Source organism: Pocillopora verrucosa, chromosome 7 (genome assembly GCF_036669915.1).
Source record: "Pocillopora verrucosa isolate sample1 chromosome 7, ASM3666991v2, whole genome shotgun sequence".
Lineage (NCBI taxonomy): Eukaryota > Metazoa > Cnidaria > Anthozoa > Scleractinia > Pocilloporidae > Pocillopora > Pocillopora verrucosa.
Genome location: NC_089318.1, coordinates 13,297,159 through 13,413,570, shown reverse-complemented (window position 1 = coordinate 13,413,570; position 116,412 = coordinate 13,297,159). Strand labels below are relative to the sequence as shown.

Here is a 116,412-nt window from a genome sequence, read left to right as displayed (position 1 = left end):
CTTTCTACCGTCAATCTTTATAACTGGCATACATTCTCCTCCTCTACATCCAAAATCTCCCATGTGGCAGAGTAGAGAGACTGGTTTTGTGTCAACAAGGAGCATAACCACACTACTAGAATTGGACCTTTGACATGATTGTAAATAGCATTATTAGAGAGCATATAGAGCATGTAGCATATTAACTCATTTCTCTGGAGTTGTAAGGCACGTTATCCGCAATTAAAGTTTGTGCATATCCACGTCTTGAGAAAATTTCACTCAGACTCCGAATGACATCATACCTTTTTTTGCTGCTAAGCTTGAGAGCCTCGATATACTTTGAATAATAATCAATAACCACAAGGTAGTCTTGATTTTTGTTCTCTAACACATCTGAAGCAATTATTTGCCAGGGCGATAATTGAATTTCTCGAGTTTGCATGGGCTCTTTGGGTAGCTTAATCTGAAATTTCATACATTTTTCACTACTGGCAACCATCTCTTCGATATGCTTAGTCGTGCCAGGCCACAATACTGTCATGCAGGCATTAGCTTTGGTTTTTTCACTGACACAGTGGCTAATATGTAATTTCTGGAGTATATCGTTTCTCCATACTGATGGAATAATTAACCTGATATCCTTGAGTAAAATTCCATATGTAACATGAATGTCATTCGGCACATCCCAGAAAGATTTTTTTCACGCTTGTGTTCCGGCCAGCTCTTCGTGGCACATCTGAATAACATTTTCAGGTTAAGTTCTCGTAATTCCATTAAGTTAACATCCGAGATTGGGAGATTGGTAGCAACATTATGGATGAAATGCTAGGTATCATGATGCATATCATTGCCAGTTGGATCACTGGTCTGATCGAATGTCTTAAATAGGGTATCAGAAATTTTAAGAAATTTCCCTGGAACATATTTCACTTTGAGATAATATTTACAATCTAGGAGGTACCTTGAAAAGAGGCTTTTTAAAGATGCTTTCTAGGGGCTTGTGATCTGACAGCACTTCAATTTCTGTTCTATATGTGTACATGTTAAATCTCTCACAGCCAAAATCAATAGCTAAGAGCTCCTTTTCCATATGAGCATGATTGACCTCTGGATTTGAAATGGCACGTGATGCATATGCAACTGGTTGGTTCTGTTGCATCAAACATGCTCCTAAGCCAATTTTACTGGCATCAACTTGGAGCTTGGTTAGTAAATTTGTGTCATAGAATCGTAGAACTGGAGCACTACTGAGAACTGATTTGAGTATAGTAAGAGCGGTATCGTGCTCTGAAAACCAAGCACATGGTGAATCACACTTAAGCAAGGATCGCAGCGGAACAGTCAATTTAGACATGTTTGGGATGTATTTAGTGAGATCATACCCGATAACCTTTGCAGGTCTTTTTTGCATGATGGGGTGGGCATGTTGTGAATAGCAGAATTTTTTCTGGGCCTGGTGAAAATCCCAATTCACTAACCACTTCGCCCACGCGCTTGACTTGGCTTACTCGAAATTGGATTTTGTCACGGTTGAATTTGATACTGCGCTCTCGTGCTCTGGTCAAGAACTTGCATAGTATTAAATCATGTTCTTGTTCTTCTTTACCTCCAATGATAATATCATCTGAAATATGTAATGCAACTGAAATATTACCAAAATGTTTCGACCATTTTCTGGGCCACTTCAGCTGCACATGAAGTACCAAATGGCATTCTTTTAAATAGATATCTACCAAAAAGTGAATTGAACACTCAGAGAAATAAAGATTCTTCTGTGGCTTTTTGGTGCCAGTAACACTTTGACGTGTCAACAACTGAGAGATCTTTACAACCAGTAAACTTCTATTTCCACGCGACGAACTCGTCTTTCTTCTGTACCATTCTTGGGTTTGATAAATTGGATAAGCTTTTTATACTTTAGGAAATGATCCTTTTCTGTTATACATTCAATCATATCTCTATGCCCTAAAAAATTCTAGGATAACAAGTTTTGAAGGAGTTACCAAATACTAGACCTTTTTATTGCATGTGAATTTTATCTTATGGGCTTATACATAAACGTTATAATAGCTATATTATTTTAATTAAAAATAAGGATTATTAAAAAATAAGATTTATGTGGTTTTCTTTTTTACCGAATGACGTATAAGTCGTAGCCTTACAATAAATTGTCAGAAAGGGACTTCGAGCGCATTGTTTACCGTTTAACGACTTTATGACTAACTTTAAAAGATACTAGTGACTGGGCTGAGTCTCTTAGAAGACACGAAACGCTTAGTATATAAACAAAACACTAGAATATGGAAGCCTAGTTTGAGGAATTATGTTGGTCAACATGTCACGTGATCACGTCATGTATAATAAACAAACCCAAATTCCTTCACTAAAACTCTATCCACTGTTACGAGAGGATAACAGTCGAACTAACGCTCGTGTAAAAGTCTATTCGCATCACGGTCCAATTTTTAAAAACTAGGCTAGCGCCACATTTTAATCCCAATATTTTGTTTATGATATTTATGCCCATTAATTGGTCAAAAAAGAAAACTCATTTTCTGTAAGTGGAAAAATTGTACCTAAAGGTGCAACCTTAAAACAATCCGAGCCATAGACAGTTTGTCTATACCATGACTTCATGAAACGTGGCGTCACGATCGAATTTTTAAAAACTTAGGCTAGCCCTTCATTTGAATCCCGCCATTTAGACTGAGTTTACTTGAAAAAATTTCAGAAAGAGCTTCGAGTCAAACAATTCAAAGAGCAGTTTTATTGGCGACGGTTGAGGTGTGTGGTAGAAATCATGATTAAAGTAGAGCTTCGATGACTTATTTGGGACAGTTGAGGACACACAATCTATAGCTGAAATACCCTTCTTCTGAACTAGATTTCCTTTTTTTCTGCCTCGTGTTTCCTTAAAAGTGCATTTTTCTTGAGGAACACGAATTGAATTTTTTTTTTCGTGTATACTATTATCGGGTAAAGGTATTGCATTATGGAATTCCATTTCTGCATGACATTGTGCAAAACGCCTGAATTAATTAAACTTGTCGAATTACCATACTAACACTGGGTAGTTTGGTCCTAGAAGCTTCTTGAAGGCCACAAATACATTCTTCTCAATCTCCAGCAACATTTTACGGAATATCAAGTTCAACACAGGAGGTGACAAATTATTAGGAAAACGAAAAGGAAGTTGATTATAACGAGGGAAATGGAATCCACTTTCGAAATTTTGACGATTCGCGCTTGGCTAACTCGCGTTGTAGAGCGTCGGACTCCAGACCGGGCAAACACTCAGGGTCGTAAAATAATTGAGGAGAATTTGCTGCCTTGACTTTGACAATGGTTACTTATAAAACATTCTAGTCTTCTCGGGGAAGGAAGATAAGCCGTAGGCCCCTCCTCTTTTCTCTTCTCTGAAATGGTTAACAGGGACATTAAAGAACCAACACACTTCTCGCTAACAGTAGGAAATGTTGCTTCCGGTCTTGCGGTCTGGCCTTGACATTGTTTACTCTGTATTCATATTTAAAATTCCCAATCAATCTCACAATATCGCTGACTCAGAACGTAATCTGGTTTTTGTGCACTAAGAGAAATATTTTTGTACTCGTAAAAATATTTTTTGCTTGAATAAATATGTTTGTACAGTGATAACTATTTTGTCTTTCACTTGTTTGCCGCCGTGGCAAACACTTTTCAGTACGAATTTTGATGTATTAATGCCACTACAAATATTTGTGGCCGGAGACATTTCGATGGCTCTGATACCCACAAGGTACGACTAGAAATTGAACTTCCCGTGGCATACTTTAAAGATTGGACACAAACTACAGCGACAATAAAGTCTAATGAAACTAATAATTAACTATAATATTCTCAGCTTACAACACAACCCTAAGTTAGGTGACACTACTGTGTTGAACCAATCTCACTCAATCATAGAGAGTTAAACAAGACATCTTGAATAGAATGATTAGCAAAGGAGTAATTGAGGCTTAAAAACCTGTAGTAGTTTAATTTTTAACTATTTTCATTAAAGTAGGCAAAAAACAGGCACTGTATTAGCTAAAACATCAACCTGTAACCGATAGAATCAGAGTCCATTTCAGGTTTGCCACTATTTTACCAGCAAAAAAAGTACGTAAGATGAATCAGTTCAGCACTCAAAGACGTGGCATTTAACAGTTCCATGCTCTAATGGCAAGACGCTGTAGCTGCAAGATTTTCTAAGCTCGATGATCGATCAATGTCGATGAATCTTCGAATAGCTTTAGTTATTTCTATTTTAAAACAATGAAGTTTTGGGAGACCAAACACTGCTGTTTCTGTTGCATAAAAGTCAAGTGGCAATTAATCACCATTTATTGTCAAATATTCATTTTCTTTCGGAAATATTCTACAACTTTGTTTATTGAAGTTAAGGTCACTAATTTTTTAGATGAAACCATCTTGTATATGCTTGTAAGCTGAAGTCTAACAAATTTAGTATTTAGGGATATCCACATATCTTTTAAGTAATGTAAATGAGTAGTTACTGTATATTTAGGGCTTTTTGACGACCGTTGCCCTAAATATTTTGTCGCAATAAGACGTCTCAAAGGTGAAACAAACGTGATTTACGGACTTAGTCCTCAGCATTTGGTTTTATTGCACCAATATGTACCCCATGGCTTTGACACTCTTCCCTCCATCATCTAACGTATAATGGAGTGCCTCGTTTCCGCAAGATTTTGCGCCTTTTGGATAACTTCCTGTACCAAATCCAATCAAAGAGTTGCACGAGTAGCAGTTGTTTTGGTTATTGCTAACAATACCAAGTCTGGCTTTAGAGCGATTACTTCGACCACCAAAGGCATTGAATCCTTCCTTGTTACAGTTGGGCTGTAAAGTGGCGTTGCTGCCAATCAACTTTTTCCACCCGTCACGACTCAGTGAGGTGTTGCGGTATTGGCCATCAGCAATTAGTGAGTGCAGAGAGTCAGCCAACTTATTGATGACAATAAACCTGAGCTGTTGGTTGATCTTCATTCCGAGACAGATCTTGGAGAATGATGTGTTCCAGTAGGTGGGTAGCTTTGTTTCCTGTTTGTCAAACCCAGTCTCTCCACCGGGGCGGTTGTATTCATCGTAATTGCTCCAATACTGCGAGTCATAATGGAAGGTGGTCTGAAATGTAGTAACAATACATTTTTGTGTTTTCTCTGAATTGATGGATTTTCCCTGTCTACTTCCTACCGTGTTTCTTTATTTATTGATTTATTACCTGACTCATTTGTTTTACCATGGAATTGACCTCGAAATTTTTGACATCGTGTCGTCAATGCTAAGGTAATTTTTGTTTTCAACACAGACCTGGCACCGTAGATCAGTGCATGACATGTCAATCGAGTTACAGGGAGTTTTTCTGTGTTTTCATTTGCACCCCAATCAAGAGTCATTGAAATGATAAAGGATGACGGACGTCGTTTTTCTATAAAGAAATTCTGATCTCTTTGTACATAGACAAAATTGGAGTGTGATTGTGTCACGATAAAAGTAACCTGATCCCCCCTCCTCCCACGTAAGTCTCTGTAATATTCCTATGATCCATGATCCCTCCTCATTGGCAAGTTTATTGGTACTCAATGTTCTATGGTCCTCCAACAATCCTCTTCTACCTATCCACTTCCCCCCCTGCTGTTCAAACGATGAACAATGACTGCTATTTAAATCAGGTTGATATCTACATAACCCTCAAAGAGTGTGAAAATTTAACTCAGATAAGAAATTTTCCTTGTTCCAAACAGCCTTTAAACTTATTATGATCTCAATAGTTTGTGTTCCTAATCTAGCTCTTACATGATACTAGAAACAAATAGGTTTGGATATACTTATGGCTGATTTTTAACTTTTCTTTTTCTACAATCATTGCACACATTAAGTCTCGAAATTTACGTTGAACAAAGTCAGGTCTTCGTCCATTACCGTCTGGATGAAAAACAAAAGGCATTCATATATAGAAGGCGCGTTTTTAACTTGCAACGTTTCGCAAGAAAGTGGGTTTATACAGGAAATGAATTATTCGATAAAAGTAGCACCTCTCTGCCGTCAATCTTCATGACTGGCGTCCATCCTCCGTCTCCACACCCAAAATTTCCCATATGACAAAAAACGGACAATGGTTGGGAGTCAACAACAAGGGTAACCACACCACTCATACTGGATCTTTTTAATCAAAATATTATAAAGAAACAAAGTATTTAAGTAAACTATGACGGTGAAATAAAACTAGAGCTTATAAAGATAATTATCATTAGTGGCAATGAAAATCACATTGGCATAGATACTGACTGATAATGATAATGATTGAACACATGAGCAAATGAAAAGTTAATCCTTCAGGAAGAGGCGTCAATTTCTGCAGGATATAAACAACAGCCTTCATTGCAACAATGCTCGGTTATTTGTCCTGGAATTAAAAAAGTGTCTGGGAGCTTATTATTTTTCACTTCTTCTGTAAGGACGGGAAGACACTCAACCAAGTGAATCGAATTTAAACGGAGGACTTTCTTTGCATGGTGGTTTGAAAATTAGGGTATATTTGGTGACGTGATGGGCCTAAACCAATTGCGGGAAAGCGGAATATTTGATGTACTACATAAATGACATCCGAATATCAACTCTACTTACGTGTCCTGATCATGAATTTCTTTGCACGAAGTAGGTCCTAGAAAAAGTTTTAAAATAAGTTTATTAGGATTATAAAATTATATTGTCTCCCCATTGCTGTTGTTGTTTTTTTTTAGTATTATTATAATTTAGCATCCTGGCTGGATTGAAACATTTTCTTTTTAAAGGACTTTCTTGGGCAGCATGCATGTTACTTCGAATCCTTGAAAAGAAGAGACGTCGGTAGAGCGTCCCGTCATCATTGATAATAATTATTTCCAGTCTTGCTTGAAGTTGCTAACTAACTGATGGCTCTCCAAGTATGTTATGCACTTGTTTTTGAAGAATAGTTAATCATTCTGCTCTTTTTTATGTCAATTTACTTTCCTGTATGTGTCTCTCTCTCTTTCACTCTCTCTTTCGTTGTCTTTTCTGTTGCTTAGAAATGACGATGTAAATGAAACATGTTTATGCAATAAGTATACGACTTTATGCTTCTCAATAATTGAATTGAACATTTCACTTGAAAGACATAGAGGATTTTTGGTTTACCTATTTGGCACCTCGGACCTTTGTATCCAGCAGGACATAGACACCGATAAAGTTTGTCTGTAAAACTGCTTTGACAAGTGGCGTTGTTCTCGCAAGGATTTTCAGCACACATGTTCTTGCGAAAGAAAAAAAGAACCTTCACGCTCAATATAACACGACTTAGCCCAAACAGCGTATTATGCAAGTTTGTTGAAAAGTCTCACCTGAACTGGCTCTGCGATATTCGCTTAAGAGAAACTTATACAAGAGCCATTCAATTCAAATATTGTTTTTCTGTGGAGGTGGGTCACGGTTGATACATCTAAGAATATGAGGGGATGAACAAATAGAATGAGCGAATAGATAACTATACAAAATAAAAACGGAACGAGTGAAATGATAATCGGAAAAAGCATATCCCGTTTAGCCTTTAAGGAAGACAAACGTTAGAAGAAGGCCAGGATAATTATTTTATGCCCAAGAGAAGTTACTGATCATTTATCTTGGATGACGCCCTCTCAATTATGGCTGCAATACATTATAGACGGTGTTTCCTTGAAAAGGCTGCCTCGAAATATCAAAAAACACAGAGGAGAGTCCTTACCACGATGTGATAGTGATGTGAGCTTTCGTTTCTTCTCAATTCCCTGGGGTTTCTGTACTTGTCAGATGACAGTAACTCGCACCATAGTCTTATTTCGAAAGCCAAGTTCACAGAAATACAGGAAGGATGTTGAAGGCATCTCATGGTACACTCCAAGTCGTCGTGCACTGAAAATATTCCAACTCGAGGCACATTCAGATAACGGAACTCATCTATAGAAAACAGACCTTGTCTTACGTCTGTTACTCGATGGTCTGCATTGTTCTTTTCTGATGATCGAGTCAATGGAGCACTGTTAGCGAGTAGCTAAATGCATCTGTTATAATTTATAATGACTTTGTTCCGTTATATGTTCAAACATAACTCTTCCTAGAAAATTCAAGGGTAATGTATATTACAGAAGTTAATAAATAACAGACCTTTTTCTTAAATGCGAATTTGATCGTTATCATATCTTTTCAGTCGTTGCTGCAAACGCTTCTCTAAAAAGCGCTTTCTCTTTGCGTTGCACAATTAATGTCATTTTTTCTCCCAAAATTTGGAAAGTTAAACTACTACATTTTTAGGTTAATGACACTCATTAAACTATAAGACCGCAAGTGCAGCTCTAGTCTCAACCATAATAACCTGCAGAAAAGAAGTACTTCCATTCGTTCCATTCAGTCAATCGGAGGCAAGCGTGAGGCAGCGCAAAGGGCGGATAACACGCGGAGGGAGAGACGTAAAAAAAAATTAATGAATAAAAACTAAATAACTAATAAAGTAAATAGGAATTATGCCCTTTTTCTTACGGAATGCTTTATAAGTCACAACCATACACTTAAGTGATGCTCTCGCTAAGAGCGGTCCTCTCGACTTCCCATCGAAGAAAAAGTTTACTTTTATTTTTTTGCCCATGATAAGGGTTTAGGACATGTTTCAAAAATAGTTGCGTCGTTACAAGCCAACTTTTTTTTTTTGGTAAGACCACCCAATATTTATGAAAGAATTCTCAAAATGCAGGCGTAAATTAGGCCAAAAAGGTAACTGATTGCCTTAATCCTTTAACCTCTATGAGTGACAAAGACAGAATTTCTCCTTACAATAGCAATACAATATCAACCAAATTAGTGATGGGAATAAAGAAAAATATCATTTTGGGGATAATTAGTTGATCCAATACTAAATTCTCTGAACTAACTTTATAAGAATTGTATGGTTGACATTAAGGATAATTTCAAATTTGATCTGAGACTTAAAGGGTTAAAACCGTGGGTATCTCTCTAACTTTCATCCATCGACATCTTGAAAACAACGCAAATCCGCGCGTTTGCTCAATTGCGCTCGAAATATTATTTTGATCGTTTAAACTTCGTTTGTTCATCTTCTACGTTGAGGATTTTAGGTTTTCGAGACAACTGGATGGAAAATAGATCCCAAGTTGTCCTAGAACGTTGCATAAATATGATCCGTGTGGTTACGCTTCCTTGACTTACAAAGTAAAAAAAGGTGACCGGATGGCGACTCCTCGATAATTATCGTTGAATCAGGCCATGAACCACGCGCAGTGAGGAGAAGATCGAAATTGAAATATAAAATTTGACAATCTGGTCCTTACAGACATTCCGCGTAGCTTACAGGGACACACAAACAAGCTGAAATACGTTTCGGTGTTATTTACAAAACAACACGCATACACTCTGAAATAATTCTTGCGGTTTCTTCTAATAATTTGCACACGGAACGCAATGAACTGGCGCTCTTTCTTAAAATTTGTTTCCATCATTAAAGATTTAATGTTGTTATGCACCACAACATTCTTGAGGGACATACTTGACATTTCCGTGCGACCATCAAAACCAAATAGACAAATATCCGGCTTGATGTATAGCTTATTTTTTTCCCTCTTTCGCGGTTATAAAAATTGAAACCAACCACTAGGTAATGCAACGAATTAGAATCGAAAGTTATAAAATGAATTGGAGAATGCTACATTTTACTGATAATTTTATCTCTTGAGATGTATACCTGTTTCGTGGAAGACAAAGATTATGATGGCTGCGGAATATTATTGCAAATATTGTAAGGGATTACAAGCCATTACAGACCATTAAGATTGTTGTGTGGACTATCCTAAAAGGTGTTTAGTGAGCGGCATAAGTCTCTTAGCCGGGACGAAACACTAAGTTTATATTCAAAACGCAAGAATATGGAAAGTCTGTACTTTTAGAAAGTCTGTTGGTCAGCACGCAATGTGATCACGTCATGTGTAATAAACAAACCTAACTTTCTTCAATAAAACTCTTTTTACTGTTACAAGAGGATAAGAGTCAAACTAGCGCTTGTGTGAAAGTCCATCCTGATGTTGTTTACCCAGCCTAAAAGATGGTAGCCAATTGACAAAGATGTTAATTAACCAACACTTTAATTAATGATTGGAAGATATTTCATCCCTCTGTTGTGTTTTTCTGAAAGCTAATTATAATTCTAAATAATCCCACTATGTCAGTTAAATAGACGAGCTTGAATTTGACAGTTCCGCTTTACGCTTTCGTCTAACGGTTGTGTTTTTGAGACAGCTAATTATAATTCTAAATTAACACTTCATTATGTCAGTTGAATAGACGAGCTTTAATTTGACAGTTCGGCTTTTATATAATGATATTTAAACAAGTAGCTCTCTCACCCGTAGGTGATTTACAGAGAGGTCCTAATCCAAAATAACATTAAATTGTTAAAAGTAAATAAAAATTGCAGATATTAAAAAAGTACAAAAGTAAGCTATGGATTAAAAGATGTTAAAAAATTATTCCTAAACTGACATATAGTGCCAGAGTTCTTCAAGTCACTGTCCAAGGCATTCCAGTCTTTAAGGCATGATAACAGGTTCTTTGTTTACCCCAGTTCAGTTAAACTGATGGAAGTCTAAGATGATCTTTGCAACGAGTGTTGTATCTATGTACATCACTGTTTCTAGATAATTCCAATTTGTGAGATGTAATTCCCTTCACGCAATTATAAACATACAAGCAGCGATGGAAGTGCCTGAGTTGTTTTAAATTTAACCAGCCGAGCTGATTGAGAGCATCGGTTGCAGAAGAGTACAATGGTTTATCTAGAACAAGTTTTGCCGCCTTATTCTGCAACACCTGCAGATTGTTCATTAAGACAGCGCTATCCTTATCGCCCCATACCATATCAGCATAATCAAGGATGGGAAGGACAAGGCTTTGTAAAGCCCACAGGAAGGAGCTGGAGCACAAAAGAAGTGAAAGAATAAAGAAGGCGTGCGTTATACGGCAACAAATGCTTGATTCTACGCAAAAGACCTAGTCTCTGGTTCACTTTAGATATTACATGTTCCACATGTTCGGTCCATGTAAAGTTGGAGAATAATTTTCTTTAACCTAATAGTTATAAACTGTAGATTTTCTTGAGAGAACCTTTGACCGCCTAAGCCGAGGGCCGGAATCTCCGGGGGAAAAAAAAGTTGAAAGTAGCAATTTGTGGACAGCTTGCGTCGGCAAAGGAATAGGAGTACTTCTACTATTTGGCTAAAGTTATGAAGATGGTTTTACGCCATGAATGCCTAGTTGTGTTTATGCTGCTACACTTGTTCTCATGCCAAAACGAAAATAAACGGCTGGAAATAGGGCCCATCCTTTTTAAAAGTTTACCTTTTGTTCTAATCTTTCGAAATATTCACGCTATATTCTTAAAACTTTTTTGCGAATCTAATTTACCGTAATCCAAATATTACTTTTGCATTTTAGAAAAACATTTTCTCAGGAGTCACGAGGAAGAGTTGAAGACCACTGGACCTAGTAGTTTTAAACAAATCGACGTTTCCCTTCTTTGGCTCATACGCCTGTGGTGACCAATATCTAGATAGCTCTCACATCAGTAAAAAAAAAAAAAATTTCTGTAAGTGGAAAAATTGTACTCAGAGGTGCAACCTTAAAACACTGCTGACCATAGACACTTTTGTCTATACCATGAAGCATTGCGTCACGGTCCAATTTCTAAAAACTTAGGCTAGCACCACATTTTAGTCCCACTTTTTTGTTTATGACATTTAATGGCCCTTTAGACTCAGTTCACTTGAAAAAAGTACACAAAGAGCTTTACGTCAAACAATTCAAAGAGCAGTTTGAATGGCGTCGGCTGAAATGCGTGGGAGAAAGTTATGATTTAAGTTGAGCTGCGATGACTTAATTATTTGGGAAGGATGAGACACACAATCTATCAGTGAAATACGCTTCTTCTGAGCTTGTTTTCCTTTTTTACTGCAACTTATTTCCTTAAAACTGCATTTTCCTTAGACAATTCGAGTCGAATTTTTTTATGATATTTCTATCAGGGAAGGGTATTGCATTATAGAATTCCATTTCTGCATGACACTGTATAAAACACCTGTCAAATTAACGTACTAACACTGGCTAGTTTGGTGCTAGAAACTTCTTGTAGGACAAAAATGTCTTCTTCCTAATTCCAGCAGCATTTTGTCAAACTTCAAGTACTACACAGGAGGCGACAATTTATTAACAAGAAAAACACATTTCTGTTGAAGTCGGTTACATATCGTCCTAATTACGTATGGAAATATAATTCCCGAAATATTTCTTGCAGGAAAACAAAAGAGAAAATGATAATGAAGGAAATGGAATCCGCTTTCGAAAGTTTGACGATTCGCGCTCGGTTAACTAACGTTGTGGAGCGCAGAACTGGTGTGCAGGAGGTGCCAACACCCAGGGTCGTAAAATAATTACGACCGAGCGACCAGTGGCTGCCTTTGCTATGACAAAGGCTACTTATTAGACATTCTAGTCTCCTCGGGTAGGGAAGATAAGCCGTAAGCTCCGTCCCCATTCTCTTCTCTGAAATGGTTAACAGGGGACGTTGAAGAACCAACGCGCTTCTCGCAAAGAGTAGGGAACGTAGCTCCCGGTGTTGTGGTCTGCCCTTGTTATTGTTTACATAGGCCCCCATTTAAAAACCAGCTCTGAGCTGAACTGGGCTAGCCTGTCTATATATCGCAAATACATATACACATAATGTTATTATGAAACGTGTGGAAATAATTCTTACTATTAAATACGAATAACACTTAACTAAAATCACCTTGTGATCCAAATGCAGTGGATATCATGACACAAAACAGCAATTGATGGACACAGTTGAAAACGGAATACATGATACAAGACTCATTAGAAACGTTCCCTGATAATCTGAACTTAAATAAAGTTCTGTAACCAATGGTTTCGTTTTAAATAGTTTTGACATTTGCCTTAGGCCATGAGGAGCCGCGAGCACTATGTTCTCTCTTTATCATTATTTATTAATGTTTATTTAATATGTTTTTTTAGCGACCAGTGGTATTCCTTAGTTGCTATTAAAAAAATTCCGATACCGTCACAAAGTAAAAGCCATAGAATGTTTAAAATCATCTGGAACCCAGAGTTTGCTTTAGGACTGTTTACCCTATAGATGATTTCCTCTCCGGGTCTTTTTCACTTGTGCGTGGTTAAGGAAAATTCGCCTTAAAAGACAAAACGAGGAAATTCTATTAATTAAGTAATAGCTTCTCGAACTCCCTGTATAAATATACATATCAATATTTCCGACTCAGAACGTCATTTGTCTTTTGTGTACAAAGAAAAATATTTTTGTCCTGGTTAGATTACTTTTTGCTTGAATAAATATGTTTGAAAAGTAATAATTATTTTTGGTATTTCTCTTGTTCGCCATCGTGGATAACACTGTTCACAACGATTTTGGACATGTTTATGCTCCTGCAATTGTTTTTTCGGCCGAAGAAGTTTGAATGGTTCTGATACAAAGCTCGACCAGAAATTGTACTAACCGTGGCGTAGTTTTTTCAACATCTTGAAACTGTCAGTTATAGGACCAATCACAGCAAAAAATTCAGACGATACTTTAAAGATTCGACACAGACTGCAGCAACAATAAAGTGTTATGAAACTACGAATTAAATACACTTTTCCAACTATTTTTAGCAAATTACGCAAAAAAGAAGGCGCTACATTCACCTCCACGACACCTTTCATATCCATACTGTCGCCCCTACTTAAGAATGATTAATAACATTTCCTAATGATACGCACACTGATATTAAAACCGTTTGTGCTGAACTGAGATAAATTGCACTTGAAAGAATTGTTTTAAACAAGATGGCTTAGTAAAAAAATATGTAGCTATGGGTTACGCAACTTTCCTGCAATTTTATATTCATAACAAAATCGAGAAGACGTTTAGACCGGTAAAGCTCGCAAAATTTCTGTGTCATAAAGTAATTGACTAAATTGGTTCGTCGTCGAAAACGCGTGCGTTAAAGAAATGGATAGATGTGAACCTAGTTTGTGAAAGTGAAGAATTCATTTGATGGTTTCCTATACCGCTTTTACACATGCACAACAGCTGGCATTGTGAAACTTTGTCAAATTATCATACAACCACTGTTAATTTTGGTGGTAGTAGGAACTTCCTGTGTGTCATGATATTCGTGTTGGGTGATGTTTGATAATCAAGCAGCCTTGCTACAAGCTAAGTTGGCCAATTCACCTTCGCCACACCTTTCATATCCATATTTCTATCCATATTTCCTTCTCCCCCTTGATTTTAGCTGAAATACGTATACAACAGCAGTGGCAATATAATGCTTTGTTAAATTACCATAACGATGTTTATTTTGGTTCGCTGGCAGGAACTTCCTGTGAATCATGTTCCTTCTCCATGATTTACTGTTCCTGTTTGGGAATAAAGGCTTAATATTGAAGGGCAATGAATCAGCAGAAATTCATTATCACACGTTCAAATTAGTTTTGATATCTACATAACTCTCAAATTTTTCAGTTCTTTCCTTCTTTAATTGCAGACAGAATCGAAAAATGATTAATGTCATTATCATTGTTGTTATCATTATCATAATTTTTTATCTCAGGAGTGAAAAGTACTCCTTCGTAAACCCTTACCTGTTTATTTTTGTCCATTTAATTATCAAAACAAGCACCTCTTTCGGACTCTACAAGGAAACGTTCAAATTATCGATAAGAAGCTCTAACTTTTGACGAAGTAGGCCATTAAATTCCGATTTTGAATCGAGTAGGAAGATAAAAAAGAAATAAAAAGTAGGTTTTCAATTATCTTAGAGTGTCATAGGAAACCAAAATGTGTTACCTTTTATGGGAAGTAATTTCAGCATTGTGGTGGCGCAAACGTAGTCACCTCAAAAGTATTAGAGGGACATTTTCTGCGAATGAAATCTTTGATTAGAATCGGTTTATTTATTTATTTATTTTGTTTAAGTGGAAGTCTAAAGCATACCTTCAATGACTTTACATTACTTCGTTTTTTCCTCGAAAATGTTGTAAAAACAATGTGCTCATGTTTCTCAATTTGTTTTGATCACTTTTATTATTAAATAGGTTATTTATATGGCTTTCGAGTTAGAGGCAGATAGAGCAAGAAACATCAGTTGAAGCTGAATTGTTGCTGTGTTAACCTTTATTGTTAGAAAATAAACACAGTTTGATTATAAATCATTGGGCATTTTTGATCATCTATTTCAAGGATACAAAACAGAAAAGTGTAGAAGCTATAATTCACCGAAAAGAATAGGATTTTCCAAATAAAGAACTATTTGAACCATAACAAAGTTTTAATCCAGACTCATTTGACCCCAGCCTCTCAAAACCAACGATCCACGGTAAAAGGGGAGAATAGATGTAGATAGTTCCTTGAAATTATGGTGCAAATCCTAGTTGCCATTTTGAACTTAGTCACTAACTATGTTGCGTGTTATGAGCAAAATTAAGAAATACATAAACATTTTGCCAAATAATTTCATTTGATAAAAAATGAGTATTTCCTGCTCTTCAGAGAAATCTTTTTAACCTGCAACGAGCATTCTGAAACTCGCAAAAATACTGCGAATCAAAGTTTTGTTTCACATTTTTTCCCCATAAATTCATTTATTGATGGAATGGTCAATGTTTTCCGTTGTTAATGCAATGATGTAAAGCAATAATTAATAACACTATGGGGTAAGAGAAAGGGGCTCTCACATGGATTTCGGAGGTAATGTAAAGAGCGGGGGATTGGGGGAATTAAGAATAATAATAATAAATAACAACAAATCGAAAACTAAAGCTACGCGGACGAAGCAAGAGTTTTAAACAATAACGTCCACGAAAAAAAAAATCATCGAATAATATCCCATTTAAAAACTACTTTTTTTCGACAATAACATTTTGATTTTCTTCTTAGTCGATACCATTCATCTTCAATGTAAATTCAACTCACGCTTTATTACTTTCTCATCTTTCTTGCAGCTGAAGAGCTTGGGCGATTTGAAGGGATTGCTGGAAGGTAAATTTTGAATAAATACGAGACTATAGCATTCTAAATTGATTCTAGCATGATACACTACCCATTGTAACCTTAAGTTTAGCACTCGATACGTCAAATGCACAAAGCAGCTCCGTGCTCTAGGAGTGAGATACTCTGTAACCGCCACCACCTCGAAAACTATGTTATTTTATACGTAGCGGTTTTATATTCAAGCCTCTTCTTGCGAAAGAAGAGAATTTGAAAAAAAAAAAAAAAAAAAAAAAAAGACACGCCGGTGACTGATTCCGATACTGGACAGAAACACTAAAGGGTAAGCAAGGGTGTGAAAGATTGGCTTTTATATTTCATGGCGTGATACACCAAACTCTAAGCTTTTCGGGATTTGCTAAGATATTCACTGAGTTTAAAGAATTAGTTTGAGCGATGTTTGTTTTTATAAAATTACCGGCAACAAAACAAATCGATGTATGCCGAAAGAGTTCTTTTAAAAGTATTATCGCGTTTCTAAAATGTATTTTGCTTCGCCTGTTGTCACGAGGGTTACGGAGGTGTTTTTTTTTCCTTTTTTTTTTAAGCCTTTAGCTGCTCTTTTATCCCTGGCCGTTCCCTTAAGCTTACCGCTCAATCGCCTCGTCCAAAATAAATTTATGTTGCTGTCCTTAAGGAGGGAGAGTACACATTTGATAAATTCATGTTATGCGTTGTCCATAGACAGTTTTGTCTATACAATGACGTCATGAAACATGGCATCACGATCCAATTTTTGAAAACTTAGGCTAGCCTCACATTTTAGTCCCACATTTTTGTTTATGATATTCATGGCCCTTTAGACTCAATTCACTTATAAAAAACACAGAAAAAGCTTCGCGTCAAACAATTAAAATAGCAGTTTGATTAGCGCCGGTTGAAATGTGTGGGAGAAATCATGATTAAAGTCGAACTGCAATGACCTATTTCAGACGGTTGAGGACACACAATCTATCCCTGAAATACCCATCTTTTGAACTAGATTTTTTCTGCATAGTATTTCCTTAAAACTGCATTTTTCTTAGGCAATCCGAAGTGAAATTTTTTTTCATGAATATCATGAATTAATCTGGGAAGGTATTGCATTATAGAATTCTATATCTACATGAGATTGTGCAAAATACTTGGATAAATTAAACTTGTCGAATTACTATACTAACACTGGTTAGTTTGGTGTTAGAAACTTTGCTGATGACTGCAGATATGAATCCGAACTTATCTCTTGAAATATAAACTTCTAAAGGGTGATGATACTCTTATCGCGGGATAATAACGACTCAAAGTAAAGGGCTTATTAATAAATTGTCTTATTATGGAACGTGTGGAAATAAATTTCACTATAAAAAACGAATAATACTTAAATCACCTTGTGATTCAACTAAAGTGGATATCATGAGACAAAACAGCAACTGATGAACACAGTCAAACACGGAATACGTGACACAAAACTCAGCAAAAAAAGTCTCCTGATAATCTAAACTTAATTCTGAACTGTAACCAATGATTTCGTTTTTGACATCTGCCTTGGACTATGAAGAGCAGCGAGCACTATGTTTTCTCTTTATCATTATTTAGTTTTATTTCTTTATTTAATTTTTTTGCGACCAGCGGTATTCCTTAATTGCTGCTAAAAAAAAAAAAACTTCCGGTGCAAACACAGAACAAAAACTATAGAATGTTTAAAATCATCTAGAACCCAGCGTTTACTGTAAGACTGCTCACCCTACTTAACATACTTAAAATTCCCAATCAAATCACAATATCGCTGTCTCAAAGAGTCATCTGCTTTTTTTTGCACTAAGGGACACATTTTTGTACTGGTAGGAACATTTTTGCTCGAATGATTATGTTTGTGAGGTGATAATAATTATTTTTTTTTTTTTATTTCACTCGTGCGCCACAGTAGAAAACACTTTTTATTACGATTTAATTTTTGACGTGTGTATGCTACTACTACTACTTGTTTTTGGCCGAAGACATTTCCATGGCTTTGATACCCAAATGGTAAGATCAGAAATTGTACTTGCCGTGGCACAGTTTTTCCAACATCTTGAGGATGTTAGTTATAGGACCAATCACAGCGAAAAAATCAGACGATGCTTTAAAGATTCGACACAAACTGCAGCAACAATAAAGTTTAATGTTACTAGGAATTAAGCACAATATTCTCAGCTTGCGACACAGTTTTAAGTAGGGTGACACTACCGTGTTGAACCAATCTCACTTAACCAGAGACAGTTAAAACAATACATTTTGAATAGAATGATAAGTAAAGGAGTAATTGTGGTTTAATAACCTGTGGTTTCAGTTTAAACTATTTTCAGCAAATTACACAAACAAAAGGCTCTTCATGTAATAAAAACAAACAACAACAACAACAACCAGTAACCGATAGAATAAGAGTCTATTTCAGGTTTTCCACTCCTTTACCAGCGAAAAAAGTAGCATACACGTCAAGATGAATCGGTTCAGCATCAGACATGGTTTTACACTGTTTCATGCTCTATTAGCAAGACACTTTAACTGATAGAAAATTCTGAGTTCGATGATCGATCAAGGCCATGAGTCTTCGAATAGTTTTAGTTATTTCTAGTCTAAAACAAAAAAAGTTTTTGAGAGACCAAACTTTGCTGTTTCTGTCGCATAAAAGCCAAGTGGTAATTAATCGCAATTTATCAATTGCCAGCTATGCATTTTTTCTCAGAAATACTTTACAACTTTGTTTATTGAACTAAGGTCGCTGACATTTTAGAAAAAACGTCTTAAATATGCCTGTATGCTGAAGTCTAAGAAATTTAAGTACTTGTGGATATCTACATATCTCTTTAGTAGTGTAAATGTTTAGTAACTGTATATTTAGGGCTTTTTGACAACCGTTTCCCTTACTGTTTTGTCGGAATAAGATGTCTCCAGGGTGAAAGAAACGTCATTTACGGACTAAGTAGTCAATAATTGGTTTTATTGCACCAATATATATCCCATGGCTTTGATACTCCTCCCTCCATCTTGGAGTGCCTCGTTTCCGCAAGATTTTGCGCCTTTTGGATGACTTCCTGTACCAAATCCAATCAAAGAGTTGCATGATTCGCAGTGGTTCTGGTCATTGCTAACAATACCAATTCTGACTTTCGCATGATAACGATCACCAACAGCATTGAATCCTTCCTTGTTACAGTTGCGCTGTAAAGAGGCGTTGCTGCCAATCAACTTTTTCCACCCGTCACGACCCAGTGAGGTGTTGCGGTATTGGCCATCAGCAATTAGTGAGTGCAGAGAGTCAGCCAACTTACTGATGACAATAAACCTGAGCTGTTGGTTGATCTTCATTCCGAGACAGATCTTGGAGAATGATGTGTTCCAGTAGGTGGATAGTTTTGATTCTTGTTCGTCAAACCCAGTCTCTCCACCGAGAAGGTTGAATTCATCGTAATTTATCCAATAATGTGCGTCATAATGGAAGGTGGTCTGAAATAGAGGAACAAATCTTTTTTTTTATTATCTCCGAATTGATGGCTATTTGCTGTTTACGCCCTGTCGTGTATCTGCATTTATAGATTCCTTAGTCATGTGTTTTACCCCAGAATTGACCTTGGTATTTACAACGTTGTGTCATGAAGACTAAGGTCATTTCTTTGTACAACACGAACACGGCGCCGTAGATCAGTGCTTGACATTTTGATTACGAGTAGTTTTCCTGTGTTTCCATGTGTACGCCAATTAAGAGTCATAGAAATGTTAATCATTTGTGAAGTGAATGAGGGTTGATAGACGTCGTTATTCTTAAAATAAATTGGGATCTCTTTGTATATAGAAAAAAAATGGAGTATGGTTGTGTCGCGATAAAAGTAACCTGGTCCCCCGATAACACTCCGTAATATTCCTATGATCCACGATCCCTCCTCATTGGCAAGTTTATTGCATTAAATTTTCTATTGTCCTCCAAAAATCCTCCTGTACATATCCCCCTCCACCCCCACTGCTGCTGTTCAGGAGATAAACAATGAATGCTATTTAAATCAAGGTGGTATCTACATAACCCTCAATTAGTGTGGAACTTTAACTCAGATAAGATATGTTCTTTGTTCCAAATAGCATTTTAACCGATTTACGATATCAATGATTGTATTTCTTATCTAGCTGATACGTGATACTAGAGACAAATATGTTAGGATATATTTTATACCTTTTTTTAACTTTTCTTTTTCAACAGTCACTACACACAATAAGTCTTGAAAATTAAGTGGTACAAAGTCTGTTCTTTGTGTAATTCCAACTTGGAGAAAAACAAAAGGCATACATATGTAAAACGAACGTTTTTAACTTGCAACGTTTTGAAAGAGACCGAGTTTATACAGGAAATGAATTATTTTAAAACCGTATGTACCTTTCTGCCGTCAATCTTCATGACTGGCGTCCATCCTCCATCTCCACACCCAAAATTTCCCATGTGACAAAAAACGGACAACGGGTTGGAGTCAACAAAAAGGGTAACCACACCACTGATACTGGATCTTTTGAATGAAAATGAAAGAAAGAAACACAAGCATTAAAGTAAACAACAATGGTTAAATAAAACTAGAGTTTATGAAAATAATTATCATACATAAAATAAAGGCAATGAAAATCCCAGTGGCAAAGTTACTGCGTGATAATGATAATGATTCAACACATGAGCAAATGAAAAGTTAATCCTTCAGCAAAAGACGTCAATAACTGCGGAATTCAAACAACAGCCTTCATAGCAACAATGCTCGGCTATTTGTCCCGGAATTAAACAGGTGTCCAGGGCCAAGGAATATTTTCCACTCCTTCTATAAGGACGAGAATACTCTCCACCAAAGTGAATCGAATTTAAACCAAGGACTTTCTTTGCATACGGTGGTTTGAAAATTAGGGTATATTTGGTGACGCGATGGGCTTGAACTAATTGCGGGAAAGCGGAATGTTTGATGTACTACATAAATAATAACCGAATATCAAGTCTACTAACGTGTCCTTGTCATAAATTTCTTTACACGAAGTAGGTCCTAGAAAAAGTTTTAAAATACCTTTCATTAGAATTGTAAAATTATATTGTCTCTCCAATGTTGTAGTTTTATTATTATTATTATTTTTGTTATTATCATTATATTTCCACTTCTTGTCTAAACTGAAACATTTTCCTTTCTAAAGGACTTTCTGGGCAGCATGCATGTTAATTTTTAAATCCTTCAAAAGAAGAGACGTTGGTAAAGGGTCTTATCATCATTGATAATTATTATTTCCATCCGGTGTTTAAAGTTGCTAATTAACTAATGGCTCTCCAAGTAACTAATACATTTGCGTTTAAATAATGGTTAATCATTCTGCTCTTTTTTATGCCTAAATTGCATGGTATTAACCCACAAATTACTCTTCTCTCTTATCATTAGAGTTGTCTGATTTCATCTTTAATTGTGAATTCGCGCGCAGGTTGCTATGTGTTTTGCATCGCACGTTATAGTTACTGGAGTGCGTTGACATTTTCGTCAGAAAGTTCTTTCATAGGAGACCCTCTCAGCTCAATGTTTACAAAAGTTAACCCTTACACGTACCTTTGCATTCCCGGCCATTCCCAGTGAACCCCGGCTTGCATGCACAGTTATAAGATCCTTTGGTATTTTTGCAAAAGGCATAAGGACTGCAATGGTGATTCCCTTTGGCACACTCATCGATATCTGAAGACAACCAAAGAAACAGCAAGCGAAGAAAACAAACATATGAATTAGTGGGTCACGTGGAATTGCGAGTTATCATTTCCTTTTCTTTTTAATCTGGTTAATACTATATCAAATGTACTCGTATGTAGATTCAATCTACTTATATTTTAACCCACTTAGCCACAATTAGAATTATTTTTCAAATCTTAGACGCCAGTATCAGATTAAAGAAAACGGCATGTCAGTTTACTTTCCTTTGTGTGTCTCTCTTTCACTCTCTCTTTCGTTGCTTTTTTCGTTTTCGTTTTTTAGGAAAGACGAAGTAAATGGCACATGTCCATGCAGTTAGTGTGCGACTTGTATGCTTCCAAATATTCGAATTGAAGATCTCACTTGAACGATAGAGATAATATTTTTTGTTTACCGTTTTGGCACCTCGCACCTTCGTATCCGGCAGGACACAAACACTGATAAAGTTTGTCTGTAGAACTTCTTTGACAAGAGGCGTTATTTGCGCAATGATTTTCAGCGCACATATTCTTGGAAAAGAAAGAGATACAAACAAAACATGTTTTCAATATAAAACGATTTAGCTTAAGCAGCGTGCTATGCAGTGTGTCCAAAAGTCACACCTGTACTGTTTTTGCAAAAAGAAAAACTTCAAAGAGAAATAATAATAAGAAGAGAGAAACTTATAAAGGAGCTATTCGATTCAAAGATCGTTTTTCTGTGGAGGTAGGACACACCTAAGAACACGAGAGGATGAACAAATGAAATGAGTGAATAGATAACTAAGCGAATTAACGAGCGAAATAATAGTCGGGAAAACCATAACTCGTTCAGTCTTGAAGAAAGACAAACGTTAGAGGAAGAGAAGGATAACTGTTTTATTCTCAGGGGAAGTTAATGATCGTTTATCTGGGTTAATGTTGTCTAATTATGCCATGCAAGAGATCGTAGACTGTGTTTCCTTGGGGAGGCTGCTTTGAAATTTAAAAAACACAAAGGAGAGTCTTACCACGATGTGATAGTGATGTGAGCTTTCGTTTTGCTTGAATTCCCTGGAGTTGCTGTACTTATCAAATGACAATAACTCGCACCGCAATCTTATTTCGAGGGCCAAGTTCACAGAAATACAAGATGGATGTTGAACGCATCTCATGATACACTCCAAGTCGTCGTGCACCGAGAATATTCCGACTCGAGGCACATTCAAGTAACGGAACTCATCTACAGAAAACAGACCCTGTCTTCCGTCTGTTACTCGGTGGTCTGCAGTGTTCGTTTCTGATGGTCGAGTCAATAGAGCATTTTCAGCAAATAGCTAAATACACCTGTTATCATTTCTAAATAAGGTACTCTTTTGATACTTTAGCAAATTATTTTTTTCAGTTATATATTCTAACATAACTCTTTCCAAAAATTGCCAGGATAACGCATTTTAAAGATGTCTGTAAATATCAGAACTTTTTCTTGAATGCGAGTTTTATCTTAGGGGCGTATACATTCATTTTATCATATTTGTTCAGTTTTTATTGCAAACGCTTCCCTAAAAAGCGCTCTCTCTTCGACGCTGCACAATTAGTATCATTTCTCTTTAAAAACTTGGAAAGTTAAACTACTACACTTAAACTCTAAGACCCCAAATCCAGCTCTAGTCTCAACTATGTATCTTGCAGAAAACAATTACTTCTTTGCGTTTTTCAGTCCATCGGAGGCAAGGCGCGAGGCAGCCCAAAGGGAGGATAACACGTGAAGGAAGAGACGTGAAAAAAAAGAAAGTTAATCAATAAAAGGTAATGAACTAATTAAGTAAATACGAATTATGTATTTTTCCTTACTGAATGCTATATAGGTCACAACCATACACTTGAGTGCCGGTCTCGCTAAAAGCGCTCCTCTAGACTTCCCGTCGAAAAAAAGTTTTTTTTCATTTTTTGCCCATGAAAGGGTTGGGGACATGTTTCAAAAATAGTTCTCCAATTCCCTTTTTTGTGTCGCCATATGCCAAAATTGAGTTTTTGTTAGAACACCCAGTTTTTAAGAAAGAATTCTCAAAATGCAGGCGTAAGTCGGTTCAAAACGGCATAGTACACAGTACTTACACTAATAAGGTCACCGATTGCCGGCTTGATGTATAGACATATGACCTTTTTCGCGAGTATAAAAAGTGAATAATGCAACGAAGTAGAATCGAAAGTTAAAAATAAATCGGATATTTTTACATTTTATCTCTTAATATGTTTACCTGTTTGATGGAAAGCAAAGATTATAATGGCTGTGGGAGATTATTGCAAATATTGTAATGTATTACAAGCCATTACAGACTATTGAGATTGTTGCGTAGACTATAGGGATCGGCATGAGTCTCTTAGCCGAGACGAAACACTAAGTTTATATTCAAAACACAAGAATATGGAAAGCCTATGGTTTGAGCAGTTCTCTTGGACAGCATATCATGTGATCAGTCATGTGCAATAAACAAACCTAACTCTCTTCAATAAAACTCTTTCTGCTATAACAAGAGGATAACGATCGAACTAACACTTGTGTGAAAGTTTATCCTGGTGCTGTTTACCCAGCTTAAAATATGGTAGTCCAATTAAAAAAGGTGTTTCTCAACCTTCACTATAATGATTGGAGGATATTCCATCCCTCTGTTGTGGTTTTCTCACAGCTAATTATAATTCTAATTAACATCACATTATGTCAGTTAAATAGACGACAAATTGACGTTTCCCTTCTTTGGCTCATACGTTTATGATGACCAATATCTGAAAAGCTCTCACGTCACGTCATTTGCTCTAAGTGGAAAAATTGTACCCTGAGATGCTTTCTTGAAACAGTCCTGGCCATAGACACTTTTGTCTTATCATGAAACATGGCGTCACGGTCCAATTTCTAAAAACTGAGGCTAGCCCCATATTTTAATCCCACATTTTTGCTTATGACATTTATGGCCCTTTAGACTCTTATGCATCTTATTTCCTTAACACTGCTTTTTTCTTAGTTGAATCTGAGTTGAATTTTTTTTTTTAATGATATTATTATCAGGTAAACGTATTGCATAAAATAATTCCATTTCTACATAACTTTGTGTAAAACACCTGTCGAATTACCTACAAGAAACTTCTTGTAGGACACCAATAAATTCTTCCTAATTTCCAGCAACATTCTGTGAAACTTCAAGTACTACACAGGAGGCGAAAAAATTATTTAAAAAAAAAACACAATTTTGTTGAGGTGGGTTGCATATCGCGCTAATTGCGTATGGAAATTTAATTCCTGAAATATTTCGTGCCAGAAAACGAAAGGGAATCATATCGAAGGAAATGGAATCCACTTCCGAAACCTTGACTATTTGCGCTTGGTTAACTCACGTTGTAAAGTGCAGGACGGGTGTGTAGGAGGTCCAGGGTTCAAGCTCCAGACCTAGCCAACACTCAGGATCGCAAAATAATTGAGGAGAATGTGCTGCCTTTGCTTTAACAACGGTTAATTATGAGACACTACAATATTTTCGGGTAAGAACAATAAGCCGTAGGCCCTGTCTCCTTTCTCTTCTCTAAAATGGTTAACAGGGACGTTAAAGAACCCGCGCACTTCTCGCAAAGAGTATTGAACGTAGCGCCCTGTGTTGAGGTCTGACCTTATCATTGTTTACACCCGCCTCTTTTAAACTAGCATTGAGATGAACTGCACTAGCCTGTCTAAATATCGCAAATACATACATACATACATACATACATACATACATACATACATACATACACGTACACATACACGCATTCCGTTGTCATAAAACGTGTGGAAATAATTCTTAAAGTTAAATACGAATAACACTTAAATCACCTTGTGATCCAAATACAGTGGATATCATGACACAAAACAGCAATTGAGGAACACAGTTAAAAACGGAATACATGATACAAGACTCTCTGGAAAAGTTCCCTGATAATCTGAACCTAAAATACGGTTCTTTAACCAATCCTTTCGTTTTAAATAGTCTTGACATCTGCCTTAGACCACGAGGAGCCGCGAGCATTACGTTTTCTCTTTTTCATTATTTATTAATGTTTTTCTATTTATTTTTTCTGCGAAGAGCAGTATTCCTTAGTTGTTACTAAATAAAGGAGTGATAAATGAAATTTCCTAATTGATACGCACACTGATATTAAGACCGTTTGTGCTGAACTAAGATAAAATCGACTTGAAAGAATTGTTTTAACAAAGTAGTGGTAAAGCGCGCAAAATTTGTGTCATAATGTAATTGACTAAATTGGTTGAAAATGCGTGCCTTAAAGAAATGGATAGATCTGAACCTAGTTTGTGAAAATAAAGAACTCATTTGATAGTTTCCTAAGTTATCGCTTTTACACACGCACAACAGGTGGCATTGTGAAACTTTGCTAAATTATCATACAACCATTGTTTATCTTGATGGTGCTAAGAACTTCCTTTGTGTCGTGATATTCGTGACCGATAATTTTTGGTTATCATGCAACCTTGTCACAAGCTAAGTTAGCCAATTCACCTCCGCTACACCTGTCATATCCATATTTCTGTCCATATTCCCGTCTTCTCCTTTTTTTCGCTGAAATACATGTACAATAGCTGGCATGATTATGATGCTTCGTTAAATTACCATAGCGATATTCATTAAATATATGACTTCCATATATTCACAACCATTTATTCACCACTTGACGGGTTTATTTCGAACCAACACAGTAACTAGCTCCCAGTTGGCTTGTTAGCTCCGTTGGTAGAGCACTGCACAGGTATCGCAGAGGTCATGGGTTCAAATCCCGTACAGGCCTTAATTTTTTTTTTTTTTCAGGCGTTCTTTTCACTACTACTTGAGTAGTGTTCATTATTGCGAAGATCGCTTTCATATTCACGATGTTTATTTTGGTCCGCTGGTAAGAACTTCTTGTGAATCATGTCCCTTCTTTATGATTCACTGCTCCACTGAGGCAAGGAATCATCAGAAATTCATCATCACAAGTTCAAATTAGCTTTTATATCTACACAAGTTTCAAACTTTTGACTTGATATACACTGATACACGCTACGACTTCCATCCTTCTTTTATTGCAGACATAATCGAAAAATGGAATTATGTTGTTAAAATTGCTGACTTTATTATTATTGTCATTATTATTGTTATCATCATTATGATAATTTTTAACCTCAAGAGGAAAAAGTCCTCCTTCGTAAACCCTTACTAGTTTATTTGTATCCATTTAATTATCAAAACAAGCACCTCTTTCGCACTCTACATGGAAACGTTTAACTTATCGAGAAGCTCTAACGAACAAATTTGATGAAGTTAATTAGTGCGTTCAATTCCGATTTTGTAACGAGGAAGATAAAAGATAAATGAAAAGGTGGTTTTAAAATATCATAGAGTGTCGTAGGAAATCAAAAGGTGTTATCTTTTAAGGGAAGTTATTTCAGCATTGTGGTGGCGCAAACGTAAAAAAATGACCGTAAAAAAAAAGGATTGAAGTAACATTTTTCTGCAATTGAAATCTTTGAGGAGAATCGGTTCATTTTTGTTTTTATTGCATATGCAGAGGTCTATTAGCATACCTTCAATGACTTCACATTACTTCGTGTTTTCCCTCGAAAATGTTGTAAAAACAATGTGCTCATGTTTCTCAATTTGTTTTGATCACTTTAATTATGAAAGAGGTTAACTATATTGTTTTTCGAGTTAAAGGCAGATAGAGCAAGAAACATATCTCTTTGAAGCTGAATTGTTGCTATGTTAGCCTTAATTGTTAGAGAAACAAACACAGTTTGATTATAATTCATTGGGAATTTTTTAACATCGATTTCAAGGAAACAAAACAGAAAAGTGTAGAAGCTATAATCCACCGAAAAGAATAGGATTTTACAAATAAAGAAACCATGTAAACCTTAACAAACATTCAATCCAGACTCATTTGATCCAGCCTTTCGTAACCATCGATCCACAATAAAAGAACGATTTTTTTTTTTACGTTTAGGGGAAATGAGAGGTAGATAATACCTTGAAATTATGTTGCAAATCCTAATTGCCATTTTGAACTAAGTTACCCACTATATTATTACCTGTTATGAACAAAATCAAGAAATATATCAACATTTTGCTAAATAATTTCATTTTATAAAGAAATGGGTATTTTTAGCTTTTCAGAGAAGTCTCTTTACTTGCAACCAGCAATCTGAAACTTGCTGAAATATCATATTTTTGTTTCACGGGGTTTTTTTTTATCATTCATTTATTCATGGAACAGTCAGTGTTTTTCATTGTTAATGCAATGATATCAAACAAGAATTAGTAGCACAACTAGGTAAGTGAATGAGCCCTCACATGGATTTCGGGGGTAATGTAGAAAGCAGGGAATTGAGGGAATTAAAAATTAATAATAATAAATAACAACAAAACGGAAACTGAAGCTACGAGGACGAAGCAGGAGTTTGAAGCAGTAACGTTCACGAAAAAAACATCGAATAGTATCCCATTTAAAAATTACTTTTTTTGGACAATAACAGTTTGATTTCCTCTCAGTCGATGCAATTCATCTTCAATGTGAATTCAACTCACGCTCTATTTCTTTCTCATCTTTCTTGCAACTGGCGAGCTTGAGCAATTTAAAGGGATTGTTGGAAGGCAAATATTGAATAAATACGAGACTGTACCATTCTAAATTGATTCTAACGTAATACTCTACCTACTGTAACCTTATTTGAGTCCATGTTTTACTGAGCCACAAACTATTTATCGTTTTTGAGTATCGAGCTATGTTAGTAAAAAGCAATGGCTATGGCATTTGTTTTGCTGTTCGAGAACTGTAAATAATACCACAATGGTTGGGACGTCTGGACAGTCTCGATACCAATAAGGGTCGGAGAAAAATAAAACTTGTGGAGCTGTAGTTTAGCCTAGAGCGCGAGGCTCCTCGAGTTTTGGGACAAATCAAAGCGAAACAGTATGACGATGCTTTATTGATTAGACACAGACTGCAGCAACATTAAAGTTCAATGAAACAAGGAATTGACTACAATATTCTGTAATTACAATACATTTTAATAAGCCGTCACTGCGACGCTGAAATAAGTTCCCTCAAGTCGAGAGAGTTAAGGAATACGTATCGTATAGAACAATTAGCAAAACAGAAATTATAAAAAGTCCTTTCACAAAAATAAATTAATTAATAGATAAAAATAAAAAATAACCTATGTGGTTAGGACTTGTAACAATTTCAGTTTTATTTATCTTTTAAACAAATTTTACAAGCAAATGGTGTTTCCTGACCTTAGTGTACTCTTTTACTAGAAACAAAAAGTACCCAAAACAAATCCAGGATGATGGGTAAACATTACACATATTTGTTTCTCTGCATAGTTCAGCACTCAATGACGTCAGCTGCACAAAGCGGCTCCATGTTCTATGAGTGAGATACTCTGTAACTGCCACCACTGTCCGAGGATGAGCTAATCAGATGAGGATGAATCAAAACCCTCGAAAACTATGTTATTTCATGCGTAGCAGTATTACATTCAAGCCTCTTCGTGTGACAGAAGAAAAATTGAAAACAACTATTGACAAAAAAAAAATAAGACCGGGCCAGTGACTCATTCTAATGTTTGACAGTAACACTAAAGGGCAAGCCAGTGTGTGGAAGATTGGCTTTACATTTCATAGCGTGATACTCTAAACTTTTTGGCGTCTGCTGAGATATTCATTGGGTTTTAACAGTCAGTTTGAGCGATGTTTGTTTTTATACAATTACCGGCAACATAATAAATCGATGTATGCCGAAATATTTTTTTAAAATGTATTATCAAGGGTTAAGAATTTATTTTGCTTCACTTGTTCTCATGAGGTTACGGAGGTGCTCTTTTATTTCTTTAGCTGTTTTCTGTCCTTGGCACCCTGCCTCCAACCTACTACTCACTCGCCTCGCCCAAAATAATTGTAAGTTGCCATCTTTGACAAGTGTGAGTACACATTTGATAAATTTATGTTATGCGTCCTCTGATGTTAATTTTACTAAACAGCGTTAATGCAGTAGATGTCCCCACAGTGATATCTTTCGACTTGTTCACATGCATCCACACCAGTGGGTGTGAGATGTCGGAGCTCATGTTTTATTTGAGAAGTTTTTGTCATTGTACTAAGATGTCTCCTATGGCCATAGGGAATTTGTCTCCATTATCTAGCTCCCACATTGCCACGTTGCCACACGCGTTCGAGTGATCAAGGTATCCCTCAGCGCCAAATCCGATCCTTGAGTCACAGGAAGTGCACTCGTTCTCGTTGTTTCGGACAATACCAATTCTGGCTGTGGAACTCCCGGGATAACAAACTACATTGAAGCCCTCGTTGTTAAACTTGAGCTGTAAAGAGGCCTGTAGACCAATCAGCAGCTTACAGACTGTGACGTTCAAACTTTCCTAGAAGGGAAAGAAAACCAAAATGCGGAAAGAAAATTTCAAAAGTTACATATTCTGTGCTTTTGATAACGGCATTTTTCCCGGCTGAGAACGAAAATTGACCACTAGAAGATTTGCGGCACTCCGATTTTAGCCATGTACCTGGAAGATTTCTTCTGTCGGTAAGGACCAAGTCAAAGATTGAGAATTTTGTGCATTGAAAATTACGCCCACTGCTTGTTTTTGTAGTGTTTCAACCCATTTTTCCATCTTGAGCCTTAACGCCAGCGCACTTTACGGTTTGAGGGATTGTCGATCCTTTTATTTTCTTTCATTAATAAAGTTGACTTTTCTTGTCAGTAAAGGGCTATTGTGTTTATATGATGAACAAAATAATACATGGTTGCTTGTGGATATGAAATTTGTCTTCTCGTGTTCAACTCAAATCACGACACTTTCCCCTCAGGATTTTCACAAGGAATTCAGAAGTGAAGTTTTATTGCATCAAAATGTACCCTATGGCTTTGACACTCTTCCATCCCTTATCTGAACCTGCTTTTAGTGCCTCGTTTCCGCAAGATTTTGCGTCGTTGAGGTGATTTCCTGTACCAAATCCAATCAAAGAGTCGTACTTCCTTGGACAGAAAATCGCGTGAATTCCAGTATAAACTACTTAACAGGTGTCTTGTCACAAATTCTTTTTTAAACAAAATTGGTATTATTCCATCCCCAGCGTGTTCCTTTTGTGGCGAAATGAACGAATGCTTGGAGCACTTTTTTATTTCTTGTCGTTATACTAGGGATTTCTGGGCTGAGGTAATAAAGTGGTTCGATAATCAAGGCGTAAAGATAAAACACCTCTCTGAAAAAGATATAATGTTTGGTATTTTAAGGTGCGAAGACGAATTATTAATCAATCATATTTTAATAATTGCCAAACAGTATTTATATTCTTGCCGACAGAACAAATCTCTTCCTTCAATTAAAGTATTAAACCTCAAAATTAAAACGATCCACCAACTCGAGACAATGATCGCAAAATTAAATAATAAGCTGAAAGCTCATAATATGAAATGGGACAAGTACAAAAATTATTAGATGATATAGAATCTCATGTTTGTTGCTGCACTGTACTAGTATTATATTTAGAAGCCGAGGAGAGCTAAGAGGAACTGTGGATTGTGTATGTAGATATATGATGTACCGTGTCTGTCTGTTTATGTGAATTATGTTTGTTTATGAAAAATGTATGTAACTTTGAATTAATAAAAAATAATAAAATACAAAAAAAAAATCAAAGAGTTGCACGATTGACAGTCGTCCTGCTCATTGCTAATAAATGTGGGTGTGATTAAGCAAATCAAAAGTCAATTTAAGGTGAAACCTACAGCTTTTAGAGGCGCTTAAAGGTCACTAAATGATGAATTTTAACATAACTTGAAATTTAAGAGGACCTGAAAGTACAACTAAAGATGAATTACAACAAAACCTGCAACTTTAAGTAGTACTTAAAGGGAAACAAAAGATTAAAGAAACCTTTAAGTTGCCTTTACAAGTAGAAGTTTTGGCAATTAAAGACGAGTTTACGAGAATTAGGAGGATTCTTAAAGTCAATTAAATGGTTATTTAGGTTTACTTTCATGTGATCCTAAAGTGTTCGTGAAATGGTTCATAAGGAGACTTTAATTGACTTCGGAAAGTTCAATTAAAGATTCATTTCAGAACTTTCGTATGTCACCTAAAGATGTCTTAAATATTTCTAATGTTAACCTTTAAGTTACCTTTAAGGAAACTTAATTTAGTCATTTCATCCTGTGTAATGATACCAATTCTGACTTTAGAACGATCACTTTGACCACTAAAGGCATTGAATCCTTCCTTGTTACAGTTGCGCTATCGATGACGTTATTTCTGCAGTATCCGGAAATGAAGCGGAACGCCTTCTAACGCATTTGAATCCAGAAGGGCCGTCTATCCAATTTCATCTTGAGTGTAAAAGGATAGGCATTTGCCCTTTCTTGATTCAAAAGTGTGCAGATGGAACCAGGGGAATTAGAGACAAGTGCCTATCGTAAACCTACCCACACTGACAAATACCTTTCTTTCGACTCTCACCACCCTATTTGCCATAAAAAGGCTATAGCCAGCAAACTTTGGAGGGCTGATTGTCCACCATCTTCACTCGATTCGAAGGCTGAGGGGAGGAAATATGTTTCTAATGTCCTAAAGGTGATGGGCTATACGAAAAATTTTCTCCGTAACTGCCGAAAACCAGTTACAACTAGTAGCATTCCTAATGAGAGGGAACCAGCGACTGGTTTCGCTATTATTCCATACATTCGGGGTGTTACGGAACCCATCAAGAGAATTCAGTATATAGTCACAACGTTAAAATTGCTCAGAAACCTTTTCAGACTTTAGAGCATATTTTTGCCAAACCTAGGGATCCGCTCACGAAAGCGCAACGCGCTGAAAGTATTCATGCAATGACTGTGATCACTAGTATATCGGAGAGACCAAACGTCAGCTTGGTACACGTTTGTAAGAACATCAAAAAGCGGTCTTCTTTTGCAAAAAAAAAAAATCAGCTTTATCGGAGTACACATGCCTAACCAACCATACAATTGGATGGGATAAGTCAGTCAAATTATCACCACTTATCGGCGTTACCTCCGGCGCCTTTCTATGGAAACCTGGCGTATCAACTCCGTCAACGCTCCTTTAAATCGTGATGATGGCGGCTTACTTCCTGACGCCTATTTACACCTCGTCAAAAAAAAAGGGGGGGGGTAGCTAATTAGAGAGCGTGTAAAAGGACCTCTCATGACAACGTTTAGATCCCCCCTGATGAAGGCACTAGACAGGGGCGTCGAAACGTTGGGTCTATGAATTGTAACTTCTCTCTTACATTCATTAAATCTTTATACTAGAGTAGCATCAAACCATGTTTGATTGTCAACCTGTTTTTTTCTTTTGTATCAAAATTAGGGATTAGCCGTACGGGTAATAGAGCAACAGTAGATAACAGATAAAAACTGAGTTGACAGAAATAAGTAAAAGATGCAAATAAGAGGATTTAAGTGAATACAAGCCATGAATGACTAGAAAATGGTAATAAAAAAAAACAAAAACAAAAGAAACAACACCTTTCTGCTGTCAATCTTCATAACTGGCGTCCATCCTCCTTCTCCACATCCAAAATCTCCCATGTGGCACAGAACAGAGACTGATATTAAGTCAACAAGAGGGTAATCACACAGTACTAGAATTGGCCCTTTTGCACAATTGTGAATAGCGATGTAAGAGAAATAATCATATTTCATTAAAAATATATCACGGACAAGTGGTTGGAGTTGTTAACATAGGCATCCATACGAGTGAAGCTACACATTACACAATTACTATAAGGATGATTAATCAATAATAATTGAGTTGATGCAAAACGGTTGTAGGCTTAAATATATCAAAATAGACCAATAGGTTGATTATGTGGTGCAGTGCGTCATCAATCACAAGACTGCAATTCATAAACAGTGTTCTTCATTCGAGAACACAACAATTTCTGTTCGGATCATCGCATACATAAGCTCTACCTAGAAAGAAACAGTTTTCTGGAAGCACACTGTCTCTTATCTTGTATGAGTAAGCTCTAAAGGGAGATTGCAAGCACGGATTGAAATTCGAGTACATTGGCTGGCATGACGAGCAAGGACCAATGGCATGTACGCTACATTATTTAAAATTTTTGGGAATTATCATGAGGATTAAATTCTACCTAAATTTCGTTTTCATGGATTTCCTTAAAAGTCGAAGCTCCTGCAATTTTTATCTAGTAGAATTTAAAACTTACTTCTGTTGAATTTTAGTCTACTCTATTTATTACACTATTAGATTGACTCTAAGACTTGTCGATTATTTTTTAACGGCCTTCCTGCTATAATTCCGTTTAGGTCGTTCAGGTTAGTAACAAAATTTTAATCCAGTTGGGATTTCAAGCCTGGTTAAAGTTTTATTTCAAAGGCGACTATCATAAGTTTACGGTTAAGCAGCGTTGATAGATCACTCTGCCCATTTGGTTTGCGAACAGCGTTTTCAGGAACACAGAAACAAACCAAAAGAGAGAAAAGGAAAAAAAACAAACCAAAAAAACAAACAAACAAACAAAAAAGAAGCAGAAAAGAAAAATCCCCTTGACTTTATATTACCACCTAAAAATATTCGCATTTCTATACCACCCGGCTAAAAGTCCTCCGTAGGAGGAATGGAATTAATGGAAAGAAACGGCAGCAACGACCACATTAGAAAGCACCATCTTAAGCCAAGTGCGATCTCTTCAATGGGAAAAGACCTAATAATGATTTCTATTTTGATTTCTCGACAGAAACATTTATTTTTGCATTCTCGGCCATTTCCATAAAGTCTAGGCTTACATGTAAAGTGGTACGAGCCTTTCATATCGATGCAATATGCCATCGAACTGCATCTGTGTAACCCTGAGGCACATTCATCGATGTCTGTCATTTAAAAAAAAATGGAGTCAAACAACAGCAACAAACACATCAGCAACAGCTACAACATCATATATGCTTCTCAGGCGGCCTCCTCTTAAGCCATAAACTCTGTTATTTATTGTCATAAATTAGAGGACGTAGTTTTGCCTACTTGCCATTTGTCTATTTCCTCTGTATCGAGTACTTTACTTTTTTGTGGCACAATTAAATGTGTGTTTGCCAATGATTGAACAGTTGTACATGATTTTTTTGCTAGTCAGTTATAAACTGAAGCAGTTCTCTTAAAGTGTTGTTATCATTGGTGAAGATGTGAGACAATCGAAGTTGTTTTGAAGATCAAAAAGTTAAACGACCATTTAAGGAGGCTCCATATGGTTTTTGACAGCGGGAGATCTGGGTACGAATTTAGCGCGAGCTTTCCAAGTGTCAACATGCAAAACAAACATGGCGGCTCGATACGATCACCTGATTGTTATCTGAAAAAGTGTGTTAAAAACAGTTTAACACAATACAGTTTCTATGTGAAAAACAGGTCGAACGAAAAGAGAACATTGTGGGAAAGATTGCTAAAAGGCGACAGATCGCGACAGATTCGAAAGTTTACGTATGCTCAGATATAGATCTTAGCGAGATTTTATTCCATTACGTAATGTTTTGCGGCAAAGAAAATAAGGGTCTTTCGAGAATGAATTATCGCATTTCCTTCAGTGGAATTCCCTAGATTTGCTGGACCGTTAAACGTATTTGTGCCCTTCCTAGTGCCTGTTGATAAAAAAAAAGACAAAATAAAACAAAACAAAATTCATAACACCAAACTTGAGAAAGAGGAAGAAAACACAAAATTGCCAAAGTGAGGAAACCGACTCATTTAACTCCTATTTTTTCGGCTTTTAAATGATCGGTGGGAAACTTTTGAAAAATTTCATCGAAGCATATTGAAGAAAATCAAGGGCAAAGCCAAATTATCATTGGCGAACGCCTCCCTTCGTGGAGCCTTAGCTTAATAACGAAAATCATTTTCATAATATTTACTACAGCAAACGGTAGTCCGAACCTTGCTCATCGCCCTTTTGATGGTTTTTAGTGACCTAGAAAAGCGAAAACATAAACATTTTCTAGAAAAACAAGACGATGACGCGCGCGCCAAAATTGAGCAAAAACCCTAGGGAGCCTCTTTAAAAAAATTACAATTCTTTCATCATAGGTGTTAAAAGGAAGCTCTTAAGAAAAACACAAAATTCTTTTCTTGTCCACCTGTTCCACAATAAGGATCTTTAAATCCAGCCGGACACAGGCACCGTTAACCTTTTTCAGTAAATCCGCTTTGACAAGTAGCGTTGCTCTTGCAAGGATTTTGAACACAATTGTTCTGACAAAAGAAATTATAAACACTTTTTAACATCTCCTTCACTGTTAATGTCGCAGTCATCATCACCGTCATCGCCGTTATGATTACCATTTCCCATGAATTCTTTCGTCATTATAATTTCTTTCAGTAAATCACTATCTGAAAAGCCTCGGGGAATGTCTCGTGCCTGAATGCCTGAAGATCAAATTAAAACACGACAAAGGCATCAGATCTCTTAAAACAAAGAAGTTAAAGCTGTCGTTTCGCATGTAACAATAACTTGTTATTCACTAATAATGCAAAACCACATGTTATCATGGTAAAATATTCATATGAAAAATGTTAGAGGAAACATTGAAAAAAAATAAATACCATTGAACGAGCTAATTTAGAGAGAAATCTACCTTAGATGCATGATAAAAAATCGTCGTCCACCAACTCTTGTTTGTATCCTTCGTGGGTAACATTATTTAGTTCACATTTGTACACTCCATGTCCATCCTCTCGTTTATCAATATTAATACTGACACAATCGGGTTCAATATAACACAAGATTTCACAAAACTCCTTCACCATTACTGCAGTTATGCGAATCACGTGGTGATTCATGAGGCGTTTGCCGTAAAACAGTTTTTCAAGCCTGAACTCCAAAGTACGAGACTGGTCTGCGACGCCGACGTCTGAGAATTATGAATAGACATTCAATTAAATATATTACCTTAAATACCAAAAAATGTTACAACAACTTGAGATCTATATTCGAGCGATAGAATTATAATTACAAGGTGTTTTATGTATCAAATGTGTTCCTCGTCCGAGTACTGTTTGAAATCAATCCATAAATCTTGATTATGCCTGCCAAACTTTTGCCCTCTCCAATTTGGAGCATTGGAGAGCAATGGATTTCATTGCATAATTATTCGTTCGTTATTTGGAAAGCATTATTGGTTGGCACAAACGGGAAAAGAAAGTTCAACGAAGAAAAAAAGTGACGGTTTTTAGATTTAAATCACATTTACTTCACAAAACGCTGCTACTAACGCTATTAACACCACGAAAATGGAATACATATTTTACGTTTTACCTAATTGAAAATAAGTTCAAATTTATCACTATTTTGTTTGTACGTGGCTTTAGATGTCTACTTATTGGGTCATAATCAGGAATTTTCAACATTTTTCGGAAAATCCTTTTTACAGGATTATAATTATAATAACTCACTCGAAACTAGAGGGGAAGAGTCAGCTAAAGTACTATCTTTTGTACAAATGAATAATTTCTTGCTATGATTAATGGGTTATACTGAAGCAAACCTTGTGATCTGACTGCCCTGGTAACTATAAACAGAGTTCCAAAGAAAGAAGGCAGATAGAAAAAAAATACATTATACAGAGCTTGTCTGGAGGAATTCTCTTGTGTCGAGCACTGACTACAAAGCTCGTAAATGTTTTGGATCATTTCAGTGTGTGCCTTAGATGCGACGTCTTAAATAAATAATCGTTTCCCAAATCAGACTATCTTCTAGACAATCGAAATTCGGCTGTAATCTGTCAGTAATATGCCAAGATGCAAATTCAACTCAATTTTAAACCGACGGCTGTCAAAACTTTTTCCATGACTCAGCTGTTTTCTCCTTATAGAACTGATTGGTTATAGGATTGCCTATGTAAATATTTGGTTTTATAACTGTTGGTCGGTTGGTATTGTTAAGGTGAACGTTCTTGAAGGTCGACTTAGTTTTTAAGTCAGAGCAGCTGCAGCAGTGAGGAGACACAGCGTACGTCTATGATTGCGATAATCCCGATTTATCGCCGAAATTTGAGCGATATTTTAGTTGGATATATCGGCGATATATCGCAATTGCCAGGCCGCGATATATCGTTGAGTTCTTCGGGAATTGCCGGACACCAACCAGTACCATTATTAAGCAAACCAGTCCTACTGCTGTATTATAATCAAGTTCTGTAGATTATCTTTAGTTCTGAGAGAAATTCACAGTCGAGCATTCATGTCGCCGTCTTAAGAGTCTAACAGGTTTACACGCCCTCTTTTTTCCATATGCATGTTACCCTTATTTCGTTAAGAATGATGACCAAATTTTCTAAAACAACCTTATATCGAGAAAAGTACCACTTTTTTTCTTCCTCTGCTCGGATATTTGAACCTAGTCGACGATATAACATGATATTATAACATATCGCGGGCGCAAGTACGCCTATTTCCTAAGGAGCTTCGATTGTAAAAATCTTTATGTACGCACGGCATTGCATTTATAACATGACGTGTGCAGTTTCGATCATTTCTACTGCAAGTTCCCGTCGAGTTTAGCCACGAGTGCTCAAAAGTTTAAATTTTTTTTTTTTTTTCATCACAAACAGAAAGATCTTTTAGAGCTCAAAACGAAAAGAAATTGTGGTAAACAATACTTTCGAAAAATGAGATTGTAGCTCTTTGAACCGACCAAATAGCTCTAGAGTTAACGATACGTTATTCCCTAACGCAATGCAAATAATGACTGGAAAAGAAGAGTGATCTTTTTTCACTTCAATGAGGCTTTTCGACGTAGGAGACAATTCTTTAGAACGGTAAATATCATTTTTAGGCGTCAATATTTACCAAAAGTGTTGTTTTATGGAATATTTTGGTTTAAATCGAACAATTTTCAGCACAAAGCCTCACTGGTGGTAATTTCTGGTGGTAAATACTAGTAAACAACAATTCAAGGGGGTTCCAACGTAGTGCCTGCCGGGTGATGACAGAACCCGATGGAGGACGGAAGTGGTTAATGGCCTATGCTCCAACCGGAGCTAAGGGCGAAACAACAACACAATTCAAGTAAGGTGAATCAACCACGCGGTAAACACCAGAAATTATTGCGCTTTTTTCGTTTCGTTTGTGTAGATTAATATTTCTGAATGTTGATATGTCCTAAGAGAATAAAAGAGTATTGAAGAATGCTCGCTCTAAAGTAGATTTACTAAGTTTCAAAAAGAAAACGGTATTCTTGATCATATGCCCACATAATCGATGATATCAACTTAAGCTTAAGACTTTTTACTGATGGTCTTTAGTGATGATGTAAAGTCTGCTCTCTTGCGAAGTTATTCAGTCTTCTCTATCTGATTGAAGTATCTATCTGACTGTTTGTTTTTCTTCTTCCTTTTTTCCTTTTACGTTTTGGAACTTAACATCTGATTGGTGCTATTAGTGACTAGCTGTGGGATCCTAGGGAAGGATTATTTAGACTTAATGACTTATGACTTAATAGAGTGGAAAAAATACAGACGATGGCGTCAGCAGGAAACAGGTGAGGTCGGTGTAAGATTCGAGCCAGAAGTCTCTTCAGTGGGACCAGGAAAGATATTAGATTCGTTCCCAACCCAAGCTAGCACCCCGAAAACTATGGTAAAATTATAACAACCTGCAACACAAAGCTAAGCTCGAGCTGAAAAATTATGGTGCATCTTGACGAGTAAACTGATTTGTGTGTTGTGTTGTTATTATTTTAATGAACCAAGATGTATCCAGTGGCGGTAATACTCAATTTTCCATTTCCTCGAGAGGAACTTGATGTGCTGCCACACGAAATCGAGTAAAAAGGCCACCCTCCAGTGCCAAATCCGACCCTTGAAGTGCATGTGGAGCAATTGTTTTTGTTGTTGCTAACAATGCCAATTCTGGCCTTCGAGCTTATTTTCCCACCGCAATTAGCATTGAAACCTTCTTTGTTACAGTTCCGTTGCAAAGGGGCATCAGAGCCAATCAGTGATTTCCACGTGTCACGGCCTAGTGATGTATTGCGATATTTCCCGTCAGCGATCAGTGAGAACAGAGAGTCAGCCTGCTTCTTGATGACTATGAACCTGAGCTGTTGATCGATCTTCATACCGAGACAGATCTGGGAGAAGGATGTGTTCCAGTATGTAGGTAGCTTTGTTTCCTGTTCATCAAAACCAGTTTGTCCCCCAGTGGGGTTAAATTCCCTGTAATCGCTCCAGTAATCGTTGTTGTAATGAAAGGTTTTCTGAAGTGAAATAAAAAAGAAAAGTCATCTTCTTTAATTTCTTCGAAGACATTCGTCACATTAACCACAAATTAAACATCTATTTCACGCTTCATGGAGAGGTTTTTCTTCAGATAGAGGCATTGTTCAATTGACTTGATTCAGATAAATTATGTAGCATAAAATTATTGTTACATAGGATGTAGAAGTTGAATTAGATCAGAATTTTTGGTAAATATGCGTTATGATTACAAAGCATTGACGACTTATCACCATTACTGAAGGGAAAGGGTGTGTTAGTCTAAAAAGTGTGTTTTATTTGCAGAGGAGAACGGAATAATGGAGGCACTCCTCGATACTAGAAAAAGGCGTTTATTTTCCGTCAAAAAGGGATATTTCCAACCTCTAACTCTAGTTCGTTTTTATCTCTGTTATATTTTCAGCAGCTCACTTATTAAAAAACATGTGTAAAATAATTTGGACTGTAAAATATGCACATTTCTGCCGTCAATCTTCATAACCGGCGTCCATCCTCCATCTCCACATCCAAAATTTCCTAGGTGACAAAGAACGGGGACTGGTTGGGAATCAATAAGGAGAGTAACCACAATGCTCATATTGGCCTTCCTGCATTAAAAGTATAATAACATATAAAAAAGTTGTGGAGATAAGGATGATGATAACAATCATAGCGATAATAAGACTAATAGTGAGAAAAATAGCTTTGACAACTATAATGTCAAAAATGTGAAATGAATAAATAGATACGCAATAAAATAAAAATAAGTAGAGATAAGTGAATATATAGAGTTATAAGAGGAAACAAATGCAAGAAAAGGAATGAATAAGCAAATACATGTAAATCTTTTTTTTCCTAAGAAGGCAGTGTCCATTAGCTAGCGTTTAATTTTAATAAAATGTGTCTTCAATCACTTTCCGTTTTTACTTACTTGCCCTTATCATAGAACTCTTTACACGAAGTAATTCCTAGGAAGAATTAAAAAGGATCTTTTATTAAAAGGTTTACGAGTTCCTTTCGATTGATGGTTAGTGTTTTTATCAGATGCTGTGTTTGTTGTTGTTGTTGTTTTTTGTTTTATTGTTTTTTGTTTCGTTTTGCTTTTTTTTCGAGGAGGGGGGAGGGTAGTATCTCTTATAAGATTTCCATCAAGTATTGCCGTTAATGCTTGTAACAAGTTACCACTTTAAAGGTGGCTCACATAAGCCTTAGCGTCTTTAAGCAATCGAAGAGCCTACTACCTCTTTATTTCCTGAAGAAGTCGCACAGAGATTTTAATGCTCAGGTATCTGTTCTAAACTGTGAGTGCGCACTTGGTTTCAAAAGTGGCCAAGAAAAATCAAACGCTTACTTTGTATAATATACAAGATAATATTCAGGATTCATTTTAAAAGTATCTTTGGCGATACTACATGCCACGACGTCCACTGAGATATGTATTTATTTAACCCAAGCGATTACCTTTGCATTCTCGTCCATTTCCAGTGAATCCAGGTTTACACGTACATTTGTAAGACCCTTTAGTGTTGTTGCAATAGGCATTAAGACTACAATTATGTAAACCTCTGACACATTCATCTATGTCTAAAAAAAAAGCAATAAATGAAATTTCACTACGGAATAAACCAACCAACAAATACCAACAACAGCAATACATATATAGTGTATTTTCGAGGAGGCCTGCTTTACATAGTGTCAGTTCCATTCCTTTCTAATATGCGAATAAAGTTTGTTTCCCTTTACTTGCCTAATTGGTCCGTTTAGAGTAACTAAGTTGTAGACAAAATATACTAGCAACTCTGTCAGTCACAGAAGGTATTAAACTGCGAAGCAGTCATATTTTTACTATCTCCTTAAAGTATTGGAGTTACAGTTGGATAAATACTCGCGTGTTACTGGTGTAAACATTTTGATTGATTTAATCGTCCCCGTACCCCCCCCCCCCCCCAAAAAAAAAGAAGAAGAAAAATCAACAGATACTGTGTAGTCAGATTAGAGCAAACTGTTAATAAACAAACCTTATTACAAAGCTTTTTGTGTTTCTTTTTAATGATTTTCTCAAAATATTGACATGAGGGCTCTTGTTACCTTTACTGCATCTTTGACCTTTGAATCCAGCTGGGCAAATACAGCGGAAACCTTTGTCCGTAAATCCACTTTGACATCTTGCGTTATTCTTGCAAGGACTTTTGACACAGTTGCTCTGACATTAAAAAACATCATCATCAATATTGCCATTATCTTGATCATAGTTATTTTTTATCGTCATATTCTTCATATTTGGCTTTGTCTTCGTCTTCGGCATCGTCACCGTTGACGTCATAATCGTGATGAGTCATCGTCATTATCATGGTTATGGTTGAAAATAGAACAAAACATTCCTTCAAATGAGGAAACCACTGCCTGAGTTCTTATTTCAATGAATCATTGAAGCAGAAATGCCAAGGGGAGAAAAAACATTTTCTTAAAGACATGTAAATTGGAAAAAATGTATTTACCTCAGCAGCATGGTAGAAAAAATCTTCGTGATCCTCCAACCGATGTTCGTGTCCTGCGTGAGTGACATTATTCAGTTCACATTTGTAGTTTCCATGTCGATTCTCTCTTTTATCAAGATTAATGCTGACACAGTCGGGTTCCATGTAACACAAGTTCTTGCAGAACCTTGGATCCGTTACTTCCACGACGTGAATCGTGTGTTGAATAAGACGTTTCCCTTCAAATACTTTTTCAGGGCTGAACTCCAGAATACGACACTGGTCTGCGACGCAAAAGTCTTTAAAATAAAAGTAATTGATAAATATTAGAGGAATGAGGGAGCTATTTGAAATCATGTCACACTGGCGATTTGTAATTGTTTTGTTCTATTTTGGTTTTTTGTTAATTTTTAATATCTTTCTTCGTTTTTTCCTTATTTATTTTAGTTTATTTACTTCATCTATTTTTCTGCTCTGCATAAAAGTTTTGCAATAAATTTATTTGCTATTTTCAAGACTTCAGCAATGAATCGCGATATTTTTTACTGTGCTTTAATATACGAGACCAGCAGCGTTTACCAAAGATTGCTTTGAAAGCTCCGAAACCATGAAAGAAGATCTGACGTATATGACATTGTTTACCTTTAGGCTATTTGCGTTTTTGAAGGGAAAAATGTCAAATTAAGCGACATAGACTCTAGATATGTTTGTTTAACTGCCCCGCTTTTCATAATAACGCCAATATTGCATAATTATTCGAAAACTGAGCCTGTATTATGAATAATGGTGTTCAATCTTTTCGCCAGAAGTTCTTAAGCAAGTTTAATATTATGGCTGTCAAATAAAATGCAGATGTAAAGGAAGGAAATGGATCCATCTTTAAAGTGTTACCCATCCCTATGGCTAGATTTAAAGAAATAGACCCGCTCTTTCTTTCGATACATCAATGTTGGTCCAATCGAACTAACTGACCCAATGAATGTTTACATTCCAAAGTAAAATTTTAGAAACGTCCTAGGCTAAAATAAATGTGACGAGCCGAGGACCGTGATATACTCGTCAGTAAAAAGATAATTCCTTACCATGCCTCACGATTACTACTAAAACTAACCTTGTGGTCTAACATCCATTGATATCGTAAAAGAAATTTCCAACCCAAGGAGACGGATAAAAGTAGAATACATGGTGCTGAACGCAGCCAGAAAAGTTCCCTTTTGTTGTTCACGGAAAAAGGAGCTCTCAGAATTTTGCGACCTGCTAAACTTATAATGCAGGTCGACTACTTGATAAATAATATTGTTTCCATATCACGAGAATTTTGAGACAGCTGTCACAGGTACCATATCATGTTGCTTATTCTATCTACTTGTAAACCAAAGGCTGTGAAATGTGTACGTGTGACTTAGACTTCCTTTATTCATACACAGCGCTAGTTATTCTGTTATTAGCTTCAGTATATTGAACCGAGCTTGTGCACTATAATAAAATTATGTATCTGTTCTCTGACGGGATATAAAGATTAACTGATGACAGTCGGCTAGCCATGCAGTCGTCTAAAGCGCATTATAAGAATATCTAGAAGACACCTGCTATCCCTCATACTCATAATGGTGTCATCTTGTTAAAAATAACCGACCAAATTTTCCAAATTTGTTCTTCGATCCAAAAGAATAATTTCTGTGCCATGAAAATAAATAAAATCGTCCGTACTTGGATAAACTGTACCTAGAAACAACGTTTAATGAGATGATTAATGGAATAAAGAATTTTTTGATTGAGTCCCACAATGTTTATGTCAGTTACGGATACATTAAAACCAAAAAAATTTTGACGAGAGAAATTTGCAAAAATTATGACCTATATGTGTAAGGTATATAACCTATATGGTTAAGGCCTATAACATATATGCGTAATGCATTCTTTGCCGTTATGAATTCGCGCATACTAAACGATATACAGACCTATAACAATAATATGTTGTAAATATTTCAGCTCAAACATGAGTAAAACAGCTGGCTAACTAATACTTGTCAAATATCCTACTAACAATTCTTAGTTTGGTTCTGGCGAGGAATTTTATTTGGTATAACATTTATTGACCATCGATGGTAAAGAAAAAGTTACAACAAAATAATATTAATAATAACAATAATGAGTTAGAAAGACCGCAAAGGTTGGTGTATGTCGTTTTTTTTTATTTTAAATATTATTCCATTTTTATTTTTTAATTAAAAACAGTTTCATTTGAATTCAAGATCGGCTATTTTCTTAACTCACTGCTACAAGTAATCACATTGTCCTTACTGTGTTTTGATAAACGGAATCCGTTCCAATAATAAAAATAGAAATTAAAAAATATATATAAATTCCTTATCTTCAAAAGCACGAATCGATCTAGCGTACTTTTTTGCTTTTACTCTGTAGTGCTATTTGTATTTCTATACAGTTAAATGATAAACATTGCTTAACAAATGGTATCATAAGGGAAAGGTTTCTTAGCATTGATGATCAATTATAATTTAAACAAAGCACCATTCCTAGCTACATTCTTGCTAGATGGAGCAGACCTTGACTGTGCCTGCTTAATTTTCGAACTTGAATTTTCCTTCGCTTGAAAACAATAAACTATGGATTTACTTTCCCTAAACATTGCAAAGCAGAGTTTGAAATACTAACGCCGCGGTTCTTCATTGACTGAAAAAAGCAGCAGGTGACATGTTAGGAGGAAGATGAGTGATGTCTTCTGATTTTTGCGACGGAAATTCTCGGGACGCTTTGAAATCATGAATGCTTAGTTGGAAAATATTCCAATGCAAAATTAGATGTTCGAAATTGGAATGTAAAGTTTTCGCTCCCTGTTGATAACTCTAAACTTTAGCCCTACTTCCCAGGGACACTTTTGTGGAACCGAGTTATGAAGAATTGGTGTAAGCAAAGATCAGCCGTAAGAAGATATGAAGAATCCCTTTACTTAGTTAAAGGACTTATGACTAATGATCTTGAGTTATACTGAAACTAACCTTGTGATCTGACAGCGCTGGGTATCAGGAAGCAGAGCAACAATAGACGAAGACATATGGAAACAGAATGCATAACGCAGAAAGCGGTTTGTTCCCTGGTATCCTGGGCTGAAAAAGGAGCAATTAGACGTTTGTTACACATTAAATGCGAGCGTAAGACGCAACTTCTTTAATTGGATGATATTTTTTTCCATGTAAGGACAAACAATAGAAACACAGCTGTCACCCGCACTACCATTATGATATCTCTTTCTGCTTGTAAACAGTGGCTCTCAAATTTCGTTTCCTCATTTAACTCAGCTTCCCTGTCGCGACACAAATATTATTAAATTTATGCAGTAAGTAGTTGCTTAAATTCCAATTGATATCAGTCGGCGCGTCTCAAGCACATGGCATGTATACCTCCAAGACACCGTTTGTTTTTTTGTTTTTTTCTCATAGGTAGAATCACTTAAAGGAGAACTGAAGCCAAAAATTGAGTTAATTTCTTTCGATAACCAAAGTGACGAAATTCTCGATTTCAGGCGTTATTTGTGGTAAATGTGTCTTGCCTTGGAGAAATATTTCTTTAAAGTTTGTATTTTCGCGCAGTTTCGGCTTTCAAACCGTGGGCAACAATTTTAAATCAGCGGTCTTCCAAATGAGCCTGTGACGTATGTTATGGGGATCACTTAAGGACGTGTTATCGTTCGGCTAAACTTTAATACAAATTGCTTCTTCGTCGACCCTTCGTCATGAGCGGAATAGAACCATTTCAGTTCGAACCAGTATACCAGCCTGGAGAAGAACTTCCTCAGGAAGAGAGTGTCGAACAGTAGGTAGAAGCCCACGAAGAAGACACCACTTCGAGGATGGGAAACACCGAATGGTGTTTGTGAGGCGCTTGTGCGCTTATGCCGGTGGCAAATGAATGTTACTGCTGCCAAGAACTAGAGGAGCTTAATCAAAAATTCGACAATTCAGGTTTGTACTTATTATGTGGTTATTCTCACGAGTATTTTGTTTGAAGCGGCCGCTTCTTTGCTAAGAGTGACAAAAGGTGGACAATTGCAAACTCGATCTTAGTTGTAATTACAACTACACGGTCCGATGGATGAAAATTATTGAAACAGTGAGGGAAAGAAAATTTTAAGACTTTTTTCTTCTTTTTGGGTATTGATAGGTGTTAGATGTATAACAGAACATCCGAAATTTGGCATTGTATGCTTGGACACGGATGTTTTGAGCACAGCATTGGTTGCAATCCACAATGCGCGGCTCAATTCAATTCCCGACCCTATCGTCAACAGGTAAACTGTCTTTTTCTTTCTTATTTTGTACGCGTAATTAAGTCAATCGCTTTTGTGACTTTGTATCCTTTTGTTCTCTAGAACTTGGCGTTTGGCAGCCAAGACAATTACTTGGTGGGCACATGGGTATTAGGAAAAAACCGGCGGAGAATCGTGCCAGCATGCGTCGTCACGGCCATACGGAAAACATTTCTTGAAGAGAGTGGTAATTACGTGGGGTTTCGAGAGGCAGATCTGGAACTTTGAACTTTATCCGTAATGTCCTTTAATAATGATTAGTAACATATCCTTTGCGTGTATAACATCAGAGGCTCTTAATTATTTCCTTATGTTACGGTTTCTTTCTAAAATTTGCGTGAAATATACAATTACTTATCGAGGATATGAATTACTAACACATTTCTTCATAGTGATTCAGTCAAAAGCCATGCAGAGCCAAACGAATGTCATCCCTACTGCAGTTATTAAATTATCCACATTGCCAGGGATAGCTGCGTGGCCTGAATGAAATAAACCTCAAACCTAGCTTTGATTGCTTTTTGCTACGATGATTGCTTTCATTTTCATTTGATTGTGTTATTGACAAAGTTATAGTATTTAATTATTCGAAAATATCGATGTATGATTAGCAATGACATCTGCTTTAGGAGGCCGGGGTTTGCTAGCAATGTTTTCAGAAATGTGTGGTGCTTGACTGTTGCACTCCTCTCTTGTGGCTTTAAGCATTTTCTCTCTATAATGACATTAAGCATTGGCTTGAGATGATAATTGGTTGTCTTCTCAAATATGGGCTTTGCCACCCATTCTTTTGTATTTTTCGGAAACACTACCTTGTATTGCAGCTCCCTTGGTTGGCACCCCTGGATACAGTGGCTTGTTGCCTACCAGTGTTGGCATTATGGTCTAGGGCTGCCAACTGAGTTCGAGCAACCATGCCATTATAAGAGAAGTGCTGCCGTTTGGGTGCATGTTTGGTCTGCACACTATGGTACACCTCTAAATTGCCAGTATGACAACAAAGTGTTAGTTGCTGAATGTCCTTCAACAGATTTGTATCGAATACAACCTCCTTCAGTGCATTATGAGCAGAGGAGCCAGGCCTAAGCCACCTTTTAGTTCTTGCGATAGCCGGAGGGATTGGTTGGTGGGCACATTCCTCATACAGGTCAGCTGAATCCCAGGAGTGGATATTGGCAGTGTGATAGACAATGGATATCCACTTCTCTCTCAACATCTCCTTGTCTCCCCCACGTGTTTTGGCACACCACCAAAGGTGGTTTGAGATGGATCTGATCCAGAGAGAGAGATCAGCACATTCTTTCTTCTTTGCTTTTTTAGTTAAATTTTTAGTTATACTCTTAGAAAGGTGCCAAACATCAAATTCATGATCAACTTCAGGGAAATTTCTTTTCATGTCAGCCCTAATGCCCACATGATGGTCAGTTGCAACAACCATAGTTTTCCCCCCTTTTTCATAGATGTTTTCCATACAGCGTTTAAAACCCTCTCTTTCCATGGCATTGCTATTATTTACTTCACTGACCAGGACAACCTTGAAGCCCAACAATCTTATCAGTTTTCTGATCAATCATGGTATATGTCCCATATTTTGCATTATGGCCAGGACTGTCACAATGCGCATCTCCTGAAAGCCACAGATCTCGGCCCCCTAGCTCAGAAAAAGTGGAATTTTGTTCTTTAAGCCAGAACTCATTGATTACGGGTAAGAAGTACTTGTTTTGAATATTATAAAATGTATTCTCACCGAAAATTTTCAAATTTAAGATATCTGCCAAAGATGCTACTTTTGTAAAGGTAGAGCCACTGAGCAAAATAGATGATGACAGCAACAAATTTCCAGCTGCCATCCCCTCAAGCATTGGCTGGCTTTGCCAGGAGTACTTATGATTATTCATACATTCTAGGGTGACAAATAACTGGCTTCCTTGTGTGGATTGGTTCCTTTTAATCACAGCTGCACCACACTCATGACAATACCTAAACAATTTAAGAGAGGATGTCAGCATCCATCGAACAAATTTGAAATATTGTGGCAAGTCGCCCAAGATTCGTTTTCTCTCCTACTTTCATATTTTGTAGCCCAATATGTTCTAATAATTGTGGTGTAGTTTTTTTTCGAAAATATTTCTTGATTTTCGAGAAATGACTTTTTTCGTTCGACCGCTCAAATATGCAAATTTTCACCGTGAATATTACCCGAGTTGTGTGACCTCATGTAACGAATGTACTGGACCTACGGTATTTCCATGAACATAATCCTTTGTTTTATTATCTAAACTTAATCCCCTGTTGTTATTGAAGCTGCCAATTTATTTATGATTTTATTAGCCGCTTCGATTATTATATTACGTCTGGGTATTACTTTTTGACAGGAGCTCAGGTTTTGCGTTGTGTTTTCCCCTCCCTCATTTATATCATAAGCTAGTCACGCAATAGTTGATACCGACACAAGTGAATATTTACCACTTACAAAGATTTTTGTTTACGTTGAATTGAAAATATTAAAATATGTGCTTTCTTCACTGATCGTTGTTTCAGCGGCAGCGAAGCAGTTAAAGCGGGTTGTTGCTTCAACGCTACTGAAATTTTTAGTATTCAGACAGGCGAACAAAGCGTGATGCTCTGGGAATAAAAACTTTTAGGGGCCTTTTACATGATATCCGAATGAGTTTTGTGCAAGAACGAGTTCATACCGGTTGCCACATAATAACCAGCGTAAAATTTACTCGAAATGAGTCATTTCTGAGTGAGTTTATTGGGGTTTTCATTACAGAAAGAATTACTCGTTCTGGACGACCTCTTCTACCAGTACAATGTAAACGCGGCACGGCTCTCATGTTTGTATGAATCCTCTGTAGGTGCGAGGGAAGCATTGAAAAAGACAGAAAAGGACATAAAGACTTGTTTTTACAGGCTAATTGTTGCCACTCCCACACAGATAAGACTTAAGCTCCTTTTATAATTTTATAGCGATCGTTTTCGAAATTCCAGGCGATCACCCCCGCCCTTTTCTGTAAAGGGGTCCCCTGGGGGTGCTAATACGTGCAGCACACTTGACCTTTAGCAAGAAAAATTCTGATGTGATTTTGGCGAAGAGAAACATGATTTGTCAGCGTCTAGTCGCTAGTGCGGAAGGGCCCCTTACCACCGTGTGCATAATTAGGCGTCTCCCATACGGCGGAAAGCCAACAAAGTGTTTAGACATTACTTCAGAAAACTCCGCCTCTGTCTGAATTTTTGGTAGCCTTTTGACCAATTCCCAATCGAGACTTAACTCTGACGTCACGCGTTATTTTGCTCACGGTGGTAAGTAGCCTACTTACCGAAGCCAGATTGTAAGAATTTTCCAGACATTTTGAGTACTATCTGTGATACACGCTTGCTAATTCCCTATCAGCTTTTGGAATCGACTTAACCCTACCTTTACCATGGCCGGACATTTCTTTTGGCACCCTACATCTGCTATTGGAACTACGATTCCACCCAACACCGAGATTTGATCTGTGAGAGGGGCAATTTGTAAAATCATCGATATCTTTTGGAGTCTCGAAGATGCCGGCACGCTACAAAACAAGATCCATGACAGGTCGGATAATGCATGCACTGTAAGTACCTCCCGTTGTTCCATACAAAGCCTTAGAAAAGTTTTCTAAGGCTTTGTATGGGACAACGGGAGGTACTTACAGTCCACGCGTTTTTCCGTCCTGTCATGATTTCATTTTCTGGATCTGAAAACTTGCAACTCCGCAAGTGACATGAAATGTCTTTTTAACAATCCCGCAAGGGAACGACTTGGTCTTCTCGATAACTAAGCCCACAAGTTCCACCAGCGAACGATTTAACTAAATAGCAAATCTCCATGTTAGCATGTAAGATGAGACGCTTATAAAACAGATCAGTTAGCTAAATCAGTATGTAGCTTGTCAATCAAATTGACCACTGTAACCATACTTTGACTTCAGCCGGTAAAGGATTCATTGATGGATCTGAATGCAGTAATTCCTGAAAGGTTTTTCTAGATGTCATGCAAAGAGGAAAAAAAACCATCTCTTGGTATTTCGGAGGTTGATTCATCTTTGAATTTCTGTGTCGCGCGCGCAACTGATATAATAAGTTAGAGAAGACATATAAACTGGAACTCAAATCTGGCTAGGATGTGGTAGAGCATAATTAACGTGATCAACGAAACAGCTAATAAAATCATAAATAAACAAGATAAGAGTGTTATGTTAGATTTTTTTTACAAGTTGTAGTGATTTATGCCAGTTAACGGTGGCGACAAGTAGGCGCCGGACTTTGAGTTCGTCTCAAGATAGAACAACGCAAATAAACAACGAAATTTTTACAGTTACTTTCTAACCATACTTTGGTCTTTTAAAAGCTTGAAGCTCAGTAGATTGTGTCATATCGGTCATTGTTAAAACTGTCTTTGTTTTGATGCTACTTTTCGACATAGGAAAAGTATGTCAGACAAAAATATTCACCAAAAAAAAAAATTTCCTTGGCAGCTTCAATAACGACAGGGGATCAAGTTTAGATGATAAAACAAAGGATTATGTTCACAGAAATACCGTACGTCTAATACATTCGATACATGAGGTCACACAACTCGGGTAATATTTACGGTGAAAATTTGCATATTTGAGGGATCGAACGAAAAAAATTATTTCTCGAAAACTGAAATATATTTTTTCAAAAAAACTACACCACAATTATTAGAACATATTGGGCTACAAAATATAAAAGTAGGAGGGAAAACAAATTTGGGTGACTTGCCGCTGTTTGTTTGATGCATGCTGACATTAGCTCTTAAATAGCTCTTCTTTAAATACAATGTATTTGGTATCATCCCGTGGCTTTTCGTATTTTATTTCCCTTTGGTGTTCATTGTCTGATCCTGACATGTTCGAATCATCTGAATCTTCCTCTTTTGTGGGAAGGTAGATGCCATCTTTTCTTGGAGAGAATTCTGGGGAAGCAGCAGCTTCAGTTGCTTCTTCCTTGTTATCTTCAATTTCAGGAAGGAATACCTCTTCAGTCTGGGTGCTGCTTTCTGAAACATCAACCTCGACTTGGGTGTCAGTAGATTTCATCATTAAATGGAGACCACGAAGATTGACTTGGATTCCAAAATCCACACCCTTCTTTGGCAAATTCACCTGCACTGCTTGTGACTCAACCAACGTGCTTTTAGGCCCTAAATCATGTGGGAATGGATATGATGGGCTGTCTAAGGTTGATGTACTTGCTCCACAATTCACAACATCAACAGGTGCAGGCTGTTCTAAAGCTGAAGCTGCATGTTCTTCGATTCCACAACTAGGTTGTGCAGTTACAGAGGCTATATACTATAACAAAAAAATATTAACTCTGTTATGGTATGGGTTAGTGACCCCTTTGAGAGAATGAAAAATGTAGGTATGGGAGATAAACTATGCTACTATATGGTTATAGCAATGATTCAATGGGGTTTTCTTGGAAAATATAACACCTGACCCTGCCCTCCTTTGGTTGAAAGCCTGCACTGGTTTTAACTTAGAATTTCCAGTTGTATTAAGTTTTTATTCACATAGAAGTAAAGAAGGTTAAAAGAATTCATTATTTAAAGAATAATATCCACAGAAGAAATACTTTTCTGCGAAAATTTAATCTTTCTCAATGGAACCTATTCGGGTGATATCCCTTAAGATATAAATTGCTATTGCCCCCAAACTGCATTCACCTTTCATTATTTTTTATTAATCATGCATAAATGATGAGCAGCTTCAAGAGTTTGCAACAACCCAAGCTTTGAAGCAACCCAACCCAGTTGCAAGAGAGTAATTCATGATTCACTTACTTCTTTTCTGACTTTCTCTTCTGAACGTTTCTCCGATGAAAGTCGAGGTCTCTTTTATGGTCTCCGATGCGAAAAAACCGTGGGTATTGCACCTGGTTTTAGCGTAGATCTGGGTTTCAAACCAAGAATTTCTGCTTTCAAGTCTCGTTCACGAGTAGCAGTCAGGTGTAAAATGTTCTGAGCACAACCTGAAGTTTTTCGAAACGACCAGATCCGCTCGTGAGATCTTTGCCAGCCACTGTGATCGTAGAGCTTCATCCCTCGGAAAGCAATGGTAGGATATACCAGTTGTGTACCTCGAGTCGTTGTTACAATCGAACGCCGCGCAGTATACCATTTTTTAGCTCGAAAGTAATCGAAGTAAATATAGCAACGAGAGCTACTCAACCGCCAAGAACAGATAGAAGAATAAACTCAAACAACTCGGGCTTCCGTATTTGTACATTATTTCTTGCGTAAGCCAAGAATTTAACCCATTATAAAGAACTTATAAACCAAAGTTCAACACGAATTTCAAAATTTTATTTCCTTTTGGACTTCTTGCGACATTGCTAACAGCGTGCGTTATCGTACATGCCATTGCAAAATCCAGACTACAAACGCGTTGCAAACTAATGTTAAAAAAGGTAAATAACAAAATATGGGAAACAGAATGGAAGATGAAATATCTTAAATTACCAGTATGTAAGAAAAATTAAAGTCGAGACCCTATTCCGAAAACATCGAGGTCAATCCAAGTATAAAAGATGCGCCGCTCATGATCTGGACACGTAACTACGTTTCAAAGACACAGGGTTACGAAAGCAAAAATATTTTACTCTTACACAATCCCTGGATAGAAGACCAATTTTCTAATATTAGAGGCGCTTGAATCATTTTTTGCTTCACCTTGCACAATCTTTACCCCTGGAAAACCACAAATTCTTTCCCGCGAGCAAGCCGCAGTCCTGAATTCAACTTGCCTATTTCTTGCCGTGTTTACCTTCATCCCCATAACCTACGTCACACGCTACAAAAAGAACCGCTGACATTCGTGTTCTAAGCCGACGTACCACAGTCAAATATCGAGCCAATTATCACTAAAAACCCTTCGTTTTCTGGATGAAAACTGTCGTCCGAGGAAAAAAAAATGACGGAAATTTGTTCCATCATACATAAATGTACGATACACGGTGAAAAAAATTACATGAATTTGGACTTCAGTTCTCCTTTAATCTGTCGGCAGTGACCATTCGGCAAACTTAGACTAATTCTCATATCGATTATAATCGATTGGCCTATACTAGGATGAATTGTACCTTGAAGTGCAAAATGACCGTTACCGAGGTTAAGCAATGTTTATGTAATTTTATATCCAAAAATAAAAATGAGAAGTTGCTTATTTTCGTAGAGCATTGTAATATTAATTCAGAAACTTAGTTATGATGTGTTCTCTGAGCTGAAGCACCACAAATTTTCCGCTGAAACATGAGCCAAGAACATGCTAAGTAAAACTTGTCAAATCATCCAACATACAATGTTTAGTTTAGTGCCGTTAGAGACTTCCCGTATTCAACAGCTTTGAAAAAGCTTTGTTTCTCAGAGGAAATGAAGAACTTTAACCACAGTCGTAAGTTGTTTATTATGATTATTATCAATAAAGGGCAAAATTACTGAGCGCTGATTGGTTGAGAGAGAGGGCATTTTTCTTAATCGAGGGCATTTTTAGTAATCAAGAGAGGGCATGATTACCTGTTAATGATTGGCTAATCCGTTGCATTGCTAATCCGTTGCTTCCCAGATAAAAATAGACTGCGCGCGTGATTTTCCTTCGTATAAATTTTGCCCTTTATTAAGGATTAATTGCACTTGAGTTTTCAAAATTTTCCAAAATTGCCCGAGTCGCGAAGCTCTCGTGCAATTAATCCTTAATAGTACTTGGCCTCATGTGATTACCTATACTTATTGGTATTATGTAGTTAGTATATCATTTTTCGCGCGAACCAAAGAAAAAAAAATTTTAATCCCTTTTCGCTCCTCTTTGCTGTTTTTTATGCGTTAAATTATCAAAACAAAAATATTACTTCCATTCCGTGGGATCAGTTTTCAAATGCATGTGCCCTGAGTGTTTCTATTCAGAAAACGTGCGAACAAACTCTAAAAGAAATTGTCCAAAAATGAGTTCAAATACTTAAGTTTAGGGGATATTATATGAATTCATTTTGATCGACCTCGGCAGTTAATACGGCGCTAGGTATTGCGCATGCGCAACAAAAGTTATTGTTTGACGTGTCAAATGATGGGTAGAAAATGTGTGATTGTGTCTGCTAAAGTCACGTGATGAACTTCTACGACAATAGAAGGCTCGAATAACATAAATAAAAAATGAGAAATTCATAAATAAAATTATTGAGAGAGGAAAACGGTTCATTCCACACACAACGTCACGCTTATTAACCTCACAATTTTGTCAAAATCAATTCGCAGCATTTTCTTTCCTATGCAATTCAAAAATTCATTTTGAACGGCCGCAAGTGATTGCCGAGTTAAACGTGCATGGCTGAGCGCAATTTTCTAGCGGAGATGACAACAAAAGGAGATCCCATGTTGAAATCACAGCGATACACTAATGATGTGCGTTCACGCCTTGGATTGCATCGTCAAGCTGCACTTTTCCAGGGCTTAAGTAACGAAGAAACCAATGATCTTCTAGATATTGATGACTAAGTAAATGATTGCTTTTGTTGTTGTTGGTTTTTTTTTTTTTTTTAGTCATATCCTTTTTATTACACCAATATATATCCCATAGCTTTGATGTATTTCACTCCATTATCTGGATGGTGTTTTGCCACGTTACCGCACACGTTCGAATCATCTGGGTAGCCTCCAGTCCCAAATCCGATCCTCGAGTCACACGTTGAGCACTCGTCCTCCTGGTTACTGACAATACCAATCCTGGCTTTTGATGACGATGCTAACGTGCAAAATGCATTGAACCCTTCCTTGTTACATTTGTTTTGCAAAGAAACAGCTGCACCAATAAGCGTTTTCCACGTATCACGACGCAGTGAGGTTTCGCGGTATTGCCCATCGGCGATCAGTGAGTACAAAGAGTCAGACCGCTTGTTGATGACAATAAACCTGAGCTGTTCATTGATTTTCATGCCAAGACAGATCTTAGAGAAAGATGCGTTCCAGTAGATGGCCAACTTGGTTTCCTGTTCGTCAAACCCAGTCTCCCCTCCAGGAGAGTTGTATTCGTTTCTATCAGTCCAGTAGGAGCTGCTATGATGAAAGGTTCCCTATAGAAGGACGAAAGCTCGTACAGTCGTGTTTTTCACTCAAGTGACAAATGTCTCACACTTACGAAGGTGAATAACTCAATAAATAATAATGAATAACTTAAATGATATATAAAAATGATAACGTGGCAAATGGTAGTAGTAATTATAATATAATTATAACGTTTTATCTCATTTATTAAGATCAATCAGACGAACTCGAATTGGAAAAAGAACGCAATAAAAAAAAAACCCTGCTGCCATCAATCTTCATCACAGGTGTCCATCCTCCATCGCCACATCCAAAATCACCCACATGACAGAAAACGGGGACTTGTCTTGAATCAATAAGGAGAGTAACCACGCCACTAAAGTCTGCTCTTTTTATTTAAAATTAAATAAATTTTAAGAGGTCTAGAGTTATTATAAAAATAATTCGTCTTATGTTTTTTTTTATCTCATAAAAATTTACGGGCTTCTTCCTTTGAGAAAAGATCATCATATGTAGCCTTGCTTCATGTATTACCCATAGGCCTCTAGTCCCCACTCGCCTCAAGTTAAAAATAGAGTAATTAGCACGTGACCATCTCATATCTTGACTCAGCTAACCAAGTTGGTTATGGCAGTTATATATCGATCTCTTTCGTATATCTCAATGTTCTTTAAGTATCCTTCCTGACCTCAGCAATCAACCTAAAAACGCTTCACGAACGTTGATTTTATTTACTTACATCTTTCTCTCCTGAGCTTCCTTGCACGTCGTAGTTCCTGTGGAAATTGAAAGATATCGACGATAAGGCGACTGCCGATTTATTTTTAATTGCAAAAGAAATGAGAATTAAATTTTCTTTAAAGTAAAAGGTTACCATCGAATCTGCATTCTCGCCCATTTCCAGTGTATCCAGGTTTACACGTGCAGTTGTACGACCCTTCAGTATTGTTGCAAAAAGCATAACTGCTGCAGTTATGTAAGCTTTCAGTACATTCGTCGATGTCTGTAAAACAAATTAATGAATACATGGATAAATTAAATGATAAAAAGGAAAAAGGGGCTACAACAGATTCACTTTAGAATAAAGTCGCTTAAGACCTCGTTTCAACAACCGAAACGGTCTAGTCCATAACTTTACGCAATTCTGATCACAGCAATTTCTACTGTTTGTGCGAAAGTTGTCAAATTCGGAAGTAAAGTATGATAACTAGTTCTCTGTAGCGTGATCATTTGCAAGAGCATCTTACCAAAACATCGACATGGTTCCGATGTTGAAATCCTCAATGAACGCCGCAGAACACAAATGATTTCCCAGATATATTCTTGCTTAATCTTCATGTTTTCTGCATATCAAATGGCCAATTCGGTTAAAAAGTCTACTTTAGTTCATTAGTGCTTTCATACTAAAAAGCAAAAGCGCAAGTGTCATTTACCTTCGTCACAATTATAACCCTTTAATCCAGCTGGACAAACACACCGATGTCCTCTGACCGTGAAACCGCTTTGACAAGTGGCGATATTTATGCAAGAATTTTTCACGCAAGAACTCTGACACGAAAAGAAAATGATTATTATTACAACCATGACTGCTAAAATTATGACCACCGGCAATCAGCAAGTTAGAAGAGAGTGTTAGTAATTCAAGAGCGAGCTTATCCTTGGATGTGAAGACTACGGCGATTTCTTCGCAAAATAAAGATTCTAGCTTGACAGTAGTTGGCTATTTTCGGGAACAACTGTAGAATGAGTTCTCAAGAAACTAGAATAGAACAACCTGTAGCCTAACATTTCTACGACACTAAATATCAAACTGGTGATAAAATTTTGAGCAATGCAGTATTTGTTTCAGGCAACTATTGCGAAATCTATTGCCTTTTAAGTACACTTTTTGTGTGTGTCAATTATGGCTCACCATAATATATGCAAAATCTTTAAAATATATTACACGTACCTCAGCTGCGTGGTAAAAGTGATTTGGGTTTTCCTTCCACTCGTGTTCGTGTCCTTCGTGAGTAACATTTATACTATATCAATTCACATTTATACTTCCCATATACATCAGCCCGACGATCAAGGTTAATGCTGACACAATCGGGTTCCAAAAAGCACATCTTTTCACAAAATTCCTCCATCGTAACGTCAACGACGCGAATGACGTGGTTTATGAGGCGTCTACCTTCAAATGCTTTTTCAGGCCTGAACTCCAGGGTACGACAATAGCCTGCTTCAGAGAATGCTTTTAGATAGAAGAAATATATGTTATTCGCCAGCCGGGAGGTCCGTATTGGACCGTCACGACAATGTTTCTTTCAAAAATAGTCAATGATCTTAAGAAAAGCGTTGTTATTTCTCATCAAGGATTAATTCATATACGACGATTTACCTCTGATCATTAAGCAAAAAGCGAGGAAAGTAGTTGTAAGTAAATTCAATTTTTTTATTTTAAAGTTGTAAGAGTTTGCTCTTTTGTTTGCTGCAATGGCGTGGAAATGTGGCCTTTCCTCCACAAAAACTGAATTCCAGTGAGACACTCCAACGAGACAAGAGGGGAGTTAATACGGCTTTTTCTCATTGAATTCCTTCAGGTCCTGCTGTACAATTTACGGTACAAATTTCCATGAACGGACTTTAAAGACTCACCGAGAGCGTATGTTTGTTGTAGAACTAAAATTGCGCTCACCCTTTCACTGCGAACACATTGTTTGAGAGAATTTAGATATCAAATCAATGAAAGTTCCATCGATTGGTTCAATTCAAATACCTCACGTTTTAACAATCTAGGTACTTTTTGTGAACAATTAAAATTAATTACAGACAGTTTTTAGGCCGCTTGTCAACCAACGTAATAACACTTTTGCTTATACAAATTTATTTTGAAACCAATATTTTTCTGTCAACAGAGGTGATTTGAGAGAGGGAAAAGAGACGATTAATTAATTTTTTAAAAATTTTTTTTTTCCTTCATAGATATTTTTTCAATGGGGTTGAGATCATCTAATTTCGGAACGATGGAATATATGCGATCTCCATGCTGACCAGGCAATGCACGTCTGGAGTAAGCTATATAGCCAGCTATCACGTGTACTTTATGAAGATACAAGTCAAGTGGTATATCACTCCTTTACCGTTTACTAGTCTTTCTCTGGCTGCTGTTTTGATTTAGACAAGTCAGAAGATTTACTTTGGGTTAGCTGGCCTTAACCTTCCATTCGGCGTAAACATTATGGATCGACGCCTTGTATAAGTGGAGAAATGATTTTGCTGCCTTCATTAGCGGATAGATAATGTTAGTTACGTAAAACTTATTGATTAGGGTGAAATGCTTGACTTGAACTACACGCCCGTTGTCCCACAAGAGAAGGAAAAGGGAAAATGAATACGATCATACAGAGGAAAAAAAGAAGCCATCAATACATGGATATCTGAAATTGCTCTTTGTCCTTTCGTTCTTACAGTGAAACGTCCATTTTTTTTTCTTTTTTCGGATTACTTTGTTGTGGATTTGCAAAAATTGCTGGCCCATTTGTCAAGTTCTCGTTCACGAAGTAAAAATGTGTACTACTACCCGAAATGCTATCTCCAAATAAGAAAATCGGGGTTAAAGAGCCTATGTTAGGTAAAACATATGAATCAGACTGAGATTTACCTTGTGCAGTTACAGTCCTGGGTAAAGTGAAGCATAAGATCGATAAAGGAACACAGACACAAACTGAACGCATGATTTTGAACGCAGTCGAAACAGGAAAATTCCCGTATATCTCCCTTAGTGTAAGATGTGAACTGATTGCAGGCCTTTCAAATGCTTTTGAACGATACATTATGCACTGTATGCTAAACGTTAACGCCTTTAATAGGTAATCTCTTTGCCAACCAATAAAAACTCGGATGTTGAAATTAGCTGTTAATTTTGTTTATTTTGGAAAAGATGGCGGTCACATTTGCTGGTGCCTGTAATTTATAATTCATATGCGCCTACACTTGGTCGATCTACAGTGTCTAAATGTTCATCCTTGAAGCGCATTTCCTTTTTTTTTTTTTTTTGCATCAACGAAAAGTTTATGAGTCCCAAATTTACACGGTACAAAAAAGGGCTTTAAACACATAAACGTTTTTCGCGACCGTACTCTCTTGTTTTAAGTCAGGACTTTACTCAACGTGCCTTTATAGCACAGAAGTGTAAAAGTTACTCTTCCGAAACGATCTTATGCTTAACGTGTACGGTCTTAGCAAACGCTAGAAGTTTGAAATCATACAACGCAGGAATAAGTTTGGATGGATCGATGTCGTAAATTTTTAATCAATAGAGTGTACATTATATTATTTTGTTTTTGTTTTTTGATTTGCAAGTAAACGAATACAGCAGGTGGCGGTTTGGTGATGTGTTTTGTAAAGTCATTACGGACAGGGGGAGAATTGTTATTTCTTTTCCTATTGCGGCTCCCCATATTTGTTTTAAAGCGTGTCGTTCGATCAATCAATCAATTATTTAATTTAACAGGTTTCGTCGAGGAGCCAAGAACGAGTACCAATAAGATCTGTGGTAAATTACAGCTAACATATAATACAATTCCATCTTAAAACACTGTAAAACTAGCAATAAATACATGAAATGTAAAAAGCTAAATCATAAACTGAAAAAAGCTATAAGCTAAAAACGTGACAACAAGACTATAAGGCATGTTCTAAGAGGCTACAACTCTGCAATTTACTTCAATTGAAGTAATTTGCATTCCTTGAAAGACGTAATTGAGAGGGCAAACTGTTCCATAACTCAGTTAATAAATAAGAGAAACAATTCTTTTTAAATTTAGGGTCATTTGAACATTATTTAAGAAGTTAAGAATAAATATAGTCACAGGGTCCGACGGGTAATGCTTTAGTAGTAGTACTGTTCACTGTTAATTGGTTAGAATCAAACCACGACGAAAGAGTTTGTAAATCTTTGTTAATGGAAAATTCAAGGATGGTAAGAGATACATCACTAAGGCGGTGGTTAATCGCGTCAAAAGTTTTGCTCAGGTCTGCGGCGACCGCCGCGAAAGCTTCCTTGTTGTCAATGCAGTTTCTCCAATCCTCGGTCATTTGTCGCCACGAATCCACTCTTTTTTCAGGGGCACGTGCTGGTCAAGAACAACTTTAAAAATTGTTCGCCAATAAGCCCATACAGCATTGACTTTGTCGTAAGTGTAGGCCGAAGACCACGGAACCCTTTTCAAGTCAGCTAAGAGTTTAAAAAGTTAAAATTCTCTATTCTCCTACGCTCGATCGAGCGCGGCTTTGGCCTTTGGCCTTATTTCTTCGCATGGTGAAGTTTAAGTCATAATTGCTCAGTCCAAGGTGTAAAGAGCCACTTGTAGCGTAACACTCCGCGTGACTAATTAACAACACATCAATGAGACTTTTGTATGTTTTAGTTACTCTTGTCGGTTCGTTGATTCTGTTTAAGAGACATAATCGATTGTAGAAGTCTACCAGCCTATTGTCAGCCCAGTCCTGGATGTGAATTCGAGCGCGATGAAACAGTGCTGTCGAGCTTTGCTTCGGCTGAAAAAAAAATTTCAAACATATTTCTGTTCATCAACTCTTTGACCTAGTCGATTTTTTTTAATTACGCTGTTGATGTTTAAACAACCAATCTTAAAATTGAACTTATAATAGCCACTTACGATCGACTGGTACAAGTCCAGAGATTCGATATCGTTGACTATGAATTCGTTATATTGGCTACTTCTCTTACCACTATATAGCTCTGTATCCGAGTCAAAATAGGAATCAGACATCGGCGGAAGTTACAGTAAGCTTTCAATTCTCTCAGAGTTTGTATAAAGATATATTAAGCACGAGATGACAAGAAGCTTTCATTGTTTGTATAAGATAACTTGGTTTTATCAACCGAGTTGATGATGTAAATTGACCACCGCAAAGGGTTTGTGAGCTAACTTTTCGAGCTTTGACCCTTTGTCCATTCGTTCTGACAAAGGGCCAACGCTCGAAACGTCAGCTTAGAAACCATTACGGTGGCCAATTTACATTATCAATTCGTTTGGTGAAACCGAATTATCTTGATACACTTTTCCACCGACACAGCACCTCATTTTCTTGGCAACTTACCCCCCATTATTAATTATTTAAAGTCTATGACTGCATGGCTCAGATCAAATAAGATCCTGGATTAAAGTTCCCGAAAATCCCCTGCTGATATCTTTTATACATCGGGCTTATCCCCGCTTTTATTAGGCTCTTCTGTATTTCGCTAATTTAACTTATTGCTACATGTTCGTTACTGTACCAGAATGTATCCCATCGCTTTGATGTGTTTCACACCATTATCCGGGCTCTAGTTTGCTTCATTGCCACACGTGTTTGAATCATCAGGTTTTCCTCCTGTACCAAAGCCGATCCTTGAGTTGCATGTGTTGCAGTCGTTCTGTTGGTTGCTAACAATACCAATCCTGGCTTTAGGGGAGTCTGTGGCCTGACAAACAACATTGAAACCTTCCTTGTTGCAGTTTTTCTGCAGAGAAGCATTTGCACCAACCATCTCCTTCCAAGTGTTGCGACCCAGTGACGTTTCGCGGTATTTCCCATTAGCGATTAGTGAGTACAAAGAGTCGGCCTGCTTGTTGACGACAATGAACCTGAGCTGTTGATCGATCTTCATACCAAGACAGATCCTAGAAAACGAAGTGTTCCAGTAGGTGGGTAATTTCTTTTCATTTTCGTCAAACCCAGTCTCCTCTCCAGGAGAGTTGTATTCGTTTCTGTCAGTCCAGTAAGAGCTGCTATAATGGAAGGTTTTCTTAAAAAGAACAGGAAATATTTCATTAATGTTTTGTTTGTTTTGTTTTTTCTTCATAACAGCCATTACTTTGACGAGCCTGAGCAATCGAAAAGCAGGATAACATTGTTTAGTTGATCTAGTTGACATTATCATTGCAGATCTCTTATCAAAAAAAGGGATTGTACATGTGTTACCAATCAAATCCCAAGTATGTTGACAGTATACAACAGCTAGCACTGGGGATTTTCTTTCTGTTCTTCTGTTTGTTTATTTGTTGTTTGTTTGATTTCCTTATCGATGACTTATTATTTTGCAGAAGTAATTGACTAGCTCTTTCTCCAAAAGGGTGATTTTCTGTACCAACTCAAAATTACTCCTTGCTCTATTGATCCCGGAAAATACAAAAGTAGTAAAAACAAACAAACAACAAGAAGAGATGTACACAAACCTTATTGCCATCAATCTTCATTACCGGTGTCCACCCTCCATCTCCACATCCAAAATCACCCACTTGACAAAGAACAGAGAGTGGTTTAGAGTCGAGAAGGAGCGTAACCAAAGTACTTTCTTGTATTCTATTAATTCAAAGTAATTAATGATGATAATTGATGAAAGTTGTATTACAACATTATACAGCTCTGTTCCTCGGGCTTTCAAATCATAGTTGGGACATCTTACATGGCCGTGATGTACCACTGTTTAGTCCCTGGCACTATCGAAGTCCGAAATAAAAGTTTACTTGTTTTACTTACTGTTTCTTGTCATGAACTTCCTTGCAAGTCGCGGGTCCTAGAATAAGTTGACAATACAGCAATAATGGGCTTATTTTTCCACTTTTTAAAAACTAACCTTTACAAAAACAGTTTTGTGACCCCTCGTCTCAATGGACATAAATTAGGACTGCAGATTCGTAACCCTTTATCATATCATCATCAGATGGCAACCGTAGGTATGTTTGTGTTTGCTTGACAATCATACCACCCATTATGAATTTGGAGAACATAATATTTTGCTCGTTTATTCATCCGTTCATTTACGTGTTACCTGTAAATCGACACCCTCGTTGACAGTGTTGTCTGCCTCGGGCATTGCTGAACAGGGAAATGGTAAGTTTTCTTTTTTATTATTTTATTACATCTCATATCATTTTTTTTAGGTTAAGTCTCAGACAAGTGATTGAGTTAAATCCAAAGTAGGTAAAAGCAAAACGTAGAAAAAGTCAAGACGCGGGAGAATAAAGTGGAAAATTCATTACTAGCAGCATTTAGTTCCATGCGAATTTTTTTGGTAGGGTTGGACAAGGCAGTTAGAATACGTAATAAAATGTAGGAGCGGAAGGGAAAAAACACGTTTCAACTTAGACATGATACAAAAAGTTAAATGCGAACCTCTCACATCCCAATAAATCTCGACCTTAATCGACGAGGTTTTCGTGAAGGCCACTAACCATTTCACCTAACAAATGAGCCCAAACTTTCTCGTTAAAATCATTCTTTGTGCGCACATTTATTTTCACTTACCAAAAAAATAAGAAAAGATAACTCAATAACTATAGAATGTGAAAAGGGCTAAATCCACTGTTTTTGTTGTAAAGTTTTCGTTGTTTGTTCTATTTAGTGTATCGTTTGTTGGTGACATAAGTGCAACACAAGCGTAGTATAGTATCAATTACGTTTCACATTTGCGAAAAAAATTCTTTTACACCCCTTGCCAAAACACTCACCATTGAATGTCCTCAAGAATCGTCGCAAATACAAAGTTTACCTTTTTCACAAGTTCGATCGCTAAATCCAGCGGGACACAAGCAGTAACATCCAACGTTGATATAACCGCTTCGACAAGCGGCTTTGTATTTGCAAGAGTTTCTTGCACAGGCACTCTATCATTGAAAGAAAATAAATCCATCATTGTCACAATCATAACCACCATCATTTGGCTATACATCCGGTAGCATTTGTAGCAAACAAGCGGGGATCATCGAAGTCTTTTTTTTTTTTTTTTTTTTTAGGCTTGCAAACATATTGACATTATGGTAAAAAAAAAAATGCAGATGAATAGCACAGACCAACAAACCAAACCACATTTTAAGCTTGGCTATGGATATTAAAAAAAACACCACTGAGTCTTAATCAGGCAAAAATCAAAAGGAAAACGGGGTGCACTGATGGATTGTTGTGCTAGAATGTTTTGGTGCGGCAAAAATCTTATTAAAACAGGGACATACCTCAGCTGCACGATAAAAATAACTTGCATTATTCGTTAACTCGTCTTCGTGTCCTTCATGGGTGACATTATTCAATTCACATCTGTACACTCCACGTCCACCCGCTCGTTTATGAAGGTTAATGCTCACACAGTCGGGTTCTATATAACACATAGTTTCACAAAACTCCCTCACCGTGACTTCAACGATGCGAATCACGTGGTTCACGAGGCGTTTGCCATCAAACTCTTTTTCAGGCCTGAACATCAAAGTGCGACATTGATCTGCTTCAGAGCATTCTTTGAAAACAGAAATGAGTCATATTTGAAATGTAATAAACGATAACTTGTCTTGATTTTCATCTCGATGTTTGATGTTCCTTACGGTGGACAAACCCTCAGGAAGTTGAATGCTTTTATTAAACGCTGAGTTATTTTTCATCGATCTAAATATTAAAAGTATTGTTACGGTAGCAATAGATTGTTGACATTGAGATAAACTTATCGTGGTTTGAAGTAAAGTAATGAGTGAGAGTTGAAGTTAATGTCAACACTACGTGAAACATGTAGGAAATTACTGTCTGAAACAACTGATATTTCCGGAAAATTCTGCATGAGTGAGGGTGGATAAGGTATCCCCAATCGTTCAATAAAAAAGCCGAAAATATGTTATAAATAATTAAGTGAACGTTTATCACAAAGACAGTGGTGAGAAATTTTGCACCTGGAGCTTTTCAGGCTTTTTACAGCCAATAGAAATTCAGCTCACGCAAACACTTTAGCAAGCTATTACTTTGTTTACTTAAGAGACAATCGCTGTTCAATTTCCCATATGACAAAGCATTTTGCTCTTTCCTCCCATTGGTTGGTTATTTTGCATCGCCTCTCAATATTTAACTAACATATTTGACCTATGGATGAGTGAGAAAAATTACTTAACAACAATATGTTTCACTTTTGCCCCGGGAATTGAAGATACTTTTTCGAGCTTTGCTTATCTATTGGTGAACTCTGAATTCTGTGCTCACTTAAAAGTGTTTTTAAGTGTCTGATTCAAATATGTAGTTAACAGAAAATTCGTTTGTCCATGTTTTCTTGTGCTGTTAGTCTCTGTCACACGATGGCGTCATCTTTTTCTCTTAGTTTGTCAGTTTTAGGGCACCTTCATACCATCATGAATAGAAATTCTGCTGATTTGACTATGAATATGATTTTAAGCTGGGCCCAACAAGATTAAAATGATAAAGTGAATTTCATAGTTTCATAATAGAGGTAACTTTCATCCCAATCGAACCTGAAATGAGCAAGATAAAATTGAAGATAGGGCATGAAATGGAATTTGATATTGATTAAGTCATGCACGTAAACGTAAAGAGCCATGTTTAACATTACTACCCGTACTAAGAATATCATTGTCTTTTTTCTCCCTCACAAAAATTCAAATTGGAACTTGATCTGGCAACAGTGGGCAAGAAGAGCCACCTTATTCATAGTATGACCACTGCTAAGTTCCCTTTATTATCATGATCAATATTCAAATTTCTCTCTTTTAAAACCTACCCTGGAAAGGAATTCTTTCTAAACGAGTCCCCAAGTTACAGCTATAATACTGATTTTATTTGTATCGTAATTATTTGCACATTCTGCTACGCAACGCCTCCTGGCAATAACTAACAGTATAGAAGTTAAAAGTCGCCCTGTACAATTAATATCAGCTTGACTGAAACAATCGATGCTGACTCTTTGTTAAATAACACATAATTGAATGCGAACTCAAAACCTTAAATACTAAATATGCTTCTGTACGTTCCGCACTTATTTTCTACCTCCACTCCATTTTGTTTATGTTTTTGTTTGTTTGAGTGTCTCATTTTTTCCTTTGTTCTTAAATTTTTTATAATTTCGGTGTAACTGGGGATTGATATAGTAAGTCTACAAAAAGCTGTTGCAGAGCGCAAATAGTGAGTGAGATGAAAATTAAATAAGCATGAGACAAAGGAGTAAATTATGTCTTGGTTGAACTGCAGGTCACATAATTTTCCCGCGTAGGGTTTTGAAATCTGAAAAAAGAAATAAGAAAATAAAAATGTTTATGTTGGGATGATGCAAAGGTGTCTAAACGACCTCACTGTAACCCTAAGTGAATGAATCAATATATTAATTATATTCAGTATTGCCATTATTTTTGCGTGTGTATTATTGTGTACGTAGGTCGCTCTCTGGCAATAAATTTGGATAATAACTGATCGTTTGGAATTTTTCTTTAAAACCCCAGACAAGAAAAAAAACTTTAAAATGAACAATCGACTAATAAAAGACTATCCGCATTACTAAATGAAAACAATAAAAATACATAAATACCGAAATTGTGAAAAAGTATCAACATTTTTCTCCCTTTTGCCTCACATCTCTGGATACCACAAACGGGAAAGGTTTAGGTTGGGTTTGAGATTTATCACAATATAACGGATTCATCCAATCTTATGTTTTTGGAAATATTCATCTTGAGAAGGAATATCGTTGTAGAAAAAGGTCATGCTGCTTCATTTTGCTGTTTGTAATGTAACTTGCCTGTGTTATTAAATGCATTAACTTTCATAAGCAATTCTTTCCACTCACCAAGATGTCTACTACATAAACGTGTCTTGAAATGATTGTTGTGCAGTTACAACATACGCTGATGGCGTAAACAAGTCCGTTTGTGTCCCACGATTAGATTTTACCAGGCTACGCTTACTCGTACCAATATGGATTTGCTCCTGTGATTCCAAATGAGCAACATGATAGCCTTCGCCTTCTGCAGGGGCTAGAGCGAAACTTAAGGCTCCGCTATCTTGAACGCAATCAGCAATGGACGGTTTGTCTATCATTCCTGTTTCTAGCTGGGTGTCAAGGATATTCGTACCAACCACACCTTGAACGTCTCCCTGCATGTCATTTAGAGGAAGAAGCAGAGCCAGGCAGCACGAGAAAGACCATTGCGGGTTTTTTCGCCATTCATTGAAGTACTGATGCAAATATACCAAATACTGGACTATAGAGGAAAAAATAGCATAACCTGAATGTAAATACTCCACTCATATCTTTTCAGATTCTATTTTTTAACTGTTTTATCATTTATCATTTGTAAATTTGATATTATCATTATTTCTAACCCCAAGTAATTTGCACTCCAGTAAGGGTAAAATGCTGTAGGTTTAGAAAAAATATCAACATCATGATCACTTTTCATGCTTTACCACTCAAAAAGAAAGGGAAAGAAGCTAACTCAATTTATCATTTCGGATCTCTTGGTCCAACTTTTTTAATTTTATAAGTTAATGAAATTTGAGATCGGAAGTACCTTATTGTCTGTTGATAATTTGTCAGCTTTTCGGCGTGTTTTGTTTTATTTCCTTGTTCCCATTTTTTTTTTTTAATTTTGCATTTAGTTTTTACTTTGTCTATATTTTGGCTTATCAAACTGCTGCATGGCTAGCACTTTGCTACGTAGAGACTTTAATCATTGATTAAGCCAGCAAAAAAAATGACAGAAAAATGAATAGTGAGACGTTTCCATTGTTAGTCATCTCTCAGCTAGGCAATCTAAAAAAGCCGAAAGTGGAACTTCTTACCAACAAGTAGACCAAGGACCAGAGAATTCGCTCCAAGTATCAAGATCTTCATTGCCAGGGTATCAGTGTTTATGTCGAAATCCTTTGAAACATTCTCAACCGGAATCCTGCTCACTGCTCCCACACCCAAATTCACAACGGTGACGGCGAGGGACGTCGTCATCAACCTGTTCTCGAACGAGTCCTGTATGGGTTTAATCCAGGAGAAAAGGACTCCATACATTCCAGCAACGACCCATGCCAAGCCAATGTACGATCTGCTCTGTTGTCCCACTAGAATGAGGACTGATGTGAGGATTATTTTGCGAGACGTTTCAACCAGTTCCCAATACCACGAACGAGATTTATAGTTTTCGAAAAGGAAGCGCAATCCTGCAACTGCCTCTGAATCATAGGCCGGTTCACCAGATGTTGATGTCGGTAATACTTTTCGATGTCTCCAGAGAGCGATGAATGAGGCGGTTGGTAATGCAAAGATGTAAGTAGTTGAAATGTAGGCAACAATTTCGAATTGGCTATACATTGGTCCATGGCACTTGATGCTGTAGTCGGCTTTTAGGTATTCGTTGCACGAATCTTCATTTTCATCTTTGCAGAGTTTCCTGCACGCGAATGGTAGAACATTAGCTGTCTTTGTGCAAGTACTCAGGTAAGTAACATATAGAAAGAAAAACAAATTTCTGCACACAAGTTCTTTGGTCTCTGATATCTTATTCAGCCTTTCTTCATTTTCCAAGCTTCTGTTTCTGATGATACATACCTTGCGAAAACCATAAACCAGAAAAGATAGGGCGATGACAGTGGCATTAATTGAAAGAATTAATGACAGATCTCCGAAGGCGTCCATCGACAATCCTGAGGAAAGACAGTGAATGGGAGAAACCTGAAGAAAATTCATTTGCAGTATCCCCGAATACTTTGCTACATCCTGAAGCGAATCTGGCCATTTAATATAGGAAAATGCTTCGAGCAGGCCATGCGTAACCTGATAAAAGCCGATGACGATTTTTAGTTTGGACAGGATTGAGTCTATTAAAAACTGTCCTCTTGTCCTCCCACTCTTCTGCCTTCTCTTCCACACGGCAAAAGCAATGATTAAAAATACTATCGTAGCAATCACCGACATCTGTCCCAAAATCCACGGCTTTGAAGGACATTTAATGCAGGGTTTTAACTGCTTGTAGTATCCTGAGCTGCAAACTGCACAGAGAGGGCCCTCGTATCCAAGTGCGCATTCTGAGTCCAAACCACCTTTGCAGGAGTCTTCCACTGGACACTTGTACGGCGTCGGAATAGGATGAGGATACTGCACGGAGAATTCATCGAGAGCTGGTAATGACGCCAGGAGATTCTTTATGAAATCTTTGTAACGATATTTGTACGATTCGTTGCGCCATTGCCACCAATGACCACGTTTCAATGAAGCATAATCATCCTGACATATCAGTCCACTTTTCTGGTTACATTTGTAACACCCGTGAAATAGATGGGTTCGATAGTGTTCTATCAAACATTGACAAGCACGATATCCAGCGAAAAAGTCACTTTCCGTTCCTGAAAGCGTTAAAGATTTTGAAGCAGACTCTTTCTATAGCTATATAGTGTGTTTGTTTTAAATATTATTGAAGGAACGCACTTGGGGCATAAGATATACAAATATTTCCTACGATCGCCTCTTTCCGGTGCTTAAAGTGCTTGAGGTGTCCCAAGACTATTGCGTTCATCAGCAAGGAGGTAGCCAGCTCGCAAGCTTTCATTGCTCCTGAGACACGAGCAGCAAATTCCACGTGTTTTGAACGGGAAAGCGATGCGAGCGTGCGAGAGTTTCGGAAAGGCTATGGCACGCAAACGAGAGGCTCTTATTCAAATTTCAACTCCCCACCTAAGTCTCACAAAATCGCTCCAATCGCCGGATAGAATTTCGCAGGTCTTGTGGCTCATGCTGCAGCACCAATGGGAGCTTGTCATTAGGCTAGCAATGGAATCGCCAGAGTAATGGGAATACTCTCATCTCCTTTTTCAAATACATTTCTGTTTTTCGACGGTTGACACTTCGTTTTTTGTTTTTGTTTTTTTTGGTTCACATGTCCGAATCTCAACACAGAATAGGAAGCAACCGTAATCTATATTAACTTAGAAACAATCATGAAGATGATCATGATTCAGTCTAGAACTATACCAACATAATTGACATAATTTTCTTTACCGAGGGGGCATGTCTTGCAATCTAAAACTGATTTTCCTGGCCTTTTGTCGTAAGCGACATAGGAACCTTTGGGACATTTTTTACAGCCTTCTGCCACGTAGCCAAGAGTATCTGAGTAAAATCCACCTGGAAAAGAGTTGAAATCAAGAAAGAGTTCGTAAAAACCAAGAAAAGAAAGATAATGAAGATCGTATATAACAGCAATCAGCTAACACATTTTGTTGGATAACTCATTTCCTTACCCAACTTAATCGATTGCTTGGATGACAATACTGCTTTAGCTGTACATATTCGTGATCTGATGATATCTACATATCTTTTTGAATGAAAACAATGGCAACTTTTTCTTCTTAGTGAGCATTTGGGGAAATGTAGCCGTGAATTTCTGAAGTTCTTTAACTTTTACTGCGCAGCCCACAAGTAAAGCTTGAAACGTAGCAATCAGTTAGTTAAAATCAGTTGCACATTTAAGTAGAAAATTTAATAAATTTTAAGGAAAATAACGCATTTATCGACGTATTCAGCGTTCAGATTTCCCACTTCGTTTTCTCCAAACCAAAGGCCTTCAATAAATCAAAATCTGGGAATTCTTATTGTGTGGCGCTATTTCTCAAGACAGGAAAATGTTGTAGTTTTCTTTGGGTTTCCGGGATAAAAGCCGATATGTTTTTGACAAATCATAGCGCCATTGTGTCTAAGTTATGTTTAAAAAATGATTACCAGGAGGACACTCCACGCACTTTTGGATTTCTTCCCCTGAAAATTTTGAAAATGTCCCTGTCGGACAGGGCATAAAAATTCCCTCAGATATTTCCGTAAACCCCATGGACAGCAGAGCGCGTTTAAAATGGTAGTAGATTGATCCGGCTGGCATTTGAATCGGTTTAGCCGCCTGTGGATTTCTGAAAGTGAATCGATAGTCCTGGTTAATCCAAATTCAAAAAATCTTCTGAAGCGTGTATTACACTCGCGAAAAAAAAAAAAAAGCCAAACGAGAAATTATCTTTATTAAGTGCCATTTCTGTAATCCTAGAGGCAATTGGCAGATTATGTTTCGAATTCACTTCTCCAATGCTAAGCCATGTTTACATTTCAGGGCAAACTTGCGAGATATTTAATAGATTCTAAAATCACAAACTGGAGGTATTCGACAACGCCAACTGTGTCTCTTTGTAAAACGAGGCTACGCAGACCATATGAAGCGATTAAAGGGCAGATCTTAAAAGTTTAAATCCAGCCAATCACTGGTCCCGAACAAATCTTTAGTTGCTTGTTGGCGAATCAAGACTACAAGACTACGGTGTTCCTAAATGTCATTTGCATCTTCAGCACCGCAAATTGTCGCAGTGTATGCAGATGCACTTCGACTGTTATGTAACAAAAGGCGTATACTGACATATGTATTGTGTAAGAGGCTTGTTGTGAATAGTATGTCACTGTCCTTGGAGTGCGATTCCATGCGACACTAGAAAAATGTACGCAGTGTAACACCTGGATTAGCTATACATCTCGTGTTATATATTTTCATTTTGTCTTCCAGATCTAAGGTTTATTAGAAAGTTCCCAATAGCATACCATTCAAAACCATTATTGAACTCGTGACTCTAGATATGATTCTGAGTTTAAGTTTTAAAGTCAGATATAGTCTAATTATGAAAACAAGCCATGTTATAAGGTTGGAAGAAGTTACAGATTTTGATCGCTATCCGACTTATACAGTAACACCTAAACCTCAGTCTCGATAGGAGACGACGTTTACGGCTAATGCTGAAAAAACTAACGGCCAGCGGTAAATTTCTGTTGTGTTTAAAGAGAAAAAAAATTTAACTTTTTTACGTCCATTGCTTGAAAATTTATCAATTTTTAACTAAAGATTGGTACCACTGATACCCTCTTGAAAATTCCATAGAGCTTGTCTGAGAAAAGGTCCGGGAATCACAACTGAGCCCGAGAGAACTCAAAATTAATACATTTTTGAAAATGATGCTCTTTTCGTTAAGTTCCAGTGAATCTCTTTTAGTATTTCTAAGGTTTAGAGGATAGCGAGAGTTTTCTAAGCCAATCATAAAACAACGTTCGACACAGTTGAAAATTTCTTAATCGGCAAAATGCTCAGATGAAATTATGTTTTAAATGGTAATAAAGAAACATCACAGTTCAAAATTATCAACAATCCTGATCCTGTCAAAGGATTCGAAAGTCAATACTTTCCAATCTGTCTGTATAAGATATCTGCAGAGAAAAAAGACATATTTTGATAAAAAAATAGCAAATATACGAAAATCTTAGAAATTAAAAGATACTCTTTGAGGTGACATGGTTCATGGAATAATGAGTGGTTCTTGAATTAAGTGACATTTTAAAGATAGAATTTAAAGAAAATCGAGAGATGATTCTTTAAAATAAGGAAGCAAAATTTAAAATCGTTTGATTCCGAAAGTAAGTATAAAACAACCATTTCTATGAAGGATCCTATTCAATTACAAGACACAAGACACAAGACACTGCACTCAGCTGTTTGCGTTTTTCTCATTTTAATCATAAACAAATTGTTACCTTTCCTTCGCTGCATTACGATGCCACGCCATGTTAAGTCTTGCCAAGCCAAAACTAAACTGTTTTTAAAGTACACCGTTCCCTACCAAGGGCTTTAAACATGATGTTTTAAAAAGGGTAATGGAAACAATACTAGCCTCATTTACGTTACATTGCAAATACAAATGGCTGTCAAGACGGAAATGGAGCGTGGAACTTCAGATCATAGTACTTACATGTTTAGGTCGCTAGAACCAAGACGAAATGCTTCCTTCCCAACTGCCTTAATAGGGTTATATGAAAGTGCCCTTGAAAAACGAAACACCTCAGGAAAGTTCGCCGAATAGTATATGTATATATATATATATATATATATATATATATATGTGTGTGTGTGTGTGTGTGTTTCTCTCTGCTTTAGACAATCGATTCATATGCAGAAAGCTGGACCTACTCTTAAAAAACGCTGAAACATACTTGATGTATAACTTTTTAGATAAACTTCGTTTAAAAAATGTCATTTTTTCAATCTGAATATTGAGAAGTTGTGCTACATCAGAATATTGAATCAAATTATTTAGGCTTAAAGTATAGCTTTTCCCAATCGTCTATTATGGCGTTGATAAGTACTGGGCGGTGCCCCAGTGATAGAGAACTTACAGTAACTGAAGCTGCTCCAATTTGAAGAAGGCTTGATGTGGAATGTATTCCAAAAGGTTGTGGCTTAGCAATCTGAACAAAAAAATTTACTTACAATGCTCATGTTTAGAGACCTTCTACTGTTCTTTTCTACTTTTTCTTTCTTCTTTCGTGTGTGAAAGAGTGAAAGTTGTACGTCTACTCGAAAAGCACGTTTCTTTAATCAACATAGAATGAAAACTCAACCACTTTGATCACGTACAGATACAGAAGACTTGTTGAGGTGGTAAACACTCCCTCAGGTAAAACGCCTATGCGGTTAGAAGTTAAATAACTGGAAACAAAAGACATATGTTTCTGACATATCTTCATATCTTTGATTCACAATTATTTTCAGACACAGTTTTTCATCAGGTTTACTTGGTATTCTTATTAATACTTACAGATATTCCAGTTTTGTTAGGTTGGTAAACAAATTCTCAGGTAAAGAGGTAATATTATTTGAGGAAATATCCCTAGAACAAATATGGACAAAATTATTTCAACGATTACATAACGAAAAGTCAGCCCCTTCCAGGAATGAAATGTTTTTTACTATTCTTTTATGGGCTGATAATTAAAACTCTTACTGCCTTCAATGAGTTTAAAGCATTTTGATACGTACAGAAATCGCAGTGATTTTGACAAGTTAGCAAACACTCTCTCTGGCAGCGTGGTAATGAGGTTGTAAGAAAGATTGCTGATTGTAATAAAAGTAAACAAAGTAGTGGGTCAGAAGAAAAGGAGACGAATGGAAAGAGGAGAGCAAACCAAAAAATTACTTGTTTGTTTTACACGTGTATCACAGGTTGAGTTAAACGCAAATTGATGTAAATACAGGTATATGCTATTCACTCCAATTTCAAATCAAATTGATACATACCATAGTTTTTTTTCCTTTTCAATTTGTTTAGTGTCAGCAATTACTCACATAGTGTGAATTTTATCCGCCTTCGCAAACAACCCCTCAGGTAAATTGGTAATAGAGTTCCTGGAGAAATCCCTTACGAAATAAACGCATTGTATGGTGATTAGAATAAAACTGCGATTGACCTAAAAGGTAAGTGAAAACCGAGACAGAGGGAAACAGGGACATAGATATAGAAACGTGGATGAAGAGGTAAACAAACAGACAGACAGATGGACTTACGGACGTACGGATAAACAGAAGGGCAAATCGAAGGAGGGCGACATCAGTTGTCATAAGATGTCGAAGATCGAAATGGCATCAATCCCTTCACTGTTAAAGTAATCTATGTGAAACATCATCGAGCTGTGTTTGTCTGATGATTATTGAAAACAAAAAAGGGTTTACTTACAAGTTAATAAGTATTAGGTTGTTAAACACTTTCTCGGGCAGAGAATATATGGCGTTCGATGAAAAAGACCTGAAAAAAATCAAACTCCTTTCCTATTATATCTTTCTGCAAACCGGAAGAAGTGTCTTAAGTTCACTATCAATTTAAATTTTAACCCTTAAATATAGAGATTTTCTTTGAATTTATTGGAAACATCTTAAAGCCACCATTGTAAAAATTGTGACATTCAACAACTACTAGATATATACCACACAATATCATGCAATTTACAGTTTTCTGACGTTTATCTTATTCGTTTTCATTAAATATTTCAATCACGCGCAGGCGTAATTTTCCGCAGAATTCCCTATTATATGATTATTGACTGTGTGGGAGGGGCGAACTGGCATATATTTGGCTCTCGGTCATTTCATAATGAACGTGCGCAGCAAGGTTCGAGTTTCATGACCAAAATCGAAATATTAGGGAATTTAAGAAAACCACGACGGTGACGGCAACGAGAAGGTCGCCAACAAAAGATGTACTTCGCATAACAGCAGCAAAACCCGAGCGTTTTAATACTTTCTAGATTTTTTAGCCGTCCCATACAGATCTTAAACGTGAAATTCCAAACTTTTACGTCCTCTGAACAAGGAAACCTCGACAGCAGTTAAGTCACTCGAACCCATCGAGTTATTGGCGAAAGTCTTACAGGAAAATAGATTACGTTTTTTCCGGCCCGAACTAACTCAGTCAATAACCATTTTGTTATGACCACTTAGTGTTGAAAATTTCGAAAATTATATGTTTCAACCAAACTAACTTTCACTTTGGTTCTCTATGGAATTGCTCTCGCATAGCTGTATGGGTCATGTGACAAAGTCAAGTTAATTTTTCCTCATCAATTGACAATACTGACACAATTAGTCCCTGTATGAAAGAACTTTTTGGGACCTATCAAAATACAATATTGCATTCTTTTGAAGCCCTCGATCGGACTCGGGAGAGTCTGACTTGTTGGCGAAAGCTCCCAATTTTTGGCCGCTTTACTGCAGAGCGTTCTGTTAAAGACAGTAGCAAAACTCCTCACGTAGTTAAGTTCATGGAGCTCTATTGTGAGGCATGCCTATGTCATTGTTGTTACATACATTGTGTTCAAGTTTCCCAAGTTAGCAAACACTCTTTCTGGCAAAAAGGTGATGGCGTTTGAGGAAAAAGATCTGAATTTTGAAAAAGGTAGAAGATAAGAAATATTTTCAATATTTCACATGAGATAGAAATACTACAGTTAAATTTCTTAGTTTTAGAATGATTTTGAGTCTCGCACCATGGAAGCTTTGAGGATTCGATGTCTATCAAATGCAGCCATCAAATTACAAAACAGTGATTATTTAGTAATGTCAAGGGTAAGACTTAATGCTTTGTGCTCATGTTGAGTCTCACAGATGTTCCAAGTTTGTTAAGTTGGCAAAAACTGTTTCAGGTAGAGAAGTAATTGAGTTCGAAGAAAAATACCTAAGGGTAACAAAACAAAAGGGCACAGAAATAAGTAAAGAAATAATTTTAAAAAAACAGGTTCTGTCGCATCTATTGGTCGTTTAACCCACTCGTTTATGGAGACTACGCTAGTAAGAGAGAATATCACAATCAGGGACACAAGTAGCTTTGAGAAATTGTAACACGAAGATGTGAAGATTTTCCATGAGGACTAGAAACTGTCTCGCGCGCTATAAAAAAACTAGTATGAAACAGTCACGAGTTTGATAGGTATTGGTAAAATCCTTGTAAATATTAGGTCTTTCAGGAGGGCATCCCCTCGTTGCTGAAAATAAGTGAACTTGATGTTGCAAGGCTTTTGGAAAACTGTCATTTGTTTTAAATTTTCATCTAATCCCCGAGTAATCTTAGTTGGTATGTTTGCTCTAACTTACAGAAGTGTTAGATTTCTTAGATTGACAAATATCCTCTCCGGCAACGAGTTGATCGAATTCGACCGCAAATGCCTGTAAAAAAAACATGACCAATCTTATGGCAATAAAGAAAAACAATGCCCAATCTTCGTCACAATGACCGAGAATTCACCATCTTTACGCCCCCGTCATTGCTGATATTGTAATAGTTTGATGGCTTCATTGGGCTTGTAACTTTTCAGAAAGGTCTAGGGGATTCACATTTACGTCGTCTTCGCCTTTTTCCCACTTCAAGGGCAGGAAACAACGTGAACGTGTCAAGTAGTTGCCTTTAGTTTAGCTTGTGATGGTTGAGAGGGGCTAGGATATCCAGATGCAAATGTAGTTTGACAACGTTAAACTGGAATAAACGTTCAATGTTGTATTTGTTCCCTTTGAATTCTCTCACAGGAAATGAAGGCCTGTAAGGTTGATGAACACTCTTTCGGGTAAGAAGGTAATGAAGTTAAACGACAAAAACCTGTCAAAGAAACAGACACCAGGACTTTTTAGACTAATAAAGTTATAAGCGTTATATCTCCCGTAGAAAAGTGAATTGATGAATAAAACTGAGAAAGGATAGTGAGAGGTTCTTGGTACCTCTTTCTACATTCAGGTGGAACGAAATGGCCGAATGCATTAACTTGCCCAGGGATACAAAGTATGACTACGAAAATGAACACAAAAAGCAGCCTTTAAAAGCATTCCATGGTTTAATTTAGTTATTATTGTAACTTACAATTCTTGTAGCTTCAAGAGGTTGGCAAACAACATTTCAGGTAATGTAGTCAAAGAGTTCGAGGACAAATCCCTATGAAAAAACATGCTACATTAAAGCATGTCTATTTTATCAGTTGTTTTAAAAATTTAATAATTCCGTATTTGCACAAGGTCGACTCAATTTGATTATCGTCCCATCCATTGTTTTTTTCTTCCACGAATCAAGAATGTTCGTATGATGGATACAACGACTACTATTATTTCGTCTTCCTATAAAATCCTTAGAGTGACGTTCAATTAAGCGCTGGAGAAAATCCACCATTACATCGGTTTTGTTTTGCTGTCGCTCGTATTGGAATTTTGAACCAGTCAGATACCAGAGTAAATCCAATCACGAGTTACAGCATTAACAGTATTAACAGCCTTACCAAATTGTTTTATGAAGTTTCTCCTTTTGCTTCCTCCATTATTTCTTGTTTTTGAAGTGATTACCACTTGTTAATTTGCTACAATTCTAAGCCTTTGCCCGATACCCTATTCTTATCTTAATTTTGACAAGATTAGCCTTTATGAATTGAAAAATCATTTTGCAAGTAGTAGATCGTTTCAGCTGATAAGTTCTGTTTATCAGAGAGAGCACCATCAGAGAAATGTTTCTTTCAAATATCCTTTTTATTTAGCGCATATGTAAGCAGAATTTACAGAAGATAAAGCTGGGAATCGCCTTTAGATCTGAAATGGACAGACAAGCTAAATTGGTCTATAGTGTTATTATCTGCATTATTAAACGTATAGATGTCTTTCCTAACAACTCCATGGGGTCACTTTTCAAAACTTTCATCTAATCCCGAAGTAATGTTAGTTGGTATGTTTGCTCTAACTTACAGAAGATTTAGATTTCTTAGATTAACAAATGTTCTTTCTGGTAACGAGTTGATAGAATTCGACTGCAAATGCCTGTGAAAGAACATGAACAATCTTATGGGTAAGGAAAATGATGCCCGATCTTCGTCGCAATAACTGACACTTCACCATCTTAACGCCTCCGTCATGACTGATATTGTACCGGGTCGATGGCGCTAATAGAGCTCAACATCGAGAGAGAAGTAATGTGATTCTAAGAAACTCAATGGAGGTTGCAACTTTTAAGAAATGTCTAAGTGATTCATATTTACGTCTTCTTCACCTTTTTCCACTTCAAGCGCAGGAAACCACGTGAACGTGTCAAGTAATTGCCTTTGGTTTAGCATGTGATGGTCTAGAAGGGCCAGGATATTTCCAAATGCAAATGCAGTATGACAACATTAAACCGGAATAAACGTTCAATATTATATTTGTTTCCCTTGAATTCTCTTACAGGAAATGAAGGCTTGTAAGGTCCATGAATACTCTTTCGGGTAAGGAGGTAATGAAGTTAAACGACAAAAACCTCTTAAAGAAACAGGTACGAGGACTTTTTGAACAAATAAAGTTATATGCTGTCCGTGTATTACTAGAGATATTTCCATTCATAATTAAATAGGCCGAACTATACAGTATTCACAATTTCATTAAATTTTCATTAAGAGGAAAGAATAAGAAGACATATTCGAAGATATAACTTTAACTTGCCATGTCATTCTACGTGGACCTAAGTTCAGCCATGACTGCGAAAATGAACAAACACAGGAGCCTATAAAAGCAATCCACTCCCAACTCCAGTCATTATTGATTGTAACTTACAATCCTTGCAGGTTCAATAGGTTGGCAAACAACATTTCAGGTAAGGAAGTCAAAGAGTTCGAGGACAAATCCCTGTGAAAAACATGTTGCGTTAAAGCAAGAATTTTTCAACCTAACTTCGCTTTCTTGAATCACAAGGGGTTTGTTTGAGAGACAATCCGGAGTTAACGATCAGTTATTTTTAAATTTGAATTGATATTTGCACAAGGTCGACTCAATTTGATTATCGTCTCATCCATTGCTTTTTCTTCTGTGAATCAAGAATGTTCGTATGATAGATTCAACGACTACTATTATTTCGTCTTCCTACAAAATCCTTAAAGTGACTTTCAATTAAGCGCCGGAGGCAATCCACCATTCCATCGGTTTTGTTTTGCTGTCACTCATATTAGAATTTTTAACCAGTCAGATACCAGAGTAAATCCAATCACGATTTACAGCCTTAACAGCCTTATAAAAAGTGGTCTATGAAGTTTCTTCTTTTGCTTTCTCCATTATTTCACTTTTTTCAATGATTACCACTTACTACTTTGCTACAACTCTCTAAGTTTTTGCTCGATACCTTGGTAGTTCTTAGTTTTGACAAGTATAGCCCTCGTAAGTTTCAAAGATCATGTTGCAGGTGATACACCGTTTCAGCTCATAAATTTTGTTCATCAGAGAGAGAGCGCCAATAAAGAGCTGTTTCTTTCAAATATCCCTCTTGAACGTAGAATTTACAAGAAATAAAGCTAGGAATTGCCTTTAGACCTGAAATGGACAGACAAGTTAGATTGGTCTATAGTGTTATTATCTGCATTATTAAACGTATGGATGTCTTTCTTAACTCCATGCGGGTCACTTTTCAAATGTTCATCTCACCCCACAGTAATTTCAGTTGATATGTTTGCTCTAACTTACAGAAGATTTAGATTTCGTAGATTGATAAATATCCTCTCCGGTAACGAGTTGAAAGAATTCGACTGCAAATTCCTGTGAAAGAATATGACCAATGTTATGGGTAGGAAAAATGATGCCCAGTCTTCGTCGCAATAACTGACAACTCACCATCCTTACGCCCCCGTGTCATTGCTGATATTGTAATAGGTCGATGGCGTTAATAGAACTCAACATCGAGAGAGAAGCAATGTGATTTTAAGAAATTTTTATGGAAGTTGCAACTTTTCAGAAATGTCTAAGTGATTCATATTTACTTCCTCTTCGCCCTTTTTCCCATTTCAAGCACAGGAAACAACGTGAACGCGCCAAGTAACTGACTTTTGTTTAGAATGTGATTGTTGAGAGAGCCAGGATATTTCCAAATGCAAATGCAGTATGACAACGTTAACCGCGATAAACGTTCAATGTTATATTTTGTTCCCTTTGAATTCTCTTACAGGAAATGAATGAACTTATTAAAATAGGCCGCGCTAAACAGTATTCACAATTCCATAAAGTTTTCATCAAGAGAACAGAGAAAAGAAGACATAAAAAATATTCAAAGATAATATTCGAGGATATATCTCCTGTAGAAAAGTGAATTGTGAAATAAGGCTGAAAAAGCATAATGAGAAAATAATTGGAACCCGTTTCTTTGTTCAGGTGGAACGAAATGGCCGAATGCGTTAACCTGCCAAGGGATACAACGCATGAATGCGAAAATGAGCACAAACAGCAGCTTTTAAAATCATTCCAAGCTTAAATGCAGTTATTATTGTAACTTACAATCCTTGCAACTTCAATAGGTCGGCAAACAACATTTTAGGTAAGGAAGTCAAAGAGTCTGAGGACAAATCCCTGAGAAAGACATGCTGCATTGAAGCATATCTATTGATTTTTCTCATCCTTAGTTCGCTTTATTGAATCACAAAAAGTTTGTTTGGGAGACAATCCGGAGTTAACGATCGGTTATTTTTTAATTTGATAATTCCGTATTTGCAAAAGGTCGACTCAGTTTGATTATCGTTCAATCCATTATCTTTTCTTCCATGAAGCAAACATGTTCCTAAGATGGATAAAACGACTACTATCATTTCGCCTTCTCATAAGGGGCTAGGATATTTCCAAATGCAAATTGCAGTATGACAACGTTAAACCGCAATAAAAGTTCAATGTGGTATTTGTTCCCTTTGAATTCTCTTACAGGAAATGAAGGCTTGTAAGGTTGACAAACACTCTTTCGGGTAAGGAGGTAATGAAGTTAAAGGATAAAGACCTGTCAAAGAAACAAGCACGAGGACTTTGTAGACAAATAAAGTTATATGCTCTGTCAGTACTAATAGAGATATTTCCATTCAAAATTAGATAGGCCAAGCTATACACTATTCACAATTCCATAAAAAGTTTCGTCAAGAGAAAAGAAAACGAATACATAAAAAATATTCCAAGATAATATTCGAGGATATAACTTTAACTTGCCATGGGATACTAGGTGGACCTAAGTTCAGCCATGACTACGAAAATGAACAAACACAGGAGCCTATAAAAGTAATCCACTCCCAACTCCAGTCATTATTGATTGTAACTTACAATCCTTGCAGGTTCAATAGGTTGGCAAACAACATTTCAGGTAAGGAAGTCAAAGAGTTCGAGGACAAATCCCTGTGAAAAACATGTTGCGTTAAAGCAAGAATTTTTCAACCTAACTTCGCTTTCTTGAATCACAAGGGGTTTGTTTGAGAGACAATCCAGAGTTAACGATCAGTTATTTTTAAATTTGACAATCCAGTATTTGCACAAGGTCGGCTCAATTTGATTATCGTCCTATCCATTGCTTTTTCTCCTGTGAATCAAGAATGTTCGTATGATAAATTCAACGACTACTATTATTTCGTCTTCCTACAAAATCCTTAAAGTGACTTTCAATTAAGCGCCGGAGGCAATCCACCATTCCATCGGTTTTGTTTTGCTGTCGCTCATATTAGAATTTTTAACCAGTCAGATACCAGAGTAAATCCAATCACGATTTACAGCCTTAACAGCCTTATAAAAAGTGGTCTATGAAGTTTCTTCTTTCTCCATTATTTCACTTTTTTCAATGATTACCACTTACTACTTTGCTACAACTCTAAGTTTTTGCCCGATACCTTGGTAGTTCTTAGTTTTGACAAGAATAGCCCTCGTAAGTTTCAAAGATCATGTTGCAGGTGATACACCGTTTCAGCTCATAAATTTTGTTCATCAGAGAGAGAGAGCAACAATAAAGAGCTATTTCTTTCAAATATCCCTCTTGAACGTAGAATTTACAAGAAATAAAGCTAGGAATTGCCTTTAGACCTGAAATGAACAGACAAGTTAGATCTATAGTGTTATTGTCTGCATTATTAAACGTATGGATGCCTTTCTTAACAACTCCATGCGGGTCACTTTTCAAATTTTCATCTTATTCCACAGTAATTTTGGTTGATATGTTTGCTCTAACTTACAGAAGATTTAGATTTCGTAGATTGATAAATATCCTCTCCGGTAACGAGTTGATAGAATTCGACTGCAAATACCTGTGAACGAACATGACCAATGTTATGGGCAGGAAAAATAATGCCCAATCTTCGTCGCCATAACTAACAATTCAGCATCCGTACGCCCCCGTGTCGTTGCTGATATTGTAATAGTTTGATGGCGCTAATAGAACTCAACATCGAGAGAGAAGCAATGTGAAATGTCTAAGTGATTCATATTTATGTCCTCTTCACCTTTTTTAGTTGATATGTTTGCTCTAACTTACAGAAGATTTAGATTTCGTAGGTTGATAAATATCCTCTCCGGTAACGAGTTGATAGAATTCGACTGCAAATACCTGTGAAAGAATATGACCAATATTATGGGTAGGAAAAATGATGCCCAGTCTTCGTCGCAATAACTGACATTTCACCATCCTCACGCCCCCGTCATTGCTGATATTGTAATAGGTCGATGGCGCTAATAGAACTCAACATCGAGAGAGAAGCAATGTGATTTTAAGAAATTTTTATGGAAGTTGCAACTTTTCAGAAATGTCTAAGTGATTCATATTTACTTCCTCTTCACCCTTTTTCCCATTTCAAGCACAGGAAACAACGTGAACGCGCCGAGTAACTGACTTTTGTTTAGCATGGGATTGTTGAGAGGGCTAGGATATTTCCAAATGCAGATACAGTATGACAACGTTAAACCGCAATAAACGTTCAATGTTTTATTTGTTTCCTTTGAATTCTCTTACAGGAAATGAAGGCTTGTAAGGTCTACGAATACTCTCTCGGGTAAGGTGGTAATGAAGTTAAACGATAAAGACCTGTCAAAGAAAGAGACACGAGGACTTTTTCAACAAATAACGTTATATGCTCTCTGAGTACTAATAGAGATAATTCCATTCATATTTAAATAGGCCGCGCTAAACAGTATTCAAAATTCCATAAAGTTTTCATCAAGAAAAAAGAACACATCACAGAAAAAACTGAACCAGACATCAAAAATATTCAAAGATAATATTCGAGGATATATCTCTTGCAGAAAAGTGAATTGTTAAATAAAACTGAAAAAGCATAGTGAGAGGTTATTGGTACCCGTTTCTTTGTTCAGGTGGAACGAAATGGCCGAATGCGTTAACTTGCCAAGGGATACAACGCATGAATGCGAAAATGAGCACAAACAGCAGCTTTTAAAGGCATTCCACGCTTAAATGCAGTTATTATTGTAACTTACAATCCTTGCAACTTCAATAGGTCGGCAAACAACATTTTAGGTAAGGAAGTCAAAGAGTTTGAGGACAAATCCCTGAGAAAGACATGCTGCATTTAAGCATATCTATTGATTTTTCTCATCCTTAGTTCGCTTTATTGAATCACAAAAGGTTTGTTTGAGAGACAATCCGGAGTTAACGATCAGTTATTTTTAAATTTGATAACTCCGTATTTGCACAAGGTCGACACAATTTGATTATCGTCCAATTCATTGTCTTTTCCTCCATGAAGCAAAAATGTTCGTGAGATGGATACAACGAGCTATCATTCGCCTTGTCATAAAATTCTTAGAATGACGTTCAATTAAGCGAATGAGGCAATCCACCATTGCATCGGTTTTATTTTGCTGTCGCTCATACTGGAATTTTTAACCAGTCAGATACCAGAGTAAATCCAATCACGATTTACAGCCTTAACGGCCATATAAAAATGTTCTATGAAGTTTCTTCTTTTGCTTCCTCCATTATTTCTCGTTTTTTTGTGATTACCACTTATTAATATGCTACAATTCTAAGGTTTGCGATACCCTTGTAGTTCTTAATTTTGACAAGAACAGCCTCTATGAGTTGAAAAGATCATGTTGCAGATGATATACTGTTTCAGCTCATACGTTTTGTTCATAAGAGAGAGAGCACTAGTAAAGAACTATTTCTTTCAAATATCCTTCTTATTTACGTGCAGAATAAATATCAGAAGATAAAACTAGGAATTGCCTTTAGACCTGAAATGGACAGACAAGCTAAATCGGTCTATAGTGTTATTATCTGCATTATTAAACTTATGGATATCTTTGTTAACAACCCCATGCAGGTCACTTTTCAAATTTTCATCTTATCCCATAGTAAACTTAGTTGGTATGTTTGCTCTAACTTACAGAAGATTTAAATTTCTTAGATTGACAAATATCTTCTCCGGTAACGAGTTGATAGAATTCGACTGCAAATACCTGTGAAAGAACATGACCAATCTTATGGGTAAGAAAACTGATGCACAATTTTCGTCGCAATGACTGACAATTCACCTTCTTTACGCTTCCGTCATTGCTGATATTGTAATAGTTTGATGGCGCTAATAGAACTCAACATCGAGAGAGAAGCATTGTGAAATGTCTAAGTGATTCATATTTACGTCCTCTTCACCTTTTTCCCACTTCAAACGCAGGAAACAATGTGAACGCGTCAAGTAATTGCCTTTTGTTTAGCATGTGATTGCTGAGAGGGACTAGGATATTTCCAAATGCAAATTGCAGTATGACAACGTTAAACCGCAATAAAAGTTCAAAGTTGTATTTGTTCCCTTTCTCTTACAGGAAATGAAGGCTTGTAAGGTTGACAAACACTCTTTCGGGTAAGGAGGTAATGAAGTTAAAGGATAAAGACCTGTCAAAGAAACAAGCACGAGGACTTTGTAGACAAATAAAGTTATATGCTCTGTCAGTACTAATAGAGATATTTCCATTCAAAATTAAATAGGCCAAGCTATACAGTATTCACGATTCCATAAAAAGTTTCGTCAAGAGAAAAGAAAACGAATACATAAAAAATATTCCAAGATAATATTCGAGGATATAACTTTAACTTGCCATGGGATACTACGTGGACCTAAGTTCAGCCATGACTGCAAAATGAACAAAAACAGGAGCCTATAAAAGCAATCCACTCCCAAATCTAGTCATTATTGATTGTAACTTACAATCCTTGCAGGTTCAATAGGTTGGCAAACAACATTTCAGTTAAGGAAGTCAAAGAGTTCGAAGACAAATCCCTGTGAAAAACATGTTGCGTTAAAGCAAGAATTTTTCATCCCTACTTTGTTAAAGGGATTGTTAGAGAGACAACTCGGCGTTGACGATCAGTTATTTCTAAATTTGATAATTCCGTATTTGCATAAGGTCGACTCAATTTGATTATCGTTCCATTCATTGTTTTTTCTTCCATGAGGGAAAGATGTTCGTATGATGGATACAACGACTACTATTATTTCGTCTTCCTACAAAATCCAGAGGGACGTTCAATTAAGCGCTGGAGGCAATCCACCATTCCATCGGTTTTGTTTTGCTGTCGCTCATATTATCACTATTATCACTAATCATTATCATAGGTTTGACTGTAATATTCAGTCAAACCCAGACTAATTTCCTAACGACAATTTAAAAGTTTGCAAGCTTTTTAGCTTCGCAAACGTCGAGTTAGGTAAAGAGATTATAGCGTTTGAGAGCAAATACCTGTAAAAAAATTTATTTTAGGAAAAACGGAGACTAAATACGAGACAACTAAAAAGCCATTTGCTTACTTAAGATATTAAATATTTCATTCATGTGTGGGCTCAATTTTCAGCAAAGTTTGCTGTAGATAGAGGATATTACATATCATATATCATATATCATATATCATATATCATATATCATATATCATATATCATATATCATATATCATATATCATATCATATCATTCATATCTTTGAGCTAACGTGTATTTTTCTTTTTATCCTTAGACAATAAACATAAATGGTAGAGTTTGAGAAGCTGGCTTTATACAAATACTGGGTAAAAATGGAAACAAACTACCTGGTTCCCAAATTTTAAAAAGGTGTACATGGCCAAAATACATGTGAACTGGTTTTATAATTCAGCTGAATGAAGACTCGATTACTGACTCTGACTTGAATCATCAGATACGTCTATTTTCAGCCTTCTTTCACTACAAAACTTTGAGGGGTGTTCAGCACAAACAGAATAACTTTCGAGAAATTCTTTTAAAATCTGTAGATCATACGGCGCTTTCGTTTTGGTTTTCTTGTTCTCATGTTGTTCGGTAAGTGTATTTACATCTTCTTCGTTCACTGCAACAAATCTTGCAGCTATTTAATATTCCAAACAACCAACAAACCGAGCTTATTAAGCAAAGTTTGACAAGGCTGGAAATGTAACGTCGTTGTTCGACATCGCCCCTCGTGGTACATTTGTAGAATACTCCTGATGCAGTCCCGGATGTAGTGGTGGTATTGATTCAAAGAGTGTCTTAGTCCTCGATAAAACATTCACGTCCTTTATATAATACAGACTATTTCTCATGATCACTTAGCAATACTGACTCAATTTTAAGCATCGAAGAACTTTTTGAGGCCTATCCAATGACAGTTATAAAATCGCTTGAAGCCCCCAATCGGACTCGAGAAAGCCAGAATGATTAGAGAAGACTCCAAATTTTTAGCCACCCATTTTTTATTTTTGTTTTTGTTCTTGTTTTGTTTTGTTTACAAATTAAAAAGGTTGCCAAACAACATTTCAGGTAAGGAAGTCAAAGGATTCGAGGACAACTCCCTGTAAAAAAAACATGCTGCGTTAAAGCACATCTATCGACTTCTTTTTCATCTTTAAACCCCCTTTTAAATTTGATCCAAAATTTACACAAGACCGACTCAATTTGATTATTGTCCCATTCTTTCTCTTTCCTTCCAGGAATCCAAAAACTTTCGTATGATGAATGCAATGACTACTTCATATTTCATTTTTCTATAAAAGCCGTTCAATTAAGCGCCGAAAGTAATTCACCTTTGCATCGGTTTTGTTTTGCTGCCACCCATATTGAAATTACTTGCCAATCAGATACCAAAGTGAGTGCAATAACAGTTTCCAATGTTTACAGCCTTCTTCAAGCATCTTCCCTTTTCACTGATAAACAATTATCATGAACATAGGTTTAACACTAAAACTCAGTCGAAGAGCGCTACAGTTTAAATTTGATTTTCAGATGTTACTTACAAAGTCTGCAAGCTTTTTGCGTTAGCAAAAGTCGTGTTATGTAAAGACATTAAAGCGTTTGAGGACAAATTCCTGTAAGAAAAGATAATATTTTTCTTTGAAAAATGGAGACGAGATACGTAAAAACGCTGTTATTCTTTTGTTATCAACGCATATTTAGAACTTCGCGACCCCTCATCTGGATAGATAGCTCGGCCAGCGTAAATAGATTCCAGGCCTTATGCGACCATCGCACTAAAATTGCAGAAACAGTATCCTATGAAATTCTCATTAGACATGAACATCTAGCCTTGATTTCTATTCCTGCTTATTGCATCGTTTTAGGGCCTTAATAGGGAACCAACACTATTTAGTTACCGTTTTAAAAATCTTATAACAAAATAACCAATGTTCTTCTACATTCTTGTTTTCCATACTAACGTAACATGAGTTGAGTATGTGAATGCTACCTCTAGTACACATTGTTTTCACAGGAAAATTTTACAGTAGGCCAGTGTATTTCTATTATCGTCCAAAAAATAAGTCGTGAAAAATTCAACTCAAATAGTGTTTTAGTACGTGACTTAAACAAGGCTGCTTATTTTGGAATTTCTAATAGTGCTAAGATAGTTACAGCGAATACTGCGGCACCTATAAGAGTACCTTTCCGAATACAAGCATAATGTCAGTAAATGGTAAAAAATGAAAGAAGGTTTTAATAATAGATGAAAAGCCAAAAGTGCACTATAAAACTTACAGCTTTTCTAAGTTTCTTAAGCTGGCAAACACTTTTCTCGGTAATGACTTTAAAGCATTTGATGACAAATCCCTAGCAAAACGTGTTGTAAGTTAGAATAAGAAAGCCAGAGAAACCTAGAAAACGCTTAAATTTGCACCCTGCTTGACATACCATGCAAGATGGCAGCGTGTCACAAAAATATGATATCAAAGTTACAACGTAACTTTACTTTAACTGCAGATAAGGAACCTTAGATTTCAGAAACCTCCGATTAGGCTTTGAAAAATCTTTCCTCCGCGAACTGAATTTATGTGCATGAACCAAAAGGGATTTCGTAATGTGTACAGTTGATTTGGCATTTCATATATCTCGTTTTTACTTAAAAGATTTTCAGTCTTAGTAAGCTGGCGAACAGTCCACCAGATAACTTGATAAGAGAATTCGCGGACAAACACCTAAGGGAAGCAATATAAATCACTTAGTACTTAGAAGGGCAACTGGGCAATGCTAGGTCCAATTAGCGACGTTTACAAATAACTCTTTGCAAGATATGAGTATACGTATTTCAACTACACATCTATAAGTTAACATAAAACTGATCAGCTGAGCTTCAATGATTTTAATTGCAGATTTCCCTGCATGCGCTGCATCTTTTCATTTGAGCAACTCGGTTTTCATGGATGTATTTTGTTTATGTTTACTAACAGATTTTCCATTTTTTCGGGCAACTACAAAAGAGCGTCGCTGAAACAATTTAGGACACACCTATTTATCGTTTAATGTTATCAAAGTAACCTTTATTACGTACAGATATTCGAGGTTTCTCTGGTTTACAAACACGTTCGCGGGTAAATAGGAAATTGAATTCGAAAATAAATCCCTATTAAAAACAAAAATTCAAGACGACGAAAAACACACACAAAACATAAAAAAAGCAAACAGACAAATAAAACTAAATGACATAAGAAAACAAAACAATGGGCAAAAATAAAATAGCAAACGAAGCGAAAAAAGAACATTATGCAAAAAGAGTGCCCAAAAATTCATGTGTTTCATGGGCCTTACTAACCAATGGGGAAGGGGAGGAGTTCCAAAGGTGCATGTGAGTATGTGACCCACATTACTGTCACGGGATGGTTACAGCACATAACAAGTAGAAAATCCTCTAAACTCGTGCGGATGCAAAGCCATTTTCAAACTGAATAATTCCTTGCCGTCCCTCCCCCTCCTCCCTCCCTACCCCTCCTCAGCTACAGGACACGCTTAAATATCATTTAATGTTATCAAAATAACCTCTGTTACGTACAGATATTCGAGGTTTTTCTGGTTTGAAAATACGTTCGCAGGTAGGTAGAAAATTGAATTCGAAAATAAATCCCTATGAAAAAAACAGACATACAAACTACAAAAAACAGACAAAACGAAACATAAGCAAAAATAAATAGACAAATAAAATTAATAACAAAATAATAACCAAAAACAAAAGAGCAAAGGAAGCAAAAAGAATAAGTTCAAAATGCAAAAAGGGTAACTTCTGCTCCAGCTTTTCATTCATATAAGGATGAGATTTAAAACAAAATGGCATAAATGACGCGTGGACATAGCAATTGGAAACGAAAAGATGTAAAATAAAAGCTAAATATATTTCCAGCATTTTTAATTTCCCTCACAATCTGAGTAAAGGTCCTTGAATTCTGCCTAAACCAAATCACATTACTGGCTCAACATCAAGATACTTCTTTGGCTGTTTGACAAGTATAACTTTTTCGAAGAAACGAATGAATATTTAAATCTCTGCATATTCCCCTTTATTATTTGTATTTGCTCTTTTTATTTTCAAGGTTCCCTGCTTCAATCCCCATATGTTACGCACAGATATTCCAGGTTTGTTAAGTTGGCGAACACTCTCTCGGGAAAAATTTTGATCCTGTTCGAACCTATTTTTCTGTTTAAAAAACAACAACAACAACAATGATAGCAACAAAAACAACATGCCTAATAGTGGAGTAACATTTTAGGCAAAGAGCAGCCCATGCTATAAAGATGTTGCACAATATTTATATCAAAACCACCCTGAAAATAGGCTTTAGTTAAAAAAAAAAGTCAATTGTGAAGTTCTAATCTTCGTTTGATTTGTCCGTTTTCTTCTGGAGCCTATGTGACCGTTCTTATTTTCTATTTTTCTATTTTTCTAAGTCTATCTGGTGCATAATTAATTCTTAAAACAAATTTGTAAAGGTCAAAAAGCAAATAGACATGTTAATCATAAGTTTTTGATCATTTGAGAAAACTAAAGAGGAGTGGCTAAATTCAATTGCCTTGCCATCTTTATCTTTACTTACAGGTTGTATAGGCCTTTTTGATTCGCAAACACTTTTTCGGGTAAAGAAGTAATAGCGTTGAAAGATAAGTCCCTATGAAACACATCACAGAGGTGATTTTTTTTGTCCAATTTTTCACTGAGGAAAGAACTTCGCTAGAAGCGTTATTTTCATTAGTCTTTCTTCATCAGTCTCTCTAGTGTATAATTAATGGTTAACACAAATTTGCAAAAGTCAAAAAGCAAAATAGATATGTTATTCAAAGGTTTTTGGTCATTTGATAAAACTAAAGCTACTAAATACAATTGCTTTGCCATCTACGACTGATGTCTTTACTTACAGGTTTTGCAGGTTTTTTTGACTTGCAAACACTCTTTCGGGTAAAGAAGTAATAGCGTTGAAACGTAATTCCCTATGAAACACATCGCAAATGTAAATTTTTTGTAACATTTTGTAATTGCTAGAAGCGTCATTTACATCAGTCTTTCTTCATCAGCCTGACTAGAGTATAATAAATTCTTAACACAAATTTTCACAGTCAAAAAGCATAATGCATATGTTATTTATAGGTTTTTAATCATTTTAGAAAACTAAAGTGACTCTGTACGATTGCTTGGCAATGTGCGACCGATATCTTCACTTACAGGATGTACAGGCCTTTTTGATTTGCAAACACTCTCTCAGGCAAAGAAGTAATAGCGTTGAAAGATAAATCCCTGTGAAGCACATGGCAGATGTGAATCAGTTCTGTTGTTACTTACTGTAATTAAGGAAAGAGCTTTGCTGGAAACCTCTCCTGAGGATTTGCTAAACTTACAGAATTCCCAAGTATTCCTGATCAGCAAATACTTTTTCAGATAAGGAGACAATAGAATTTGAAGACAAATACCTGCGTTTTATAAAAACAAAAGTTGACATGATTATCACTCATGAGGCATGAGGTTGAACCGGATACGTCTTGAATCTGAAGTCTTGCCACTTTGAAAAACACCCTAATGGATTACTTTCGACGGAATTCACGATGCCATAGGGTCACAGGAGTTGGAACATGTTGTCTGGGAAATAGCCAACCAATGTAATCCCCCATATTAACGAAGACATGGCCTAATAGTTTCCAGCAGTCCTAGTTATCACCTAGTAAATCTTTTGAAAAGTTGTTTAACTGCAACAACAAATAAAACTCTGTTGCCGAAGGAAATCCTTTAACCAACTAGGCTTAAAAGGTCCCTTTAAAAGCAGCAGAGAACCCTTTTGCACATGCTTTACACGGATGAATTTTCATGATGATTTGAAAGTATCACCATACTCGTCAATAGAATTTTGAGTTAGGTATTTTTTTTCCTTCACTGAGATTTTACACTTACAGTCCATCATAAATGGTAAATCTTGAAAACATTTCCTCCTCAAGGTGAGACAAATTACTTGATGACACCCTCCTGAATGGAGAAGTTGAAGGAAAAAAAATGAGAACTTGTTATCTGTTCTTCCGCACATTGACTGAAATTACGTTGTATCAAAATGTATTGTCATTTTCTGGGGAAATATTGCAATGGCTACAAAAAAATTTTGGAAAAAAATTTTCGTTGACGAAAGTGTCTAGTATTGATGGCTGAGAATTTCAGCTCATATCCTCTCCCTGACACTGCTAAGGAATGAATAATTCCTCTGATCAAGCAAAGCAAACCTCCCCCCTTGTTTTGAGTATTCATGTTTGTTTTCCAAGTTACTATAGATCAATATCAAGCATGCCAATGCGGTTGATTCTCCTAATTTTATTTACGTATTCTACATAATCATTCATTTTTAGGAATTTCCCACAAAAAGGAAAAGAAATTCAAATAACTATAAATATAATAATGAAACAAATGGATACTCAATCATTAAACGACTTGTGAGGTGGACAATTCTTTTACAATATACCACATTTTTGTCTTCCATCAAGAAAAGGCGCTTTAAGAACGTTTGTAAGAAAACCAGCTATTCTGCAACTAATGGGAGGTGATCAAAAGCGTCTTACAGGCGCATGGAAAACAATGAGCTGCAATTCATAAGTTCCACTGCTGTGATGTCCTTGCACCAAGTGAAGGAGAATGATATAAAACATTTAGTTTGACAGCCTGAAAGAAAAATGCACTTTTGTCTTTACGTCAAACTAAGAGTTAAGCATCACTTTATTGTTGCCATACGAATTATTTATCGTATTGATTATTACTAGTCTTCCTAGAGATAATGGTTGATGAATTATCTTGACGGTTGCGACGGAAAAATACGCGAACTTATTTCCTGACTCACTGAGTGATCTGTAAGCCCACTGCTAACGTGAAGGTAAAGAGATAAAGCGCGCTGGGGTTTCGAACTCTCCAAATATGTTATCCAGCTGAATAATTGAAATCAATGGAGTCACATACATGAACATCTGAGAGAGCAACATTCTAGCGTAAGTCGGATTATGAGCCATTATCGCTTTGGCTATTTCTCTTTTTATCGCATTCTTTTGTCAGCTATTTCCTATCCCAACACCCGCGTAGGTTTTTACGTCGAAAACTTCAGTCCTCTGCTTCTATGTATGACAAATGTATTTAATCTCCCTTTAAACTTCATTCAGAGTAGTTGAATAAAAGAGGAACATCAAACATGCAATCCTAAGTTTTTGCAAGCTGTTATTCCTAACGTCAAGGAGCGAATTTTATTCTCTTTGTTAGCTGTTAGGTAGATTAAGGCCCTGAGAACGCTGGCCTCTTCAGCCAAATTTTTAACAATTTCCCTAACGAAGCAAACATATTGAGCAGAAACATGAAACCAATTTTCTATCCTTATATGTACTCTGGAACTTATAGTGGCAGATGATCATTGTGAGCCTTTGCAAGATTGCACGGAAAGCTTTTTATTTTTTCCAGCATTATGAAAACCTTTAATTTACGTTTTTCTTCGATCGATCGTCTGTTTGCTATTTCTATTTTCGTTTCCCTTTCAACTGCGTTTCTCAAACTCAAACATTCATTAACTGATTATCCGCGGCTATCTAGTTCTCAGCCTTAGCATCGACGATTTTCTTTGTATTGTGCCAATGAGGCTGAAATAGAAACACAACATACTAGTTCGTGATTCCTTAAGAGTTGGTAAAAAATCGAAACTGAGCAACCAGTTAATTGAACCTTCCTACACCACTACTACGCATTCAGATAACTCACTGATTGAAAGATACTAAAAAATGCAAAGGAAAGCTTTTGTTTACCTGAAACAGCTACTGTACTGTATTGGTCCCTCAAAAGTAACGTGTGAATGAAGATGAGCGATATCACAAAAAGGGTTAACTTTTCCATGACAATAACTCCTCATCTATTTTAAAATCATAACCCTGTTGGTGAAAATAAAAAGCGGCATAAAACGTTTCCGACTCCATAAAGTAAATTTTAAGACAGTGAAGATCTCCAAACAGTGAAAGAAGAAAAAAAGCCCTTTTTTGTTAATGAGATTATTTTATTTACCAATATCTGTTCTTTATAGATGCAGGCTACATGATTCTTTCATACTGTCTTGGAGTTTGCCTAAATTAAAACTCTCTGGTTACATCGTACTTTCCAAATCTAACCTCGTCTACCTAGTTTACTCAGCATAAAGATAGAAGAGGAAAAGGGGAAGAAAGAAAGAAAAGGGAGACCCAAGAGCTTGTCTTGGTTTTGGTCAACTGCATCCGGCTCCGTATTGTTTGTATAACTTACTTAGGGCGCTCGTGTCGAAATGAGGAAACGAGAAGGATAATACTTTTCTGCCACTTGTAAAGTACATGATCAAAAGTAATACGAAAAAAATGTTATTTGTGATATTACCTTCTGAAATTTTGCAAAAAAATTTCACTTTCCTTTTCAAGGAGAGTATGGTGACTAAGCCACTCGCCGTCGGCTTGACAGATATGTTTTTCCCACAATATAACAAAACTCTTTTATTCTTATTTGATGGGCCTCCCTTACCTTACAAATTTATTTACTTGTCACATAACAATGATTACATGCAGATAAAATAATGGGGCATTATTTTATTTTTTTTTACAGGAGAAATGATCTCTTTACACCTGCGACACTAAACCCCGCACCTCAGTTCAGCTTTGAATCATCACGTGCCAGGTTGCATTTCACGAGTAGCTACTGTATTTTTTATCGTCAAAGATCACTCGAAGAGATTTAACAATTCAGTTGGCTAGACAATGTAGCCTAGGCTATAAGTTGAAGCTGGAAGAATTTTTCTTTAGGACAGATGGTAATCTTTTATTTGTAAATGAATGAAGGGGGAATGTTGAAGACAGCGTTAAATACGTTGTTTTGACATAACACCAAACAGATATAGTCTTTTAAAATATAATTTTTGTTTAAGATGCAAGAAAACCAAATGTGGTACACAAATGACAACAGTGTAATTATGCTCCGAAAATTGCGCTCGAAGACGAACAAAAAACTTTATTGTTTTTTTTTATTGTTTCCCTGTAAAATAAGTTATTTGAGATGAAATTTGCAGTATAATTCACTGCTTTCTCTAATATAAACAACATCTTGCACAATCGCTAGTCCTTTTATCGATTCAGCTGTGGCGTTGATCGTCCTCTGAGAACACACTGATTGATTTTTTAGCTCTCTTTTTAAGAACTTGACAAGCGTTAGCAGTTTAATTGTCAGTCCTCTATAGATTTACCACAATGAATTTTTTTTTTTTTTTGCGTGTGTTTTTCATGAAAGGAACACATTGTATTTCCTACCAGGTCTATAGTGTGGTAAAACTCCTGCGGACTCACGAAACTGGTAAATCGTGATTTCGAGACTAAAAATCGAAAAATCTAAACTAAAATCCGAAGCTAAAAATCAAAAGCTTTTTATCACGCTCTCCTGACATTATGCGTGTCTTTCCAATGCTACACCTCCAGAAAATGGGACTACTCTCAAGATTTAATCGTGTTGACAAAGGACAGACTTTCCATTTCCTTACTCAATTGATCTATTGGAAAACGGTGGCCCTGGACTGTTTTCATTTCTCGGTTAACGAAAATCAATTTAGAGTAGTGTAAATAACTCGAAGCTTCATAACATGGTACAATTTGCAATACGCTGAATTAGTACTTTAACAAAATTTGAAAAGGCAAGTTTCAACTTAGTTAGTTTCTGAACAATAAAATGGTTTACAGTCAACTCCCCACCACAGAAAAACTCGCCACAACGGTTAACGTTCCATAATTGAGATGTTACACATCGTCTTGGTCCCTTTCGCCGTTAGTTGTAGGCACTTCTAAATTGGCGATATACTATTTCATTTTTTTTTTATTTTTTTTTTATTTTTCATTTTTACTATTTCATTTATTTGATGTAAGTTTCATTCTAGTTGCTACACATGACGTCTGAGTCAAATCGCCACCGGTGAAAATGAAACAGGTGCTTGCCACACAATAATATAAGTCCTCATGAGCGAAACTATTCACCAAATGTTAGTATTTTATACCCTAAATCATACATCATAATTGATCCGGCCGACAATTTGCAGTGAGAAACGTCAGTGAACAAAAGTAATAAGCGACAAATAAAACTTTTCATTTCCAACACAAAAATAAAATACTTTGGTTATCAATCACATAGCAATGAACTCTCTTAGCCTAGAAAATCTTCATTGTGCTTTAAACTAAATGCCGCTCAAGAACTCATTTTTTTACTACTTTAAAACCAACTAAGCGTCAAATTATCATCGTATCATCTACTTTGATGTAAGGATTTATCATTTTCATTCTAAAACCAATAATTAACAAGGAATGGAGTCTAGTTTTTTTATTGAGCGAAGGTAACAATGTTCAACAATGGGAACTACAATACTGAGATTTTCCCAACCATTTATAATAAAAACGTTTTCACTGATAAATTGACTCCTCGAGACGAAGATCTGCTCCTACAAAATGACTTTTGTGTCCACTGCGTTTGCGTAGGTAAATACTTAGCTGTACTGAAAAAGTGTTTGTTCGAGGTGTTGATGAAATTGCTACTTTGCCAATAGCGGATCGTCAATATGAGGACTTTGTGAATGCAAATGAAGATGACTTCGTCAAACGTAGTTGGAGCTGGGCCGAGCTCCTTTATCGTGCGCCTCACTCCCAGAGTTCCGCGCGGTGCACTAGTATCAAATGATATTAGCGGGGGAGGGGTGAGGGGGGAAGGGCGAAAGATAGAAAAAGATGCGTAAAAATATTCCCTGCGCAGTGAGAAGTCGGGAAAATTCCACAGTTGAGCATCCGATCTATTTCGTCAAACATGTCATTATGGTGAAAATTAAATGGGTTTCAGCCTAAATAAAACAAATTAACGTTCTACCCTTCTCCCCACGGGCTATCAACAGTCCGTCCATACGGTTAACGGAAGTTGTTACGATTAAGTGGGTATTACTCATGAATAAGTTGTCGCTTTCGTTTTACTGCTTTTCGACATGAGCTTTCTCTTAAGAATAGCAGAAGCCCCAAGTATTCAGGTGCCCTCAGGTTATGATGAGGAGTTTGTTTGTAAGGTTGAAGAAGATTTAGAGTGTTCAATATGTCATCAGCCGCTGAAGGAGCCTGTTTTGACAAGATGTGGCCACAGATTTTGCAAAGAATGCATCGAGGAACATTTTAGAAGGTATAACAATTATATGCATTGTCGTGGCCACGCGACACGACTAAATTGATACTTTGCATGTTAAAAGCCTATAAATAGCTTCTCCTACTCTTGTGCACAGCTACATACCTTTTGCTGTGAGTCGACGGACAGAGTGACGAAGTAATGATGTACGAACGAGTTCGTATGTGAAGCGGCGCTCAATTCTTGATCGATCCAGGGTGTAGGAGCCAACGATCTCCTTTCATTGCCTAAAATGAGGATTCAAAGGCAATACATGCATAGCACTTCCTATACAGAAATGCATACATGTAATTCCGACAGTGTTATAGATATAACATTCAGAATTGACAAACATTAGCAATATAGCTAATGGGTACGTTTTTTAAAGAAAATTTTGTGCTGCGTCAGTGGAGGGTACAATAAGATAATTATAATTTATCAACTGAGTTGATAATGTAAATTGGCCACCGAAAGAGTGTCTATATGAATTAGCAATAATTATAAATGGAACTGAAAATTTGAGCAACCCTTTTTTTCATCTTGAAACATAAGTATCCTTATTCTCGTTCCATACTGTCCTCTATACATTTCTAAAGGTGCTGACAAAGAGAATATGTTTTGATAATTAAGAACTTCTTTAACTGGTGATCATTTTTTAAATTTCCATTATTGTAATGTTTGAATCTGGGGTATTGTATTGTAAGGAGAAATTACAAGTTAGTCACTCCCAGGTGTCAAAGGGTTAATTTATAGTTATTGTAAGATTTAAAGCTTTGAAGTTGAATAATTCATCAACTTGTGTTTAATTGATTGATTTGTATTAAAATTGAAAGTAGTATTTTCTTTTTTCCTTTTAAACATTTCTTGTCATGAATTACAGGCTACACCCAACAAACTTAACCATTTTAATCCCAGATCTCATTTAATCATTTTCCTTACTGCTTGCTTTACAACTCTTGTGATTTTAGAGTTATGTTGTTCAGAGAATCTGGTGTTGGATCAATAAATAATCCCCAAGTAGACTTTTTTCTTTTGAGTCCCATCACTTGTCTGAAGAACATAAATGGGCCTAATTGTTTCAACAGGTCTGTTTGCTTCATACTTGATAGTGGCTGCTATTTACTTATCGTTGGCTTTTTCATTGTTAACTATCATCATATGCTTCCCTGAAAATAAAGAAACCTGTATTACAATTTGACCTTGCTGGGTTAGTCCTCTCAGCTTTCAAACAACTGCAGTACCCATAGCTTTTCTTGTCCATTTAAATAAAGGTCACTCGCAAACCTCCATGGGTTTTTAGTTCTGTCTAATTTGGTTCCTTTTGGTTATCTGTGGAAATCGGTAGTAATCAATAGAATTAAGGTGTCTGACCTGTCAGTGAGGGATTTTTATCTGTTGTTCCCCTTACCTTTTGATTCATAATGAAACATTGTGTTGTGGTAGGGATTGATTTGAATATTATGGTATTTATAGATGTACATTTTTTTAACAGACAGAAGAGCCGCAAAACATCTATTAATTGCCCTAAAGACAGGCAGAAATTGGATACAGACAAGGTAAATGGTTTTAAAGGAAACTACTGATTTAATACTGATTTAAATGAACTATTGACTGTGGAATTTTCATTAAATTAATCAGCTGAAATATGTTGTGTATGTTTAGTTGTTATGCAGCAACACATTCTTTTGCATGCATTTGCATGTTCCTATGAAGAAGTTGCATTGAAATAACTTATTAGAGGGAACCAAATTTAGAGTATTTTTTTAAGTTAAAATTTTTCCTATTTCCATTTGCTCTGGCTATCAAATTTAAAAGATTTTAAAATAAAGATATCTTTTAAAATATTTTGCCACTGTTTTACAAGTTGAGATAAACATGATGGAATATGCATAGTTTAATATAATTATTAATTAAAAATTGTAAATTCACATTCACATGTTATTAATAAGTGGACAAGCCCATGATGTTACTTTCCTGGTCAAAAAGATGATTAAACATGATTTAATTTAACACCTTTTTCCATACAAGATATCTTGAACTTGATCAACTCTAGAATATTTATATTTTATGTTACAATGATGAGTCCCTTGTCATTACTCAGAAAATACATCCTTAACCTTAACATCCTTTTTTCAGGATGTCTTCCCAGACAAAGCAACAGAACGGAAGATACTTTCTTTGACCATCAGATGTCCAAATTACAGATGTGACCCTTCTGGATGTAACTGGACTGGCGAATTGGGAGAGAAGGAGGTAAAAAATAAAAAAAAAGGGAGAAACAAAACAAAAACTACTGGCCTTACAACAGGACAGAGATCAACCAATTTTGTTGTAGGATACTTCAGTCCTAATCCCACAGTTACAATTAATGTAAGTCTGTGTTTCTCCTTAATTTGAACTTGATGGTATAAGTCAAATTTGTGTACACCTTCTAAGGACCTTGAAGACAATTAAATTTGGTAAACACTATGACCTCAACTGGTATAATGACCAAAAATATCTATGTCATTGAGAAAGCTTGTTTGGTCAAGATGGCTTTGGTATTGGCCATCATTTTAAGAGTTTTATGGACCAAGACTATATAAAATGCAAAAAAGGAATGCAAGGTTGATGTCACTACATGTATCTTGCTTGATCTCCATGCTTATTCATACAAATCCCACCACAGCTGGATAATATGATTCCTCTGATAACTACTGTATTCAAGCATGTACTGTGTATTGCACTTTTTTAATTACAGGTACTCCATTCTGTTCTTTTAATTTGCTATATTCTATTTTCCATTTATCAGACTCACCTAAAAACATGTCAGTGGAAATTGATCCCTTGCACAAATGCAAAGTGTCAAGTTCAAGTCAGGAAGATGAATCTCAATGGCCATTTGAGGAACATCTGTCAGTGGAGAATTATAAAGTGTGTACACTGCAATAGGTCATACCCAAAATGTGAGGTGAAGGTAATTGTAAAATTCATGTGGATATACTAAAAGGAACAGGATCAAGGCAGGTGAATCCTCTGGTTGGATCAGTCCATTGGGTTGAATTATGTTATAACTAAGTGTGCCACACCGCTAGCCCCCCAGGTTATGTTGATAACATAGTGTTAGGTCATCTTGACATTTTACTTCTAGGAAAAACTGAATGGCAAATGGTATAGAACTAAAGCTTATCATATTATTTTCTGTTATTTCCAATTTAATTTGTAACTAGTTTACCTGCAAGATCATTTCTTTACTTGTATCTGATCATCTTGAAGTTAGCTACATATTGTTACTGTAAGCTGTAACTTCAAACTCTGTCAACTGACCACCAAGGTCAGTTTTCCTAATATGGGATATTTTTGGTCCCATGCTAGGAAATCTAAGTTTACAAAGTTGAGACTTACATACTGGTGAACCATGGGGAAAAGTAGTGAGAAAATGAAATCTTGTCATGTCTTTTGTCTTGCTCCTTTTAAGTCTCACTATGCAGTTTGAATAATTATATCAATGTCATTATCATTGTTGTTGTTTATCATTTACTGTAATTATTATTATTATTACTTTATAATTGTTATATATTGTCGAGAACTTTGACCAATAAGTCTGGCTTGTTCTCCAGACCCAGTCTCTTTAGCCCCTTTCCACACATGTTAAAATTGGACCCAGTATTTGACACGTCCATGTAAAGAAAATTTAACACTCACATAGTGTTCCATGGCATATGAAAGCCAAATTTATTACAAAATGTGTCAGTTTATCATCATAAGATTATAGTTAATCCTTTTCTGTTTGTATTAATTATCAATATGTTTTCCTTTAACTTTGCAGAATCATTTTGATCAATGTCCAAAGTTTCAACTACCTTGCCCCAACAAGTGTGGCCAGTCTATTCCTAGAGAGGCGGTAGGCTTTTCATATTTTTTCTGATATTGGTTGTATGTGTGTTTGTCTTTGTTTATGTGTGATAGTAGTTAGGGCTTTCTGAAAAAGATGTTACTGAGCTCCACCCTTTTTTAGGCATTAAAGTAAACTGAAATTATTTTAACTCCGGTATTAAAAGACACATTGGCCCACTGATTAGTGTGCTAAACTCTGGGTTCAAGACCAGACCAGGTCAATGTGTTCTGTTCTTGGGCTGAAAACATTTTACTCTCTCAGTGCTACTTTCCACCCAGTATGTTGGGGGAGGGGGGGGGACCTTGTAATGGATGAGCATCCAGTCCAGGGGCGAGTAGTGATACTCCTGGTCGCTTCATGCTATGAGAACTAGGATAATCTCCATCTGGGTGGGCCAATAGGCTTGTCCATAGTACAGAATTTTTACTACATGTATCACTTTACACATTCAGAAAATGTCCCAGTGCAGTGGCTCTTGTTCATTTGCTTTTGCATTGATGTTGATAATTTCTTTCAGATCACCAATCACACTCAGACTATTTGTCCGCTAAAAGTAATTAACTGTCCCTATCAATATCTTGGCTGCAAAAGAAAGGTATGTACTAATATGTTAGTCTGAGAGGCTTTGCACAATCTTTGATTAGCAGCTACATGTGTACCTCCAGGTTTAGGGTCGGTGCCTGCAACAAGAAAAGTGTTCAACTCATGACCATGCAAGATAAGGAGATCACAACGAAGATTATGAAATCAAAATAAAAAATTAAGGCTACTTAAGCACCTTTTTTCCCCACCGGATGATAAGGGTTAAATCTCGAAAAAAATTTTGACGAGGCATTTCCTTTTTACTGTAAGGTTTACAAACTGAAATTTTGTCGACAATTATATTTGACTTTGGATTTGTGTGCAAAATGTCGAAAGTTGCGAAAAATATGCCTTAAGATAATTGACAAACAAAGGTCCAACATTGCTTGTGTTATATTTTTTATCTTTAAGTTAAAAGTAATAGAATTATTATCAACCCGAACTACTTTCACATGTACTAGCTAGAACACACGCTAAAGCACATGTGCATATGGCAAGGATGTAGACATGTGTAGAATGGTAAATAGTCAGTTCTGAACTTGCAACACGGAATTCCAGAGTTCAAGTTGCGTTCAGGCCCACAAAGTAATTCGGCAAAACTCGTTTTTAACTTTCATTGCAGAACATATCCTTCGGAGAGAAACTATTTTTTTTTGTAAATTGACTACAATTATTATTGATTAGATTTTTCGACGCGAGGTGGACCATCACCTGGAAAACGACATCAAATCACATCTTGATTTCGCTTGTGCGAGGTTGAAGAATACAGAGAAGGAACTAGGTGCTACAAAGAGACTCGTGGATACGCGTATGTTTATTTGGAAGATTGGCAACTTTAGTCAAGTCTTAAAACAAGCTACAGGTATGAATAGACGAAAGGAATTGTTGAAAAGTGATCCGTTTTACTCAACAAACACAGAAAGTTATGGCTACAAGTTACAAGTGAGTGTCTATCCTAACGGCTGTAAACCTGATCATTCGCACCTCTCTGTGTTCATTACAGTAAAAAGAGGTGATTATGACGCCATATTACCCTGGCCTTTGAAGAAGAAAGTGACATTTACTTTGATTGACCAGCAAGAAGATCCAAACCAGAAGGAAAACGTAATTACGGAGTTCCTTACAGGCAATCATCCAGAAATCTTTAAAAGGCCTTTGATAAAGGAGAGCACAGGATTGGGCTTTCCTCGATTCGTATCTCACAAGAGACTTAATTCAAGGCGCTACATCGTGGATGACACTTTGTTTCTTCAGGTTGAAGTCGGACCTCCATCCTCTTGATTCGCTTGTTTATCTCAAATCTTAAACTGTCGAGGTTTTGGACAAATTCCAAAGTGACTTAAAAGGTACTTACAGAGTCGCAAGACTTTAATTTGGACAAAAACGTTTATCAAGAATATTTACTTATACATATAGGTTTAACATATGTACCATTTAGGTCTGAAAGTAGGTAATTAACAGGCTACGAATAACAGCACTGAATTTGCCGCATTTCGTTTACGAAGTTCAAGACAAGTCGGTTACATTTTTACTCAAGGAGATAGTTAAATATATGTCCCTAAAACAAAACAATAAAACAAAACAAAACAAAAACAAAACAAAACAAAAACAAAACAAAAAAAACAATAGAAAAAACCCCGAGATGGCCATTAAGTAATAATACTGTTTTTATATTTTTTAGAAACCAAGACCATTTCTAGGGCTAGTCGCCCTCCTAAGTTTCATCCTTCTTCATCTAGGTTTAATTTGGACACGAATATTAAAAATGATAATAATAGTAATAATGATAATACTAATAATAACGATAATAATAATAATAATAATAACGATGACGATAATAATAATAATAATAATAATAATAATAATAATAACAAAAGTGATTTAAGCCATTTAGGATGATTGGTGAATTTCTTATAAAAATAGCTGTTGTTTGTATATTGTCATTTCGCCGAGGATTACTAACTGATGAGAGGAAAATTACATATGCAGTTATGTTATTATATCCTCATTAAAAGGAAGAGATTGCTGGTGCTCTCTCAAGTGCTCTCCTGTTGAATCTTTACATCAGTGTCAATAGCACGTAAGAGTGTAACTGTTACCCCTCCGAGACGGGAAGTTAGCCAGCCCTAGGCAGCCCTTCGACAACTCATCCATTTCCCAGTTCTGCATAATAGGTGGAAAGAGGCACTGTGAAAATAGAGTGTCCCGCCCAGTGATGCAACACAATGACTCGGCCAGAGCTCAAACACGGACCGGTAGCTACTCAACCACTGAGCCACAGGGCCGGTTTGTTCAAAGCGGGGTTAAGTTTACCCAGGGTTAGTGGGTAATAAGATTTTAGATCTAAAAGCTCTAAAGGAAAAGTCCTTTAACTCTTTTTGTCTACAATTTGATGATTAGATAGTCTAAAAGGAAGAGGGAAATTATTCCAAAAAGACTCTTGAATAGAGAAATAAAGAAATCTGGAATAAAATTTATTCTAGCGGCTCTTCAGAGTGTTTCTATCTTTAGCTCCCCGAAAAAAGCGCCTGCATGGGAACTATCGACTAGCGAATCATAACATACGAACCCCTTAAACGGCCTGGCTTCCAGTGAGTTCTCTGTTACTCACCACTGGAGATTTAGAATTAGTAGTGGTATTTTATGAGAAATTAAGCCTGTAAAAATCTATAAATGTGGCATAAACTGGACTTTTGAGTGCTTTCGTTTGACTGCCCGTGAGTGACTTGCTTTTTTCGGTTTCGAATGGTTTTTTCCCCTCACAAACCACCCGTGTTATCATTTACCTTCATGGTGCTCGAAGTCTAACAGAAACGTTCCATGTCAGAGAAGAGAGTACAAAGATTGAAATCGCTGACGCTAAAGCCATTTCGCTTTTCAGTTTTTTTCCTAAAACGTTGCAACATTGAAAATATCTATTAAATATATATGTCTTCTGTTTTCTTGTCTCGAAATGTCTCTTTTTGATCATATTTATGGTACTTGGCTGATAATCTCCTAGCTTACCGATCAGCGTAGAAAGCAAAATTACTTGTGCAGTGTATACCAGCGTTTAAGATCTTTGTTTCTTATTTCCCGTAAATATCGTCGCAGATTTTCAGACTAGTGATTGCAATTGTCGTGAGGCAGTGAGGCTACTGCAGTGAACTACTTGGGGGGGCTAATCTCTCTTAAAATAACTGTAATAGTTCATTAGCTCGTCCAAACCCTTGTTTTATCCTTTGCTTTTTTCTGGTCAAAGTTTTTAACTTAATTGCGAATGATTAAATAAATATTCTGAATAAATAACTTCAACCTGTATTTTAGATTGAAGACTGGGGGGCTTTAGAGGGTTCAGTGCTATACACTATACTGGAAAAATTCAATTTTATTTAATCGATTGGATCAGGGACGCCAAAGGGGCCCACACAGTTGACATGAAGCCGTTTACTTTAGGTCACACAATGCACACCGACAGCAACAATATTATTCAAACGTCAAAATTATTCAGTTAGTAGAGGGGACTACTAACTATGTACAACTTGATTCCGCTTTTGTTACGCGATCGGTATTCTTGTAATATAGCGTTCATCATTATAGCATATTTGTGAGTTGCCAAAACTCTCCTTCAGCCGTTGTGGTTTTTCTAAATATTTTATGAACGAAGCAGGGAATTGAACTCATTTGTAAGCGTAATACAGGGACCAAATGGCTCAGTTGTGATAATTCGAAACGCTTCCCTGATTTTTCTGAAACTTGTTAATTAATCCCCGTGAGCTTGAATACTCGACCACATTTTACAAAAAAATATCGAATAAAGCTAGAAATGAATCATTTTTACATTTACTGATAAGACTTCTTATTCATGCAGAAATAATCATGAAAGTTAACATAATTTAGATCGACGTAAACTTCATGAAGGCATGTTTTCGTGGACGGGAACTTAGCTACTAAATAGATCGAAATTTTAATGACGGATTTCGCGTATCGTGACAAAGATTTTATTTTCAAGTGTCCAAATTTTATCCCAGTTCTTTTTATTATAACCGTAAATTCTCAGACGCAATAGTCTGTGAGATGCATACTCTGCATACATGTAACAATAACACCTCTTGAGGTAATACGCGCTAAATTATGTCTTTTTCTTCTATTTCCAAATATGTCAACAGGCAGGAAATTCGTCATGAACCTTTGTCTTGCCCCGCGGACAGATCAAGTCTGGATAGAAACATGGTACACGAATCAATCATAAAAACTGTATTTAAGTTAAATTCCATTAACGCAAAAACTAGAACACAGTGCATTTAATGTGAAACAGTAGAGACAAACTCCCGGAAAACTAAGGTTAGATTTCCAAAGTTTCTGGCAGTGTTTGTAAAAATTATCAACCGTCATCATAGATTATCGATCATCGTTTAATCAACTCATGTTAGGTGGTACAAACCTTGGTTAAATTCATTGGTTCGATATAATCATTGGAAAATCAATTCTAAGAAGCAGTTCATTCTTAAATCAAACAGGTTTTTTGTATATGTTTACACCTAGATTCTCTCGCAAACTTTCCTGAAATCCAACTAGTTGCTTGCTTACTGCCCGAATAGACATTCAGAATTGATTTCTAATGTTTTAAGTCAACTGTTCGTGTTCGAAAACTGACAAAGAAACCTTGAAAGGAACTTTTTTCGTGGAAATTTTTTGGATGAGGAAGAATTTAACTAAACTCATACGTTGTATATACGTTGTACATACGTTGTAAATACGTATACATACGTTGGTGAAGAAAAAATTTATTTGACTGAAATAGATCCTTTCAGACAAAACAATTTATCTCAGGTAATTTAGTGTTAACAACTGGGTTGAAAACGTAAATTAGCCACCGTAAAGGGTAAAAAAGCTGACGTTTCGAGCGTTAGCCCTTCGTCAGAGCGATAGACGAAGGGCTAACGCTCGAAACGTCAGCTTTTTTACCCTTTACGGTGGCTAATTTACGTTTTCAACCCAGTTGTTAACACTAAATTACCTGCTATACTCTCCCACCGACGCAGCACCACAGTTTCTTTAGAAACTTACCCCCTTAAAACAATTTATCTGTTTGGACAATTACTTAAGCCCAACTCAAATAATACATCATGACGTATTCTAACCTACTCTTTCCTTTTTCATTCGATTCCTTCAGGATGTTTTTCCTGACAAAGCAACTGAAAGGAAGATTCTTTCCTTTGCTATTCGTTGTCCAAGTGATGGATGTGAATGGACTGGAGAACTGAGGAGTAAAGAGGTAAATACAGCCATCAGAATGGACCAACACTCAGGGTCTTAAAAAAACTAAAGAGAATATGCTGCCTTTGCTTTGACATCTGCAATGGTTAGAAATTTTAGTCTTCTCAGATAAGGACAATAAGCCGTAGGCCCTGTTTCCTGCTTCCTCTCCGCACTTGTTAGCAGAGGACGTTAAAGAACCCACGCACTTCTCGCAAAGAGCAGAGAACTTCCCTTACGAAATGGATTTTGGAATTCCTAAGAATTCCTAGGAATAAGAGGTGTAAATTCGGACAGGGAATTCCCAACTATAACAACTCTGGTCCTAAAAACCTAGAAATTCCTAGAAATTCCCAGAAACTGCCAGAAATTCCAAGTTTATAGCCAACAGGACTTGGAATTCCTAGGAATTCCTAGGAATTCCAACTTAGAGCACCAATGACTTTCCCCGAAAAGCTGTAAATCTAAAAAATTCTTAGGAATTTCTAGGAATGTTTAAGAATTACTGGAAATTTTTAAGCGAAAATTTGAGGCTACTAATATAAAATAAATACCAAAATTAAAAAATTTCAGCTGTTTAAGAATTACTGGAAATTTTAAAGCGAAAATTTGAGGCTACTAATATAAAATAAATACCAAAAATGAAAAAATGTCAGCTAAAATTCAAGTACTCAATGAAATTTATTTACAAGCTTTAAGTAAGGTTTACATGTAAAATATTTTTGTTGTATATTAACATCAACACGTAGTAATATTAGGATGGAATTTGATTTATTTTTCTTTTCTTGAAAACTTCATACGAATTAATCCTCAGTTACAGCTATTCATGTAAAATAGTCCTAATCGATCATTGACGTTGACTCTTCCATAAAATACAATATCTTAGATTATATTTACTGCAATAAATACCATCTATTTAAAAATAGTCTTAAAATGAATCATTTAATTTTGGATGATGATACTAATGGTATTTAACCCTTTCGCTCCCAGAGACAGGCTTTGACTTGATTTTATGTGGTTATAACTTACTTGGATAAAACTCTTCTGTGTGAGCATTCAAATGTAAGCTGTCAAGCAGCACTTTCATGTTTTACTCTTTGTTTTTGTTTATTCTGCACATTGAAATTCAAAGATTTCTTCTCAAATTTTGACCTAGCACTCTTGGGAGTGAATGGGGTTAATAACAGTTAAATAGAATTGATTTTTAATAAAAATCTTATTGTAAGTTATCCTAAACAGCAGACTTAGCTGCTGTTTGTCTTTTTTATACATACATGCATTAAAAGCTCAGACAAGGCCTTAGATAGCTATGAGGAAAAGGGCATTCATTGGAAGCTCAATTTAACAAAGTGCAGTGGGATTGGGAAATCTCTGTTGTATTGAATGAATTTTATATTGGAGTTATTACATCTCTCCCATAGATTTTATTAAAAAAAGTGCTGAATACATTACTTTGATTTTACCAAGGAGGGCTTCTTTATGTAATAAGGTTTGTTTAATCACAGTTTGCATTATGAATCTTGAATGTTCCCAAACGTGACTAAAGTAATCTTGAAACCTTACTGATAGATTTATTTCATTGTAAAGCATGAGCTTACGAAACTGCGGCATGCAAGTGACCGACTCGATTCTCAGTATTATTCTAGTTTCAGTTGCGCCGAGCGTTATATAAGCTTAATTCAAGCCGTTATATCCATTCTTTCATAAGATTTTGATCACGTAACGAATATCGCAATTTTTACTCACCACAAACTTTCAAAATCGTAGCTTTATAAATGGCCACTCGTCCCTTGTTTGTACCAGTCAATATGTCAACTGTTGTCCCTTCTTTTAACTCCACGGCGCCAACGACTTTCTTTTCACTTACAACACTCACGCTTTTCTCGTTTTCCCATTGAACCACATTAAAACCTATCTTTAGAAATGTTATATTAAGCAAAACAGTTGAGAAAAGAAATAACTTAACACACGAGCGATCAACCGATGAAAAATATATTCAAAGATGCGCGCCAAATAAAATCTTCTCTTTGGTTGCGATCACGGGCATGATCACGTGGATCTTCTAGGACTTGTCATTGGCTAGCAAAGTGAATCCACTGGCTTTCCCGATTGCAGTGTCAAGAGCAGCGCACAACTTTATCATGACTTCTCCGACTGGTTCTCTGCTTCTGGACGATGGATATCTTGTATCCATGTTCTGATAGTAAAATAAATAGTGATGTGAGCTCACTCTATGTAGAAATAATCGACAAGAATCAGTCGTACTACAAATGCACGATTTGTGGCCGAAAGTTGGCGATGAAACAAAATCTCAAAACCCACTTAAGTTGTGTTCATGGCAAAGGTGAGAATTAACACAAGCCAATCACAATTTTGAATGCGATTACAAATCGTCTGTTACCCTCATTTTTATAAGAGAAGGATACCGCATTAGGAAGTATAAGAGATACATAGATGATCCCAGTGTACCAGTACCTAAATCAACAAAGCCTGACCGTAACAAGCGTTCAGCAATACAGTCCAACACCCCCATCTCGATTCCTCAGTCTGTCGTTTCCACTGAACTTAAAGTAGTGGTACCAACAGAGTAGAGTACGTCTGATAAAGGAGAAACATTTGTACAAGAGACAGAAGCAACTTTATGCGATTACAGAGGTGCGTTGGAACACTGGTCTACAAATGGTTTTACACTATCCGAAGATAAAACAATTTTGTTGATAGCTGGCAGACAGAGACAAACAACAAGTAAACTTTAGAGCTGTTCTTATTGAAGTGTGACTTCCTCTTTTCATTTGTATGTAAAGAAGGACTTTTATTTTGTCCCAAAAATAAAAAGAAGTAATATTTTTTTGGGAGATCCAGTGATTGGGACATTTAAGAAATTAAGTTTTGAGAGGAAACTCGGTTTGAACTCTTTACTACTAACAAGTCTTGTTGTAAAAATATTTCCAGATCAGAGTTTCGAATAAAGTAGATTGAAGAATTCATTTAAAAGGTGTTCTTTCTCAAAGGGAACACTGATTACCTCTGTCTTGTCTTGTATTGGAACTCTTACAAAAATGTTTTGAAAGGATAAAAACAGCAAAACAAATTACAGCAATCAGTCACGAAAACAGAGCAAAAAACTAAAAAAAAAACAGCAACAAAAATCATGAAAAAAGAAAGATTAAGTAGGTGTTGAATTAGTTTGTCTAAGGCATGAAATTTCTATTAAAATAATGTGAACAAAAAGTCTCTGACACTGTGTTTGAGGCAACTGAGCTTGACTGTTCCAAGATTTTTTAACAAAGGCAACAAGTAATGTAGGTTAGGGAAGTAACTTATTTTCATAACTGACAAAGTTCTTTAAGTGTAGATAACAATGTAGTTATTGTTACACATGTGGAAGTTATGTACCAAGGAACAGCTGATGAATGTTTGATGATTTTGGCACATCTGTGAACATGAGACATTTTGCATCACAATAAAAAACTTTTATGATCACGGAATCCAAAAGTCCTTTGAGGTTAGAAAGCAACTCTGTGATATGAGTACATTGGATGAATTGGCAATTAGCATTTAACTTAATTCACTGCTGCTTCATGAGAAATCCATATTAATGTAGAGATTTACTAAAACTTAGTTTGAAAAATAAATTTCATGATCTTTAAGTTATAAACATATGCATGTATTATATCTCTTGGTAAATTTTTTATTGCTTACCTTTTATTGAGCCTAAGTTTTAAGCTTCTAAAATTACTCATTTTCTTAAAAACTTCACATTCAAGGCGTTGAGAATTTCTTGGAATTGATGTGGACCTCAGGATATTTATTAAATTAAATTACCTCAAATTCAATTCCCAGAAATTTCCAAGAATTCCACCTTCTTAAATTATGGGTAGTTTGTATAGCTGAGAATTCCTAGGAATTCCTAGGAATTCCAAGTCCTCACAAAACTGGAGTCTTCCTTTCCCAGAAATTCTCAGTAATTCTAAGCTTTTCAAATCAGAGCTTATATGCAAAGTTGGGAATTTTTGAGAATTCCTAGGAATTCCTGGGAATTCCCAGAAAACTGGGAATTCAGTTCGCAAGGGTTATTTGCATAATTGGGAATTTTCGAGATTTGTAGCATTTTCCTGGTTTTGATGCAGTCCAGTCCGATTTTAATTAATGTACAGCGCTTTATCAGAATCATCAGGTACATTTCCTTGTCAGTGCTAATAGTGTTAAAAAATTGTCCTTAACTAACTCATCTCTTTAATCAAGGATCACATTTCTTGCTGCAGCAAGTTGCCTATAACTTGCCCAAACAGCTGTGGACACACCATTCTCAGGGAAATGGTGAGAAGTCCACTTTTCCTTCCTTTTTTTATTATAATTTTTCTTTCTTTCTTTTGAGATTTAAAGCAAAAGCAGTCCTTCTTTCCGAAACAATAGGCCGCTCCGTGCTGACGGACATCCACTTTTAACATCTTGTTGAATTATTGTTAGGAAATACCCACGCCAAAGGAATTTGTTTCGCGCAAACTTTTTTTTCATTTGTCTTAAATTCGTTTTCACTATGGACCCCTATGGTGTTTTTGTGAATTTGACTTACAATTGTACGTAACGGAATTATGTTCCTTTCAGTGATCGATTCAGTTGCCTTAAAGCGCTACGTATTTAACCCTAAATGCTTAGCCATCTTTGCTCTGATTCTGTGCATGAAGACTGTTTGTACTGAAACGGTATTATCCCTTTAGGTTGCAAGTCACATCGTAAACTATTGTCCACGGACCATAATCTGCTGTCCTTATGTTAAGATTGGCTGTAAAGAAAAGGTTTGTTCATGAGAAAGGAAGATAAATTACCATATCTCTACTTTGTAGTTCTTGTTTCAAAAGGAATTATTAGAGTATTTTATTACCTTTATTTGACATTTCTAGAGATTCTCACAATCTGATTGAAACTCGGCAACTCTCAGTTGCTCCTAAATCGCAGTATTTTTCTCTCTGACCGTATTTTTCCCCAGCCCAACACCTCAAACAAAACCAAGATTTTAAGCCTTGTTCCCCTGTTCATTAGTCTTTTCGTCCATATTTATCTGGATCACTTATTTAAATTAAATCACCTTTTCGGTCTTAGATTTTACGTGTAGTGTCACGTGACTTTTGATGTAACTAAACCGCAGAAGATAAGACATTGAGTCAACAACCCACCACCCGTGGACGAACTTCGGCTTCGGTATTTTGTCGTAGGGCAATTACCTACAAGAGCAGTGGGTGGTTGACTTAATGCCCAATTTTTCGCGGTTTGTTCACATCAAAATTCACCTGTTTACTACCGCACGTTAAAACATCTTTGCTCCCTGACAGGTCCGAAGCGATTACAACACCTAGGTCGCAAGTAGTGTCTGTTTCTAAGACTTGTAGTAAGTTGGTAATGACTTGTCCTGTGTGTGCGTTATTCGCATTACCTTGCATTTGTCGAGATTGAAGTGCAGATTCCATTTATTAGTTTATGCTCGGATAGCTGATCGGGATACACCCCTCTATTGCTGTGAATGATAAGTCAGACCATGCCGTCCAGTTACTATAGATATCACCTACTAAGAACGTGCAGTGAAAAGATACATACTACAGTAATTCACGTAGAGAAGAACAGTTTGCTTTGAAATTAAGATAAATTAACTTGTTGGACTTGCGGCATTCACAAGGGGAGGTCTGAAAAGAAAATGTTAAAATATTGTGGTCGGAGAAAGGCTCCCTGACGATCAGGTTGTTTACAGTGTCTGGAGAAGACGCATGCACAAAATTCCAAGATGTTCTCTTCCCGAGTGGGGCTATCGACCAGACGAGTTAATAAGTTACCATGGTTAATGTCAAGTTGCAAGGTGTAACAAGCTGAATTTTTCAATGCACTAGTTGTTTGCCAATCGAAAACCCTGAGACTGAAATTTCCAACAATAATGACTCGGACGTCCATGCAAAATCGTACCCCGTGGTGAAGGAAGGGGAGCGTGGTTGGAATCCTTCCTCCCCCATCACGTTGCGATGTTTTGAAAAGTTTTTACGTTTTAAAAAAGGAGCCTGTTATGTCTTCTACAAGATGACGTTAATATTATACGACACATATGTAAATGACGCTGCTGGGGGCCAGTCCTCAAACATAGCGGACTTTCCTTCGATTATTCACTGTTTCCACTATAATTGAAACTTGACAGGAAAGCAGAAATAAGAAAATAGAATGATAAATGATAATAGGTTTACTATACTTCTCTTTTCGACTTATAGGCTTGAATTATCTCGCAGCCCATATCAATTGGTAAATCACACCTCATTTGTCATTTAATTTCTCATATCTATTGGCCGATTTTCACCAAGTCCATAGCAAATATGTTAACATATAGTTACCAAGACAAAATCCTCTTAATAAATATTAAAATCCATCCCCTCCCATTTTCATCAATTCATTTTCCATTATGGATTATCAAGAGAGGATAATATTCTCTCTTGATATCATGTTTATGTTGAGTGACGAATGTTGTGGTAAGGAGTCAGTGTTTATTGGAATTCCATTACCTTTCTTTTCCTTGTTTTGTTCGACAGTGTGGTATTTCACGTTCGATAAATACTTTTACAAAGCTTTAAGCCTGTTATTTCTCAATAACAAATTTTCTTCCAGGTTTGTCGTCAGGAAGTAGACAGTCACCTTCAATCTGCTTCAAAAATCCATCTTGATTTGGCTTGTGTTAAGTTAAGTGAAACAGAAGAAACAATGAAGAGTTTAAAGAATGAAGTAAACGAGAAAACAGTGATGGTGAAAAGTGAATCTCCTGATTATCCTTCGATGTTTATTTGGAAGATTGATAACTTCAGTAAACTCAAGAGAGAGGCCAAGGCCGGTGTGAACCAAGGGAAAACCAGTGCTCCGTTCTACACAGAACATTATGGCTATAAGCTGGTAATAACACTCTATCCTAATGGCTTAGGCCTTGGCAAGGGCAATTCCATATCAGTTTTTGTTTCTTTAGCGAAGGGTGAATATGACGCCATATTACATTGGCCTTTCAGAAGGAAAGCGAAATTGACACTTCTTGATCAGCAGGAAAACCCAAAGGAACGTGAAAACTATTCCCGTGAGTTAGTTCCACACGGTGATTTAAATATCTCTGTAAGGCCTGGCAAAGAAAGGATACCTGCATATAGGGGAATTATATTTATGTCCCAAGAGAAACTCGAAACAAGATGCTACGTTGTGGATGACACTCTTTTCCTTCAATTGGAAGTCGGCCCTCCTTCGCAATGTTCTACCCCATCAAATGAACTGAATAGTTTTATGCCGTCGGCGACCTGGTACTGTTAGGGTGCTTAAGGGATAACAATATGATTTCAGTGTGTAGTCTCGTCCCCACCCCCCCTCCCTCTATACCCCACGCCCCTTCCCTTTTCTACGCTTTAGATCTTATGATTATATCAGGAATTCATCTAAGAATATCATTCGTAGTGCCTGCTAATGGACTCGTGAAAGATTCTCCAATGGATAGAATCAGACCTCCCTCGGCTCTTCTTGTGAGCAATATTCATGAGTTTGGGGGTTTGTTCAAAATGCTATGGATTAATTATAATCAAGTGTTTAGAGTAAATATTTCCACTCTAAACAAGTCCACTTAAATGTTTTTATAGAAGAAACTTCTGAACCAATTAAAGAAAAATTTGAGTTTAGCAAGTTTTGATCAATGTGCGGAAATATTCATACAAGTACACAATGTTTTAGAACGTACTCAGTACGTCCCTGTAGCAGTGAAGGGTTTAAGGAGGGAGGTACCGGTCATTATTTTTCGCATAGAGGTTTCGCAGGATTTTGCTTATGTCGCAATAAAATTTTCCTGATCCCTCAATAAACCTCTTGTTAAGATAAAATTGTGCCGTGTCTTCTCATTTGCGTTATGTTGTGTTTGTACTTCTGGAACATTCGCACTCATTGTTATTAGTTTGAATTTTATTTGTTGGGCGTAGGTAGATATTATTCGTGTTATTTTCAACGAAATATTTGTAATCCATCAGCTGTAGTTTGGTTATTTTATTGATCAGGTCCCTTTTGTTTTGTGCATAGTTTTCAGGTTTGTTACTTACTATGTCTGACCGTGTTGAAACATGCTGAACTTTCTATGTCCCTGAGTTCATTGTGACTCGTGTTGTTGGACGTCAGGATGTATTTTAATGTTAAGATTGTTTTTTTTCCGAGAGTCCTTAGTAAAGTCGCCATAACCAAAACATCGAACTCGTAACAGTTCTGAAGTATTGTAATTCCCACCTCCACCCCACCTCCCCCGCATTAGCATTTGGTTTTATTCAGTTCCCCTCTAAACTCTGATGACAACGACTAACCCCCCCTCCGGTCCCCCTAAAACCATGCGGTCCCCTGGATATCCGCTGACCCCCTCCCGCCGGCGATAAATAATGACATGTCCCTAAGAACGCATTACATCGATCCGAAGTCAACAACCGCAACAACAACACCTACCTGAAGCGATCATAGCGGTATCTTATTTTCATTTCCATATTGAGGTTTGATCATGGGAGAGAGAGAATAGATCCTTGATGAAAAATATAAGTAATGCATCACACTCAGACGGCAAAAAGAGTGACAACTAATGTATGCCTGCCACTATCGCCAATCTCTCGATTACCAGTCCTTTGTTCACTTTTGAGGGAAGCCATAGAGGGTTTGGACGAGTGCTGCATTCTACACAGAGAACTTTGGCTACAAGCTGACAACACTGTTCTATCCTAATGGCCTCAAGGCAGAGAAGAACAATTCCTATCCATTTACATTGCTGCAACAAGGGGTAAAAAAAACGCCATCTTACCAGTTTTACTTTCCAAAAGAAAGTGAAAT

At 36.6% G+C, this 116,412-nt stretch overlaps 10 protein-coding genes and 1 pseudogene across 14 annotated transcripts; 2 read left to right on the top strand and 9 right to left on the bottom strand.

Moving 5' to 3' along the window:
* Positions 1 to 4,629: 4,629 nt before the first annotated feature.
* Positions 4,630 to 7,902, bottom strand: LOC131778587 (uncharacterized skeletal organic matrix protein 5-like). Its single transcript, XM_066169962.1, has 5 exons — positions 7,769 to 7,902; positions 7,186 to 7,300; positions 6,655 to 6,691; positions 6,063 to 6,189; positions 4,630 to 5,151 (listed from the first exon to the last, which is right to left on the bottom strand). The coding sequence occupies exons 2-5, from the start codon at positions 7,295 to 7,297 to the stop codon at positions 4,630 to 4,632; spliced, it is 798 nt and encodes a 265-aa protein (XP_066026059.1). The 5' UTR covers positions 7,298 to 7,300; positions 7,769 to 7,902.
* A 10,935-nt stretch (positions 7,903 to 18,837) lies between these two features.
* Positions 18,838 to 25,806, bottom strand: LOC131778583 (uncharacterized). The gene is made up of 7 exons (XM_059095005.2): positions 25,675 to 25,806; positions 22,841 to 23,109; positions 22,247 to 22,361; positions 21,718 to 21,840; positions 21,135 to 21,171; positions 20,529 to 20,655; positions 18,838 to 19,609 (listed from the first exon to the last, which is right to left on the bottom strand). Exons 1-7 carry the CDS (start codon positions 25,745 to 25,747, stop codon positions 19,103 to 19,105), a joined length of 1,251 nt encoding a protein of 416 aa, XP_058950988.2. The 5' UTR covers positions 25,748 to 25,806; the 3' UTR covers positions 18,838 to 19,102.
* Positions 25,807 to 29,982: 4,176 nt separating this feature from the next.
* On the bottom strand, positions 29,983 to 30,519 carry LOC136282520 (uncharacterized). The gene is made up of 2 exons (XM_066170170.1): positions 30,412 to 30,519; positions 29,983 to 30,270 (listed from the first exon to the last, which is right to left on the bottom strand). The coding sequence occupies exons 1-2, from the start codon at positions 30,517 to 30,519 to the stop codon at positions 29,983 to 29,985; spliced, it is 396 nt and encodes a 131-aa protein (XP_066026267.1).
* Positions 30,520 to 39,004: 8,485 nt separating this feature from the next.
* Positions 39,005 to 45,748, bottom strand: LOC131778584 (uncharacterized). Of its 2 annotated transcripts, none has more exons than XM_059095006.2 (7): positions 45,628 to 45,748; positions 42,629 to 42,906; positions 42,219 to 42,333; positions 41,592 to 41,714; positions 41,062 to 41,098; positions 40,609 to 40,738; positions 39,005 to 40,132 (listed from the first exon to the last, which is right to left on the bottom strand). In XM_059095006.2, exons 1-7 carry the CDS (start codon positions 45,698 to 45,700, stop codon positions 39,614 to 39,616), a joined length of 1,275 nt encoding a protein of 424 aa, XP_058950989.2. In that variant the 5' UTR covers positions 45,701 to 45,748; the 3' UTR covers positions 39,005 to 39,613. The 2 variants fall into 2 exon arrangements, with proteins under 2 accessions (XP_058950989.2, XP_066026053.1); XM_066169956.1 differs by lacking the exon at positions 45,628 to 45,748 and adding an exon at positions 43,719 to 43,870.
* Positions 45,749 to 47,742: 1,994 nt separating this feature from the next.
* Positions 47,743 to 48,432, bottom strand: LOC136282519 (uncharacterized). Its single transcript, XM_066170169.1, has one exon. The coding sequence runs from the start codon at positions 48,430 to 48,432 to the stop codon at positions 47,743 to 47,745; it is 690 nt and encodes a 229-aa protein (XP_066026266.1).
* Positions 48,433 to 55,541: 7,109 nt separating this feature from the next.
* Positions 55,542 to 58,160, bottom strand: LOC131778575 (uncharacterized; annotated as a pseudogene).
* Positions 58,161 to 62,365: 4,205 nt separating this feature from the next.
* LOC131778576 (uncharacterized) lies at positions 62,366 to 65,279 on the bottom strand. The gene is made up of 5 exons (XM_066169961.1): positions 65,034 to 65,279; positions 64,574 to 64,688; positions 63,562 to 63,598; positions 63,258 to 63,384; positions 62,366 to 62,827 (listed from the first exon to the last, which is right to left on the bottom strand). Exons 1-5 carry the CDS (start codon positions 65,277 to 65,279, stop codon positions 62,366 to 62,368), a joined length of 987 nt encoding a protein of 328 aa, XP_066026058.1.
* Positions 65,280 to 66,559: 1,280 nt separating this feature from the next.
* On the bottom strand, positions 66,560 to 74,333 carry LOC131778600 (uncharacterized). Its single transcript, XM_059095022.2, has 10 exons — positions 74,268 to 74,333; positions 74,027 to 74,098; positions 73,603 to 73,674; positions 72,986 to 73,063; positions 72,228 to 72,296; positions 71,552 to 71,733; positions 70,832 to 70,957; positions 68,626 to 70,179; positions 67,631 to 68,045; positions 66,560 to 67,071 (listed from the first exon to the last, which is right to left on the bottom strand). The coding sequence occupies exons 6-9, from the start codon at positions 71,703 to 71,705 to the stop codon at positions 67,642 to 67,644; spliced, it is 2,238 nt and encodes a 745-aa protein (XP_058951005.2). The 5' UTR covers positions 71,706 to 71,733; positions 72,228 to 72,296; positions 72,986 to 73,063; positions 73,603 to 73,674; positions 74,027 to 74,098; positions 74,268 to 74,333; the 3' UTR covers positions 66,560 to 67,071; positions 67,631 to 67,641.
* A 58-nt stretch (positions 74,334 to 74,391) lies between these two features.
* On the bottom strand, positions 74,392 to 98,063 carry LOC131778601 (insulin-like growth factor-binding protein complex acid labile subunit). Of its 2 annotated transcripts, none has more exons than XM_066169946.1 (33): positions 97,983 to 98,063; positions 94,469 to 94,591; positions 93,251 to 93,350; positions 92,598 to 92,669; positions 92,051 to 92,122; positions 91,878 to 91,949; positions 91,574 to 91,645; positions 91,255 to 91,326; positions 90,786 to 90,857; positions 90,219 to 90,290; positions 89,721 to 89,792; positions 88,931 to 89,002; positions 88,195 to 88,266; positions 86,123 to 86,194; positions 85,738 to 85,809; positions 85,305 to 85,376; positions 83,911 to 83,982; positions 83,437 to 83,508; positions 83,138 to 83,209; positions 82,242 to 82,313; positions 81,856 to 81,927; positions 80,634 to 80,705; positions 79,734 to 79,805; positions 78,897 to 78,968; positions 78,031 to 78,102; positions 77,701 to 77,772; positions 77,274 to 77,345; positions 76,786 to 76,857; positions 76,491 to 76,562; positions 75,364 to 75,432; positions 74,976 to 75,047; positions 74,670 to 74,744; positions 74,392 to 74,520 (listed from the first exon to the last, which is right to left on the bottom strand). In XM_066169946.1, exons 2-33 carry the CDS (start codon positions 94,554 to 94,556, stop codon positions 74,445 to 74,447), a joined length of 2,352 nt encoding a protein of 783 aa, XP_066026043.1. In that variant the 5' UTR covers positions 94,557 to 94,591; positions 97,983 to 98,063; the 3' UTR covers positions 74,392 to 74,444. The 2 variants fall into 2 exon arrangements, with proteins under 2 accessions (XP_066026043.1, XP_066026042.1); XM_066169945.1 differs by lacking the exon at positions 97,983 to 98,063 and adding an exon at positions 95,064 to 95,132.
* LOC131778589 (TNF receptor-associated factor 4-like) lies at positions 97,631 to 104,982 on the top strand. Of its 3 annotated transcripts, XM_066169953.1 has the most exons (8): positions 97,631 to 97,874; positions 99,349 to 99,412; positions 99,993 to 100,226; positions 100,648 to 100,812; positions 101,665 to 101,739; positions 102,251 to 102,328; positions 103,000 to 103,177; positions 103,319 to 104,982. In XM_066169953.1, exons 1-8 carry the CDS (start codon positions 97,687 to 97,689, stop codon positions 103,594 to 103,596), a joined length of 1,260 nt encoding a protein of 419 aa, XP_066026050.1. In that variant the 5' UTR covers positions 97,631 to 97,686; the 3' UTR covers positions 103,597 to 104,982. The 3 variants fall into 3 exon arrangements, with proteins under 3 accessions (XP_066026050.1, XP_066026049.1, XP_058950995.1); XM_066169952.1 differs by having other exon boundaries at positions 103,000 to 104,982; XM_059095012.2 differs by having other exon boundaries at positions 99,993 to 100,109; positions 103,000 to 104,980.
* A 1,446-nt stretch (positions 104,983 to 106,428) lies between these two features.
* Positions 106,429 to 114,876, top strand: LOC131778578 (TNF receptor-associated factor 4-like). The gene is made up of 5 exons (XM_066170168.1): positions 106,429 to 106,527; positions 107,471 to 107,572; positions 111,799 to 111,873; positions 112,275 to 112,358; positions 114,196 to 114,876. The coding sequence occupies exons 1-5, from the start codon at positions 106,429 to 106,431 to the stop codon at positions 114,874 to 114,876; spliced, it is 1,041 nt and encodes a 346-aa protein (XP_066026265.1).
* Positions 114,877 to 116,412: the final 1,536 nt, after the last annotated feature.

Coding starts and splice junctions, on each gene's coding strand:
- LOC131778587 (XM_066169962.1), bottom strand. CDS start 7,297: ATGTGTGCTGAAAATCCTTGCGAGAACAACGCCACTTGTCAAAGCAGT. Junction 6,692..7,185: donor AGGTCCGAGGTGCCAAATAG/GTAAACCAAAAA, acceptor AACTTTTTCTAG/GACCTACTTCGTGCAAAGAA. Junction 6,190..6,654: donor GAAATTCATGATCAGGACAC/GTAAGTAGAGTT, acceptor TTGATTAAAAAG/ATCCAGTATGAGTGGTGTGG.
- LOC131778583 (XM_059095005.2), bottom strand. CDS start 25,747: ATGTATTCCGTTTTTAACTGTGTTCCTCAATTGCTGTTTTGTGTCATG. Junction 23,110..25,674: donor CACTGTATTTGGATCACAAG/GTGATTTAAGTG, acceptor CTCGACCATCAG/AAACGAACACTGCAGACCAC. Junction 21,172..21,717: donor GAATGGCCGGGAATGCAAAG/GTACGTGTAAGG, acceptor AACTTTTTCTAG/GACCTACTTCGTGTAAAGAA.
- LOC136282520 (XM_066170170.1), bottom strand. CDS start 30,519: ATGGAAAAATGGGTTGAAACACTACAAAAACAAGCAGTGGGCGTAATT. Junction 30,271..30,411: donor CGACAGAAGAAATCTTCCAG/GTACATGGCTAA, acceptor TTTCCCTTCTAG/GAAAGTTTGAACGTCACAGT.
- LOC131778584 (XM_059095006.2), bottom strand. CDS start 45,700: ATGCATTCTGTTTCCATATGTCTTCGTCTATTGTTGCTCTGCTTCCTG. Junction 42,907..45,627: donor CAGCGCTGTCAGATCACAAG/GTTAGTTTCAGT, acceptor TTTATTTTAAAG/ACTTTTGCGTCGCAGACCAG. Junction 41,099..41,591: donor AAATGGACGAGAATGCAAAG/GTAATCGCTTGG, acceptor AATTCTTCCTAG/GAATTACTTCGTGTAAAGAG.
- LOC136282519 (XM_066170169.1), bottom strand. CDS start 48,432: ATGGAAAGAGAGGGTTTTAAACGCTGTATGGAAAACATCTATGAAAAA.
- LOC131778576 (XM_066169961.1), bottom strand. CDS start 65,279: ATGTTCAGGCCTGAAAAAGAGTTTGATGGCAAACGCCTCGTGAACCAC. Junction 63,599..64,573: donor CGATCGAACTTGTGAAAAAG/GTAAACTTTGTA, acceptor AACTTATTCTAG/GACCCGCGACTTGCAAGGAA. Junction 63,385..63,561: donor GAAGTTCATGACAAGAAACA/GTAAGTAAAACA, acceptor TTGAATTAATAG/AATACAAGAAAGTACTTTGG.
- LOC131778600 (XM_059095022.2), bottom strand. CDS start 71,705: ATGCCAGCCGGATCAATCTACTACCATTTTAAACGCGCTCTGCTGTCC. Junction 70,958..71,551: donor GTGCGTGGAGTGTCCTCCTG/GTAATCATTTTT, acceptor ACTCTTTTCCAG/GTGGATTTTACTCAGATACT. Junction 70,180..70,831: donor TTGCAAGACATGCCCCCTCG/GTAAAGAAAATT, acceptor TAACGCTTTCAG/GAACGGAAAGTGACTTTTTC.
- LOC131778601 (XM_066169946.1), bottom strand. CDS start 94,556: ATGGAAAAGTTAACCCTTTTTGTGATATCGCTCATCTTCATTCACACG. Junction 78,969..79,733: donor CTATTGAACCTGCAAGGATT/GTAAGTTACAAT, acceptor GTTCTTTCACAG/GCATTTGCAGTCGAATTCTA. Junction 77,773..78,030: donor CTCTTGAAGCTACAAGAATT/GTAAGTTACAAT, acceptor TTTCTTTGACAG/GTTTTTGTCGTTTAACTTCA.
- LOC131778589 (XM_066169952.1), top strand. CDS start 97,687: ATGAGCTTTCTCTTAAGAATAGCAGAAGCCCCAAGTATTCAGGTGCCC. Junction 97,875..99,348: donor ATCGAGGAACATTTTAGAAG/GTATAACAATTA, acceptor TTTTTTTAACAG/ACAGAAGAGCCGCAAAACAT. Junction 99,413..99,992: donor AGAAATTGGATACAGACAAG/GTAAATGGTTTT, acceptor TCCTTTTTTCAG/GATGTCTTCCCAGACAAAGC.
- LOC131778578 (XM_066170168.1), top strand. CDS start 106,429: ATGTCTTTTTCTTCTATTTCCAAATATGTCAACAGGCAGGAAATTCGT. Junction 106,528..107,470: donor CAAGTCTGGATAGAAACATG/GTACACGAATCA, acceptor CGATTCCTTCAG/GATGTTTTTCCTGACAAAGC. Junction 111,874..112,274: donor ACACCATTCTCAGGGAAATG/GTGAGAAGTCCA, acceptor TTATCCCTTTAG/GTTGCAAGTCACATCGTAAA.